Source organism: Xenopus laevis, chromosome 5L, assembly GCF_017654675.1.
Source record: "Xenopus laevis strain J_2021 chromosome 5L, Xenopus_laevis_v10.1, whole genome shotgun sequence".
In the NCBI taxonomy this organism is placed as follows: Eukaryota; Metazoa; Chordata; class Amphibia; order Anura; family Pipidae; genus Xenopus; species Xenopus laevis.
Genome location: NC_054379.1, coordinates 51483137 through 51627315, shown reverse-complemented (window position 1 = coordinate 51627315; position 144179 = coordinate 51483137). Strand labels below are relative to the sequence as shown.

Sequence of the window (144179 nt, the reverse complement as noted above, 5' to 3'; positions counted from 1 at the left end):
TTTATTCGCCAGGCGCGAATTCGCGGCGAATTTGCGCGATTCGCCGCCAGCGAATAAATTCGCGAAACTCCCGCGAAAATTCGCGGCGCCGTTTCGCGAATTTTTCGCCGTTTCACGAATTTTGTGCGAAATTCGCGAATTTTTCGGCGAAGCGAAACGGCGCAAATTCGCCCATCATTAGGAATCACTGAAGGTGTCAATGTTCACACATGAAACCATGCCAGAAGCAGCCCATTCTAAAACAGATGAAGGGACATAAAAGTTTAAGCTGTCTAAAAGAATTTCACCCCTGAGCTTTCTCTACTGAGCCAGCACAAATGGTTTGCTTAAAGGCTGTGCCCCAACATAATAACATGTGGTGCTATATGTAGTAAAAAGAGTTTACCCCATATCTGTAACCTTATTTATTCTAGTGCATGAAAGGGCTCAATAGTAAGTATGTGGGTAGTGTTGCCACACACACAGGCTTGTTTTCTTGTTTTCCAGTTTCTGGCCTGCTGGTCCAGCAAATAACTTCTCTATGTTTCAAATAACTTCTCTATGTTTAATCAAGGTCGTCCATCATAATCTGACCTAAACAAGGTTATTTAAGGGGTGGTTCACCTTTAAGTTAACTTTTAGTATGTTATAGAACGGACAATTTTAAGCAACTTTTTAACTGGTCTCCATTAATTATTGTTTATATTGTTTTTGAATTATTTGGCTCTTCTTCTGATCTTTCCAGCTTTCAAATTGGCTCACTTACCCCATCTAAAAACACATGTTCTGTAAAGCTACAAATGTATTGTTATTTCTAACAATGTTATTGCTAATTTTATTCCTCATTTTTCTATTCAGGCCCTCTTCCAGTCACTTATACAGATCAATGCATGGTTGCTAGGGTAATTTGGACGCCACACATAGCTGAAATTGCAAACCAGAGAGCTGTGAAATAAAAAGCCAAATAACTAAAAAAAAAACCACAAATAATATAATTAACATCGGGGCCTAGGGTGGCAAAATATTAGGGTTGGCATGCTGCCCAGCCTCTTTCTGAGTACCACTGGGGACCCACAATAAAAGTTAACACAAAGGTGAACACCCTTTATTTTTGCCTCCCAGGAAGAGCAAGTGACACACCAGTAAACAATGTCCTAGAACCTAGATATTTGATTTCCATCAATCTGCTGGGAAATACTGATAACATATTATTTTTTTATAGGAAGTGATACTTCACAATTAGCACCAATTTATATACTGCAGAAACGGGGCTTTAGACCCTGTAACTCTTTTATAAACTGAAAACAAACCAGATGTATTGTCTTATATGAGCACCTACTAAAAGAAGGAATTTTTGAGCAAGAAATTAAAAACATGGCTGATGATGTGATAAACATACTTGCTATATATAATACTGCTTACGGTAGAATTAACATAATGCTCCAGAAAAGCCTTACCATCGGCATTTAGGCTGCCCAGTAATAATGATAGTCCCACTAATCCCACAGAAGACAAGTGGCATGTGAAAGCATATCCCTGTTAGTGCATGTAACAGTACTTACATAAGCAGATGTTACACTGGAATGTCAATGTATGGGAAATGGCCGTAGTTGAGTTGTGATTGTAGAGCTTAAGTAGCTATAGGTAAGTGGATTATATAAATACCTTTTATACTTAAATAAATACCGTACACTGATTTCTTCAGCTTGGCTCCTATCAATTTCTGTTTGAGAACTTGGTTCCTTCCTCGCCGATAGAAATGACAAACAGGGAAATGCTTGAATGCTTGCCATGTGTGAATATTAGCAAATTAGCACCTTTTTATGAAATGAATGGGAAAATGTAGAGCCTCCCAGGAAGGCAAGGCCAATTCATATGCAGTAGTATCCTAAGAAATGTTTTTTTATATGGTTGTTTCTTTATGGTTTCCATGAACCCTAGAAACCAGCGGTCTGATGAATAAGGCTAATAGCCTCAGAATAACTCAAGGGTTGGTCACCTAGCCACCACACAGCATTTTTAATTTCAGGTTAGAGAGAGGCAGAACAGAAAGGCAAATCATTTCAAATGCCTCACAATTGCAAATTAACTGCAGATAGTCTCACAATAAAAAATGTCATATTGTATTTTCCAACACTCTTTCAATCCATCTGAAAATCCCACCAACTTTCTACTCTTTCTGGTTAGTGATTTGGGACTGTTCTGCCTAAATAGGAACCATTGGGTGGGGGGGGGGTCATACTAAATGTTAATTATAATTCAGATTAGATTTTTTTCTTTAAAAAAAAATGTAAATATTTTTAATGTAATAAAGCACTTTCAGAATAATTTTTTCCTAATTAGTAAATGTCCTAAATGTAGTCAATTTGTACTAGGTAATCCATCAAGAGAATTTAAGGGTACAAATGTACCCTTTTATTGCTAGGGCCCAGAAAATGTAATTTAGTAATATTTATTAAGTCAATGGTGGACATTAATATCCTAGGAGTACAGTGGCCTAGAGGGTCAAGTTGGTTTCTGATTTACACAGGTAAAAGTATATTCTTGTTATGAGTGGAAATATTTCTCTGGGGGTCAGTGATATTCCTCACTTTAATCAAACACAGACATCAATTAAGTCAAAATGGTCTTTAAAATAAGGAACACAAATGAGCCCATGACACATCAAAATGAACCTAGCTGGCCAGTTCTTCCCACCAAGTTGAGGCTTTTACTGGTAAGATCAACCGCACTTATAAAAACTCTCACGCCAACTTGCATTTAATGTTTTCATGTAAAGCAAATCAGCAGATCAAATAATCAGAACATCAGAAAAACAAAACATCTGTTTATAACACTGTGGGGCACATTTACTAAGCTCGAGTGAAAGATTCGAAGTAAAAAAACTTTGAATTTCAAAGTTTTTTTTTTGGGTACTTCGATCATCAAATAGGCTTCGACCTTCGACTACGACTTTGAATCGAACAATTCGAACTGAAAATCGTTCGACTATTCGACCATTCGATAGTCGAAGTACTGTCTCTTTAAAAAAAATTTGCCTACCTACTTTGGCACTTTAAACTTACTGAGCATCAATGTTAGCCTATGGGGACCTTTCCCATAAGCTTTCTAAGATTTTTTTGATCGAAGGAAAATCCTTCGATCGATGGATTAAAATCCTTCAAATCGTTCGATTCAAAGGATTTAATCGTTTGATCGAACGATTTTCCTTCAATCGTTCGATCGAAGTATTTGCAGTAAATCCTTTGACTTCGATATTCGAAGTCGAAGGATTTTACTTCAATGGTCTAATATAGAGGGTTAATTAACCCTCCATATTCAACCCTTAGTAAATGTGCCCCTGTATGTGGGAAGGATAACCTGAAAGTAAGTGAAACTCTTCTCTATGCTTCTAAAATGAATAACTCCTTCAGCCCACTTTTCTGATATACCATATTGTACAGTAATACTGAATCTGATGGAATAATTCATCCTGTAAAATTGAGGACTTCAGAAACATCAGAAGGCCAAATATGTAGGTATGAATGTTTTAGTGTTGATATTTATTCTTAAATTGCCTACTAGACATTCCAGAGCCACTGCCTGCTGAACCCACTCCCCTGTGCCCCTGACCTTGACTTTCTACTTGAATTGTTCCAATGAATTGTCCTGCAGCGGGTCGGGTACCCGCGGGTTACCCGTAAAAACCTGCGGTACCCTGCGGGTTGCGGATAGAAGTTCTGGGTGCGGGTATAGACGCGGGTCGGCTGTTCTGCAGGTTTGCGGGTCGGGCCTCAGGTCTTCTCAATAGCGATATTTGCTCCTTTTTTCTTATCACGGCTACTTCCGATGATGTCACTTCCGGTTTACAATGACAGCGCTTCCTGATTCTTTATGGTCAGCGGGTCGCGGGTCAAGGTTGTGTATAAGGTACTTGCGGGTTGGGTTAGGTTGCGGGTCCAAGCGGGTAAGAATGCGGTTTGCGGGTCTGGTTTGCGGATTGCAGGTTGCCACCTTTTCTGGAAAAAAATACCGGCCTTCCTCTATTCTTGCCGTTTTTTCCTATTAATAACATTGGTATTAAGCATCATTTTTACCGGCCAGGTGGCAACTCTACGGGTAGGGGTCGGGTACGGGTCCCAAAAAATGGACCCGCGCAGGACTCTAGCTCCCGGTCCATCTGCACTTTCAGTCTGACCTTTCTTTTCAAATTCTTTTTATTGAATTTTACAATAAAAAAATATGACAGCATATTTACAGCATGTAAATACATGTGCATTTTCATATTTCGAATGAATAACATTCAGATTTTTACATGAACAATAAACAAATATTGTTAACTATTTTGACCTGTTTCTCATTTATTTGATATTCACTATTGCTCAAAACACAAGGATTTTAAAATCCAAAAAGAGAGAATTAGTAAACACAATTTAAAAATTACGTGAATGGGGTAACAAACCAGTTAAAATCAGCCTTCCCCATGAGTTTATGTACAAATTCCTTTTTGTTGTCATCTAAAGTTTCAACATAAATTGACCATCTCCTGTTTATTTTGTTTCTTAAAGCAAAATCTTCAATTCTGATTTGAATTTATGTCTTGAATACATAAACTATGTAAATATTTCAGTGTGGAGGCTTTCTCTGTTATCCAGCATAAAAATATAGATTTCCTAGTGGCTGCCATTAATAATTGACAGAAATCAAGAATTTCAGCTGAAGATTTGACAAAAAAGTCATTATTTGTCATAAAGGCTGAGACTTTCATGTCTAAAAGCGTAAACTCTGGACCCAATTTTAATATTTAAATTAATTGAATCTTTGATGAATTGTTAAATTTTCTCCCATAAATGTTTTATCATTGGACATGACCAAATCAGGAAAGTTCTAAAATAATAATCCATAGCCAAGGTGAATAAATCTAAACTATTGGTCTCTCCAACCCTCAGAATTAACATATTTTCACTTAGGTTCTTAGATATGTCAATTCTCAAAAAAAGAACCTGACCTTTCTTGCTATTCCTTTTTTTATGTGCTACAGGTGACTAGTTAATATGTTGAATACCTATGATCAGGTTATAGTACAGGTATGGGATCCGTTATCTGAAAATGAAATATGCCTGTACATGACCAAATATTTTTGTCACATAAATGTTTACCCCTTAGGCCTATGGCACACTCAATGGATTTAGTATATTTTGCCTACTATGTTCTTTTGGGAGGTTCCCAAATGCCACCTCCTATTTGATATGGGATATTTTCAACTGTTTGGGTGCCATACTGAAAAAATTCCAGACAACATGCTTGAAATCATTCGGAAATCTAAGCCATTTTTCTTGTACCATGTCCAATTGGCTCCCTGTAGAATGCTGCACTGCTTATTTCACAGCATCATCTAAAGGAACTTTTTCATTTGGAAATTATAGGTTTCCTGGTTAATTCAACCTTGCAAACTTATAAGCCAATATCTATAAACCTACTCACAGAAAAAGATACCCTATTTATAAGTATTTTATTTTTAAGCCAGTTTTTATGCCAGTCATGTGCACATACCTCTCATGTTTTCCTCCTGACATATGAAAGGGAGCTCCCATATTGTTTTCTTTAGCAGTGGTGAAACTAAAATATTTTCATAGAGGACAAACGAATAAGTATCATGCAGTATACTGTATTTATGTCCACTTATATTGGTGTTGCTATAATGTGTTGAAGTTCATCTGCCAAGACAAGCAAGATGGAAGTCTGTGCTCTAACTGTCGATATGCAGAGGGGCCATGTTCTGTGCACACAGTACATTCTATGACCTCATACATCACTGTACATAAAGAAGATCACTCATACCTATGAACTAGTTATATTTTTGAGAGGCAGATGTCAGGGCTTTTATATGGTACTTTGACTATGCTTGTTTGAACTAATAATTATACATGTACAGACATTTGCTTTTGCACCTGGGCTGGAAAAATTGCTTAAAGTACAACTAGCAAGAATATGTCATTTGTTAGCTTTTCAACTTGAGGCTGACATTACTTCCCAGAGCTCACTCTCCTCTAAATATTCATCCATTTTATTTAAACACCAGTAGCCAGTGCAGGTAGGAACATTTAATGTCAATATGAAAGAGCAGAATTCTAAGAAAACGAAAAGTGTCTATATAAAATGTTTGTGCTCAAAATGGACATTTTTAGGGTATGGCAGACTGGGCAATTGCCATGGCACCCAGCATCAGAGGGGAACCTTTGGACAGAGAATGCTAAAAGAACAAATTACATTTTATTTTAATATATACCTGGAGAGCATCCAATTTGATCACCTTTGGCAATTACTGTACAATTCGCAGAATCCCATATAATTCCATATAAGAAAACAAAAAGTTGCATGAAATACAAATTCAACCCACAGTACAGATAGCTTTTCATCAGTCATGCAGTCTGTATATCTGATTTATTGCTGCCAGATTTTATAGATAAGGAATTCAATCTGCAAATCCAATGCCCAGCCCTTCATGTTTAGTAGGCCATGACCCCAATAGTCATCTCTTGCCCCTAGACTGCTAGACCAGTTTTAGGTGATATGGATATAATACAAGGAAGACCTGTGTGAGGTGATAAGGAAGAAATAAAACAAAAGGAAATGATATAATTCAGTTCAGTTCATTAGGCAACGCTATAGGGAGAAAGTATTATAGTGGTGTTGGAAAATTTCAGCTCCCAGTGTGATAACAAATGTGTTGCTTTTTAGTGGAACAAAACCTATAGTAGTATATTTATAATACATATACCACCCGATGTAAAAGGGCATATTAACATATACTTTTAGCCAAACAGCTGAACATACTGTATGTATTGGTCCATTTTTTGTTAAAATTTTTTGTGTTGTCAAATTGGTCAATTATATCCCTATTCTTCCATCTAAAGGGTAAATTTGCCTTGCCCAGTCATGTAAGTGCAACTTTAACTACAAAGCCTCCACTTTTTTATTACAGGTATAGGACCCGTTATCCAGAATGCTTGGGGCCTGGGGTTTTTGGATAAGGAATCTTTCCATAATTTGGATCTCCATACCTTAAGTCTACTAAAAAAATCATTTAAACATTAATTAAACTGATAGTTAAAGAATAGTATTGTTTGCCTCCAATACAAATTAATTATATCTTAGTTTGGATCAAGTACAAGGTACTGTTTTATTGTTACAGAGAAAAAGAAATCATTTTTTAACATTTGAATTATTTGATTAAAATGGAGTTCATGGAAGATGAATTTCCTGTAATTTGGAGCTTTCTGGATAACACGTTTACAGATAATGGATCACATACCAGTATTTATAGTCAGGTGGCAGCAGCCAGTGAGTTATCAGGGGTGGCAAACAGCTGCTCCAGGTAACTCCATCTATCTATCTCTCTTATCTCTAAGTGTGTGTGAAAAGTTATGGGTGCTGTCAGAACTCAATTTTAACAACTGCAAATTTTCTTTGTCACTGGTTCAGAAAGGTTTAAGCAGAATGTTTCAAAATGTTTATTTTTAAAAACACATAGCCACATAAAAAAATGGTATTATTCACCTTTGCTGCCTGTTACACATACATCTCACACTTATTGCTACCAGAATGCTGCATTACAGGAAAGAATGTTCCTCTAGCTGAAATATTCTAAATATTTTTGTTTGATATAGACACACACACACACATATTTACATATATACATTTCATTCAAAACACTTCAAATAAAAACAAGTCAGACATTTCAGTTATTGCACTCAGGGCTGCATATATGAAGAGCTTCTGATTGTGAACTCATTGCAGTCCACATTTCGCAACCTAAATTATAGTCGTTTGGTTGTTTGATCACAGAGGAAGGTCGTATTTACTGACCAAAACTTTGACTAACTTTAATAAACATTTAAAAACCCAGCGAAGAACAGCCACAGCATAAACTCACCATGGCACTGTGGCCAACTAGCTGACGTGAAGAAGCTGCTCGGATGAATAGTTAAACATCTCCAATTTCTATTTAGCAAGTCCAGTTGCTCTAGATTTAATTTTACAAGATATACCATGGCCTGGATGAATGAAAACCTTCATAGACACAGCCATATAGGCTTCCAAATCAAGGGGGACTTTGAGTCTCCTCACGGAGCAGAAAGCTAGAACAGATAGAGAATGACCTAGGAGGTGGTGAGATGAATACACAGAAGGGTTCTCCATAATTCTATAGAAGACCTGAATCAAGCCCATTCTTTGCAAAGGCTACACAGCTTGCCATGGATACTCATTTTCCATTTTATCAACCAGAGCATGGGGTAATAAGATGTTATGATTATAACCTCTGAACCTTGAAAAAACCTTGATACTTATTAAGGAGATAGATAACCCAAAGCCCAAAGGAGTAGGTGGTGGTTGGATTATTACAGAAGTTGATTGCAGCCAATCATCAAAAGTTCATCAAAGTATATTATTTGCCCACAAAGCTTGTTTATTTCTCACTGCTGTTTTTTATGGCCCAGGTCCCATATGCTGAATCTGTACTATGTGAGTTTTTATTAATCAAAATTTTGAGCCTCAGGGAGACACAGGGTGCTTAATATACAACCTACCCTACTGCAGTTACTATAAGGATCATTTGCACATATCTGTTGCTGAAGATTTGACCTTGCTCCTAATGAATAAGACAGAGGCCAATTGAACCCACTTTTAACCAATATAGAGTTCAATTCAATAATTTTTCTCTGTAGCTCACCCTTGGATTATATATTGTTCATCCCACGGGGTATCCTGTGCCGATATCCCAAAGTAGTTGATCAAAGAAGGGTTGTAGATGCAGGATGAATCCAGGCAGACATTTTAAAGCTGCAAAATTCCTTTATCTGTCACTTTAAATCCATTACCCAAAATGCACTAGGATAAGGGGTGAAAGGTCATTAGTAGGCTTAAATGTCAATTCACTGTATGTTACCTCACACTTGATAAAGGGCTTTGCCTGAAGCATGCTGTGTGTACACTTTCCTTAATTAAGGAATTTTGTAGCTTCAAAATGTCTGCGTGACATCATCCTGCATCTACAACCCTTCTTTGATGAACCAATATAGAGCACCCCTGGCACCATAAGGGTGCCACAGAACTTTTTTAAATTTAGGTTCAACATGCTGAGCCTGTGCACCCCAAAATACTTTACTACAAATGCTCACTCTTCAAGAAAACTACCTAGTTGTCAGGGAACCGGGAGCTCCCTCCAGGGAGGTAGTCAGGATCGAGGAGGAAGCCCTCTTGAGGGTGCAAGGTCGCGGTGTCCAAAGGGTTAATCAAAGGGGTAGTCAGGATCCAGGCAAGAGTTCACGGGCAGGCAGATAACAACAAAGTCCAAAGTCCAGGCAAAGGGTCAGAATAACAATCAGGAACAAGATTTAGCTATAGAAGCTCACAGGGAACCCAGGATACTCACAGGAAATGATTCCTATACTTGGGCGCCATTTTGGCATCTAGGTAGCGTTTTTATTTTCAAATTTGGCGCCATAGTGACGTCATTGGCGTCCTTGCGCCGATGTCGGCGCGCTGACGTCATCGCGCCGGCGCCGTTACCCACGTGGCGGCCATGGGCGCCGCCATTTTGGGAGCGACGCCGGCGGGGGAGGACGCTCCAGGACCTGCTCTGGGCGGCGATCGTGACAGTACCCCCCCCCTCACGGGGGGCCTCTGGACCACCAGGACTGGGCTTCTGGGGAAATTTAGAGTGGAAATCCCTCACAAGATGAGGAGCATGCACATCAGAGTGTCCTTCCCAGGAGCATTCTTCAGGGCCAAAGCCCTTCCACTTGATGAGGTACTGAAGAGAGCCCCTGGAGATTCTGGAGTCAAGGATCTTCTCCACCTCATATTCTTGTTGACCATCCACAGAAATAGTAGGAGGGGGAGACTGGTTCACAGAAAAGCGGTTGGAGGTAGCGGGTTTCAGCAAAGAGACATGAAACACGTTGGGAATTCGCATCTCAGGGGGAAGCTGAAGTCTGAAAGCCACAGGATTGATCACCTCCGAGATGGAGAATGGACCCACAAACTTCGGACCCAACTTAGGAGATGGCACCTTCAACCGAATGTTCCTGGAAGACAACCAGACTTTATCACCAACCTTGTAGGGAGGAGAGGGTCTACGTCTACGATCTGCAAACGTCTTGTGAACCAGAGCACTCTTCTCTAAGTTCGACTTGGTTGCAGCCCAAATAGCAGACATGTGGGCTGCATGGTCATCAGCAGCCGGGACGTCAGACAACACAAAGTCTTGGGGGAAGGCTTGAGGATGCTGACCATACACCGACATGAATGGAGACCTTCCAGTGGAAGTGTGGCATGCATTATTATGAGCAAATTCCGCCCATGGGAGGAGATCAGACCAGTCATCTTGACAAAGGGAGACGTGATTCCTCAAGAACTGTTCCAAAGCTTGGTTTACTCGTTCAGCTGCTCCATTAGTCTGGGGATGATAAGCGGAGGAGAACTGGAGAGTAATACCCAGATCTTTGCACAGGGAACGCCAAAACTTAGCAGTAAACTGAGAACCTCTGTCAGAGACCACTTCCACAGGAAAACCATGCAGACGGAAAATATACTGGATGAAGAGCTGAGACAACTCCACAGCAGAGGGAAGCTTCCGCAGGGGAATGAAATGGGACATCTTACTAAAGCGGTCAATCACCAACCAAATCACAGTGTTACCACTGGAGGGGGGAAGTTCAACAATAAAGTCCATTGCTAAATGAGTCCATGGACGAGATGGAATAGGCAATGGTTGTAATAACCCACTGGGGCGAGAACGGCTAGGTTTGGATGTAGCACAAACGGTACAAGCAGCAACAAAGTCTTTGACATGGAACAAACGCCATCCCAATGGGGGTATCAGGAGGAGCAGAAGATTGACCAGCCAGAATTTGATCAGCGAATTGAGGGTACAAGGAAGCGATGATCTTGACAGGAGGAATAATAGGCTCTTGTCTTTCAGGAGTACGATCCACCGGAGTGAAACTTCGAGACAGAGCATCGGCTTTCCGATTCTTGGAGCCAGGGCGAAAAGTCAAGACAAAGTTGAAGCGGGAGAAGAACAGAGCCCACCTGGCCTGACGAGGATTCAGTCTCTTGAGAGAATGTATGAACTCCAAGTTCTTATGATCAGTGTAAATCGTGACCGGGATTGAAGAACCCTCTAGGAGATGACGCCACTCTTCGAGAGCAAGTTTGACTGCCAGAAGTTTTCGATTCCCTACATCGTAATTCTGTTCTGCAGGGGAAAACTTTCTGGAGAAAAAGGCACAGGGGTGCAATTTCCCATCGGCAGAATGTCTCTGGGATAGAATAGCCCCAGTACCTACTTCAGATGCATCCACCTCAATGCAAAAGGGTGACTTAGGATCCGGATGACGGAGGACTGGGGCAGAAGAAAATGCGTCTTTTAGGGACTGAAAGGCTTCTATAGCAACTGGAGGCCAGGACCTGGGATTACCCCCTTTTCGGATGAGAGTAAGGATAGGTGCAATACGGGAAGAAAACCCCCTGATGAATTGCCGGTAGTAGTTGGCAAATCCGATGAACCTTTGAATAGCCTTGGTGCTCAAGGGAAGGGGCCACTCTTGGATTGCTGACACCTTAACGGGATCCATCTCGAAACCTTCTGGGGAGATGATATAACCCAAGAAAGGAATCTTAGACACCTCAAAGACACACTTCTCCAACTTGGCGAAGAGAGAGTTCTTCCTCAAACGAGAGAGCACTTCTTTCACCTGGGAGCGATGAGATTCAAGATCTTTCGAGAAGATTAGGATGTCATCCAGGTACACGACCACAGACTTTCCCAAGAGATCCCAGAAAATGTCATTCACGAGCTCCTGAAAGACAGCGGGGGCATTGCAGAGGCCAAAGGGCATCACGAGATATTCATAGTGCCCATCCCGAGTGTTGAATGCCGTCTTCCATTCGTCCCCTTCACGGATGCGGATGAGGTTGTACGCCCCACGGAGATCTAATTTAGTGAAAACCTTAGCCCCTTTCAATTGGCCAAAGAGTTCAGCAATCAAAGGCAAGGGGTACCGGTTTTTAACAGTGATCTTATTAAGGCCACGGTAGTCAATGCAAGGACGTAGGCCTCCATCCTTCTTTTCCACGAAGAAGAAACCTGCCCCGGCAGGAGAAGTAGAGGGGCGGATAAAACCCCCGCTGGAGATTTTCCTGAATATAGTCTTTCATAGCGGAAGTCTCAGCCGGAGAAAGAGGATAGGTGCGACCCCTAGGGGGCATGGTTCCTGGCAGGAGATCGACAGGACAATCGTATGGTCGATGTGGAGGAAGGAATTCTGCGGATTTCTTACAGAATACATCAGAGAATTCCCTGTAGAAGGAGGGTAGAGTCTTCAGATCAGACATAGAGATATTCACCCTCTGGAGGGGTTCAGCAGGAAGACAATGCTGCTGGCAAAATGGGCTCCAACGGGAAATCTGTCCTGCGGACCAATCAATGGTGGGATTATGCAGGCGCAGCCAAGGGAGACCCAGAACAACAGGAACGGATGGGCAGGAAATAATTAGGAATGACAGTCTTTCTTTATGCAGCGTCCCAACCTGCACAGGCAATTCCCCAGTCATCTTAGAGATAAATTCAGCCTCCAGGGGTCTGTCGTCAATGGCAGTGACACGAAGCGGAGTGGACAATGGGAATAAGGGAACTTCCATGTGTTTGGCGAAAAGAGCGTCCATGAAGTTCCCAGCAGCTCCAGAGTCAATGAAAGCTGAGCCGACAATGGTCTTAGTGGCTAGGCGAATCTGTAAAGGAAGGAGAAACCTGTGAGTGTTCTCTTGAGACTTCGGAGTAGTGCCCCCTACATGAGTTACCCTAGATATACCTCGGGGAACAGAACTCGTGGGCTTCACCGGACAAGAGTTCGCAAAATGAGACTGTCCGCCACAATACAGACATAAGCCAGCCATTCGTCTACGGAGTCTTTCTTGTTCAGAGAGACGAGCCCTTCCAACTTGCATCGGTTCCTCCGGAGGAGAAGGAGAAGCTTGAGCAGCGGGAGTTTGCAAGAGAGGTCTCTGGAAGCGAGGTGCCAACAAGGGTTGAAATCGTTTACAACGCTCCCTCTCTACTTGATGCTCTCTGAGACGAGTGTCCACCTTAATGGATAGTGCAATCAGATCTTCCAGCAGATCAGGGAACTCCCTGGAGACAAGATCATCTTTAATGCGAATAGACAGACCTTGATAGAATACGGCCTTATAGGCATCGTCATTCCAGGAAGTCTCAGCCATCAAAGTTCTAAAGTCAATAGCATAGTCACTGACACTGCGGTTTCCCTGTCGGAGTTGCAGAAGACGAGAAGGGGCATTTGTGACCCGACCCGGGGCATCAAACACAGTACGAAATGCTTGAAGAAAAGCCTTGGCATCAAAAGTCAGTGGAGAATTCTTCTCCCAAAGAAATGTTGCCCACTCAAGCGGTTTGCCCACCAAACGAGACATCACATACCCCACCTTGGAACGTTCATTGGGGAAGTGCGAGGGTTGAAACTCGAACTGGATCTGGCACTGTGTAGCGAAACCTCTGCAGGCCTGTGGGTCCCCACTGAAGCGAGGAGGAGGCGGAATACGAGGCTCACCAGACGAGAATCCTGTGCTAGACGAGACGTCCGCCATGGGAGGATTTACAGCCGCTTGGGAAGCAGGAGGCGCTGGAGGCACTCGGGAGAGAAGGGTATCGAGTGCCTGTCCTATGCGGTACTGCTGGGCTTCATATTCCTCCATCAGGTGTAGCTTCCTCAGTAGGATCCATGGCCCAAGTATAATGTCAGGGAGCCGGGAGCTCCCTCCAGGGAGGTAGTCAGGATCGAGGAGGAAGCCCTCTTGAGGGTGCAAGGTCGCGGTGTCCAAAGGGTTAATCAAAGGGGTAGTCAGGATCCAGGCAAGAGTTCACGGGCAGGCAGATAACAACAAAGTCCAAAGTCCAGGCAAAGGGTCAGAATAACAATCAGGAACAAGATTTAGCTATAGAAGCTCACAGGGAACCCAGGATACTCACAGGAAATGATTCCTATACTTGGGCGCCATTCTGGCGTCTAGGTAGCGTTTTTATTTTCAAATTTGGCGCCATAGTGACGTCATTGGCGTCCTTGCGCCGACGTCGGCGCGCTGACGTCATCGTGCCGGCGCCGCTACCCACGTGGCGGCCATGGGCGCCGCCATTTTGGGAGCGACGCCGGCGGGGGAGGACGTGCCGCCCGGAGCTCCAGGACCTGCTCCGGGCGGCGATCGTGACACTAGTGTGCCATGAAAAAAGTGCTGGGCTTGATCAGAACACAATAGGGCTCTGACCCCCTATAGGGTTTGAACTTGGTCTTATAAACAATATTTCTTCCAAGAAAATTGCATTTTTATTATTGTTTTTCCCCCAGTTCAAACTATTCTGAAAAACGATTCACACAGCATTTACTCCCACCTCTTTCATTAGTAGTATTGGATCTAGGGATTTACTACTGCTTCTAGGCTACTTTGATCAGTCCCGTTAATAAGCAGTGGCCCAACTCTCCCAGTTATGTTTGGAAACTGTCTGCAAGCTTTAGAATATCTGATTGCCCCACTTGGCATGTATAACCAGATTACTGCAGCATTTAGATGCCAGCTGGGGATAATGTTAATGCTCTGTCGGATTTAAATCTGGCACACTTTGGGAAAACAAAGCTCATGTTGCTCGTGTCTATTAGGAATAAATGAAATGAGACTTGTGTCAAACTGTACTAGATTTCAGGAATGCTCTTTGAGACATATAACATAAATGATGTCAGTGTGCCAGAGTGGCTTAAATCTTATTTGTGAACACACTTTATCATAAACCATGTTACTGGACTAACTTATTAAGGGGAACTCATGTTAAAAAAAGGAAAGGAAAGTTATCAAACTGGGGCCCTTCAGCTGATAAAGGAACAATATACCCAAGTTAGGCTGTGCCCACACGTCTTTTCACATGAACACAACATCCTTTATTAAAACACAGGGAAAATTTGGTTCACTTAGCACTAAAAACACAAGAAATTTAGTCTTTACTGAATCTCTTGTATGTTGGTTGCACAGGTATGGGACCTGTTATTCAAAATTCTTGGGGCTTTCTGGATAAGGGGTGTTTCCATAATTTGCAACCCCTACCTTAAGTCTATTAAAAATTAATTTAAACATGAATTAAACCCAATAGGCTTGTTTTGCCTCCAATAAGGGTTAATTATATCTGACTTAGGATAAAGTACAAGCTATTGTTTTATTATTACAGTGAAAAAGGGTTGTTGTTTTTTTAAAAAAAATTGAATTATTTGATTAAAATGGAGTCTATGGGAGATGGCCTTCCCATGATTTGGAGATTTCTGGATAACAGGTTTCTTGTAAATGGATCCCCTACCTGTAATATCCCTTTACATTTGAACACCAAGCTTGCTGGGAGACACAGTTCATGAAGGAGTTGTACCTACCAAGGAGGGAGAATGTTATTTAAGAGATGCATCAGTGAATCTGTGCCTAATCTCTACAATATCCATTATAGGGGCAGATTTACTAAAGGGCGAAGTGGCAAACGCTGGCGACAATTCGCTAGTGTTACCGCCTGCAAGAACAACAGCAATATAATTTTTCGCTAGCGAAATCAATAGACGCTAGCGCTCATTCGCACTCTATCGCCAGGCGACAATATGCTCTGGCGAATGGACGTTAAATTTACTAAAATGCTGATTTTACTGAACGTTACCTCTTTCGCTGCCTTCGCCAGCTCAGAACAGACAAAGTGCTCTGGAGTGCATAGATCTTGCTCAATCTTCTGTTACTTACATCATATTCTGTGAGGGGAAAAAGCATCAAAACTTAAAAAATGCTGGCGTCTTTTCCTATTTTTCAGAGCCTGCAAAAAAAAATTTTTGGGTAAAATTTACTATACAGTGGGCTCATGTGTAGGGCATTATAACAACTCTATTGTCTTTATTAAGGTTCCCTGGACATGTGTAATTAACAGTGGAAATGTAATGTATTTGCTGCAAAATATAACATAAAGATGTCCATTCAACTTTAAATTTCCATTGTGCAAATTAACCTGAGCGCAAGACCTCTAGCGAATTTGCGCAAGGTAGTAATGAACGCTAGCGCTTCTTCGTTTTGAATTGCTTGCACTGGCAAAGTAACACTAGTGAAAAGTCGCCAGCATTCTGTGCCCATGACGAAACTCTGAATTTTAGTGAATGAGCGTTGTCTGAGAAAATTTTGTATAGTAATCAAAAACGTTCTCCGCACTGCCTTAACTGTGTTGTTGAATGCATCAAATCCTCTTCCGAGTATACCGCTATCCCGACATATACTGATAAATTCCAAAATGAGGAGAGCACTCAAAAGTAGCAAAAATATGCTCTCCTCATTTTGGAATTTATCCGAATTTTGTATAGTGTAGCAATGGGTGTGAAGTGGTCGTTGACAACTTTTCGCCGGTTAGTGAATCTGCCCCATAGTCTCCACCCTGAGCAGGAAACAAAAGGCAAAATCCCTACATCATTTACAGAAGAATAATAAAATGCAATATTCACTCCCACTCCTTAGTAAAAAGTATTGGTCCTGACTTCTGAGCAACTAGGGGGTTATGGCAATAATCATCCAACCGTAACAAACTGTAGCAGTATGTAACTGTATTGCCCACCATGTCTAAAAGAACACCAACCTGTCATTGGGGCTACAACCAAGTGTTGAAGATGGAAAGCATATGTTATTCTTCTACAAAGTTTTATTTAGGTTGTTGGACAAAACAGTGGCTTGATGGGTGCTTATCAATGGATCCTATACCTTATGTTTACAGAGTGAAAAGTGGGGGGAGAGGCTAATTCATGAGCTTCCCTCAGTTAGTTAGGGGTTCGGGGTTGTTCGAAACATTCTCTTAAAGGCTATGTGCCATACTGGTTATACAATTATCACAACAGAAGTATAGCAGCATAAGTAGTAGTAATGCCATGAAAACATAACTGGCAGGATGACATTATAAACACAAGTCACATAAGCACTGCTTATTCGTTACTGGGCAATAAAAATATCAAAACCAAAGTAATAATTTCTGCTTTCATTTAGAATTCTCTTTGCACCCAATAAAAGATTGCATAGGAATATTACCAGTACATTTCCCCAGGGCCCCCATTACAATCTAAATACATGGCGGCTTATGCAGGATGCACAAGCTCTAAAAGGCAAGACACGCGCATGACAGATGTGTAAACGAGCAGCAGGTTGAGGGAAAGATCCTTTGTTCTCTTAGAAGGTCCCTCAAACAGTTTGATACACACTTTGCAATTCACTGCTGAGAGAAGACTTAATAATCAGCTTCCCCCCTCTTCCTCCTCCACTTGTCTTTCATCCTCATCCTTCCACCCTGCACATCAGTCTCCATGTACCTCCGCTGCCCCCTCACCTTGCAGTTGATTTCTGTACTAGTACCATGAGAAGTTTCCAATCAACAAAAGGCTGTACCAATTATTTCAACCCCCACCGCCTATACTTCCAAACTACAACTCCCAGAAGTTACTCCAGTATTAGGCTACTGTGGGATTGGGAGATTTGCAGTTTAACTAAATCAGAGGAACTTTAAGATGAATATCTCCTCTCAGAGCTCTGTGGCCCCCATTCCTCAGCAATAGGCATACAAAGGCTTTTTCGTTCACCTTCTAAATGACCATTGATAATAGCTGCCAGTACTGAAATCGTATGCTTGCCCCAATTTCTGTACAGTGACTCGTTCCTACAACCCCCCAACACAACAGCACAACAACTGATTATTGGGTTGCTGCTACTGTAACCTCATTACTATAAATGCTTTTTTCAAACCCAAATGAGTCCTATTTTCTATTTTGTTTTCAAATACAAGGATTTAAACATTGCTGTGGCTCAATGCTCCATCCATCATCAAAAAGCCCTTGCCCACCCTAGCTGGCAGAAATAGGCACTATGGGCACAGCTGGTTAATGCACAATAGATTGAAAACAGGTAAGTTATATGCTATAGGACACATTGGAAAGGTAAGCCGTTATGATTGCACAATGACAACTGTCTGCTGTGGTGGCATTGTCCAGCACACGCACACATACAGCAGACAGACTGTTGTGAGAACCAGCTAGCAAGGCATCTTGATATATGAGAACCAGTAAGCATGGGAACTCTTCCCTCTCAATGCAGCAGCTATAATAAATAGTTGCCATATGCTGTGCACAGATGCTGCCTTGAAAAGCGGTGCTGTGCAGCCGCCCAGGGTTTCCCAGAGTCAGGGCCTTTATTAAATGATTGGCTCACTGCAATCTGAGCCACAGCCTCGGGTTAGGTAGTCTGCTGTCACTCTCCTGAAAGGAACCGTACAATGCTCAGTGCATTTCAAAGAAAAGAACCACTATTAACTTTGTTTCTTCTTATTTAGTAGTATTACTTTTTTTTCTGGTTTGAAATGCTAAACTGCTTTATTTCACTCTGTGCATTGTATTCATTCGGGTGCAAGGCAAGTTTTTTAAGTGAATGTGTATAATTCTCTTTTTCATTTGGTGGCGTTTTAATGTATACTTTACACTGAGCTTATAAAGTAATCTCTGCACCTCTCGAAAATGTTTGTCAGTTGTGATTTGCAAATCAATGATAGCATTTTTTTTATCAACCTATATGAAAAAAAAATCATACACACGGCTTCTTAATGCATTAACATAACATGAGATAAGTATATATACAGTTATATGTGGAATCCCGTTATCCAGAAAGTTCTATATTACGGAAAGGCCATCTCCAATAAACTCCATTATAATCAAATAATTCAAAATTTTAAACATGATTTCCTTTTTCCTCTGTAATAATAAAACACAACCTTGTACTTGATTCTAACTAAGACATAATTAATCATTATTGGAGGCAAAACATTCCTATTGGAATTAATTAACATTTTAACTAGTTGTTTTCAGATAGACCACCAGAAATAACGATATTTTCCAATTGCTTTCTACTTTCTATGTGTCACCGTTTTTCTAATATTGAAGTAGCATTTTTTCACCTTCTAAAGCAGCTCTGGGGGGTCGGTCACTGACCCTGTAAACTGTTCTAAATTGATACATTTAGTTGATACATTTCTTGTGTTTGTTCCTACTAGTGATGTGCGGGCCGACCCGATACCTGCGGGACCCGCGGTCAACCTGGCAGTGCTCCTCGCGGGTGGCCACCTTCAAATGCCGGCATCCACTTCCAGGTTCGGTTTTATAGTGTCGCGTCTGCTCACCCCGCCCCTTTTGTGATGTCATTGTGACGTCATCGGTGGCCCGGGTCTGCGCGGGTCTATAAAAGGACCCCCGGAAGCGGGTGTGGGCGGGTACGGGTATTAGCAGGGCAGGTTAGGGTCGGGTGCGGTCAGGGAAATCCTGACCCGCACATCACTAGTTCCTACAGAGCAGAATCTCTGGGTTTCATTAAATGCAGCTGTTACAATTGATACAATAGTTGCTAATACTCCAGAGAAGCTCCTGAGAAATAAATATTGCAAAATTGTAACAGTTTAGAGTCTGAACCTGAAATTACTGAGTTGCCAGACTCAAACACCAGAGACAGGGACATTCAACTTTAAACTTAGATTTTGGAAAAACTGTAAAAAATAAATAATGAAAAGTAATTGAAAACAGTATTTATTTCTGGGGAATAATCTGAAAACAACTGAACTGAAAAAAGTGTTTGGAAGGTGAACAACCCCTTTAATGATTTTTTTTTAGTAGACTTAAAGTGCATTGATCCAAATCCAAAAAATATTCCTTATGGGGAACCTGGATAAAAGGTCCCAAACCTGTACTCTATATTCAGATCAGTGTAATGTAATAAAAGGTTCAAAGTTTGCTACAGGTCTAGTCACCTAGAGCAACCTAGAGCAGGTTGAAGATACTAGTTACATGTTTAAAATCACACATCAGATTAGTTGCTATAGGTGACTATTAAATAAATTAGCCTTATAGAACAATATGTACTGCAATATATTCCCTATCCATAAGGGTGGCTTCTAGACATGTGCCTCAATTAATTTAACAACTATTTCAATCTGGTATATTCAAATTGCAAGTTAGAGACAAGTGATATACAGTATACATTTCAACTAACAGAGAATATCACATGAGTTTGATTGCAACTGCTTTAACAGGGACACATGTTTAGCCTGTGGTTGTGCTCTGCACCTCCCTCTGATCATGCACTTCTGCTAGGTGTGTCTTCATATTTATATATATATTCTTTGGCCCTGGTTCCATATGACTCGATCAGTCCAATTTAGCCTATTAAATGGGTGGCCAAAACAATGAAAGACCCAACTGTCTGGTGACAGGTCTCATAGGCCCCGTTTTAGATTTGATTAGATGCTTGGATCAGCCACCATTGGCCCACCACATAAGGGGCTAAATGAGAAAAGACCGTGCCAAATTCAACATGTATGACATTATTCTTTGTCCCATCTGAAAAGGCTAATGGGGTTATGTTTTAAATGGTGCGAAGTTTGCTTCAGTTACCTATATCAAGCAGGAAACATTTATTTGTTGCCTTCTAGTAAACATCTTATTAGTTGCTATGGGTTACTGCACCTGGGCAAATGCTGTGCCTTTAATTACACATGGTTGTAGCAAGAACTCTACCTGTTCCCATATCATTGTAGAACTCTGAGCATCAGTAGGTGCCAGCAGATGAGAACTGTTCTTTGACTGAATTTCATTACTTACCCAAGGTACCCAGGAAAGAATGAAAAAAAAAGTGCGGGATTTAGGTCTCCTTAAGGATGCAGCACATAACTATGTTATTTGACTAAAATATATATTTTACTTGTTTCCAGACACAATAGCATCCTCAGTAATATAATTTTTTTTCCTGGAAGCAGATAATGATACAAATGGGTCTATCTTTGTTTCCTTCTGTTTGAAAACATTAAGTACTAATGACACCTACATGGAAAACCGATTGTGCTCTGTATGGGAATCTCCTCATGGGGACACCTGATGCAGCATCAAAAGTCTCTGTCTTCAAAGGGGATGTTTATGGGACTCTACATGCAGAGGAGAGAGGAAAGAGATCTGACATTTTTTGGCATTTGCTTGCACCTAAGCAATACCTAAGCAAACAACATGGCACAGAAGAATCTCCCAGGGTTCTGCTTACTTTTTAATGTGTAACGATCTGCATCAGTCATTAACATGCCCATTAAAATGCCTCTATATAACACAGGACAAAAGCACCAGAGGGATCACTGGATGGGGTCCAAAAATCATGGTCAATTCACCAAGTTGTTTGCCTACAAGGTAGATGTGCCACCACCCAGGAGTTGAGACTGTAGAAGGAAGTATGGAGTTGGATGACCCATCATGCAGCAAACAAGCCCTAGACTTAAAATCTGTGAACACTATTTAAAGTCCTTGCATTTTAAATCTTGCACAAGGCAGAGTTCAGGTATCATTTCTCATGGGTGCAAGATTGTCAATATTGGCTTTAATGGGTGCAATTTTATCACACCTATAGTGAATGATCCCTTATGGAACATACAGTATTTATCTAGGGTGAAAGAACGGTTCTTCGCTGTTTGTCAGGGGTGAATTCCAAAAATCCTATATAAATGATCTAATAGCTCTCCTCTGGTGAGTTATGGCAAACTGTGCTAAATTGCCTTCTCTCCTTAATAATATAAATAAAAATGCCCCGATAAGTAAACTGGATGCAGTATATCAATAGTATATCAAGTAAAATAGTAATAATATAGTCCTTTAATTGGTACTGTTGGGTAACTCAGTGTAATTTTAAACTAAAGGAGGTGTATTATTTCACTGATGCTTAATCACACACAGGTATTATTTACTAGTGAATTGGGGTAACGTAACAGCAGATGCAGAGTTTGCTCCAAATCGACTAAACTATATCATCCAATCAGCAGGTAGCCAATACTTATCTGCTGTTTGCAATATCTTATTGGTTGCTGCAAAATTATATTTTGACCAAACTTTGCACCTTTTAAAAAACATTTTGTCTAGTGACTCTTTCCAGGGAGAACCCAATCATCAATTCCCAAAATAAAAAAGCCTCATAGCAAATGTGACAAAACTTGTTTTGTTATGATGCTGTTTAAATATTTCACCTGAAGGCTCAGGTCAGGTTTTAAGGGTGGCCATAATTGGAAATCCCTTTAGCACTGATATACATATCATAAACATGAGTGAGGCGGTAAAGCAACCTTGGTGGAGCAGTTTAGAAAATAAACCATTTTTTTGCACTGGTAGTTACAATTTATTTATTCCAAACTGTTTTATTTGGGGGGTGATTTCATTTTCAGAGTTAGGAATTATTACAAACAAGGGTGGCTAAAAGAAATAAGAAGAATAAGGGTGAGAAATACTTCTATGCACCAACTGGTGGCTTGCTTTTTGGCTTACTACTGCATGCATGTGGCTAATTTTGATGCAGGGTTTATAGACCTTCAATAAATATGCATCCCCACCTACATCCTGCTGCCAGATTTACACCAGGGGACAAAAACTGGAGCTCTGAAAGCATGCAATATAATTAACCCAGTCACTAAACTGGGTTGACATTCCTGCATGTTATTTGGCAGGCCAAAAAGGCAAACAATTGGTCACATTTCATAAATTTATTTTAAAAATGTTATAGAGATGTATAAGATGTGCAAGATTCCAAACCTTGCTGATATTGATATTATAAGGAAAGTTGTAAGTTTATAGGTTATGAAACATTAAACAAAAGCTTGAGAAACTTTGTGTACAAGTATTTTCTGTAACCTCAAATAGTCAGTTCTTATCAAAGGAAAAAAAAGCAAAAAGATGCCTGTAAAAAGTTTGAAAAGGGTTGTTACCCGTCCAACATTTTTTTTAGTTCAGTTATTTTCACCAGAAATAAAGATTTTTTTCAATTACTTTATATTTTCTATTTGTGACCGTTCTTCTAATATTGAAGTTTAAAGATTCATTTTTTACCTTCTTTCTTTCTGAAGCAGCTCTCGTAAACTATTCTAAATTGATACATTACTCGTTACATTTTTTATATTTGTTCCTGCTGAACAGAATCCCTGAGTTTCATTCAGGCAGCTATTAGAATTGATACAATAGTTGCTAATATGCCACTGATACTGCCAAGAAATGTAACAACTAATATAGCAAATTGTAACAGTTCAGAATCTACACTTGAATTACTGAGCTGCCAGACTGAAACGCCAGAGATAAAAACAACTGAACTGAAAAAAGTTTTTGGAAGGTGGACAACCCCTTAAACCTCATTGAAAAGGAATGGAACATGTGGATTCTCACCTGTTTTTATTCCTCTTCGTTTTTTTTTAACTCACACACATATATTTATATATATATCAAAAGAGTGAGAACAAAGCCCCAATGTATTCCTTGTTCTATACAGGGTCGGACTGGGGGGCCCAGGGCACACCTGGACTCCAGTCCAGGGCTCCCTTAAAGGCCCCCCAGTCCCCCCAGTCCCCCTACTGCAACGCGCCATGCGGCGCCCCTCAGTGCGCATGTGCACACGGCGCCCCATCGGCACACCTTGCGCTGTGCTTCGCCGAAAATCCTTTTTTATTTTAAAAAAACAAGCATCGGGGGAGGGGGTCTGGCACGGCCAGAGGGTCGGGCTCATCGGGTTTTTTCCCGGTGTCCCGCCAGGGCAGTCCGACACTGGTTCTGTACCATTTGTGGTGCTCTCTCTGGTCCTTTAGATTGTAGTGATGTAATCAGGGTCGGACTGAGGGGCCCAGGGCCCACAAGCAATGTTTATGACTGCCTGACAAAGGGAGGTTGTGGCAGGAAGAAGCCTCGGATCTGCGTGTGGATCTGGGCAAACAGTTAGAACCAGGGATGTCCATGCACCCAATTTCATGCAGTTCATCAGAACAGACTGAATGGCACTCACTACAAGTTGCTAGAAGGGAAGCAATACTTTTAGTCATTAATTCCAGTGCTTTGCATGTGCACTTACGTTTGTAAATTAGCCCTCTATTATGTAATAGATTCATCTTTTCTGGATTGTAAATCACTGGCTTGTTGCTAGGGTAACGGAGTCCTAGTAACCAATTCAGTTCTGAAATATACTTATATACTGAACTTATTACACTAACACTAGCCTAAAATTCCAGCTTCTCAATAGCAGCAATGATCCTGGACTTTAAACTTGTCACAGGGGGTCACCGTCTTGGAAAGTATCTGTGACACTCACATGCTCAGTGGGCTCTGAGCAGCTGTTGAGAAGCTAAGCTTAGGGGTGAACGCAAATTATCAAGCAGAAAATGAGGTTGGCCTATAATATAAGCTGATGCTACAGGGCTGATTATTAAATGCTGATGCTAATTGTACTGGTTTCTGTGCTGCCATGTAGTAATTATCTTTATTAATTTCTAATCAATCTTATATTGTGACATTTATATTCTATGTGTACTGTATATTGTGAGTGGGTCCCTAAGCTCAGTAATAGGCATCAGAATTGAGCATGTGCAGTGAATCAGCACAAAAGAAGATGAGGAGCTACTGGGGCATCTTTGGAGGCACAGATCTTTACTGCTAAATGACTGTGGTTGACATAATGAAATGTACAATATTTCTAGCCTACTTCTTTAGTTACGCTTTAGTTCTCCTTTAAAGGGAAAGTGTCATAGCTATGCACATGCATTTAGATCATAGTGGATGTTTAAAAAAGTGTTAAAGTTTTTTTTTTTTTACTGCTCTAGTTTTTGAGATATAAATGTGTTATTAGTGTAATCCTTTAACCAGACATCATTTATTGGATGCAGCCAACTCATTCATGTGGTTTAGATGGAATCAGATTGGGAAAATCAGTTAGCAACAGACAGTGTGAGTGGGATCCTTGCAGCACAGAAAACACGTTCGTTTGTAACTTCTTGAAAAAAGGGCAAGAAGACCATTTGTGAGATTTATTAAACATCTATTAGATGCAAAGAAACATATTTACATAAGAAAGTTGCATTACAGTGCCCTGTCCTTTCTTCATTTACATTATGGCTCTCAATCTTCCTTAAAACTTTGGATTTTAAAGGGGAAAAAGGTGACATATGTCTAGCTGACTGAAAGGTAATATTGGCAGAATCTCTGGTAAAGCCGCTGTTTTCTCTGAAGTCAGGGAGTGCAGCTGCTGGAGTGTTAAATCAGGTAACAGCTGGGCTATTACGCTGCTCTGCCTCGGCTGCTGTTGTGCTGCTGTCACTGCTGTTGTGACTCCCAATGCATTTCAATGCTCTCTGGCCAGTGGCACCTCTATTGTGTATTTGAGAAGCGTGCTCAGTAGCTGACACATCAAAGGCAAGGCTTCTCTCAGTGGAGGCCAGGCAGATCAGATGGCAGGATTACTTTTTGTTCTTCGGGAGGATGCCACCTAGCAACAGCTGTTGGGGGTTAGGCGGCAGCCTCCCGAATTGATCGCTGGAAACTTCTAATGCTCTGAAAAGAGCGGGAAGAAGTTACAGGAACAGGATCTCTTAACTCTCGCGAGATCTTGTTCCTGTCAGAATTTTTCACAGCGCTGTGATGGAGGACACACTCTCTGTAACGGCTACTGAGTCGTTAGAAATTTCTCCTCACAGACAGTTTAAAAATGTTAAGCAAAGGAGACGAATTCAGTCTCCAGATAATTCTTCATCCTCGGAAGAGGAATTCATAAAAAATAAGAAAAAGAAAACTATAATATTCAAGACTCTTCCTCAGACTCTGGTAAGAGTTCAACAGACAGCTTTCCTAAGGCAAAAAAGTCTCGTTTGAGACAGAAAGGAAAGGAGAAGAAAAGAAATTTGGTCCCGTTTGGGATTTCACAAAAATTACCCAGAAAGGGTCATTTTAAACATTATGATAGCAGCAGTCATTCCTCCTTATACTCTGAAGCGGTTGCTTCTGATTCTGAGCCCGTAGCTGGCAATTCAAAAATCTCTGAGGTGGATTGGGATTGTGAAAAAACAATGAAATCTTCAGCATCCTCTGTAAGAGGGAAAATAAGTGACACACAAATGTCAAGAGTTGATCTCCTAGGAAAAACACCTCCACCAAAATTATTTAATGCCAGATGGGCACTTAATGATAAATCTGAGGTGTATGATTTCACAAAGTATGCCTTTCGCTCTTCTTTAATGAAAGAAGATGACTTGGTTTTAAGAAACCATATTGGAATCCCTGATATACAGGCTATGTTAGCACCAAAAGTAGACCCTGCACTATCCTCTATTACTGGTACAGTAACTAATAACGACAGGATGGATCAGTCCTTGCGCAACATACAATTTAAAATTGCAGATGCAGCCGGTCCTTTGTTACTCATGCTTGATAAAGCAGAACAAGAAGGACAACAGTCCAAAAAGAATATTCATTCCTTGCAATCTTCAAAATTAGCACTTCTTAAAGCATCCACCAGGGCTGCATTGATTATTGGCCAAGCTTTTAACCATGTCACAAGTGTGAGAATAGCTCGTTGGTTACATACTATGGGCATGTCAGACCTGGCTCCAAAATCACATGAATTTATTTGGTCCAGATTTTATTAAGGAGGTAAAATCACACTATAAGGCAAGAAAATCATTTGGGGACTGGAAAAGACCTTCCTTTTTCAACAAAAAACCCTTTCGTGGAGAGGGACGTCCTTACAGAGCTCAGGGGTCATCCCGTGAAGCCTCACAGAGCTATAAAAGACCTTTCTTTGGCCAGAGAGTCCAGTCCAGTGGACGAACAACCAACCCAAAGTGGTCTACTGGTTATAAGAAAAGAGTGCCAGGTAAACAAAACTCAAGCTTTTTCCCAGTCAGAAATTATACCTTTATGGCAAACAATAACCACAGACAAATGGGTTTTAAACATAATAAGAAGAGGCTTGTACCTTCCTCTAAAATCTTTCCCACTTCAAATCTCAAACAGATACAGAGACACCAGTGCAGTTCTAGACGGTGCCTTAGAAAAGGCTTTGCTAGAGGGAAAGATAGAACTCTCAGACCTTTCACAGTCAGGCTGGATAAGTCATCTTTTCCCAATACCAAAGCCAGATGGTTCTGTCAGACCAGTCCTGAATGTGAAGTCTTTAAACAAATTTTTAAAGGAAACGTTTCAGAATGGAAAGCATTGCAGATCTCACATACCTCTTGAAAGAAAATGCTTATTGCATAAAGATAGATCTAAAGGATGCATTCCATGCTATAAAAATATCAAAAAATCACAAAAGGTTTTTGAGATTCCAGTGGAAGCAAAATATTTACCACTGGAATGTAATGGTGTTTGGCCTCTCCAACGCTCCATACACATTTTCCAGGGTAATGAAATCAGTAATTTCTCACATAAGACAAAAAGGGATAACATGCATTTTTTATCTGGACGACATTCTTATTCTAAATCCAGATATTTCAGTTCTCATAGACCAAAGACAGATGTTCATCTCTTTAATGCAAAAATTAGGATTCACAATAAATTGGGAAAAATCAGTACTAAACCCTTGCCAATCAATAACATTTCTGGGATTCACAGTAGATACAACAAGGTTAACCCTTTCCATTCCCAAAGAAAAGTGGGAACATATTCAGGTTTTCATAACCCAGTTGCTACCACTTCATCAAGTTTCCCTACGTTTTATTGCAGCAGCAATAGGGAAAATAATTGCCTTGTCCCCAGGATGCACTCAAGCACCTCTTCTGTGTCGGCACTCACAAATGTGGCTAGCACAAAAATTAAGGGAAATATTCACTGGAACAAAAAAGTAACACTTCCAAACAAAGTAAAAAGGGAACTTGCTCTGATAACCTGGCAAACCCAGCCTTTCCCAAAGCCACTTATAAAAACGATTACGACATTATCATAACAACGGACGCATCCTTAAGAGGTTGGGGAGCTTACACTCACAAAGGAGCAGTCAGAGGTCTTTGGTCAGGAAAGAAAAAACACTTCACATAAATGTATTAGAGCTAAAGGCGATGTTTTTAGGCTTAAAGGCTCTAATATCACCAAATATTCAAAAGTCTGTGTTAATTCAGTCAGACAACAAAACAGCAGTTTCATATGTAAACAGAATGGGAGGAACAAATCAAAAACACTTTGTTATTTGGCGCTAGACCTTTGGGATTGGGCTTTTTCCAATCAAATCACATTACACGCCACATATATTCCCGGAGAGGAAAACGAATTAGCAGACGCTTTATCGCGTCAAAAGATAACACTATCACAAGTCTCACTAAAAAAGGACATTTTCCACAAAATAGAGACACAACTGGGAGAAAGATCAATAGATTTATTTGCATCCCAGACATCAGCTCAAACAAAGAAATTTGTAGCCAGAACCTGGACAAGCAATGCATGGAGAATGGATGCACTTTCCTTCCCATGGACAGGTTTAACAAACCTTTATGCCTTTCCCCCTCCATATATTCTCCCGAATGTTCTCCAAAAAATTCAAATGGAGGAAGTCAGAGATCTAGTCCTGGTGTATCCAATTTGGCCATCCAAACCATGGTTTCCACTGATACAACCCCTAATTTCAGGCAGGAAGGTTCCATTGGGGTTCACTCAGGACTGTTTTCAGGGTACACAAGAGATACTGAAGAACCTACCAACACTAATGTGGATTGCAGCCCCAATTTCTTATACCAAAATCCTTCATTGAAACATTCTACCATAAAGCTGATAAATTCTTCCCTTCGATCTAGAACATGTAAAAAATATAATTCCCTCATTGCGGAATTTAAAACTTGGATGTACCCTCATTTACAGGACTCAAATAAAGGGATTTCACTACACTCGGCATTAGATTTTTTAGCTATAAGTTTGAACAAGGGACAGCTTCTAATACCCTAAAATCATACGGTTCAGCACTAAATTTCTTAATTCCAAATTTCACGGATAGTAAACTCTATTTGAGATTAATCAGAGGAGCTTGTTTATCAAGACCAATTTGTCCTAAATATGACAACACTTGGGACACCGAACCTCTGTTGCAGTACCTATCTACGAAAGATAATCAGAATGCAGACTTGAGAAGCCTTACTATAAAAGTGACTGCTCTCTTAGCTTTAGCTCTAGCAGCAAGAGGGGCAGAACTAACTCTCATCCACATAACAGACCCATGGTTTTCTTCAACTCCAGGTGGTTTCCACATTATTCTTAAAGGTAGAACTAAAACGCTAATTGAAAACTCATCTCCAGTGGAAGTGGACTTATTAAGAGATGAGGAAGATACATCTTTATGTATTGTATCGGCTTTATCCACCTACTTAGAAAAATCTAGGGAGGTAAGAGGTGATATGTCGCAATTACTCTTGACAACAAGAAATCCTTTTCGTCCCGCTAAAGTAAACACAATAAGAGGGTGGATACTGCATGCTATGAGTCAGGCCTCGATTGATACTACCATATTTAAAGCACACTCACTAAGATCAGCCACAGCCACAAAGGCAGCATCAAAGGGTGTTTCACTTCGCGACGTTGGCCAATAGCATTCGCGTCAAAATCGTTCGACCATTCGATCGCTAAAATCGAACGATTTTCGTTCGATTCGAATGAAAATCGTTCGATCGAACGATTAAAATCCTTCGATCGTTCGAATCGAACGATTTTCGGATGTTCGAAGTTCGTGAACAGTTCGCGAACTGTTCGCATTTTTTGCCGGTGTTCGCGAACGGCGTTCGCGAACGGCGTTCGCGAACACATACTCGGCGGTTCGCTACATCCCTACTCAGAGGACATTTGCAAAATATTATTGGAGACCTACAGAGCAAGAAAAACTCAATTTCATTCGGGCAACCACCAGGTGTGTGCTATTCTACCCAACAGCTGTTGCTAGGTGGCATCCTCCCGAAGAACAAAGAGGAGTTTTCAGGAATCTATGATCTGCGAACTCTATTTGTTCTAGGGAATAAGGATAGCCACCTAGCAACAGCGCCCATCCCACCCACCCAAGTTAACTGGTGGTTTAGTTTTACATGTGTTAAATTGATAAATAGAAAATAAACAAAGATTTTCTTTTCTCTACAGGATTCAACAAGCCAGCTAAGGTGGATAATAACTCATCTACTAAAGATACAAAGTAGAAGATATTTCAGTCAAACAAGATACACACTGAAATTGTATTTCAATGGAATTACAAAGTATCTCATACCAAATGTCACTAAAGAATGTTAATTGTTACAATTACAAATATCTTACAAAAAAGTTTCTTTATTATCTCTTCCTCTCAAGGAATAAAGAGTTACACTGTTTATTCCAAAAATGTGTTTTTTCACTCTTATTTGAAAACAGGTATACTTAAGGATCGTCATCACCAGTCTTCCGAAAAATTCTGACAGGAACAAGATCTCGCGAGAGTTAAGAGATCCTGTTCCTGTAACTTCTTCCCGCTCTTTTCAGAGCATTAGAAGTTTCCAGCGATCAATTCGGGAGGCTGCCGCCTAACCCCCAACAGCTGTTGCTAGGTGGCTATCCTTATTCCCTAGAACAAATAGAGTTCGCAGATCATAGATTCCTGCAAACTCCTCTAAACTCAACCTTGCATTTTTGACATAGAAGAACTTTCTTTCTTTTTTTTTTTTTACTCCAAGCAGTGTGCTGTCACCAAGACCTTAAGATCTAAAAGCCTTCTGAAGCATGATGCTAGGACTTTTTCAAGTGTACAGCTACTGGAGTTAAAATATTGATTTGTATGTTTTTTTTGGATACATAAATATATGTAGGCCTAGCATGGAGAACAATGGCAGCTGAATGTTTTCTCTGCATTGGATTAATATAAGCAAATATTCATCCTTTGTTGTTTTTTGAGTTAGCTGGGAGTTTAGTTTCCCTTTTAAGTTTCCTGGTATCGTATGGTATACTTTCGATGGCAAGTAAGGATTTATCCCAAAAAGTTGCATTGCACCTGCTTACACCCCAAATAATGAGGTCAATGCCCAATAGAATACATCCGTTTTCTTTTGATGTTATTATGAGATTTATACATATAAAACATGATTGCATAACACTGATTTATACATTTGCTCAATGGTCGAAACGAATGGCAGTTTACAGTAAGCTGTGGCAGGTATTCTATCAGACAATAAGAATGGCTGTTGAAACTGCCCAAAGTGTGCCATACATACACAGATGTTCAGATGGTTTGGCAATACATTTAAAGGGGTTGTTGACTTTTACATTAACTTTTACTATGTTATAGAATGGCTCATTCTAGACAATTTTAATTGGTCTTCATGATTTCTTTTTTTATAGTTTCGGAATTATTTGCCTCTTTCTAGCTTTCAAATGGGAGCCATCAACCCCATCTAAAAAAAATAAATGCTACAAATGTATTGTTATTGCTAATTATTAATCATCTTTCTATTCCGGCCCTTTCCTATTCATATTCCAGTCTCTTATTCAAATCAATCATGCATTGGACCCTAGTAACCAGATTGCTGAACTTGCAAACTGGAAATAAACTCAAAAACCACATGGAGAAAATTGCCCTTCACGCTGGGCATGGATGGGCAAATGCCCTCTGAGCCCAACTCTGAGCCAGCCCCGAAAATAGCTCTTGTTTTTATCAGTATTCTATTAATGTAATATCTGCTACTTTTCTCCTTTCCTATCACTTATGAGAAATTTGCTAAGAATAGTGCCATAGGGTGTACTCATTTAACATATAATTTTTCCATACACTCTCCTAAGCCTATCTTTTTGACGTGCCTTACACGCTCCTCAGCAGTAAGTGTGTTAAAGAGATTTACATGACTCTATAGGTGGCCTTACAGAGAAGAATTGGGTTTAAGCTGGATTGATATAACCAAGTGACAGCTGGAAAATTATCTCTAACAATGCTCCCCAATCCCAAATTCAAAGGCAATGCCTGCTCCCCTTTGTGTCTTTTAAACCCTTCACCTTTTAAGTATTGTTTTGAAAAACCTCACTCGAGGGGGAAAGAATATCCTTCATTTACCTCCGCTTGTTTGAGAGTTTGTAAGAATGGCCCCATCCCAGGTTACACACAGCATTTCTGTTTGATATAACAAACTACAATTTAAATTGATGGAATGCTGTGTTTGTTATGTGTGTACAGGCTGCACTAAACAAATCAGTAATATGTTGCACATATGATATGTAATAAAAAGTGCAATGTTTATTACTGGTCTGGCAACCCAATACAACTGGTTACTATAGGTTACTAGAACTTTGCTCCTTTTATGACATTACTTTCAGATTTTTTATTTGGTTTTCTTCCTAACAAAACAGCATAATATATGTTTGCTTTTTTGCTTATAGTTCCATGCTGAAGTCTACTGATCGTGATTCTCATTTCAGACAATGGGGCATGAGCTCTGGTAGTTCCTATTATTGTATTGTGAGCTGAACCTTTCTACCCATCACTTACTTTAAGACATGGTTGCCCTGGTTATATATTCCATTTTATAATTCTCTCCTACTGAATGTTTGCAGTTTCAAAACAGTATGTGCACATCAGTTATATATATATATATATATACAGCATAACAGCGTGGCTTGATTTTTCCATCCCAAATACCTGATACAACAATTAATACAGGATCAAATGATATTGAAATCCTGACAACATACGGAAAATTCTATAAAGCCACTATGTAGTCTGTGAAATGTAATTATTCCGCCGTACACCTGCAATTCAGGATCAGGTTGAAGGAAGGAGGGTTCCCACCCCCCCGAAACGTTGATATTTCTGGTAGCACAATAAAAGGGGTTAACTCCCCGACTGCATAATCTTGTGCATGTGCAGATCCATTTCCAAAGGATTACTATGCAGTCTGTGAACATATAGATCCACTGGATGGTATTACAGAGCCTGCAAGCCTCTAGTTGCACTGCTACTGTATCATAATACAGGTATGGGACCCTTTATCCAGAAACCCATTATTCAGAAAGCACCGAATTATAGGAAGGCCAACTCCCATGGACTACATTTTAATCAAATAATTCACATGTTTAAAAATAATTTCCTTTTAATCTGTGATAATAAAACAGTACCTAGTACTTGACCCCATCTAAGGTATTATTAATCCTTATTGGAGGCAAAACAATCCTATTGGATTTAATTAACATTAAATTATTTTTTTAGTAGATTATGGTATGGAGATCCAAATTATGGAAAGACAACTTATCCCAAGCATTCTGGATAAAAGGTCCCATACCTGTAATGTGACAATACAGGTTGTGGAAGTTGATAGAACTTTGTATTATCATATAGTATAAAGGGAATAATGATGAAATGAGTGAATTCAAAAGATTACAGGGCAGTAGACCTAATTAAAACAGAGGGAAAACAAACAACTCTGCCTTTTTTTGAATGGGCAATGCTAATTGCAGATGTCACCAAGGCAAACATCAGTAATCAAAGGCCCAGTTCTGCCATGCTGTGTGAAAGGCGTCCCATCTGCTGACCCACAAGCCTGAAAACTTCAGTTGTCTGTAACAACAAAGTAATGAGTACCTCAAATTATTAGAATTTAATTAGCTAACCTAATCGACAGTTATATCAGGCCGGCACCTGCACGGCTCCAGAGAGGGAGAATGGGAATAGAAATGCCCAGCTAATTAATTTCTACTGGGCAATTGAGACATGAGATATGAGGCCATTTCTTTCACATGTGCCTCTCCACGCGTGATGCCGCCACCATTTCCTTAGCAAGCAGATGTTCCCTTTATCAAATCATTTTGGTAACAATCTGCTGGGAAGGACTGTTTTATTCACAGGCATATGTTGTTTATTCTTCTGCTCTGGCTTGATATTGGCACAAGTTGTAATAGTTGTGTTCACAGAGACGCTCCCAGAAGCACGAGTGTGTTGCTAACGTGTGAAAAGTAGAACAAGGAATAGCAGATTGTACTCACAGTTCTTGTGATACCCAGCATGCTCTGCTGTCCGGTCTCTAGCTCACTGAATATATAATCTTGAAGAGATGTATCTGTGATGTATAAACGTCACATGGTCTATTAAAAAGATTACACTTTAGAGCTTGAATAAATTAAGTTTGAAAAATTATGTCTTATTATTATTCCTTTTATTACAATTCATGTTTAAAGGGGTTGTTCACCTTTGAGTTAGTGGGAAGTAGAAAGTGATAGGTTTTCTTTTGTTGTTTTTGAATTCTTTGTGGTTTTTGAGTTGTTTAACTTTTTATTCAGCAGCTCCCCAGTTTGCAATTTTAGCAATCTCGTTGCTAGGGTCTAAATTACTGCAGCACTGATTTGAATAACAGACTGTAATATGAATAGGGGAGGGTCTGAAAAGAAATATGAGTAATAAATTAAATTTGTAGCCTTACATAGCAATTGTTTTTTTTTAGATGGGGGTCAGTAACTCCCATTTGAAAGCTATCAAGAGTCAGAAGAAGGCATATTATTATAAAGCTCTAAAAAATAAATAATGAAGACCAATACAGTGCTACGCAATATGTTGGCGCTATATAAATACATGTTAATAATAATAATAAAAAGTGAAAAGTTGATTACAACTGGCCATGCTATAACACACTAAAAGTTATGAAAGCAAAGATTTGATAGGTTGTCATGGGTTGCTGCCCAGGTGCAAATTTGCCTAGTGTTAATAAATGAGACAACTGTGTACAATATACAACCAGTTAATGGTGCCAAAGCACGTGTGGCTCTGCATTGTACATTGGACTAAAATCAGTGGGTTGTGACAGGGGGCGGAGGGGGCCCTGAGACAGCAGCCCCAGTGGGCCCAGGGCCCCCCACTCTGACCCTGAGTGGCAGGGAAAGGCCAAACAGGACAGATATGCTAGGGTGGTTGCTGCACCCTTAATATAATAATAATAATAATAATAAGTAGAATACCTTGCCTTTTACCTCCAGCTTGTTGGCAGCATAACAATATATAGTGAACACTCACTATTTTTCACTTTTCTTTCCCAGAAATGCATTCAATTATACGTTTTCACCTTTATTAAAAGGGGTGGTCTGCCTTAAGTTAACATTTAATATATAATAGAATGGCTAACTCTAAGCAACTTTCCATTTTTTTGTCTATAGTTAATTATTTGCCTTCTTCTTATGTTTCCTGCTTTCAAACGGGTGTCACTGACCCCATCTAAAAAAATGCTCTGAAAGGCTTCATGTTTATAGTCATTGCTACTTTTTATTACTCATCTTTCTATTCAGGCCTCTCCTATTCATATTCCAGTCTCTAATTCAAATCAATTACCCTATCAACCAAATGACCCTATCAACCAAATGACCCTAACCAACCAAATGAAAAACAAATGCAATTTGTCTCACAATATCATTCTCTACATCATACGAAAAGTTAATTTAAATGTGAACCCGTTAAGTTAACCTTTATGAAATCAGTCAGCATTGCACCCACTCTGGGAGCATATGCTTACCACAATTTAGCCAACCATCACTCTATAATATTTTTGCAAGATCATTTTAACTCATTTCTGTTATATTGATTATCTGTGCATGTGTGGCTTTAATAGCTTTGCTATAAACTACTGGGACCCACAGCAAAATGTTTCTAGGGCATGATGACTTATTGGTTGACCCAGAAATTCATGGGCCCATACATCTGCTGAATTGTCCAAATGACTAGACTTTGGATAAGCCTATTGCTTTTGTGCAATATGGCAATTAAAATATGGAGCCGTAATGCACTAATATCCCTATAACTGTCTTGCGGGAGGATCTTTCTGCTAATGTGCTTGAGTCACAAACAAGCCATTTTTGCAGTGCAGATGCCCTATATTTCTGATGATACAGAAGAGTGGTCGCATCACAAAAATAAATAAAACTAACACTGAGCATTTAATTACTGGCTACCTAAAAAAGGAATCTGGGCAACAGGTGGGCCAAAGGCCACAGGCAATACACACAGAGGATTGTGTTTAGGGCTCACCCTCCTCCTGTCCTGCGGTGCAGCAAGAAAAGAAAAGTAATTCCCTATCCCAGACCACACCCACCCTACATCCCTATTGTTCTATTTAAATGCCCTATCTGCAACCCACAGGGGGATCTAAAAGGCTCCTGCCCCCAATAGCTTAGGGACATCTACTGCAAACTAATTGCCTGGTATATTAAAGCTGCCAGTAACAAATTGTTCTTCTTTCAAATCTCATACTAGAATCTCAGGATTGTGTATGTTTCCATACCTTCATAACCTGCAAACTCAATAGCCAAAGTTTAAAGTGAAGCTGCGCTTCTGTCATTCATTTAGCACTTTAGAGCGTAGGACAATTTTTGTAACTGCCCTATGAATAGAAGCAGAACTAGACTCATGTTAAATAGCATACATTAGGAAAAAAGAGGCATGGCATCCTCTTCTTCTATGAAACTGCAGCTCCCATCATACTCAGTCATCTATCAGTAGGCAGCTGCATAGAATGAGACTGCATATTGTGCTACATTATTTCCAGACAATAAACGCATGCGCATCCAATCAGGCAGAAGAAGAGGGACAAAATAATGAAGTTATGACAACTTTGACATTATTTCAATATTATCTGTAGTAAGTGTTAACTATGCTAGTGCTTGTACACCTCAACGGATGATGAAACTCATATACCTCAAAGTTACAAGATTTTTGCTTTGGGATTTACTGATTCTGAACTATAGATGGCATAAAATTCATGTTGGGGCAACAATTCTGGTTTCTGTTGTGAAACTAGAACAATAACAACAGACAAGCAGAATGATAAATGTTACATATCTTGGGCATGGTGTGCCGTGGGCGAGCAGAGTGCTTTAACCCAGATCATGTTTAATGAGGTTGGGGAGGTGGGAGATGACCAGCATAAGGAAAGGTCCCTGAACTTACACAGTGCATTTCACCATTCCATAACATGAATCCTGCTGAAACCTAAGCATGAAATGTTTCCAGTGGCACCAACCACCCAGGTTCATGTTGTCCTGGTTACAGCAGCACTTCATCAGCTCAGCTAACAGATGGCCAGTGAGCAACAGGCAGCATATGTTCCAATAAGCACTGACATCGGCACAGATGGAGGGTGGGCAGTGGGCTGGCCCTGCAACACAACCTGACATTTCCTTGTCGTTTGGTGCTTCATTGTTACGGCTTACACAAGGAAGATTAGCAAGGAAAAGTGAATGGCATTAGTGAGCTACTGAAGAACTGATTACTAACACTTCACTGTGCAGATTTAAGAAGGGTTTTTTTTTATTTCACCCCACCCATTTAACTTAACCAGCCTATGCAACATTGTTTACAACATTCAGCCTCACAAAAGGAAGGCCGGCGCTTGTATTTCATTCTTTACAATGTCCGGGACGTCCTCACAGGGACACTAATTATAGCTGTTACTTTTTACTGCAATGGGTTTTGTGCAAAGCTTAGACAGACCAAAGTGAGGAAAAAAGGAGTAAACAACTCCTCCAGTGGCAGGCACGGCTGATTAGCTCAAAACCTTCAGTGTCATTGGCATGCTATTTATACCCACCTCTGCTAGGTTCACTTAGGGTTTCTATTTCACCAATTAATTCCCTCAAAATTTGTGTTTTTTTCTTTCTCTAAAACTTTAAGATTTATTTAAGAAATACTATACCTCCCGAACAATGTAGGTCTCTATAAAAATATATTGCAAAAAACAGCTCATGTGTAAAACCCTTCTTCATGTAAATAAACCATTGGGTAATCATAAATAGAAAATTGTCAATTTAAAAAATAAGGGCAGCCCCTTGGGATCGTATGATTCACTGTGCACACAGAAATATCAAACAAACTATACATGTTAGGTCACATGAGCCAATTAACAGACAGATTTCTGTCTTTTGCTTCCACACTTCCTGTTACAGTTAGAGTTGTAGTATTTCTGGTCAGGTGATCTCTGAGGCAGCACACAGACCATCACAAAATGGTGGTTAAATGGAAGAGATGTAAAAGGACAATATTTACTTAGATACATATACCTTTTTGATAAGATTCTTTAATATGCCACTTAATACAATATAAACTATCTGTTGCTTAAAGGGGTAGTTCACCTTTTAGTATGTTACAGAATGCCCAATTCTAAGCAACTTTCCAACTGGCCTTCATTTTTAATTTTTTATAGTTTGTGAATTATTTGCCTCTTTCTTCTGACTCTTTCAAGCTTTCAAATAGGAGTCACTGACCCTATCTAAAAAACAAATGCTCTGTAAGTAATGTTGCCACCCGGCCGGTATTTTACCGGCCTAGCCGGTAAAACACCAGCCAAGGCCGGGGCCGGTATTACAAATTTACCGGCAATGTAGCTGCCGGTAAATTTGTAATACACCTAAAAACAGCCCGTGGCCTGCCCCCAGCCTGCTCAAAACTAACCTCTTTTTCCAGGGCTTCTTGCCAAATGTCCGCGTTTGGCTCCTCTCCCTTTGACGTCACAACCTGCCCAGCCAATAGCGCGTCACGGCCCTGCCCCCTTTAGCATCACAATCCGCCCTTTTAACCCCGCCCCCTCCACCTGCCGGTGAAGATTATATTTAAAGGTGGCAACCCTATCTGTAAGGCTACACATATACTTTTTATTACTCATCTTTCTATTCAGACCTCTCCTATTCATATTCCAGTCTCTGAATTAAATCAATACATGGTTGCTAGGGTAATTTGGACCCTAGCAACCAGATTGCATAATTTGCAAACTGGAGAGCTACTTAATAAAAAGCTAAATAACTCAAAAACCACAAATAATAAAATATCAATACCGAATGCAAATTGTCTCAGAATATCACTCTCTACGTCATATTAAAAGTTAATTTAAAGGTGAACAACCCCTATAAATAGAAGTCAGTGGAGCTGCACTGATTCTATTGGACTTTTTTTTAGCCATTTGGACTTTAAGAGGTTTTCTGATTTTTCTTTCATTAGCAATTGTCTCTCTAATTTTTCGAGGTTTTCGAGGTATTCATATTTCCTAATGCATCATTCAGCGTTTTTTTTTTCATTCATGCTTTTTATATTTGGATCTTTTAACATATTACATGGCATTTTTGGTTTTAGGGAAAATGAGTTTAGCTGTGGTTTAAAACCACTAAAATCATAATGCTGATAGATGGGCCTCTTAATGTCATGTTTTCATTAATATCCAGCACTATGAAACATATTATACAGGCAATAATGCCAATCATTTACTATAATTATGATTTCTTTCTCCTGCAAAAACTCTTTAGAACATTTTTCTTGGCAAGAATTTCCAATATAAGTCCATGGTGAGAATTTATCATGAATAAGTTGTTTTTTTTTTCACCTGGGTGCACAAGACATAAGTTATAACTTATATAATAATAGGTTTTTGGCACCTTAGACAAAAAAAATGTTGGTAAAAAAAATACTGTAGTAAAAGGGAAGACTATACAAATTAGCAGTAGGTATAAAACCATCATGAAAAACCATTTTCAATGAATGTGTAATAAACTTTGAAAAAAAAACAAACATTTATTGAAACTGAGTAGGTGGCAGGATTTTTATTAGTCTTCCATGTTATATTTATTAACCAACTTGCAAGTTATTTTTTTAATACACAATGAATTGTTTTGGGTAGATATAGAAACTGGGATATAGATTGTGTGGTGTTTTGTCTCCTAGTTACACAGTAGCAGAGAATGAAAAGAAACATGCCAATCAAGTTCAATAAACTGTTGATATCTTAAGTGAACTCCAGTTTAACCTCTGGAGGGGAGAAAATGCCTTCCTTACTTAAAATGACAGTTAGACCAGTCTCTGGATTAATGTTACTGTGTGCACACAGGCCGACCCATGCCCATCAGTGCACTTACTTACTTAGAGAATCAGTATAGCGTGGCATTTGACTACAGAAAGTTGCAGGGATAAAATACTATCAAGTGCTCTGCATATGGCACATATAGTGTTGCCTCTTGCCTCAGTTTTCCGAATGGCTGTCTGGTTGAAAATTGCCTGCCTAGATTTCCAAATTACTGAAAGTGAGTGACGCTGCGATCAGCCAATCACTCACTATCCCCCCTGACAGCACTGGGCTGCCCACGGCAACATCACCTGCTTCGCCCTTGATGTCATCTATCCTGTCCTGCCCCCAATGCCAACACCTTACACTCCAAAATAAAAAAAGGTGGCAACCATAAAATTCACAGGGGTTATGTAACAAAAGGCACTAAGTTTGCCCATGTGTACTAACCCATATCAACCAATAAGCAGGTATTGGTAATTTCCATTTGGTTGCTATGGGTTATAGCACGACAAATGTAGTGCCTTTTATTACATATGGGGAAAAGGTGCAACATCTGAGCAGTGCTATAACCCCTAGTAATCAAACAAAGTTTGAATTATATTTTCTTTTAATCACATTATTTTATTTTTGGATTTCTAACCTCATTAAAACAGCACCGAGACCAGGCATTTTTCATAAATTTATTGGCTAATAGAGGTGGTTAATCCTTCTATGTAACATGGATAAAGAACCAACTTGAGCTGCCTTGAGGGTTTGAAAGATTACATTTATGCTGAATGACCATGCCATGGCCAATCTAGCCACACCAACCAATGGCATCTTGTATCTCAAAGAGACATTGGACCATACAATCAGATCATGAAAGGTGTGTAGCTTTTTGCCTTTACAGTTTGACGGATGTAATTAGCACTGAGTAATTAGTTCACACATTTACAATGTGCATTCAGAGACACAATTAGAGTTTTTACATAAAGAAAGGACACACCTTTTGCTTAATTATGAATTTTGATTCTGTCTTGTTTATTAAATAAGAATATAAGAATATAAGCTTATAAAAGATGCTAGATTACATATACTAACCTAACTGTATCCACCCAGATATTCAGCAGGATATATATATATATATATATCCGCCATTAAAAATCACGGGGCCCTGTACAACAGAATTGGGGGGTCCCCAAGCCCATCCCAAATCCAACACCACACCAGTTAAAAGACAGCACAGACATCAACGCTAAAAAAGTAAACCCCCCCTACACATACAAGTTATAAAAAGCTAATGATGGTCAGGGCCCCCCATAAAAGTTTTTTTTAAAAAAAATTGGTGGTCAGGGCCCCCCTACAAGTTAAAAAAAAACATTGATGCCAGGGCCCCTTACAAGTTAAAAAAAATTGGGGCCCCAGAGAATATTTTTTAAAAAAAACATTGGTGCCAAGGCCCCCCCTTACAATTTAAAAAAAACTGGGGCCCCAGAGAATATTTTTTAAAAAAACATTGGCGCCAAGGCCCCCCCTTACAACTTAAAAAAATTGGGGCCCAAAGAATATTTTTTTTAAAAAACTTTGGTGGCAGGGGCCTATAGAGTATTAAAATAATAAAATATAAACAAACATTAGTGCTTAGTAGAATTGGTGGCTTCAGGACAGGTCTTTTTAGCGTTTCGGGACATCGACTTCGGCTGTTTTCGGGACTTCGGGTCTTTTCACCGCTTCGGGACTTCAGCTTGGGCTATTTTCGTGGCTTCGGGTTTTTTCACCACTTTGGGACTTCGGCTGTTCGGCTTTTTAGCAGTTTGAGACTTCAGAAGGGCAGCACGACTTTGGCGCTGTCAAGGGGGGCCCGGCTCTTTCGAAAAGTGTAGCACTGCCGGGTTCCACTTCAGGCCCGGGCCAGGTACACTTGTACCCCCTGTGCCCCCCTGATGGCGGCCCTGTATATAATGTATAGTGTATAATGTATAAGCTCTGGTAAATGACAGCATGGGCTGAGAATCAGCTGAAAAAAAGATTTGGAGCTACTGGGGATGCTCAGATCGTCACTGCTGTGTTGGCCTGGGGTAGTAGAAAAGTTCAAGACATAGTGCAGCATTTCTAGTCTAATTCTTTATTTACATTTATTTAAATTACGAAAATGATCTTTAGAGTTGCAATAGGCTTGTGCAATTGGCCCATATCTCTTTGCTTGGGGAAAAACACAGTATGTTTTTAAAATGTATGACAGTGTTGCAGAGAAAATTTACATTAGCATAATTTTTTCTAAACGATTTTGCAATTAGAAATAATGCCTTTTTTTCTGCATAGAACCGACCATTTACTTATTTTGATAAAAATGTTATTTATGAGGCAGGTATATAGGTTATTCAGTAACACACCAATAAAACATTTTGTTTTAAAGCTTTTGTGAAAATGATGCCCAAAACCCTGGCAGAGTAGAAATGTTGGCAGTGAATCCAGGGGAAATGCAGCAGAGGTTCTTTATGGGATGTTATTACATTTAAATTTGCATACAGTCATCACTGGGTAATACTCAGGCATAACAGACAGCTGGCTGCATATTACCACATTTCTCTTTCTTGTTAAAGGAGCAGTAAAAGGGCATTTTATTTCCTAGTGTTACTGGCTCAGGATGAGAAACCCTTTATGTAACCGTTGACCCGCTTTGCATGTGCATAAAGAAGAGGTTGCTTTTCAGGGCCTCATATATATACAAATTGCTCTGGAGGAGAAAGAATGCCTCCTACATGAAGTACAGTACATATAGACAAACTTCTGGTGGTATAGGTTCAAATACAAAACAAATCACTAAGATGAACATTGATTACAATATTACAAACACATAATTCTAATTAAAAAGTCCCTTCACCCTATAGAAGGTCTTTGGGCTCATTTGCAAAGTTCAGGCAAGGTATTTTCATGTTTCATGTTTGCACTGCATTATGCCCTTTTGCACAAAAAGCTATGCTCTACCATGAATACAACGTTTTTGGTGTTTGGCAGCACTGTATTCATGAGGGGCAGACAGTGGTGTAACAACACCTGACTGGTCCCCTCAGAAAAAATCTTTGAAGAGGTCCAGCACGGACTGCAACTTCCCGTTCTCCCCTCCCCACCTGTTTGAGCACATGTGCTTACACAGAAAGCAACAGTACCGTAAGGTATCCCAAACCCAGAGCAAATTCCAAATTTCCAGTAACTCTTCTGCCTATAGCAGCCGCCTTTGGCTAAGGGTGGAACCCTCCGCTATTCAAATGCCACTAGGTCTTATTATGGGAGAAATAGGGAGAAAGTTCTGGGAAAGCACGGAAACCAAACATAAGCAGATAGGACGTGGGAGCAGTCAGTGAGGCATGAACAGGCAGGGTCAATACCAGACGGGCAATGTGGTACCAAATCAGATAACAGAAGCAAGGTCGGGGTCACAGGCCAGGATCAAACCAAAAAGAGCTAAGAATGAAATCAGAATCCAAGAAATAGTCAAATACAGGCTGAGGTCAGTACAGGCGGCAGGAACACAAATCAGCCTAGAAAGAGCACCCAGTAACTATAAGAATAGACCTTTACATTGAGCAATGAGAATGGAACATTTGAATCTTTAAATATTTGAATTTTGGCACCAGCCGTGATTACGTCATGAGGCTAGCTAGCTGAATAAGCCAAAAATACCTGAACCTGGTGGGTGGTAAAATACTGGGAAATTCTAAGCTACTCTCCACTATACATTAATTACATCTCAGTGGTTCCAAAGTCATTTATAAATGTAATTGCTATGGAATCTGCAATGACAATATTGGGGTATTTATCTGGCTCTTTATATTCCCTGCATTACTAGTTCTGACCTCTGGAACAATGTAGCAATGTAGAACAGGAAGTGATCTGACTTTTGCTACATTGTTTCAAGAATCAGAGAACAAAAAAGGGATAAACAAATACTGTTTTCAGCTGATTCTAATGGCTATTACTGAAAATGCTCAATTAATGTCATTTGGAAAGTTCCTTAGAATTATATTTTCTTTCATTAAAGGGGACCCGTCACCCAAAAAAAATTATTCAAAATCCTATTTTATCACATCAGTCAAGCAAAATGAACTTTAATTACACTATATAAATTATTTGAATCTTGTTTCCTTCAGTCTGGGAATTCATAATTATAACAAGCAGGCAGCAGCCATTTTGTGGACACTGTTATTAAGACAAGCCTTGTATCATCTCAGAATCTTGTTTGTGCACCAGAATGGGGGACCTGATGTCCATCCCCATGTCCTGGTTACACAATTAAATGGTAAAGAGAACGGGGGAATGTGGGGAGAGCAGTGACATGTAGGAAGTGCTGAATGGAAAGTGAAAGTAATTGTCTGCCCCGCCTCTATGCCCATGGCATAGAGGCGGGGCAGACAATATTTGATTGACAGCTGAGACTTTTAAATGAGCTTAGAACAGCTATGAATGCTTTAATGAAAAATAGAAATTGGATTTCATGTTTAATTTGAAAAGGACTTTTATTATACAGATTTTTGTGTCTGGGTGACAGGTCCACTTTAAACAAAAACAACCTGTATCTAGTTAATGACCTTCATGAGTAAGTCATGGCTGATTTTGGTGCTCATTTTGGTGCTTCACTATGGGCAAGTAGTGATTTTTTTTGGCACACTTCCTTTTTTGGTTATTCATTACAGCTAAAAGTGTTTATTCTTATTAAAAATGTGTTGAAAGACTTTACTTTAAGCAAAATAAGAGAGTATATAAATATCTAGAATAATATGTTGTGGTTACTGTCTGAAGATTCGCCAGCGTTACCTCTTTCAGTCACTTTGCCAATTTACTAACGGGTGCAGGCGTAACTTCGCTAGCGAAGGTGATAAACGCTGGCATTAGTTTGAACTCCAGGCAAATTTTCGCTCTGGCGAATGAACGTAACTCTGCAAATTCACTAAAATGCGGATTTTACTGAACGTTAGCAAAAATTTGCCAGTGTTCGGGCCCTGGATGCAACTTTGCATCTTAGTAAATTAGCGTTGTCTGAGCGAATTTTCGCCTGGCAAAGTGTAAGTGGCTAATTTTCGCCACTTAGTAAATTTACCCCTGTGTGTCTTAATCCTTTCATTTTTTTTTAAATTTATTTTTGACGATGTTCCAATTTCAAGAAGCAAACCTTCCAAAAACATGGTACAAAGTGAGGGCTAATGCTGACATATTTATAGAGGCCATTCACCATTACTGAAATGGTTATCTCCAACTTCAATGGCATTGCAATAGTGGTACAAACTCTTCAGGAGGTTAGAAGGGCATGGTGTTGATGGTTACAGTTTTGGGACAAGGGGTATCATTCACGACTCTTCCTATTTAGAGGAAACAGATCTATCTAGTGCAGGAGAGAGACAGTCCCAAGCACTATAATCGGTGTTGACAATTCTTGTCCTAAGATTCTGTAAACAGTTAATCTCCCCTGTGATCTCAGAGTTTAAGAGTGAAGAATGATGGGAAAGGTAATCTGAACATTTCCATCTCCTTCCCAGCCACTCCACATTTAGCAGATTCACCAGACATTGAGTGACAGAAACACAAATCATATCATTTGGCCACATTATCTACAAGCTCAGTTACACGTATTGCATCTGTACTCATGTCCATTATGTGGATTGTCACTGTCTGATTGATGGTTTGTGGCATCAGCAGACCATTACCGATTATCTCTTCAATGATGCTACCTGGTGGCCGTAGGAATCTAAGGTTGTGGTTCCCAAACTGTGGGGCTGCTCCCATGAATGGCATGCAACATTGGCAGGGAGCATCAGCCTCAATGCCACTTAGAAAGGATACCTATATTCTCTTCCAATGACACGTTGAAATCCCAGTTTTTAGGTTGAGATTTGGGATCTGTTATACAGATCTATATTTCTGTATATACCATAATTGTATGGTACATACTGTTCTGAGCTTAGACTACCAGTATTGTTAAGGTACAGAGGCCAAGCAACAGCTTCTGGATTGTATAGCTTTTGTATAAAAGGTTGGCATATCTCTTAACAGGATTGTCTATTGTTCAAGCAATAGCTGCACTCAAAAAGTCTCCTAACCCAATATATTTATATTTGAAATATTTTAAGTGCCAAATGCTGAGATGTTGTTAGTATTATCAATTAACATGGCTAACAACAAAAGCCAGAGGCCCACAGGCTGTGCTGAACACACAACTGCCACTCAAACCCTCAACATAACTTGGGGTTTAGGAGTGCAGTGCATCTACACGTTCATGCTCCTTCCTTTATTTAAAAAAAAAGGACTACGTAAACAGAGGAATGAAAACTAAACTGGAATGAATAACTGAAAAAGACTGTGAAAATACCTGGGATGAGCCATGACCGGAACTTTGGCGTCTGTTCTGGGTTTGGGAAACAATATTTGACATTACATAGGGCCCTTCCAGGTATTTTCACATAAATCTTTGATAGCATCTGAAAGACCCACTCTGAATTGACTGCATAAGACAGTATCATTCCAGCCTGTCTCTACCGCCCAGCTGCAGATTTCAGTAAAATACTCCTCAACCCCTTGTTTACCCTGCCTGAGATTAAGGATTTCTGAATCAGCTGAGGCAGAACGATCATAGATAATAGCCATGGCCTTAAAAAAGGAGTCGAGAAAGAGATGGGCTGAATTGGAAGGGGATAAGCTAAAGGGACAAGAGCTGAAACAGGAGCAACATGTTGTTGTTGGATAATGTCCAACCTTGCAGAGTCTTTGAAGGCATTGGACTATTTGATCCTGCTTTGCCTCTTGTTTCCTGAGACTTTGGAAGACCAAAATTGCTTCAGATGTAGTGGGAGAATCAGCTGCTCCATCGGCATCCATGTCCTGCCCAACGTAATATCTAATGTGAAAATAGTTGGGAGGGCCCAACGTAATGTCACGTATTGTTTCCCAAACCCAGAACAGATGCCAAGGTTCCGGTCACGTTTCATCCCAGGTGTTTTCACAGAGACTATGGTATTGACTTAGAAAAGCACAATATGGAAAGTTTATGGGATCACCATTGATCTTATAGAAACTATTAAGTATATCCTGACATTTGAGCCCTATATGAAAGGCATGCAGTCACATATACAGTAGGGTGCCACACTTTCAGATTAGCAAAACCCTGTCTATACTGAAAGAGAAATTTAGTACTCTCCAACTGATAGAAGCCACGATAGCCATGTGGAGAGCACTTTCTGGTTGCTCCAAATAGGAAGCTGTCACCCCTGGTGGATACATGGAGCAGATACTTAAGAAATGTGCTAGTATGTTAATTTTAAAAGGAACAATCACTCACAAAGGTTGATCTTTCCATCAGGTTTACTGTACTGTAGATGAGATTAGCTTTTCTTTTCTGAAGAAGTATAAGAAGCAAATAGTCCTTTTTAACTTCACCATAACTTTAAATAAAGTTTGCTGTGCAGTTTGAGAAACATTGATTTAAGGCTTTTCAGTGGCAGTGAATTCCTATGCCTAAGCTTTTAATATCCATAAGACCCCTTTTCATTATTCACACATCAGGTTTGTTTTTCTTTATTAAAAAAAAGTAATCCATTACGTAAATGTTATACCTGCGTCTGACATTAACTTAATGCCAGTGTACAGTATTTCCACAGGTAAAGAAATGCCCGAGAATGGAAACCACATCTTATCCCCTGTTATAATCAAATTTCGTCACCAGTGGTGACAGGCAGTTTCCAAGAACAGACAACACAAGCAATTGTGGCCATTTCTACACCAAACAACAGGTGTGACATTAGCCTTAGGGATACAGAAATGGAAGATTGCGAGATAAAACCCGTTTCACACCACTCAAGAGCAGTATTACTTAGTGATGAAAAGAAGACAAACGGGAGAGTATACATTATGTTTGGATAAAGTTTTTGTTCTCATTCTAATTTGATATATAGAAAAAAAAATCTACTGCTGTGACTCAGGGAGACCTGCAGGGCAGTGACAAGCTATGATATTGCTGTATCTCAAGTTGGGAAAAGTCAAGGTTTTGGCAAGGCGCTATATGTTTGCTATCAGAGTAGTAAATAACTTTAATGGTCCAAAACCCTTTTCTATCAACAGCCTCTGGTGCTAGTTATTTTTAGGAACAACATGTTTGTATTAAATAAGAAATTGCAGGCTCCTTTTGCTTTATTTCACAGCCTTATTGACCGTCTCTATGTAGTTTTTGGTGTAAATTTTGGAGTGACGCAGTTGTTGAGTTCAACACCATGACCATAACTTTTTGCTGTCATGTGGGAAAATTGTGGCAATTCAAAGTTAGTTTAAGAAGCAGTTTTCTAAGTGGATAATAACCCTTTGACACAGCTGATAAGTGGGATCTGCTGCACCTCGCACCTGTTACTGAACCTGCACCAGATATGGGTGTAGATTTGGCAAATAGCACACCAATTTCCAAGGTTAGTTCTTTTGTCCTGGGCCTTGTAACCAGCTCTATGAAACAATGTAGTGAGCAAAGCAGCAAGAGTTCAGTGTGCCAATATTTTCACTTAAAAAATGGCATTAGCAGAAAGGATACAGCACAGGTATAGGATTAAATTATCCAATTTTTTAAAAATGATTTCCTTTTTCTCTGTATTAATAAAACAGCACCTTGTACTTGATCCAAACTAAGATATAGTTAATCCTTATTGGAAGAAAAACCAGCTTATTGGGTTTATTGAATACTTAATTGATTTTCTTGTAGATTTAAGGTACGAAGATCCAAATTACGGAAAGATGCGTAATCTGGAAAACCCTAGGTCCAGAGCATTCTGGATAACAGGTCCCATACCTGTACTTTATATGCTGTTAACCAGTAACGATTAAATGTAAACCACACTAGTTAGTTGCTGGGGAATTGTCTAGTCTTATGGGGGACACAGTAATACTTTGTGGTACAATACTGCAGTTCAAAGGAGGCTCATCTGGCACACCCTTCTGCCTGTTCTTTACCTAAAGTAGCCAACTACCCTCTTTATTTAGGATCACCTTAATAAAAAAAACTGGGATTTTTTTTCTACATTGGTCCCTGTCCCAGTGGAGCTTACAGTCTAAGGCCTCTATCACATCACACAAACTAGAGTCCGTTTTATTAGGAGCCAATTTACCTGCCTGTATGTTTTTGGAGTGTTTGAGAAAATCCTACATATACAGGGAGAACATGCAAACTCCTTGTAGATAGTGCCCTGGCTCTAATTGAACCCAGTGCTGCAAGATGTGACTTATCCTCTTAGCCACCATGCGGCCCACAGTTAAACCATATTAAATGTTTCATTCTGCAGAGAATGTTAGTTTAAATTTAATTAAATATTAATACAGTTTATAATGTCAGTTTGTTATTAATGGTACAAATCCATTAAAGATTTGTATGAATGATGTAAGTTTTTATACACCATACAAGTGTAATTCATTAAATATCCAGCAGCATTTTTTTTATGGTTGAGACTGGAAACCTTCAGCAAAAACTAGTTACCATCTGTCTCTTGTGAAATTGGTCTATTGCTTGGATCTGGTCAGTACCTAAATCAAACGCTGTGTGTTACAGTTGCAAGGTACGCTATGCGACTGAAAGTTTTTAAAATGCTTGAATTCTATCGGCATTGACTTTCCTTGAATTGACTGCTCTAAACTTTAACAAACTAGTGCTTGACCAGCATTTTATAGTGTGGGATATGGCAAAATGGAAAGTTTTTCCACCTCTTGGATAGGCCAGTCAATAGGTGCCTGCATACCTATTTGTCATTAATTAACCTTGTGACCCTCTCCACCAAAAAATGAAGAGCAAGATGCCGTCTCATTCACAAGTTTTTTGCCATTAAAATGTGCTACTTCACAGCTGCTGCCATCTCCAGACACATTGCCCTGATAATACACATATAGGGAACTTTTTCATCTAAAAACCTATTCACTTTCTTCAGACCTGTTCTTATTAGGTTTGGCCAACCAATATGCAGCTCAAGAGCTAAGCTTTTGATATGCCTCACTGGGTTTTTAAGGTAGGTTGGGGTTGTATTGTGTTCATTAATTGGTCACTTCCTGTGTTCTTTTCCGGTCACTTGGGCCCAGAATAGTCAGCTGAGAGAATGAAAGGAGATTTATTCATCAAGGCTATACAATAACATTAGGACTGTGTCACAGCTCATGCAATGTGGGGGAGAAATTAGTTTATAAACTCCTCTAATTATATTCTACCTAAAATAGATCAAATACCAGGAAGTCTCACATTGTTCATCAGAAAAGCCAAGTGTCTACACTCAGGACTTAAGGTGGCCTTTGATGTAACAATTACGATCGTTCTTGGAAAAGATCTTTCCAAGAAAGATCATTTGTTTCAATACACACGTGTAGAGCTAAATCGTCAGATATACAGGTAGAAACAATAGAATTCTACCTGTATCCGTCAATTCAGCACTAACAATGGGCAATGTTTGTGTGCCTTCAAAGGCACCCGATCAAAATTTTCCATCCAGCCCGATATCCAAGTCTTCTACCGATATCGGTCGGCTCTTTTCCCACCATACACGCACCGAATATCGGACTAATATTAGCTTCGTACGACATTATCTGTGCGTCTATGGCCACCTTTAGCCCCTATAATAGTTCAAGCTCCTTCAGATTCCTAGGAAACACATTAAAGCATTAACCTGCAAGATTTATATTGTGAAATGTGTTAGAAACACCTAGGCCTTGTTACCCTAATACTTGCAGGCTTGCAGAGTTTCTCTAGCAGCTGATTTGCAGTTCTACTATATACTCAATTATATATTTATTTATATTGGATTCATCCAGAATCAATGTCTTGGTTCCAATATTAAATATATATTTAAGGAATGTTTACATATAGAGGGGACATAAATATACATAATGCTTTTCTGGAGAAGTATTTTGCTTGCACATCCACTAGCAGCAGGGATTTTTTTGTTTAATTGTTGTTACATTTAAAGAAAAACTAAAGCTATGTTCAATTCATATATGCTTTGCAGAATATGTTGGCACTATATAAATAATAATAATGGTAAGGATACATTAACTATATAGCCCATTTATACAGGAGTATATGAAAGCTAAGTACATAACCTTTGCTGGTACAGGCTGGTGTATTGATACTGGTGCAGTATGCAAGTCTACAAGAAGAACTTGTGCAGTGGATCCATTTACAGCTCTGTGCCTTTCTGTAGATGAAGGCTGGTACAACACGCCACCTGCCATGCACAACCTGGAATGGGAGTAAAACAATTTATATTGATCTTGCTAATATACCTGTCTAAGCTATTGCAGTCTTTTTGGAGTTCTTTATATATTCACTAGCAGTAACATTGGAAATTCCTTTTGTGAGGCTCACATTCACACATATAAATATGCAATATGACAAGAAGTCTCTGTCTTAAAGATATTATTTTGCAAATAAATTACTTTTATGTACTTGCCTAGGAAAATTTCTGAAAATCAATATAAATTTTATACAAATTTACTGTAATAAATCATGAAGTGCATTTATTTACAGTAATTTAATTTCTTAATAACAGTAAGTTAAATTACTTTAATATGAGGTCAAGCTATTCAGATCATCAGATCAATGCGTGTATTACTGTAACTCACATTCATATCATAATGAGACTAAAAAACAGAAACTAGAGTACAGCTGTCAATTTAACTATGTGGAGTGGACAGATTGCTCCTTTCTGAAGGAAAACAGAACATTCCCTTTATCAGTTGCTAATTATTACATAATAATAATTCTAATAAATACTATTTCAGCACTTAAAATACTTTCTTACATGATAAACACTAGGCTCATTTTTAAACCCACCAATCAATTGTTCATAAGCAGAAGCACAAACAAGCTGCATACATAGGACTTGCTTGATATATTGCTAGTGGTTTACTGGATGTTTCAGCTCTTGTTGGAATATTCCTCCTATATATCTAAAACATACAAAAAATTGTTCAAGAGTTTTAATACTGTACTACAATTATCAATGCTGATTCTTAGCTTACCATAAACTTTAGATAATCCCATCTAAACATTTCAGTGCATTTTCTCAATATCAAACCCAACTCTCTCACTGAAACCCAGTGTTTGGCATAAGTAGAAAAATAAGCACTTACTAAGAGGACTTGAAGAGAATGCCCAAATTTTAGAAGAATCCTCTGTTTTGTAAATATAGTGACATCCTATTCTGGTGAAGAGAGATGTCTAGGTGATAATATCTCTGTCAAAGTGTAGATTAGATCCACTATACTCTTTGTTTGTAACTTGATCCCGTGCCCTCTGAGTAAGCAAACTTCACTTTGTTGAATGGTAGGTCTGGGTATGCGATCCTGCACTGACACCAAAGGCATAAAATAAAATATGCTGTTTTTTTCACCTGTTGCTGTTTTATTCAGAATGCTTAGGACCTGGGGTTTACTGGTTAAGAGACTTTTCTGTTTTTTATCACCATGTCTTAAGTCTACTAGAAAATCATGTAGACATTAAATGAACCCAATAGGATTGTTTTGTCTCCAATAAGGATTAATTCTATCTTAGTTAGTTGTCAGGAGCGATCCGCATCCAAGATGGTGGCGCACAGAGCCGTGCACTGACGTCGGTTGCGTGACGTTAGCATGCCAAAAACGGAGTGAAAATTCAAAATAAAAGAATGCCACGGATCCAATGCCAGATTATAGGTCGATTTACCTTTGGCGTTCGTGGGTGCTGATAATTGTTATTATATTGATTCCTGAACTTTTGACCCTTGCCTAAACCTTTAATTTTGATAATTTGCTGCCTGCTTATTGAATTACTGACTGTATCCTGACTATGCTTGTTCCTGATCCCTTTTGTTACAGCGAACTTGGATTTAACCCTACAGCTTCCTCCTTGGTCCGGACTTCTCCGTGCTTGGAGCCGCAAGGCCCCTGACAGTTGGGTTCAAGTACAATCTTTTATTATTACAGAAAAAAAGGGAATCGTTTTTGAAATTTTTTTAATTATTCAAAGCTTTCTGGAGAATAGGTTTCCAGATAACAGATTCCATAGCTGTATACTGTATGTATTGTAAAGAATAGAATTTCCATATATTCTACATTTCCTGTATAAATAAAGTTCTGGAGTATTGATTCTTACACCACAAAGGAACTGTTTCCTATTACCCTTGTAATGCTCAGCAAATCACATATTTCCCATATAATGCATTTAAATCAGCAATCCACCCAAGATCAATTAGAAAAGCAGAGTTAACACAGAGGATACCATTCAGTGTGAGCTCTATGTTATGCCCCCAAATGCACCAATTTATTTACAAACCCAATAAAAGGGACAGAAAATACTGGAAGTGTTTAACCCCAAATGTCACCTTAAAAGGACTAAATTAATTACACTATATACATTTTTAAAATATAGTTTCCTTCAGTATTTTGCAATCAACAATCACAGCAAGATGGCAGCCACCATTTTGAGTTTATACAGGCAAGCTTGGCATTATCCCAAAATCTAATGTATGTTTCAGAAAGGGAGACCTGATGCACACACCCATGCATAGATTACACATTTATAGATAGTGAGTAGGGAGGGGTGAGTGTGGAGGTCAGTGACATCATGAAAGTGTAGCAGTGAAAGTAAAAGTAATTGATATGCCTCAGGCATAGACGTAGTGAAGGCAAAATATAACTGACAGCTGAGATTTTTAATTGAGTTTAGGAAGAATGCAAGACAGTTCAGTAACTTGTCACACATCTGCCTCTTGACTATGCAGCTAGCATAACAGTTCTATAGCAGAAGCATTAATAATTACAACTGGGAAAGGACTATAGCTGATGAATTACAGGTATAGTAGGGAGAGAGGGTGCCTATAGTAAGAGTGGGATAATAGTCTCTGGGAAGGGAGTGTGACTGTGGGATAGCAGGTATAGTAGGGAGAGATGGTGCCTATAGTTTCAGTGAGATAATAGTAGGGATGCAACAAATCCACTATTTTGGACTCAGCTGAACCCCCGAATCCTTCGTGAAAGATTGGGCCCGAATACCAAACCGAATCCGAATTTGCATATGCAAATTAGGGGTGGGACAAAAAGGTCACACAATTTCCCTCCCCACCCCCAATTTGCTTATGCAAATTAGCATTTGATTCAGTACGGCCGGGCAGAAGGATTCGGCCGGATCCTGCTAAAAAAGGCCGAATCCTGGATTCGGTACATCCCTAGATAATAGTCTCTGGGAAGGGACTGTGGCTGAGGAATAGCAGGTATTGTAGGGAGAGATGGTGCATATAGTAATGATGGTGCATATAGTAATGACAGTTTGAATATTTTAGCTTGGCCAAATCAGTTTTAAGGAAAGAAACAAGTGACCAACGCCTGTGCAGAACTGAAAATGCAACTGAATGGCTAAAAATGCACCGAAATCACCATAAATGAAATAAAATCCCCAAAATGACATACAACTAGCAGTTAGGCAGATTAAAATAGTTAAAGGGTTGAATTTAATGGATGTGTGTCTTTTTTCAACCTAACTTACTACGTTACTATGTAAAAGGTATTGCTGCACTATTTGCAATAAAACATTTTTTTTCAGGCACGAAAACCCACAGGTTGCAGTAAAAAAAGTAATCGTTTAGAAACGGATCCACACACACACGCGATAATGCAGTCAGGGAGCTGACCCCTTAGTATGCTAACAAAAGTATCAACGTTTCGGGGGGGGGAAACCCTTCCTTCATCAGGGAGGTTTCTCCCCCATGAAACGTTGATACTTTTGGTAACAAAATAAAAGGGGTCAGGGGCCATTTCTAAACGATTGCTGTTGCTAAGCGACCCGGCCGGGCCAGCACCACCAATGCAGTAAAAATGAATTGCAGGTGTACATTCAATTCAAGTCAGAGGTGGGTCCAGGCCAGCCAGGTTCCCTAGGCGGCCCAGTCGGCCAGCTCACCCCAACTTCCCCCGTCACGCGCATGCACGGCGGTGCTGTGCGCTTAAGCACATGTACGTCGATGTCGTACGCTTGCGCGCATGCATGCCGACGGTGTGTGCTTGCGAGCATGCGAGGTGACGTTGCACGCTTATGCACACGCTTAGCGCATGTTTACGCACATGTTACAGTGCTACGCAATATGTTGGCGCTATATAAATACATGTTAATAATAATAATAATGTTGTGTCTGTTGAGCAGGTGAGTCTGGTCTAGGGGTAGGCAGAAGGGGCAGCTGCCCAGCGCCCCCCCAATTGTTGCACCCTAGGCAGCTGCCTCTTCTGCCTACCTCTAGCTTTAAATGCTGCTCCTCTGCCCAGTAGTGCTGCTGAATGTAGAATCCACGTTCTGAGGCACTTAGGTACTTTTATCCACAGAATGTAGATTCTTTGTTCTATGGCACTTAAAAGCATTTCAACTTTGAAACATTTTTTTCAGTTCAGTTGTTTTCAGATTGTTTATCAGAAAGAAATACTTTTTTTTTTTTTTTTACATTGTTTTCCATTTTTTACCGTTTTTCTAGGACTGAAATGTAAAGTTTGATGTTCCTGTCTCGGGTGTTTGAATCTGGCAGCTCAGTAATTCAGGTGCAGATTCTCAACTGTTTCAATTTGCTACATTAGTTGATACATTTCTCAACAGCATCTGAGGAGTATTAGCAACTATTAATCAATTCTAACAGCTGCATTTAATGAAATTCAGGGATTCTGCTCAGCAGTAGTGGTGTGCATGTTGAGAAATTCACGCGACCCTAACCCGCCCCCTCCCAACCCACACCTGGCCCGGCCCGCCGTTCCCCCTATATTTATAGACCCGCACTCCTTATCTTATATTTGGCCCCATACAGGGGGTCTGGAGGGACCAAGACAGCAGCTTTTATTGGTCAGTGTATGGCCACGTTTAATTAAAAACAACTGCAAATATCTAATCCATGCATTATTTATTGTCACCATTAACTTCATAAGCACATATAATTTTAAGCAAAACGTTTAATTGTAATCTTCTTACACAAGAAAATAAGAATACTGACATTTTTGTGCTCTCTCTCCACAGGAAACATGTCTCTAATTGTGGTTGTAGACAATGAATAAGCCAAAATGTTAAAGGAATTCAAATACCTTAGATATTCACATAGTACTTTTCCAAAAAAGAAAATGTTAAAGGGAACATACAGTCTAATTAAGGTTTCATATGCAATGTTCAAGGCATAGGAGTAGAATGTTCAAGGCCTACTAGGAGTAGGCAGTAGAGGCACCTGTCTAGGGCATTATTTTTTGGAAAAGGGGTGGTGCAATTCCAGAAAATGTTTCTATTTTTGTATTCACAGCAGCTCATGAATTGAAGGGTTCATCATTATCCGATCTCCTTGTCTCCCTTTACCCTTTCAGTGCCACCTGGAACATCTTGGGGTAAGATAGCCACCCTTACCTTGGATGCTAAAACTATTCTGCCTACGGAAGTTAAATAATCAAGAAGCGCTATTAATATGCAAAGGTTTGGTAAGTGGGAGATACCATCATTTCTATATATATATATATATATATATATACATATCTATATATCTATATCTATATATATATATATATATATATATATATATATATATATATATATATATATATATATATATATACCAATATTTCTTGAAAATATTTTTCCAGCAGTTTACTTTTAGGCAATATCACCTCTCAAACACAGTAATACACTGATAGAAATGCTATTGCTGCATTTAATGTTTTAAGATTTCGTTACTATCACACTGCTTTTCAAACAATCTCAGAGATTTTTATGTAATTAACACACATAGCTTTTTGTTTACTGCACAGGCAATGAGCAAACTTAAAGTATATTTCCCCAGGTTGTCCTTTAAAGGGGTTCTTCACCTTTAAATTAACTTTTAGTATGATGTAGAGATTGATATTCTTAGACAATCTGCATTCAGTTTTATGTTTTTATAATTTGTGGTTTTTGAGTTATTTAGCTTTTTATTCAGCAGCTCAAATTACCCTAGCAACCATGCATTGATTTGAATAAGAGTCTGGAATATGAATAGGAGAGGGCCTGAATAGAAAGATGAGTATCAAAAAAGTATCAAAAACAATACATTTGTGGCCTTACGGAGTATTTGTTTTTTAGATGGGGGCAGTGACCCCATTTAAAAGCTGGAAAGTGCCAGATGAAAAAGGAAAATACAGTATTTCAAAAACTATAAAAAAAGAAATAATGAAAAGCTGCTAAGAATTAGCCATTCTAATACATATTCCAAGTTATCTTAAAGGTGAACCACAGCTTTAAAATTATGGAGGACGGTGGGAATCTTTAGGCGGGTAAAGGATATTAACATGGCAGCTTTTCTCCACAACAGTGACCTAGAAACAGTTATAAAACTGAATGATGGGATCTTCAGACTTTCAATACCACCAAGGCCTCCAGTTTAAACCTACTGTGGCCACCTAAAAAAGGGAGAAAAAACATTAAGTTTTATTAGTGTGACAGTTTCAGGGCATTAGTGCATGTTATAGTGTTTGTACATGTGATATATTTGGCACTCTCTAACCATGACATACTATCTGATGATATAAGGTTATAATATTGCCTATAACTATACCGCATAAAAATAACAAATATCCAAAGGCATGAGGACGTTTTATTGTATGCCAATGTTAGAAACTCCCTTATCACACATACAACATATCATATTATACTTTAATGAAAGTACCTGAAAAAATATATTTTTTGGGACAGATATGTAACCTTTCTGGAAGCATTTACATGAATATAATTAAAAATGTTATTGCACACAACAGCAACCCGCCTTAAGGCCTGAGTTTCTGCTCTGTCATTTAATGTGACAAAAAATGCTGATTCTGAATATACCCTCCTTGATACCTCTCTACCACATACTGTCAGGAGGTATCTAAGTGAACAAACAAGGGTAGGAGGTAACTTTCTCTTCTCTCCATCAAAATATTTGTACAAGTCACTGTGATATATTGCAAGAATCTGTTTGCTTTTTTAAGGGCGTTGTTTCGATAAACATATTTTACATTGTGATTCACTAAAACGTCCTAGAATCTCCACATTTTCAGGAATTATGTTTTAAATCACTCACTGTTCAACTGGTGCTTAAAATAGAAGAATACAAAGTCACTGCAGGAAATTGCATTCAGTATTAGATTCCTAAAGCGATTAATGGATATGGATATACTTCAGTTTTCTGTAGACCACGTGCACAAAAAATTTTCTTTTGTGCTTCCTTTTAAAAATCTGTGCAGCAATTCAGTGGGTGGGTCCACATAAGCAACTCTAGGGGGAGCAGCCAGTGCAACAGTTGTCAATTCTAGGTGAAAAATCTAAAAAAAAAATCTGAGAATGTTGTTGAGCTTGAATGGTTACTCCCATGTAAATGGGTAGTCACCAAGACACAACAATGAAAACTGTCACCCATACTTAGTAGTTTTGAAGAAGTTGAAGACTCATCAATAGCAGTAAAGAATTTCAAGGGATGGTATAGCGGTTTAGAGGTTTCACTGCTGCTGTGTAATGCTGGGTCCTAACTTTGACTCTAATCTGGGCACTATCTGCTCTATTGTTTTGTTCTTCCCATTCCAGGCTGAGTTTTTTCCTACATTCAAAAAATGTACAGGAAAAATAGATATTAAGCTCCTCAGGGGCAAGGACTGATGGAAAAGAATTGCACATACTTGCTCTATATACTAGTGGAATCTATATACTAGTAATAAATCTCTGAGCAACATCTTGCTGTGATTTAAAATGTCCCTACAGTGTAAACAGGAAATGGAATGTAGAAAGTAAACTTGGGTTCCTAATTGTTTTTTTATGAAATAGCAGTTGCAAATATATAACTTCAGTAGTGCAAAAACACTGTGCAAACATATATTTCTGCATGTTAAGTGGCTGCATACAAGCAGTTTCTCTTAATGGACGACTGAGCTTTAAAAGGCCCCGAGGCAACCCCGAATAGCTATTATCAACTACAACAAACATGACCCCTGCAATTATTCCTACGGCACAACAAAAGAGCTGGAATTCTAAAACTGCTATACAGTTATGAATGTTTTGTTTAACCTGTCAAATATGTAAGCAAGTACACAAGTGCCTCTGCCCCTGCACTGGAATGTATGCACATATACTTGCAATGGGCACTATTTTAGGCAAAACTCATTAGTATCAGAATAATGAGGGGACGGCAGAACAATGCCTCTCTTGCCTGAAGGCAAATTGTAATATTGAAGAAAGAGAGAAGTACTGAAAAAGGTCTTTCATCCTTATGATATTACAGTATCCGTGGCTGTGGTTTTCGTGTGACTGTCTCTGCATCAGCCGTGTCAAAAAATACACAACACAAAGCAAACAAAAACAAGCAAGAAGCCCTGTTACAACTGCAAGTGGGCAGGTGCTGTCACAACACCGATTTAGAGCAAATATCATGACATCAAGTACAATATTCTAATGGTTCACTTCAAGAAAGAGCAAGTTTCTGTTAATTAATCAAGTCAGTAGCTAATAGCAGACCTCTGCCGCATAGATGAGATTTACATATTAAATAAAGGGGCAGTTCACCTTCATAACAAATGCTTTCAAGTACACATACTGACTTTTTCCCAGCTGTTGTCTATTTTTCTAAAATGTCTATAAGCTAATCATGAATTAAACTCAACTGAATTGCTTTGCCTCTTATAAGAAATAATTACATCTCAATTTGTATAGGTATGAGACTTATCTAGAATGCTTGGGATTTGGGGCTTTCTGGATATGTCTGCAATTTGGATCTCCATGCCTTAAGTTTGGTAAAATACCATTTAAAAAATAATTTAACCCAATAGGCTGGTTTTGCTTCGGATAAAAAATAATTATATCTTAGTTGGGATCAAGTACAAGATACTGTTTTATTATTACAGAGAAAAGGGAAATTATTTTAAAAAATGTGAATTATTTAATTATAATAGAGTCTATGGGATTTCCGCATAAAGGATCCTATACCTGTATTTTAAGGCACTTTTTTATAATTAGAGGGAAAACATTTTTTTAAATTTTAATTATTTTATTAAATTGGAATCTATGGGAGACGGCCTTCCTATAATTCACTTTTTGGATAACGGGTTTCCGGATAATAGATTTGATACTTGTACTAGAGAAAAATCATCTCTGTCTATATAACATAAAGGGGCAATTCAGCTTCATAACAAATGTTTTCAAGTACACATACTGACTTTTTCCAAGCTGCTGTCTATTTTTCTAAAAAAAACTCCACACATGGATTTTTTGCATAATGAATTGAAATCTTATTCAAAGAATCTTTATACAGGTATGTGATACATTATCCGGAAACCCGTTATCCAGAAAGCTACGAATTACAGAAAGGCCATCTCCCATATATATATATTAATGAAAAATGTTCACTGGTTTTAAAGGGGTGTTTCACCTTCAGGTTAACTTGTAGTATGTTATAGCATGGCCAATTCTAAGCAACTTTTCTATTGGTCTTCATTATTTATTTTTTATAGTTTATGAATTATTTGCCTTCTTCACCTGACTCATTCCAGTTTTCAAAAGGGGGTCACTGACCCCATCTAAAAACAAATGCTCTGTAAAGCTACACATTTACAGGCCTGTATTTACAAACTTGCCGCCCCTAGGCCGGCTCTACTCATCGCCCCCGCATCCCTGCCGGTGCCGTGACCTTCGCTTCCCCTGTCCAGCACTGTTACCTCCACTTCCGGTTTCCTCCTGTCCAGCGATGTCCCCTTGCCTTCCAGGGCCTTCCGCTTTCTGTGCGTGCCCATGCGCATAGCTTAACACTCTGGAACAGCACTGTGCCGTCCCCTCCGCTTCCCCCTGTCCAGCGATGTCCCTCCCCTTCCAGGTGCCGTCCTCTTTCCCCTCAGTGTGCGCGCGCGCGCACATCTTAACACTTGGGAACAGAACTGGAGACTGACGTGAGTCTCCAGTGCTAGTTACTGATGCGGCTGGGCCGCCCCTGAAATTGCGCTGCCCTAGGCCCGGGCATATGTGGCCTTGCCACAAATCCGGGCCTGCACATTTAGGGGCACATTTACTTAGGGTCGAATATCGAGGGTTAATTAACCCTCGCTATTCGACTGTCGAAGTTAAATCCTTCGATTTCGAATATCGAAGGATTTACCACAACGATTCGAAGGATTTTAATCCATCGATCGAACGATTTTCCTTCGACCAAAAATTTGTTAGAAAGCCTATGGGGACCTTCCCCATAGGCTAACATTGAGGTTCGGTAGGTTTTAGTTGGCGAAGTAGGGGGTCGAACTTTTTTTTAAAGAGACTGTACTTCGACTATAGAATGGTCAAATAGTCGAACGATTTTTAATTCGAATTGTTCGATTCAAGGTCGTAGTAGCCAAAAAAATCATTCGAAATTCAAAGTTTTTTTTATTCTATTCCTTCACTAGAGCTAAGTAAATGTGCCCCTTATTGTTATTCCTACTTTTTATTACTCATGTTTCTGTTCCGACCCTCTCCTATTAAAATCTCATAGTCTCATTCAAATCAATGCATGGTTGCTGAGGTTATTTGGACCCTAGCAACCAGATTGCTGACACTGCAAACTGGAGAGCCGCTGAATAAAAAACGAAATAAATTAAAAACCACAAGTAATAAAAAATGAAAAGCAATTGCAAAATGTCTCAGAATATCGCTCCCTACACCATACTGAAACTTTACTCAAAGGTGAACAACCCCTTTAAAGTCATTTTCACATCTAATTGCAGTTGAAAGCAATTTAATTGCAGTCAAAAGTAGTATCATAATGAAATCATAATGCATCTGCATATAATGCAGAAACTATTTTTTTTGTGGCGTTCCCCTTAAGTTTTAAAAATAGATTTGTTTCATTTTCCTCCTCATGTTTCCCAGTGGCAGCTCAGTATACAAGATCACTGATTTTCTACACTATTACAATCTGATGCATAGAAACACAGCTGCGGCAGTACCATCTGCATCTAGAGAGCAAAATGCCAAAGCTTTCATAATAAATTTGGTACATTAGTTGCTGGAATATATGTAATACTGCTAATATATCACATTATAACAGTGACTATATACAATGAAACCAATATAGTTTTAAAATGTACATATTAGAAAAACTATAAAAAAAAAAAAAATGGACAGCAACTGAAAAAAGTCATTATATGTGGTATACTTTTTAAAAAGGTTAAGAGGAGTATATTTTAAAAGTTCCTAAAACAACATTCACCTTGGTTTCTCAGGGCTACTCATATAAGCTGCAGGTCTGGGCTTTCCATAATGTAACAGGCATTACAGATATACATTGTGCAGAAGCTACTCCAGAGGCATGGGCAACGGTCCGGTTGGAATGTCTGGAGAGCAACATGCGCCACGAGCGAACTATGCAGCCGAATGCATGATCTGATGTTGGTTTTACAGTGGTTGCACCTGCCCTATTTGTGGTATCTGTGTGAAGGTGTCCATATAAGGTTTCTAACATTCTGCAAATCATCCAAAAAAGAGCCTCTGCATACAATCAGCCCTGAAAAGAAGTTCTCTGTCACGGGTCACAATACAAATCAACAGAAATCTAGCTGGCACACAAGCCAAACACAACTTTGACAAAAATTTCTGCTATTTCTTTTGCGTAATTCAGTCCAGCAAGATCAACAAAGCTTGCACATTATCACACAATTCCACTGATCATGTGAAGTCACAACAGCAGGACTGAAGACTGAATAATGCGGCATGCTACTTTTCACATAATAATAAAAATCAGTCGCTACATTGACTGCATAAAGATGACAGAGTCTTAAACTGAAATGAAATGCTTCTGTCTTTTACCTTACTGTGATATTTTCTGAAGGGTGAGATGGTCCATTTATTGTTTCTTTTGATCTATGCAGGAGGCTTTCCCTTATTGCTGGCTACTGACTCTTTATGCTATAAGCCGTGTACAGCTGTTATTGCTTTGCAGTTAGGAAAGGAGAGACAGACAGGTACAAGACTTGGCACGTCATCATAAGTCAGTCTTGTTGGCTGATATAGACTACTATATAGTTTCCCAAAGTCACCGTGTATATATATATATATATTTTTTTTTCATTTATTTATTTATTTTGAAAATGAATGAAAAATATATAAGCAGAGTTAGGACATCATGAATCCAACCTATTTTGCATAGAAAGATGTGATTATTTTCTTTGACTCTAAAGAGATACCTATCCCACAGATTAATGGTTTGGTGAGTGAGAAACCAATTTATTTATATTTGATTCTATATTTATAGAATATTCCCCTTAAGGGCATTTCCAAAGTGTGGACAAACCCAGTCTGACCAGTGAATACGTTCCTCCAATGCATTATTCGATTAGCTGCCCTTTTTAGACCCTTTCTAGACTTTTAATGTCCTTTCTGTTTATGGGGGCCAAAACCTTACTGCATGCTAGTATGGAAGCTATTAAGTAAGTAGCTATAAGATCTTCTAGACTCTATCAGCTCTTGAATAATTACCTGTTCAAATACTGGGATCCTCTTCCTCTTTGGCCCCTGCGTCTGGATGCTGGTTCTGCAGGCCAAAACATATTTTGCAAATGAACATTATGTAACTCTTCCTGTCACCAGTAAATATGATGCATATACACTTTTAAAGTTATTTTTGATTGCTAGGCTGGTCAGTGCGCTGATATAAATGCATTCTGGCACAATTTCTCTGCTAAGCGTGCAAACTCTTGCTTTATTACTCTATTTACTATTTACATGGCAGCTGCATAATCTGTAACATGTCGCAACATAAGTCAAAGGACTACTGATAACGGTTTTAGCTAAAGGCTTTGGCCTATACCTTTGTAATAAAGATTCATTTTTTTAAATTATCCAAATGGGCTCCCTGGCTTTCCTAAATTATATATTTATACTATTTCATTAAATGAGTAGACAACCATTTGCAACTCTGATGTCAGAGCACTACAGCTCCCAAAAGCCCTCCAATAGCTGAAGTTGTAGTTATATAACAAACAGACCATCCAAGTTGATAAATGAATGAAAGTTGTGTGTACATGGTGATCATGTTTTTGAAAAAGTCCAGTTGACATCGTTTTCACTGTCCTCAGCATCTTTAGTTCTATGCAAATGTCCTTCTGCTGCAGCTTTAGGTTTACATTTTCAACAGCATGAATCTAGCCATTCCACCAGCCACTCTCCTGGCCATACTTTGCCAATGCCCAAGCCCAAGGCCCACAAGCAGTGTTTTCTGCATCATCTCAGTGATAGCAAGTGCTGCAAGCTCTTTCATTTGTCTGGAACCATAGGGTAACTGACCACAGTTTTGGGCATTTAATCTCTGTGGGAAAGTCACCAGCTGACACTTGGCTTATAACATCGAATTTTCTTGTATTTGAAAATAAGTCTACAGTATATGCAATAATCTATACAAATAATACCAAAGTAATTATCAGACAAGAACTCTAATAGAAGAAGAAGAATAGAAGAAAGGGTAAAAACTTTAGAAAGAAAAGTCGTAAGGAAATACTGTTGAGGGAATTTTGGATAAAACAGATTCAACTGATTGGATTGCTATTTTAAGCATTAGGCTTAGGTATTAGGCTCTCACAAGGGATTTCCTTCTCACACTGTTTGCCTTGCCCTCACCTTATTTGTTTCTTTGTAATTATTCTCTTTGTTTTCATATACAGTTCTAACATTTAAATCATTAATTAATTTAAAGGGGGCTTTATTTAAACTGATCTATTGTGCAAAAACTTTTGGGAAATCAATTATTCATCAAGTATTAGCTGGAAGGTGAAAACATTTATAACATATGAATTAATGTATACAGTAACAGGTAATGGCTTAAGTGATTTTAGCAGTTAATTACTATTCCCAGGCAGAACTGAAAGAGCACTAAGGGGGGCCCATCACTTAATGCTCATCCATGGAGCAGTACTGCTTGGGGGAATGCCTGAACGTGCAACTTCTGCCGAAAAAAAAATGGTGCAAAGTGCACAGTGAAGCATCAGAGGGATTAGGCCATCCCTATCCTTACTACTTGCCCTCTGCCCTATTTCATCCTGAGCCCTCTGCCGCTCCCTAACTTGTGTGTCTGAATGACATGCATATTATTTCTCACACTTCATGAAAAAAGCCACATAAACTTGTTGGGGGTACCTGCTGTTTTTTGAAAGAAGAGTGCAGAGATTTATTTTTGCTTAAGTGCTCAGGTGTTTCAATATACATCTGGAATGAGGTCCCTGCCTCAAAAAACCTACAATCTATTTGTGACAATTCTACATCGAATGAAGGCAGTGTGCAAAGTGCAAAAAAAGATTGCACTGCACCCATTTCTTGCACTTTGCACTATTGCCAGATGTAGTGGATCTCAGCTTACTGAGAAACACAGGAAGAGACTCTGCTCCTCCTTCAGTGCTCGATGAGCCTGCACCTGGATATATATGGAATGTAGAACAGAGTAGACAGAGTAGAACAGTAACATAAAAGCACAAGTGCACCAGCGCCATCGATTGTGTAGACGCCACAGATGTTTTTAATGATGAATAAGCACATAAAAATAAATGGGAAATTATAAGAATTTTCTTTTAAAGAGTTGTTCACCTTCCAACACTTTTTTTCAGTTCAGTTTTCAGATGGTTCACCAAAAACAAAGACTTTTTTCACTTACTTGTGCAGCAGTTGCTAGTATTCCACAGATGCTGCTGAGAAATGTACTGCTGTAGCAAATTTTAACAGTTCAGCTGCTCCTGGATTACTAAACTGCCAGACTGAAACACCAGATATGAACTGCATTTTTGGAAAATCTTTATTTCTGGTGACTTGAAAACAATCTCAAAACAAATGAACTGAAAAAAAGTTTTATAAGGTAATATAAAGTAGAGAAAAGTTTTTTTTTTTACAATTTTCCTATATACTATTAATAAAAAAGCATAATTTAACTTCACATATACAAAAACAGAAAGCAAAATTATTTAAAATTTATGAAGCTAGCAGGCCTTGATCTTATCATTTATCACTGGTAAAGTACAAATTTTGATGTAATATAATCACAGAAGATACTGTTATTTACTAGAATCCAAATTTAACTCATTATTTAAATAATAAAAAACCACAACCAAACTCCCATACCTGATCCTACCTTATTTATTATATAAAAAGCTCAAATTAATTGGTTCGGGGAAAAACCTGAAAAAAATTGCACGAAAAATTGTATTGTATAATTTTTTTGGGCTTTTTCCCGAATTGTATTTTTTTCAGTTTTTGTCCGAAAACCCTGAAATGATCAGACTTTCGGGCTAAACCCAGTACAGACCATGATAACTTTCAATTAGGATAGGGACCTCTGCCATTGACCTATACACAACCTCGGCAGGTCTGAGATACTGGATATTCAGATTAAGGATTTTTGCAGCATCTGGCTTTAATAAATCTCAAAAAATTTGGCCCGACCAGAGTTTAGTAAATAATCCCTTTATTGTAAAAACTATAAAAGAAAGACAGGTATTACAAACAGGGATAACAGATCCCTTTAAAAAATATTGTACCATATTACTATATTAATTACCTGGATATGACATGTCATACCCATGAGCACCATGCCACCGCTCTTGTCTTTCCTCTGTACAGTGTCCCGTGTGGAACCCAGTGTTTGGTCTTTCTCCTGCAGAATTAAAGAACTTGGCAACTGAGCATGCAACTGCATTTGATTCAATAGTAAACAAAAAAGAAGCACTGCTGGTCATAAGACAATAATAATCTTTGTATACCAACCATATCTAAGTATATTTATAACTATTCATCCAACAGAGATGTCCTAGATAAAATCGAACAGTATGCATATTACATCCAGTCCTCCTATAGAAATTCACATGTAAACTGCTGGTTTGTTTACCATGATGGACACTGTTAACAATCAAATCAGTAGTAACCAGACATCATAACTGTAGAATGCTAAGGCATCACAAAGAGACCTTGCCTTGGGTGGCAATTTCCCACAAGTTACCAGAGGCAGTCACATAGCAGGCATATCGAACACCTTCTTGGGTGGCTTACGAACTGTATGCCAAGTTTGTGTTTTACAATATGCAATGTAATGTTCACTTTCGGAATTCCAGCATAATTTGTGCCTGGAGTACATGCAATGGCATATCAGTGCTGGTGCTAAAGTTGTGTCTATTTGGCAAATTGAGAACACGTTATCTCAGTGTGGGTTTGTAGGCACCTGTGGGTGCAGCATGCAACAGGAGCCAAGCCATTGCACATCACCCTTCACTTTGTATATGTGTCATAGGAGGTGCATGCAGCAAATTGGAGGCTATGGAGAAGTGTATATAAGTACAAGCACTTCCATGAATGGGATTTATATGGCTACCCATTTCTGGCCAGTAAATGAGACCTAGTGTGTGATTTGAAGTGGTGCACCTTTAGTGAAATCCACTTTGTTTTAATTGCTGTTTAAATATTCTAGCAATTGATATTATGAAAGTGGTAAAGAGTTTAAATATGAAGAAAGGGGGTAACATTGAATAAAGCCTTGATGAATCATTGGAAAAGGTTTGATATGTGTTAGAAGAAAAGCAATAGATGGAGGTGGATGTGTTGTGGCTTCTATAGGTAATATATGTTTCCACTGGGAAAAAGTGGATATTTATACAAGGTCGGATTGATTTTATTAAAATAAAATCCCAGGTGCTGACATATAAGAAAGGAATAATGGGAAGTAATAAAATGACTGTAATAAAATGACTGTATATCTTGCCCTTTCCCTATTTAATATAGTATATAAAATAAATCATCACATGAAGACATATTTTACAATCGTTCACTTAGTTAACAAATGACTTTTCCCTACTATAGCTTTCAAACATTAGATATGATATTACAGAGGGGGGTTACCTCCAAAAGCATTACCACGTCTCGGAAAATTATGCCTCTGGTTTCTTTCACGATGGTGTTGATTCTGATAGCTGAATCTTGCTTGCTGTTGATGCCCAGCAAATGAATGATGTAGTCTTCCTGCCAAGAAACAATGGCATTTTTACATTAGAACTGGTAGCATATTGACGGTAGATCTCTCATTTTGGTCTGGAAGAATTTAATTTGATAACTTTATATTAATATTTTCTGTCTTCACAGAAACCTCCCCTTATGGCTTTCCTTTCAAGAGTCAAAATCTCTTTCTTGACTGAAAGAGATATGTCTTCACTCTGCTCTTCATACTTATTTATCTTGATTAATATCTCTTCAATAGAAGTGACTTACACTAATTATAGTGGCTAAGGCTGATTAATAGATATATCGAGCTTTTGTAAGTTATCACATAGCCAAAACTTTTGATCATATGAGGACATAGGGACGACATTTCATTTCAATTTCCCCTGTCCCTACCATATGCAAGCTTATTTAATATTAAGTACTAGACAACAGACCCCATTCCTGTACATCTAATGGATTATAATGAAATCTTAGGTCAGCACCATATATTAAACATCATTGACCTATGTCATTGTAGATAGAACACTTTGCCACAGGCGCTGATTCACTTTTATACCTGTGAGACTTTGTGTTTGAGCAGTGTCTTTTTTGTTTGAAAATATAGCTTTTTATTCCCAAGAACAAATAGTAATTATGGCTACACTGATATACTTTATGGCTTTTTTAGATTTTGCTGACTATATATCCAGTAAACTAATTGTCTACATGTGATGAAAAAGTGCAGGATAAATAGTGGCCTTGAGAGAAAGTGTATAAGCCAGGAATATAAATTATATATATTTGTTAGCTTGTGATAGATTTAGTGTTAACCTTGAATAGTGTGATATACGAAGAGAGGAAAAAAAATGCATAACTGCCCCTTTTCCAAAAAGCGTCCTTGAACAATCAACTAACACTTTTCAAATGGCATTGTTGTAACAGATCATTTTGAATACAAAAGATTGTATGTTCTGCATTCCATGAGACTACGGAGACTTATAATAATAAGCAATAACAATACCAAAGAATGAACTGGGTTTCTGTATACCTGCACCAAAGTCACACAAAGTGGGTGAAACTGGTTAAAAGTATGCGGCAGAATGGTAATAAAGCATCAGTACATTAAGTACAAGCTGCATGCTCTATTTTCGTAAAATATAGGGGAATAATTGCCTGATGCAATTGCAGCCAAAAGCCAATACATAAAAAATGACACAACTACACTTGCACATCAATGCGTATCGGACACAATTGCAATAAAAATGTTCTAAGTCAGCCAGATGTCATTTCCAGCATGAGACTGATGTGTTTGCCCTGTTCTTTTGGTGCATCTGAGTTGTGCCTATTGATGCAGAATGTAGTGGAAACTAGGAGCTACTGCCCGGTTCCACTGTTACCCTGCATCAATGGTGCAGCAGTGCTCGGTTAGGAACAGAAGTCAGGCAGCAGCAATGAGTCCAACTATATGGAAGTGCAAGGAAACTTAGTGACATAATTACCGTTAATGAGTGGGATTTTTTACACAACTGAGTGCGGGGCCTGGAACTGCCATACGGCAAGTAAATGAACCCTTGGAGCTTGCCATCCTCAGTACAGGGCTACCCTGCCAAATAAAATATAAAAGGCTCTAAGTGGAATGCTCTTGGTTCCTACAAGCATTTGTTTTTATATATAAGAAAAAAAAAACTTATCAATGTTCCAAGGTCAGAATGGTGAATGGAAGGGTTGAACACAATATTTTTTTCCTCATTCATATTTCATGTTTATAAGCTTTTATCTCCCTTGTACGTCAAGTTTTAGGGTTTTTGTATTGCCATAAATAACAGGATTATAGCTACAGATACTACTCCTTGCCTAATTGTGCATTCAAAGGGACTTTAGGTAAAGGAAAAAGATTTGGAGATTCAACATAAATCTGATACCTTAATCTGCCTAACTAAAAAAATCTGTTAAATTCTTAAACTAAACATATATTGTTTAAGGGTAAACACAATACAATGTTTGAAACATTATCCATTGTTTTGGAATGTAACACAACTACTTTAGAATGTGCAAATTCTATAGATCAGGGTAATAAGGGATCTGGTTTCAGTTGGTTGCAGAGGCTGAATGTTCCCCCAGAAAGGAGGTTTAGTCAAGTGGTGTAGGTTCAGTAGAAGACATTCTTCTCTCCATTTACAGTACCTACAGACAGTTTACTAAACTATTTTTAATTTTTCATGTCAGTGCAAAGATTATTTCGTTTACAGTAAACAGTGTTATTTCTTGTCCTGCCGGTTATAGGATACTGAATATAGCCTTGGGCAATTGAGAAAGATTTGTTGGCCCTCTAAATAAAATGATAATATTAAGCTTGATGTAGCATCTAGCTACAAATTAACAGAGAAACACCCTGCCTCTAACCAGTTTTATGAAGTGATACAAGTTATTCTTACTCTTTGTATCCTGTAAGATCCTGTTCTTGGCAGCACATGCATCACAAATGATCTTCATTAGTTTCTTGAAAAGAAGAATCAGGGGTTCCTGAAATTTAAACAGACAAACCATGACAGCACATTTGCATCTGCTGGATAAGTCCAGATATTGAACACCTAGTGTGACAGTGATGGTATAAATGTAGAAAAACATCTCTATAACTATAATATAGTATATTATTTGCATGACCATTAATGATTCCATGGTTTCTGCCTCTGAGATACTTAAACTCTAAGCACAAATGCATTGTTGCACGTTACTGCAACCATACATTTGCTAGCCTATCAAAGTTGCTGTCCCATCAAAGGTGACCTATTTTACATGACAGACCTGCATCTAAGTAGTCCCTCCAACACTGGGATGGCAGAAAATCTTACCGTTTCCAAGTCTTTCCTTGCCCTTACCCCGTAACCCAGTAGGTAAGTGAAAAAAGCTAGTTTCAGGTGGTAGGTGAGGATGAAAGAAGCATCAGCTCAGTCAGTCAGGGTAGGATGGCTGGGTCATGTCAGACCCCACGACAGCTCTGTGCATGTACCATTCAATAATTAACGATCCATCAATGGATCTGTATGCATTGTAAACTGGAGTGGATTCAGTGGCAAAGTAAAAGTAATCAGAGTAATCAGATCTACAGAGAAAACTGTATTGGGCATGGAAAGAGATTACGAAGACTAAACATTACCAGTAAACTTATATTCATGATAACTTTAAAGCAGCAAGAGGCCATAAAGAGATGAGGAGCAACAAGACAGAACAGAAATCAAAAGCAAAGACACAGACATAAGTATGATCTGTGTATAGATTATACAGAAAAAAAAATTATAAAGAAAATGTTGTGTATTGTGGACTTTAGTTTTTAAGTAACGTTATAAATATTAATGCTTAACTTAAGCAGAGGTTATATGTTCCAAACTTGAATTACCAGAATGCCCTTCCCTTTCTTGGACTTGAGTGTCCCCTATTTATTCTCTGCTTTATGTGTCTATCAGTATCTGACAAGCATTTAGTACACACTGAGGCACCCTGAAAGGTCTTATACAATGATATGCTAAGAGGCACACATATTTTGTAGAGTAGCAGTAGGGTGGACATTCTTTGTCATGATAAACCATTAATCATAATGCCAAGGTGAAATGTATTTGCACAGGTGCCTTTGGAATGCAGAACCAGGCAACAAAAGTAAATATCCTTTCTTACAAGCTGCAAATATGTTTCGTATTGTTCCTGTTCCCAAAATTGAGTGGCTGAGCATAACGACTGATCAAAAACAAAAAAAAGGAAAACTCTTGGCTAACAACCACTTCTAGCAGAAAGATAAAATATTTACTGCTTAACCCCATTGTGTGCATGTATTCTCCCTTACAGGCTTTGTACTGAGCATATTGTTTAAATATAGTGACCCAATTTAAGGGGTCTCTGTTTTTAAATCTGCTATAGGAGCTTGTTAGTGCTGTAACACTCTCATTTTACATATGGAGATGATATGGGAGTACATTTATAGTCATTTGAATTTGAAATACTCATACTGACTTTGATAAATCACTGCAAACAGACTAACTTTCAAACAAGGTGATAAGTGTACAGATAACCCTGAAGGTCTTATATCTATAAACTTTGGAACTTAATGAACAATAGTAGTCCACTTTTGTTTAAAGAACCAGTAACATCAAAAAATTAAATTGTGTTAAAGTAATAAAAATATAATGCAGTGTTTGCTGTGCTGTGTTTGCTTCAGAAACACTACTGTTTATATAAATAAGCTACTGTGTAGCAATGGGGGCAGCCATTCAAAGGAGAAAAGGCTCAAGTTACACAGCAGATAGCAGATAAGCTCTGTAGAAAATAATGCTATCTTTTATCCATTAGTTAACCTGTGCCATATAGCCGTTTTTCAATTTCCACCATTGCTACTCAGCAGCTTGTTTATATAAACTATAGTAGTGTTTCTGAAGCAAACACATCAGTTTTACCAGTGCAGGGCAACACTACAATATATTTTCATTACTTTAAAACACTTTCAGTTTTTGGTATTACTGTTCCTTTAAAGGCTTTTTTTTCATAGGCAAGATGATATACATGAACACAAAAATGATCCTGTGACAAGGACCAAGGCAGAAACAATGGATCTAATATAAGGGCTCATTTTTAATATACAATTGCAATGCCCTGCATCTTAAACTATTAGGCTGCCATTTCTACACTTAGAGCAACGTCATACAAAGTGCTTGCAGGAGATTTTCCAACGGGCAACAAAGTGTTCGAAAATACCTTTTAATCCAAAAGAATGGGGATCACTGCATGTAAACCATCTTACATGAGGGAGCTTTGGCTTAAGCTGGCCATAGACATACAGATATGATCGTACGGGTCCTCGATTCGTACTATTTTGATCAGAATATCTTGCAGGTACTTCACTGCTTATTATCATATTTCAGTGCGTACAATTCCCAGCCTTAAATTTTAGAGGAATAAATGCAAACCAGAGTATTTTCTTGTACTCATAAAGCTGACAAAAAAATCAGTCAACAATGACATTGATTTAACCATGCTTTAATATAATATATATTTTCACAAATCCCCATCTAATTAGACCTTACTGAAAAAAAAAGCTTTTACCTACAGTACATTTGCTCCTGGGTATTCAAACGATGTGCCAAGTGAGCTCTAATATTTATAGTCACTGAATTAGTAACATGTCAATTACAGACACACTTCAGGTAAGAGCCAACATATGTTTCAAGGAGTTTAAGTAATACTTTCCTAGTTGTCAAGTAAATCGTTCCAGGGGCAGGAAAGGAGAAAATACAGTAGTCACTATACCTTATAATAGGGAACGTGATTAAGGGGATGAAAATTTTCCCCCTGCCATTCCCTATTTTTTTCCTGAAAGATTCAGGGGGTTCAGCCAAATCTCAAAAATAGGGATGCGCCATATCCTTAATTATTACCCTCAGATAAAAGAGAAAGAAACAGAAAGAAACCCACTTTATAAAGCTGGTATATTTTACCTTAAATCTAGAACTCCATTAAATCTCATGTTTAATGTCATATATGTATTTGATTTTGTGTCTATTATTCATGCACAGTGAAACTAAATGTACAGTGGCTAAGGCACATTTGTCATACTGTATTGCTGCCAAGTATCTATTTCATTGTTTAAATCATATATTATTTTCATGCTTGGAATATAGTTTGGCTGTCTTTCCAACTCACATACAATGGACAGATACAGTAAGCGTGTCCCTTTTATATTATATAATTTAGAATTGTTCCCATTTGCAATTTCATTTGCATCCAAAAATGTTGGGACTGCACCAAAGGTGTAACAATCTAGACGGGGAACGAGGAACCTAACAGGCAGGCCCGGACTGGCAATCTGTGGGTTCTGGCAAATGCCAGAGGGGCTGCTATAAGATGCCATAAAAAGTCAGTATTTAGTGGGCTGGTGGGGGCTGTTTGGGCAACTGTTTGGGCTAATTGGGCCTCTGTGTACCTGAAACGCCAGGGTCGGGACATACTAACAGGGGATACTGATGTGTTCACTTTGTATGTGGGTGAAAAATATATATTTTCCCAATGTCTGAGGCAAGGTCTTTCCATTTACTACACTGAACTGCACATCTGAAAAGCTAAATAGCCAAGCACACAAAATTGCATTAAGATGCACCCTTTTTAAGAATGATTAGGTTATAGGGTAATGCTGAACAATGAGGACTATTTTCTGGCCATAAGCTAATAAGCATAAGTACAGGTATGGGATCCATTATTCAGAAACCCATTATCCAGAAAACACCAAATTTTTTTAACCTTTATTAATAATTTCCTTTTTCTCTGTAATTATAAAACCGTAGCATGTACTTGATCCTTACTAAAATATAATTAATCTTTATTGAAAGCAAAATAAGCCTATTGGGTTTATTTAATGTTTTAACAATTTTTTTGTATACATAAGGTATAGTGATCCAAATTACTTATCAAAAAACCCCAGGCCCTGGGCATTCTGGATAACAGGTCCAAAACTTGTACTTCTGTGCAGCTAGTTGGTTTTTAACTTTTTTTACAAGTACCAAGTAGAGCTAATGCTATTCTCTTTATAGTAGATAATTTAGACTCAAAAGTTATCAAGCAGAGCATTTTCCTCTCCAACTACTAAAAATCACATATTAATATACATAACATACCTACATAATGCATAATGCTACAAATAGCTGTTTTAATGTTCCTATAATTCTTCTTCATTAATAGCAAATAAAGTGCATTATGGTTTCGTATTAGAACAGAGGCCCCCTTTCTTATGTTTGCTAATGACAACAACCACTTATCATTTTCTTCACCTCTTTAGTCTATAAAGAAATAAAGAATTTCCTTCCTCCATTAGCCTCCTCCTTAAGGCAGTAGAATGTCATAAATGTTGCTTAATTAAATTAGCTGGCAACTCAGTTTTAAACTATATCAGTTAAGATAAGCATTGGGAGATTTTGATACATATTATGATTGAAACTGTGAATAAATTAAAATAATTCCTATACAAAAACCCTCTCTCTAATAAGCATATTTTGAATCTCATCTAAGTTATATGGCTTTACTATTTTGAGAACTGGAACATGAGCTCTGTGCCTTTACATTAACAATATAAATCATAATGTTCCTAGTGAGGACTGAGGTTTATACAGCGGGATATATATGTTACTAGGAAACATGAGAAAGGGTTTTCATTTTCAAAACTTACATTTTAGGGAAACAGTAAAAAAAGAAAACAGAAAACAACTGAAAATTATTTGCATCTACTAATTAAAAATACGATTTGTGAAAGTAAGCTGCCCCTTTAAAGTACGGTGTAAATGGTATGGGTGGTATCTTGTAGTTTACCCCAATGTATTAAAATTCACTGATTTTTCCTAAAGTCTGTTCTGTTTTTTTTTTAAAAAGTGTTTCAAAGTTTTTCCAGTGTTCTTGGATGCTAATGCACACATGGTACCCCTTTAGACTCTGTCCAGGACAACCAGATCTCTCAGAATCTGACTTGCTGGCGTGGTGCCAAAGTCAGCACAGAGATTGCAGAGATGCAATAGGACAGAAGCATTTTTCAAAGAAAAGCAAAGAAGACAGTAGAAACAATTCAGTGACTTAGATCATATGGGAACAATACTTATAAGGGTACTTACTCACAGGTATGCCCTGCTTCTTAATTAAAAACATCCAGATCACAGAGACGTCTTCTTATACCATCCATTTTATGTGTTTCATGGCCATGAAACTTGTAAAGCGTATGGTGTAAGAAGTCTCTGTGATGTTTTAAATGTACTGTAGAAAATAATAAAGATATAAAATAATAAAGATGAAGTCTTAATTGAAGAAGCAGCATTTCCTGTACTCCGTGAACATTAATGTGTCACTTAGATCACATAGGATTGAGCTAGAAGGTATTATCCTTATACTACAAATACTTTTCAGAGCCTGTGAGTGTGCACTAACATGGAAAATATATTTAATAATATTGAATCTGGTTTTCTAGTTGCCAAGTGGTACCCAGGTATTTCACACTGGAGGCCATTTATTTAAAGGCTAGCCCCATAGTCTGAAGGTATTGAACATGATCTTAAGACTATATTTCACAGTAACATGGTTTGGTTATAGAATTGTATATGAAAAACAAAGTGTTAGCCATTTGCTTTATCCATAATTATAATAGCTTGTATGTTACTATTATTATATTTATATAGCATCAACATATTCTGTAGCTTGTTACACTTCTCCAGTAGAGTTTACAGTCTAAGTTCCCTATCTCTCACACATACGTCAAGGTCAGTTTTATCAGAAGCCAGTTTAACCTTCTGTATGTTTTTGGCATTTGGGAGGAAACCTGGAGAAAAATCACACAGATGTGGAGCACAAACTCTTTGCAGACCAATGCACTGGTCAGAGTGGAACCTAGGACCTCAGTGCTGCAAAATAAGAATGCAAACAACAGCCACTAGCAAAAAAAGATAGTTATTTTAAATATGGTGTTTATTACAGGTGTGTCTGGAAAGCACCAGGGCAAAAATTCTCAGCAACTACATATTTACCCTCTGGGCTGTATGTGTATGATTTGTTTTGAGGAAAAACAGTAAATAGGGTGCAACATCTTGTTGTGCTCTGCAAGCAGTCACTCCCACGTTCTTGATACAACATGTTTGAGAAAATAATTCTCACCTAAGTGTTATTATGTGACCAGTAATAACTTATCTTTAAATGGGAGGTTACTGTATGGCTTAGACGGCAACATCTTTCCAAGCAGGGGGCCTGGCCAGTCTTCCATAAGTACAATTAATACCATACTTAGGTGAAACTGAGAGAATTTTAAACCCTTTGGGGTATATAAATAATTTACGAGCACACAAAGGAGTCTATGCATAAATGCAGGCAGAGTTTTGATTTTGCTGTTCTAAACATGAAACTTCATATGCACTATTTTGATATTGCTACATGCTACATCATTTAGTTACCCTGTGCATTAGGCACAACACAGTTCAGAAGACCACTAACCCTTATATTTTGGATGTTGTATTTAGTGGAGTAACTAATTTTTTCCCCCAGCCAAAATTGTGGGTCACCCATGATTTCAACCGCACATTACACAGTAGCACATGATTCAGAGCATTTTGCATCAGTTCCTATGACATATGCAACCTAATTTTTGTTAATGTTTTGTGATTTCATTACCCCTAAGGATCTCAGGATTCTCAATAGAAAATTAGAGTCTTCAAAAGATGGCCTAATAATCCAAGATAGGGGACCTTCTGTGGTCAATTTGAATGGGCCATTACTGTATTACTGTTATAGGCCTTCTGAAGCTCTGGTAAAGTTAGTTCTGTACATAAAATACAACATAGAAGTTATTTATATTCTGTTATTGTATTGATCCTGTTCTGCTCAACTGCATGTACAAGTAGCACTATATAAATAAAACTATACGTACATGCAAAGTTTTAAATGGAAAACACAATTGACATTTCAAGTTGGGTTTTACAGAGATTGTACATTATTCTCAATTCCCTACCACATTTACACACAGTAGGGTCAAATTTAAATTTTGCTTAATTTTTTATAGTTTTTGAATTCTTATTCTGTTTTTTTTCAAGCTTTTATATGGGGGTCACTGACCCCAGCAGTCAAAAAGCTACTGCCCTGAGGCTACAATTGTTATTGTACCTTTGTATTGCTTATCTTTCTAATCAGGCTTCATATATATATATATATATATATATATATATATATATATATATATATATATATATATATATATATATATATATATATATATATATATATATATATATAAAAAGGTCAATGTTTCGGTCTGTGTCTAAGACCTTTCTCAAGACCATGAGAAACCCTTCTCATGTATGGTCTTGAGAAAGGTCTTAGACACAGACCAAAACGTTGACCTTTTTTTAAATGCATTAAATAAAATTGAACTTTTTTAACTATTTGAAAAACGTTCCTGGTGTGCACCTCACTTTTTTGTTTTTTGCATACTGCTATCGAGAGTAGCACCTGGGTCATTATATCCTTAATGGTGTGCTGAACGCTCATGGACTATGTGTGTGTGTGTGTGTGTATATATATATATATATATATATATATATATATATATATATATATATTTTTTTTTTTTTTTTTTTTTTTTCATATTCTAGGCTCTCATTCACAGCACTTCCGGGTTGCTAGGGTAATTTGGACCCAAGAAACCAGATAACTGCTAAAATTTCAAACTAAAGAGATGCTGAACAAAAAAACACATACTGAAAACAGCAAACAAAAAAGCAAATGAATAGCAACTGCAAACAGCAAATCTCTACATCATACTGAAAGTTAATTTAAAGGTAAATAACCCCCTATGTCTGTATGTTTTTGGAGTGTGAGAGAAAACTGTAGTACCTGGAACCCACACAGACACATACAAACTCCTTCAGGTAATGCCCACGCTGGAATTGAATTAGACCCCAGTTCAGCAAGTGTTACATGGGATACATCCATAAAGTGTGCACTATATGTACTTTGCAACCCAGCAGAATGAACTTAATAAAAACGTAAGTGTTAAATTGAGTTATAGTCTAAAACAGTGTTTTTCAAATATTTTGTCTCAAGGCCCCTTTGAGGTCCAGCATTTTGACAGCCCCTTCCATTAGCTTATTTAAATACACTGCAGTTTCAGTGTTGCAGCTTGTTGAAACAAGAAAGAAGATACATTTGATCTTGCAAATGCACTTTTCAAACTGGTAACTTACTTATCATAATGTTGTCCTAGTAAATGGAATTATGAGCAGCAGTCAGCATGGCTTTATGAAGGATATGTCATTGCAGACAAATTTGATTGCTTTTAATGATGAGGTAAGTAAGATGCTGGACAGTGGGGGAGCAGTAGATGTGATCTATTTGGATTTTGCCAAACCGTTTAATACCGTGCCCCATAAATGAATGCTTTTAAAACTAAGGTCTGTTGGGCTTAATAAAGTTGTTTGCACATGAATAAAAAAACTGGCTACATGATCGGGTACAGAGGGTGGTTGTTAATGGTAAATTCTCTAGTTGGAGTAAGGTTCTTAGTGGGGTCCCTCAGGGCTCGGTATTGGGTCCACTTTTATTTAACTTGTTCATTAATGACTTAGGGGAGGGTGTTGTAAGTAATATGTAATTAGTGTTTGCAGATGACACAAAACTATCCAGCCCAATTAATTCCATCCAGGATGTGGCATCCTTGCAACACGATCTTGACAAACTGGCAATCTGGGCAGCTAAGTGGCAAATGAGATTCAATGTTGATAAATGTAGTCATGCACCTGGGATGTAAAAATATCCAAGCCAGTTATACCCTTAATGGGAATGCACTAGGCAAATCCATGATGGAAAAGACCTTGGAGTACTTGTAGATAATAAACTTGGCTGCAGCAAGCAATGCCAGTCAGCAGCATCAAGGATCTTGAGCTGTATTAAAAGGGGCATTGATTCACAGTAAGAAGGGGTACTTATTTCACTGGTAAGGCCCCATCTAGAATATGCCGTACCGTTTTGGTCTCAAGTGCTCAAACAGGACATTAATGAATTAGAGAGGGTACAGAGAAGGGCAACACAGCTGGTAAAAGGTATGGAAAATCTTAGCTATGAAGAAAGACTGGCCAAATTGGGGATGTTCACACTGGAGAAGAGGAGTTTAAGGGGTGATATGATAACTATGTATAAATATATACGGGGATCATATAATAATCTCTCTAATGCTTTATTTACCAGTAGGCTTTCCAGCTGAAGCAAAGTCACCCATTCCTGATTAGAAGAAAGAAGGTTCCGCCTAAATATTCTGAAGGTGTTTTTTACAGTGAGAGCTGTGAAGATGTGGAATTCTCTCCCTGAATCAGTCGTACAGGCTGATACATTAGATAGGTATAAGAAGGGGTTGGATTGCTTTTTAGCAAGTGAGGGAATACAGGGTTATGGAAGATAGCGCATAATACAAGTTGATCCAGGGACTAGTCCGATTGCCATTTTGAAGTCAGGAAGGATTATTTTCCTCCTATGAGGCAAATTGGTGAGGCTTAAAATCGTTTTTTTTGCCTTCCTCTAGATCAACTAGTGGTTAGGCAGGTTATAAAAGAGTTAAAAGTCTGAACTTGATGGATGGGTGTCTTTTTTCAACCTAACTATGTTACTATGTTAATATACAGCCTTTAAAGAGAAAGAATATGTATGTAAGATGTAATATAATTTTAACAACATACAGTAACTCGTGTAAATAGCTGCAACATTGTTTTTAACATACCACAGTTGTTTCTTTATATAACCCTGGCAATATTATTATATTATTATAATTTTTATTGCATTATTATATGTGCTCCTAGCTATATCTTCACATAAAGCCAAATGGAACAAAATAACAATAACAGCAATAGCTTCACATAAATCTATAATAATAATATTTTCAATATTTTTATTAAAAGGGCAAAAGAAACACCACACTCCAGTTCAGCTTTTTATGGTTACTATGAAAGAAGAAAAGAGAGGGGGTTGCCAATTAGTTAGGCACCCCCAGTGATTAGAGCCACTTCTTGTAAATGTAATATCACCATGGAGGACATGAAGTACTCATGAAGTACTCATGGGACTTAATCTAAATACAAACACTTAGGGGCATATTTATCAAGGATCGAATTTCAAAGTTAAAAAATTTTCAAAGTTCGACCATCGAATTTGAGTACTTCGCCAGTCAAAGTATTTTTTCTAGGGATGCACCGAATCCAGGATTCGGTTCGGGATTCGGCCTTTTTCAACAGGATTCGAACTAATCCTTCTGCCCAGCTTAACTGAATCCGACTCCTAATTTGCATATGCAAATTAGGGGTGGGGAGGGAAATCATATGACTTTTTGTCACAAAACAAGGAAGTAAAAAATGTTTTTCCCCTTCCACCCCTAATTTGCATTATTAACCCCCAGCCAGTAGATGTTCAGCAATATAAGCACCCAATGTGTTCATTCAGGAGGAATTGTGGATGTTTAGAGAAAATTCTACAAAAAGACAGTTAGCCATGACATTGCCTATTTACTGAATGGCGAAGAGGACAATTCACAAGTGAAAAACCTCAGCGCTACTCGTTCCACCAGCGAAAATTCTCTATCGAAAATCCAGTAATTTCGCTAAAAAGTGTATTTCACCAGGTTCAGGCTGGTGAACTCCCATTATAAAGATAGAGCAGCCACTTTCAAATCACAATCAACATTGCCCTTTCCATGATGCTTTTCTCCCTGGCGAAGATTCCCTAGTGAAAATTTTTCAGAGAAAATTCTGTTAAGAGTTCTCTACTATTGTACGGGGAAATTTTTGCAGAGATTTTTCGCCAGGAGAAAATTCACCACAATTCTCTTAAAAAAGATTTTACGATTTTTAGTAAATATGGAGATGTGTTGTGAAAATTCACCTGCCGAAGTGAGATGAACTGTGTTGAAGTTAGGTGAAGAGAAAATTCATACTTTAGGAAATGTGCCCAAAGGTTGGCTAGAAACTGTAACTCAGGTTTTACAATTCAATAACAAATAAAGGTGGAACAGATACTGGTTGCTTCTTTAACCTGATTACATGTTGTGTTTGTACTCACACTTCCTTCCAAAATTTCTTCCAGAGAGCTCCCTCCATGACACTGCAGGTATTTATGGTGGAAGAGCTTTCCATCAAAAGTGTTCCATGGCATCAAATCCATAATGTTGAAAGGGGAGCCACAAGCACTGTTAACTAACAGTACTGTATTAATTCCTCTGAGAAAAAGATAAGCAAGATGGACTGCCCTTGACTCAACCTGGGGAAGCTGAGAAAAAAAAAAAAAAAAAATCTTTAACATTTTTATATGAAATCAAATTTATCAGACATAATATAAAAAATATTTTCTATTTATCTTTATATGTCTATACGGAAATTATTTTTATTCACCTTTATATGTCTATAAGGAAAGTATGTTAAGCCTTAAAAGCCAGGTGAGTACCAACACTGATGCATTTCCCAATCTAGACATTGCCAGTGAACCTTAAAGAGGTTTTAAATTACTAGAGTACGTGTGGAATAATATTATAGGAACACTACATATTCTGTCTGAAAAACACTGAACAAAAATAGTGATACCACTGCTCACCCCAAAAAAATATTGCTGCAAGTATCAACCTGGAGGCTCAACAACATTTCTGGGACAATGTTCTGTCAACGGAAGAGTACTCTTGTATTGAAAGGAAAAAAACTGCATACCAACTCCAGAAAACCTCATCCCAACCTTGAAGCATGGTGGAAGGAGCATCATAGTTTAGAGTTGCTTTGCTGCCTCAAGGTCTAGACAACTTGCTATCATAAACAGCACAATAAATTGGAAATTGTAATTTTACAATCACCAAAAGATTAATGACAGCTTAATTTGCTTAAATAGAAGCAAACTGGTGTTCTGGAATGGCAAGAGTCCAGACCTCAATGTGGCGAGGCCTAGAGAGGGCAGTTTATATAACGAATGACAGAAATATAAGACGTTTTGTAAAAAGGCCATTGTGCAAGTCTGATCAGCAACTACAGGAAACAGAAAAATGTTTAAACACACTATTGACAAGGTCTACAATTGTTCGTGTTTTAGATTAAACAGACTGCGTCTGTCTGTTACTGGGACTTAGCTTAAGATCAGACCACATTAATTAATGTAGTAATCCAGGTAATACCAAAGAGTTCACAATTTTTTTTTCTTGCAACTGTGCAAATAGCTGAGCACTGATAATTGCAAATACCCCTTGACTGTGCTGCTCTGGAATTTTCAACATTGTTTGCTTTATTACTCTGCAAATTGTATCTATCACCAGGTCGGTGTTTCAGTAGGGCAAATGTTGAATTTACTGTAGACAAATGACACTTTTTTGTGTTAGAGTTCCTGTAAGTGAATCAGAAAGTCAAGGCACATTTAGTGTATGTATGTATGTATATATATATATATATATATATATATATATACACACACACACACACACACACACACACACACCACGGGGCTACCAGCACTCACAACAAAGTTATTAAGTATGCCTGGGTGCAGAAACAACAAAATTTCCACAATACCTCCAAAAGAATCCGCACTCTCAGGACTTATAGATGAATAAAATTGGTCTTTATTTACAGAACTTCAGTCTGACGTTTCGGCCCTATCCAAGGCCTTTCTCAAAGTCCAAGGGTTGCCAGCACTCTTGATAAAGTTGCTTGAATTTGCCTGGGTGCAGTGTCAATGTGTGTGTGTTCCAGGCCAACAAAGGTTATAAGAAACGTTTACTGTTATAACCTACAATAGTCAATACATTGGTAAATCTGGTAGCAGAATAATTCCAGGAAATAGAATGTTCCAGAGCAGCCACTATGATTGGGTAAGATGTGATTGGGTACATGGGTACCTAATTACATGACAGCTATTATCTATTTGCCCATTTGGCTAAGTATTTGGCTAGAAAACACTTTATTGTAGACATGCCATAAGATATGTAGGGCCCTATTAGAAGGCACTTATACATGCTAGATTTGTGGAGTGCTTTTTGGGACATAAAAACCTGAGATTGTTTTTGGTCTGTATATGTGTTTGGTATCCTTTGTGGTCAGTCATCCAGTCTGAAAGACTGCATATCATATAACTAACTATAGTCTAATGTCAGCACTAGAAGAAATGATAATATTTTTGTATGGAAGAGTCATACACTAAAATATAAAATAAGGGGGCCTATTTATCATACCCCGAATCCTTTGCAAAATATTCGTGGAATATCGAACCTGGGAAGGGGAAAATCTTTTTTACTTCATTGTTTTGTGACAAAAGGCACGCGATTTCCCTCCATCAAAATTAGGATTCGTATTCGGTTCCGCCGGGCAGAAGGATTCAGCCGAATAAGCTAAATAACTGAAAAACCATAAATAATAAAAAAAATGCATTTTCAAGCAGCTACTTCTGTTTACACCAGATTTTTATAATGAGGTACATGATCGTTGAAAATCGATACAAAGCTTGATAACGACACCATTTTTATACTGTGATGGCTATTGATGCATGGTGTAAGCATGATAAATAGACCCCTTAAGGTACATTAACATTACTAGGTCCCTTGCTTTTCAACTTGTTTATTAATGACCTGGAGGTGGGCATTGAAAGTACTGTTTCTATTTTTGCAGATGATACTAAATTGTGCAGAACTATAGGTTCCATGCAGGATGCTGCCACTTTGCAAAGTGATTTGTCTAAACTGGAAAACTGGGCAGCAAACTGGAAAATGAGGTTCAATGTTGATAAATGCAAGGTTATGCACTTTGGCAAAAATAATATAAATGCAAGTTATACACTAAATGGCAATGTGTTGGGAGTTTCCTTAAATGAGAAGGATCTAGGGGTCTTTGTAGATAACACATTGTCTAATTCTGGGCAGTGTCATTCTGTGGCTACTAAAGCAAATAAAGTTCTGTCTTGCATAAAAAAGGGCATTAACTCAAGGGATGAAAACATAATTATGCCTTTTTATAGGTCCCTGGTAAGGCCTCATCTGGAGTATGCAGTTCAGTTTTGGACTCCAGTCCTTAAGAGGGATATAAATGAGCTGGAGAGAGTGCAGAGACGTGCAACTAAATTGGTTAGAGGGACGGAAGACTTAAATTATGAGGGTAGACTGTCAAGGTTGGGGTTGTTTATAGACAAATAGCAGGGGACATTTTTACCCATAAAATGGATCACCGTACCAGAGGCCACCCCTTTAGACTAGAAGAAAAGAACTTTCATTTGAAGCAACGTAGAGGGTTCAGTTAATGCCTTTAAGAATGGCTTGGATGATTTTTTGGACAGACATAATATCAAAGGCTATTGTGATACTAAACTCTATAGTTAGTATAGGTATGGGTATATAGAATTTTAATTAAAAGTAGGGAGGGGTGTGTGTATGGATGCTGGGTTTTCATTTGGAGGGGTTGAACTTGATGGACTTTGTCTTTTTTCAACCCAATTTATGTGTGCTAGAGGGCAGCCTTACTTGCAATACCACACTCTTGAGCTGTGCAATTGAAAACACTCTCAGGATTAAAGTAAATAGATGCACTGTTTATATGTAATACTGTATTGCACCCAAATTAAATTCTTAGTGAATGTAACAGTAGAACACATTTAGCAGTGAATCCAACCATGAAGCTATGAAAGGATTTCAATTTATTATTTTCTTAAACAGAGACCACGGTATGGATTTCAGCAGTGGAGGGGCCTGCTATTTTTTCATTCTTCTATATTGTTTAGAAGCTTGATAGGAATACAATAATACAGGATCATCTTCACTGACAATTCCTTTTTTAACCAAACATAATTGCCACTGTGTATTGTAAACAATTGTCAATTCAGGAAAACAGATCAAAAATGGTGCTTGGGTCCTGCACTTTTCAAGACAAGTGTTGCTTCCGTAACTTGGATCACCAAGTCTACTGAAAAAAATTGACAATTAAATGGTAGGATTATTTTGCTTTGTTACCATTAAGTAAAAGGTATTGTCTTATTATTACTACAGAGAAATGGGAAAATTAAAATGGATTCTGTTGAAGATAGTATTTGAGGTTTCTGAATAAAGGTTTTCCAGGTAATATAATTTTAATACATCAGCCGCAACTGCATGAGGTGCAACTCCCCCTGGGAAATGCAACTGTGGTAGAATTCTGCATTGTGGGAAAAAAGTGGTTATAAGGATGCCAAAATGATACTTCCATATATAAATACACAAAACCATATATAACTAGAGGCAGATTTCAAGCTAATTTTTGTGTACTTCGACTAGGGAATAGTCCAAATTCGATTTGAATTTGAAAAAAATTTGAAAATTCAAATATATAAATTTATCATGTACTGTCTCTTTAAAAATACGACTTCGACCATTTGCCATCTAAAACTTCCCAAATTGCTGTTTTAGCATATGGGGGACCCCCTAGAACCTATTTGGAGTCAATTGGTGGACTTTGAATCGTACGATCCGAATGCGCTATTACTTCGATTCGTACGATTCGAATTCGAGCTAAGAAACAACAACAACAATATATATATAGAAAGAGACCTAGCTATATATATACATATATATATATATATATATATATATATATATATAGATATATATAGATATATATATATAGATATATATATATAGATAGATAGATATACACACACGGGTATCTATTGTGCAAAAAACTTGGGACCTGGGGTTTTCTGAATAAGGGATAATTCCACAATTCAGATCTCTGTATGTTAGGTCGGCTGAAAATCACTTAAACATTAAATAAACTCATTAGTATTGGTTTGCCGCCAATGTGGATTTATGCAGCTTACTTAGGATCAAGCACAAGGTACTGTTTTATTATTAGAGAGAGAAATAAAATCATTAAAAAAAATTTAATTATTTGATTAAAATAGAGTCTATAGGAGATGGCCTTCTGACAATATTGAGCTTTCTGGATAATGGGTGTCTTGTAAAGGAAACCCATACTTGTATATACACATTTATAGATATACATAGTAATATTTTTTTATTTACATAAAGGACAAAATCCAGACAATTTTCATATGACTGGACACCAAAAAACCCCACAAACACAATTATACTATTTGACAAAACAGAGAAAACCAGATTGAAATCAGTAGATGGAATCCCAAACCGCTTGACAAGTGACAATGTTCCCTACTCTCAATCAGCACTGGCCAATGGCGTGTTGATCAATGTGCATTTTTACTATGCCGCCATATCACCATCTATTTCCAAAACATACTTAAGTTATATCTGCTGCCTTGCTTCTCTTAAAAGGCTGCCATTAAGGTAAGCCTTTCCTGCTTAGGTTAGATACTGCAACCGAATAAGCAGTTCAACTTAAAAGAAGCGGCAGACCTCAGAATGTATTGCTAAGGACAAGAAACCAGAAAAACCAGTTTTTTTTAAATACTCCTAATGCAGCACAGTAAATATTTAACCATAAACAACCAAACTGTTTTGTGTTTATATGCCCAGGAAGGCTGTTTTGCTGACTTTTATTGCCAGTTTTGCGTAAAGTGATTCTTTCAACAAAATAAAATGCCTCTATCGTTATGTGAATTTAGGCTAACACTCCAAAGTGATGACAATTTGTGATTTATTTTTTAGCCCATTGTTATGTAAATAAATACAAGTAATGGCATAACAAAATACTCTACTACTTATTGCACCCAGACGTCTGATCACAATTAAAATAGAAAGGTTTTGTGTATTACAGGTATGGGAATGCTCGGGCCTGGGTTTTTTTTGGATAAGAGATCTTTCTGTAATTTGGATCTTCATACCTTGGGGCAAATTCTCTAACCGGCGAAAATTCGCAACACTTTGCCAGGCGTAAATTCGCCTGGACAATGCTAATTCATGAAAGGGTACCGAACGCCAGCGAAATTACGATCAGCAGCTCGAAGTTATACTAGCGTTGGCTAATTAGCATACGGCGTGCAGTTAAAGTACAATGGCAGTATATGCTGCAGCAAATACATTACACTTATGTAATAAAATTATATAAAGTTGTTATAATGCCCTACACATGTGCCCACTGTATAGTTTAGGTGCCATATGTTAGCAAATGTAGGGGGGAAGGAGGGTACCCCCCAAAAAAAGTACAATCTTTTTCAGTCTATCAACAGCGTTTTTTGGGACTTAGAAAAATGTTCTACTTTTTTTGAGGAACTCCTATCTACTCTATTGCCCTTTAGTAAATTTCCCCCTAAAGTCTACTAGAAAATCATGTAAACATTAAATAAACCCAGTAGGCTGGTTCTGCTTCCAATAAGGATTAATTATATATTAGTTTGGATCAAGTACAAGGTACTTTTTTATTATTACAGAGAAAAAGGAAATCATTTTTAAAAATATGAATTATTTGGATAAAATGGAGTCTGTGGACGATGGCCTTTCCATAATTCAGAGCTTCCTGTATAACTGGTTTCCGGATAATGGGTCCCATATTTGTATTGGGCTTTTTTTTTTATAATTTAAGGTTTCACAAGCATTTGTCATAAAATGATTGCAATATGAACAGGTAACATTTAACCATCGGCAGGAATCCCAAACGAATGTATTGGAAGTAGTCCTTGGAAAAAGCTTTCTAGACTTGGTTACAACAATGGTTTTCCTTATTAAAAACATAAAACAGTCAAAGACTGGTGCATAGGATTGCCTTCCTATTGGTTAAACATTAAGGAAAATTATCCTTCTGTCTCTTAAGGGGAAGGGCACACATAGTCGGTCCTCCGCTTTTCTCCTGCCGCATTTAGTAGGAAGGTATGGCAATGCAGATTTGCTGGAATGTGCTCCTTCCTGTAAGTCCATTGACAGGCCCTGCACATACACTAAGCTAGGGGTCCCCAACCATTTTTACCGGTGAGCCACATTCAAAAATAAAAAGAGCAACACATGCATGCAAAAAGTTCCTGGGGTGCCAAATAAGGGCATCAATAATACCTATGTGGACTGGCAGACTACAGGAGGCTGTATATAGCAGCACACCTGGTTTTTATACAACCAAAACTTGCCTCCAAGCATGCAATTCCAAAATAAGCACCTGCTTTGAGGCCACTGGGAGTAACATCCAAGGTGTTGGAGAGTAACATGCTGCTCGTGAGCTACTGCTTGGGGATCACTGCTAAACATTCATTTTTGTGCAGACATCTGCTTAGTGTAGCTCCACACAGGCCGACTGAAAACAATATTTTGTTTTCACAGGTATTTTAAAAACCATATTTTGAGGACCTATAAATATATTGTCATAAAAGAATGTACTGCAAGAGCATGGCGCAAGGTGATCTTGTGACCCATGGCCAGGTTCCCTACAAAACCATCATGGTCATCCATACATCTCTTGCCATAGCCTTAGTACAGCAAAGAAGTGGCATAGCAGTGGTAGCAATCCATTTTCTTTCACTTCTGTCTGCCTCTTGCTCAGATTAAGTAGGAATTACTTTGCCACTTTGGTGGCACTGGATACTTTATTTTTTTGCAGCTGCCCTCCTCTTTACCCAGGGTGCAAGGTACTAATTAGAATGTTCTTCTAGTACTCTAGAAGTCGCTGGAGATGTACAAAGTCATTAGGGCTGCCAACCCATGGACATTGACACAGCATGATCAAAAAGATTAGGCAGTGCGAGAAGGAAGAGGAAGGTACGAACTTTTGCCATCACAAAGCCTCCTAACCTTTATGAGAAAACTATATATTTTATAAGTAAGCCTTTGCTAGGTTTTAGTTGTCCTGTGTGAACCCGAAGTAGGTTGGGAACAGGAGGCTATATTTCCTAGCTCATTTAAGCAATAACCACAGAAATTGTTAACATGACACATAGACAGTTTTTTTGTGCACTTTTAAATATGGTTACTTATTTCAGGTGTCAGAGTCACTTTAACGCATACTCATAAACACATCATGTTGGTAAGAAAAGCATATTGCCCTGAGAACACAATCTCTAATCTGAAGCAGGGTGGTAGCATCATCTCTGGCATATGAAGGACAGAAAGAGAATGCAATAAAGATATATTTTAGGAAAACCTGCAGAAAAACGTAATTGTCCTCTAATGACAGAGCCCTGAAGTACAAAGAAGTAGCTATAATTTGAGAGGCTAAGTATTAGACAAAAATAAATGTCTTTGTGGAGCCTAGGAAAATCCCTTGTGTTAAAGAAGTGACATCAAAATGAAAGTGTTTTAAAGTATGTTGTAATTAAAATATAATGTACTGTTGCCCTGCACTGGTAAAACTGGTTTGTTTGCTTAAGAAACACTACTATAGTTTATATAAATATGCTGCTGTGTAGCCAAGGGAGCAGCCATAAGGGCTAGTCCACATGGGGAGATAGCGACAAAGCGCCGCGACAGTCGCCGCGACCGGCGCAGGCGACAGTTTTGTATGGGCGCCTATGTAAAAACGCCTGTGCTAACCACACGAGGCGATGCGCTTTTCAACAGTCGCCTGAAAAAGCCTGGCGAGGCATTTTCAGGCGACTGTTGAAAAGCGCATCGCCTCGTGTGGTTAGCACAGGCGTTTTTACATAGGCGCCCATACAAAACTGTCGCCTGCGCCGGTCGCGGCGACTGTCGCGGCGCTTTGTCGCCGCGACCGCAAACGCGTCGCTATCTCCCCGTGTGGACTAGCCCTAAAAGTTAAAATGGGGTTAAATGATAAAGGTTAAATAGAAGGTACTCGATCAGCTCTACTCAGTGAGTTTAGTTCTTACACAGCTATCTAAAGCCATTCTATGTTACAGAGCTGAGCCTTTTCTTCTTTTTCATAGCGAATAGCTGCCCTTACGGCTAAGCAGCACCTGAAAACTGTCATCTTCCTGAATCAATTGTATACAAAAATGTTGTTCTCTCTGATGTTTTTATTTAAAATCACTGAAACACAAAATGTATTTTTTCATCTAAAATCTTTTATGTAATATATTATTCTTTTAATACATAAAAAGGCTGTCAATTGCACATTGTTTTGGAGTGAGTTTGGCCCAATTCAGTCAGTCTTCATAAAACTAAACCATGAAAACTTTGGAGGCTTGTCTGCTTACTGTATATGATGTTCGCTCACCTTTATTTTCAAATAGTTCCACAGATTCTTAAGTGGACTGACATCAGGGTTTTTGTTCTTGGGTTACTCCTTTGTAACTGTTTTTTCACCATTCATTTGCAATGAATGAATGCTCTTTAATGGCCCAGTAAAAACCCTGATTTTAATGCAATTAACAATCCAATTAATTAACCTGAAAAACCAGCAGCAAATCTGCCTGACAAACAGGGCCAAATTGCATTTGATCACTGTGTAAAGACTTAAAGACTTAAAGTAGAACTAAGCCCTAAATAAGAATATGTCTAAAAATGCTATATTTTATATAATGACCTTATTGCACCAGCCTAAAGTTTTAGCTTCTCAATAGCAGCAATGATCCAGGATTTCAAACTTGTCACAGAGGGTCACCACCTTGGAAAGTGTCTGCGACACTCACATGCTCAGTGGGCTCTGAGAAGCTGTTGAGTGCTAATTGCACTGGTTTCTGTGCTGCCAAGCAGTAATTATCTGTATTAATTACTAATCAATCCTATATAACATTTGTATTCTATATGTTTCCTATATATATTCCCTAAAGCTGGCCATAGACGCAAAGATCCGATCGTACGAATCGTGGATTCGTACGATTTTCGGACCGTGTGTGGAGAGTCCCGACATTTTTCGTCCGTCGGAGATCGGTCGTTTGGTCGATCGGACAGGTTAGAAAATTTCTGTCGCCTGCCGATAATATCTCTGCGTGTATTGCCGATTGTACGATTTTCAGAGGGAGACTGTCACTAGTGTTGTCAGACATAAGTATCGTACGATTGCTGTCAGGAGCAGAACATTGGGTGATCTGTTCTTATTTGATCGGAATGGTAAAGACTTTGATCTGAATGGTTAGTGGAAGGTCGGGAGATGGGAAAGTCCGATCGTACGTTGATTCGTACGATCGGATCTTTGCGTCTATGGCCAGCTTAAGCTCAGTAACTCACAGCAGCACAAAGCAAGTGCAGAGAATCAACAGAAAAGAAGATGGGGAGCTACTTGGGCATCTTTGGAGTTACAAATATTTACTGCTTAAGGGTTGTGATTGCCTTGGGCTGGTACAGAAGCCCAACACATAATATTCAACATTTCTAGCCTACTTCTTTAGTTAAGCTTTAGTTCTCCTTTAAGGGGCACCTATCACCCAAAAATAGTTTCCACACCCAGAGTTGTGGGCTATGTTTTCCACTAGGCCAGAACTGGGAGGGAGCTCAACACTTTTGCAAGGCAGAGTACCCCACAATCACTCATGGGGCTCATTTAGCAACTCTGGGCAAATATGCACCTGGGCACTAACACAAGGCAGCCAGGCAATAAGCAGCCTTGTTCAGACAGCTGCAAAAACATTTTTCCCAGTGCTGCTAAATGACTCCCAGTGCTGTCCCATTCCTAAGGCTATTTCCTTAACTTCTACAGGAGGCGATGCCTGCACAGTCCATAAGTGTATATGTGGTACACATGGTTGTTAGGATAATTAACCCCCAGCAACCAGATAAAAGTTTAATTCCAAGCCTGACAGCTGTAGAGCAAAAATGTAAATCGGTCAACAAATAATGAAAAACAACCATTTATTGTTGAATATTATTTGTCACACTTTTTTATAATGCAGTTGATACTGTTCCACACTGGTGTATACAGTAGGTCTTACAAACTAGGCAAAATTGCTTTTATTGTGGTAGTAGATCAACCAAGTTTTAAGAGATGCTGAACATATCCAGCGTTGGCCAAAGTAGTGAAGAGAGTTCCATAGCAAACAGAAATGGACAATTCAAAGTACAATTACAAAAAGATCTGCTGTACTATAGCTTTCCAAAACAGCATATAAATCTGAAAGTACAGTCTTATGTAAAAGTTTGGGAACCCCTCTTAATTCTTTGGAGTTTTGTTTATCATTGGCTGAGCTTTCAACGTAGCAACTTCCTTTTAATATATTACATGCTTTATGGAAACAGTATTATTTCAGCAGCGACATAAAGTTTATTGGATTAACAGAAAATATGCAATATGCACCGTAACAAAATTAGACAGGTGCATACATTTGGACACCCCAACAGAGATATTACATCAATACTGAGTTGAGCCTCCTTTTGCAAATGTAACAGCCTCTAGACGCCTCCTATAGCCTTTGATGAGTGTCTGGTTTCTGGATGGCGGTATTTTTTACCATTCGTCCATACAAAATCTCTCCAGTTTAGTTAAATTTGATGGCTGCCGAGCATGAACAGCCTGCTTCAAATAATCCCATAGATTTTTGATGATAAAGTCGGAGGACTGTGACGGCCATTCTAGAATATTGTACTTCTCCCTCTGCATAAATGCCTTTGTAGATTTCGCAGTCTGTTTAGGGTCATTGTTTTGTTAGAATATCCAACCCCTGCGTAACTTCAACTTTGTGACTGATGCTTGAACATTATCCTGAAGAATTTGTTAATATTGGGTTGAATTCATCCGACCCTCGACTTTAACAAGGGCCCCAATCCCTGAACTAGCCACACAGCCGCACTGCATGATGGAACCTCCACCAAATTTGGCAGTAGGTAGCAGGTGTTTTTCTTGTTCTTTTTCCACCATGCAAAGCACTTTTTGTTATGACCCAATAACTCAATTTTTGTCTCATCAGTCCAAAGCACTTTGTTCCAAAATGACTGTGGCTTGTCTAAATGAGCTTTTGCATACAACAATCGACTCTGTTTGTGGCTTGAGTGCAGAAAGGGCTTCTTTCTTATCACCCTGCCATACAGATGTTCTTTGTCCAAATTGCGCTAAATTGTAGAACTATGTACAAATGCACCATCTGCAGCAAGATGTTCTTGCAGGTCTTTGGAGGTGATCTTTGGGTTGTCTGTAACCATTCTCACAATATGACACCCATGTATTGTCCTTGGCCTGCCAGACTTGGGTTTTACAGCAACTGTGTCTGTGGCCTTCCATTTCCTGATTACATTCCTTACAGTTGAAACTGAAAGTTTAAACCTCTGAGATTTTTTTGTATGCTGAAATGAAAGACATACCACTGTTATCTTTTTGCTGAAAGTGGAGTAAATTATTATGCACCCTGAGAGGGGTTCCCAAACTTTTTCATATGACTGTAGCTGATAAACCTTCTCTGTAAATCTACAGAACCGATGCTTCCACTTACGATAACTACTTCTGTAATATTATAATAACAGAACACTATTTAACCACGGTCAGACGGGAGACATTTTGTTGTGTTAAAGAAATTACACTACATAGGTTTCTGTAGTTGCAGCAACTTGCTTATTGCCATATGGGAACAATGAAATGGGTAATGGTTGGCAGGTTGAGTCACAACACAAGCTTTTTGGTTGCTTTTTAATCCCCAACCCTCAACTGGCAATACGTCTGGTCTACAATAATGTGGTTTGATGTGTGGGTAGCAGATCCAAGCAAGTAAAAATGCAGGTTGCAGGCCTGATGTGGACATTCCCTATTTTCACAGGAATTTAAATGGCAGATTGGACATGTTTATAAATAAGGTGAATTTAGCAAGGACAGTCTGTAGTGCAATCACTGCTTTCTCTCAAATTAGTTATACTTGGGGGGGGGGTGTTGTCTGACCACCAATGCGAGCACATGCACTTCTCAAAGCTCCATCTGAAACCTGCTAAAAATCCTAATCTATCCACACAATCTACACCAATACAGAGTCAGAGAAAGCTACCTGGCAACCCTCACCCCAGAAGGTACTGATGGGGCACCACAGGGTGTACACACAAGCCTCTGAAGTGGCTGCATATCTGGAGAAGTATACCCGAGAAGTATCTCAAAATGTCAGCACAGCAGATCAGGCCCGACCAGCCCATGCTCGCCATCTAGTGCACCAGACAACCCTGCTACACTTGCTGCGCAATCGCACGAGAGTGTGGCACTGACTCGCCATGACGTGATGGCATTAAGGGTGACCTGCAAAAGCTTTGCGAACACACCACAGCAGTAGAATCTCGGGTCAGTAAGCTAGAGGACTCCTGCAGAGACATCCCAGCCCAATACTGCACCATGCAGAAGCTGGTTCAAGACTGACGACTTAGAAAACCGGCTGAGACGCAGCAACCTAAGATTCCTCGGCTTCCCGGAGGGAAATAACCCTAAAGTCTTTCTGGAATCATGGCTCCACAAAGTTACTTTTTGTGACCAACATTACTATTTCTGTTACTAAATAGTAGTAGTACAATCTAAGACTGATGTTTATTACAGTGCGAATTGTTTCTTAACTCAATACCAATGTTTTCATCCCCTGAATAATTGTATACAATTGTGTACGATGTATGTACTTGTTTCACTGTGCTTTCCAATCAATAAAGACACCCACTGAGCAAAAAAAAATAAAAAATTAGCTACACTTAATATTTAAAAATTATATATTTATAGTCCACTCAACATGTCGTAACATGTACTAGGACTCTCGCAAATTTCATTTTGAAGCAAAAAGTATAAACAGGTCTCTGGTGCCCATAATAATTGCAAACAATTCAGAGTCACCGTATTTAGACAAAAGCTGACATTGCTTAGTAAATACAGTATGCTGTGGAACCAGAGGGTAGTATTGATTCATTCGTTTGAAGCAGTGTATAATAAATATGGCACACCTGATACAGTACAAGAGAAAACATTGTACAGCAAAATCAAACAGCTAAAGTACAAGTTATTTAGGACACATCATGGTGCTTTATAGTTAGTCTTGTTTTGTAAATATCTACTGTTTTCTTTTATTTGGCTTTTGTTGTGACAGAAAACCTGAAATTAAGGGCAGACACTTGGCAGTGAAGTTGTTTATTTAGTAGGTGTTCAAAATTCCTCTATGCTTCATGGCTGAGCATAACTAATCCTTATTTTTTCAATTTAAAATAATTAGTGCCCTGCTCCTTTGTTTTCTTATATACAAATGACCACACTTTTATGTTTATGCATCAACTGCAATGCTGCTTTTCATGATTTTGACAATTAAAGCATGCATAAACCAATACAAAAGGTCTGCCTAATAAACCTTCAAAGGGACCAACAAATGCAGTAGAAAATGACCAAACCGACCATACATTTATACTGTGTTCCAATTTAAATCAAATATAATTCTTTTTTTCTTTCTCATACAAATATTTGTATCTAGTTCATGCAGAGAAAAAATATATTATATGCCTTTCATAAAACTGGTGTAAGTACTGGTGCTGTCCATTCTGCTGTTATACAGGTATGGGATTCATTATCCGGAAATCTCTGAATTACGTGAAGGCCGTCTCACATTGACTTAATTTTATCCAAAGAATTCTAATTTTTACAAATAATTTCCTTTCTTCTGTAACAATAAAACAGTATATTGTACTTGATCCAAACTAAGATATAATTAATCCTAATAGGGGACAAACCAATCCTTTTGGGTTTAATTTCGAAATGCTTTTTTTTTTTAGTAGACTTAAGGTATGAAGATCCAAATTACAGAAAGATCTGTTATCTGGAAAACCCCAGGTCCCATTAATTCTGGATAACAGGTCCCATACCTGTACTGTACTATATATGATCTGCTATCTGGAAACCCCTTATTCAAAAAGATCCAAATTATGGGAAGGACATCTCCCATAGACTCAATTTTAATCAAATAATTCAAATTTTTAAAAATGATTTCCTTTTTCTCTGTAATAATAAAACAATACCTTGTACTTGTTCTAAACTTTGCTATAATTAATCTTTATTGGGGAGAAAACAATCCTATTGGGTTTAATTTATTGTTTAACCTTTTTTAATGTAAAACGTTGTGTTTCGGTGATGAAATCCGCTGCGCCTGCCTACACCAGTGCGGAAAGAATGCTTCAGGGTGCAGGCAGAGCATGGGTGGAGGAGCAACGGGGGAGCAGATTCTCGGCCTAGATCCGCATTCGTCTGGCCCTAACCTTGTGTTACCTGGTTCAGCATTTTGCTGCCACCTGAGATGGGTTACTTAACTCGCCTCACTGGGGCCTTGAATGTCAAAATTAAGGTAAGGCCAAATTTGGGCATGATGAAAAACAAGGATTTGCATGCAGCATGTAAAAGAGAGATATGACACACATAATTGCCAGAGGGAGCATGTGTAGTTGAATAGAATGCAAGATTTATAACTGTCAAAGAAATCATAGGTATTGTGAAAGATGAATGCACAAATGCTATGAATTCAGTGTTGGAGAATTTGAGTTTTATGTGACATCCAAGAGGAGGGTAGCCTGTTACTCAGACAGTACAGAAAAGGTAGATCTGGAGTAGACAGGTAGACATGGCTTTCCCAGCACTGGAATTCAAATCAATTTCTCTAGTAAAATAATAAGGATTTATTTATGAACATTAGTACTAAAATGCACATGTGCAGTGCCTATAGCAACCAATCAGACTTTCACTTAATTTCCAACTTGTAGTAGGTTATTCAAAAGAAATTACTGGTTGGAAACTAAACTTGTGGACCACAATACCTAAGGAAAAGCTAAGAGAGGGAGTGAAGCGAAAGTAGAATTGGAAAATGATAGGGGTTCAAATGCATTGACATGAATGTCAATAAAGTACAATTTATTTAAGAGGAGTGGTTCTTCAACTGTATCAAAGGCAACAGAGAGATCTAGAAGGATAATTATAGAGAAGTGAGACTTCTAACTTTGCTAGAAGATGATTACTGATCATTTTAATTGGGGTACTTTCTTGTAAAATGTGTTGGGACAGAAGCCAGATTCCAGAGGGTCCAGTATGAAGCTGAAGGTGAAATGCTGGATCAAATAATAGTAGAAAAGCCTTTCCAATATTTCGGAGGCAAATATAGATAGATGTTATTAGGAGAACAAGAATTGAGCGAAATGTTCAATAGTTGAGCAGTTTTCAGTTGACCTTTTGTAAATACACTGTGTAGTACAAGTGAAACTCCGCGCTCAAGGGTATGAAAGGAAGGAGCATTCTTCAGTGTATTAAGAGAAATGTATAACTTGATTAGTCAGTTACTCCACAAGCTGCTCTTTCAAGTAAGGTTAGTGTTTTTCTTTGGGTAAATACTGAGTATGGTTGCTTTGGCGCCTATCTGTAAAAATGCAAAATCCCTTAAACATCATTTAACTAATGATTTAATGTTTTTAAGCTTGTAAAGTGACTCGACGAGTTATCTACTTTAAAGATATGTATTGCAGTAAAGGAAAATCCAAGGCCTTTGTTTTGGCTTTGAACTGATGATTAGTGAACAGAGAATCCAAAAAAATATCAGTCATTAAGATTTATTTTGTATTTGTTTAGGTGGCACAAATATTTAAACGGGTAGGTTGCTTGTTATTTAAATTTCAGTAAAGTGCAGTCTATGCAACTGCTCATCACATTTTTGTGCGTTTTGAATGGTTCCTAAATTTTTTCAGCATTTGTCAAAAGCTAAACTAACATGCATTTTGGAAAACCAAAAAGCAGATGGATTGTGTGTGTGTGAGCGTGCGTGTATCATTTGTCACATTATTTTAGTTTGGCTCCAATTCATTTGGCTTTATATACATAGGCTGCCAATCTTGCATGTGAGAAAGGATTAGACATTTCATTAGGTAGCACTTATGCCTTATAGTGCTGGGGTCTTGAGTTTAATTCCGCATTTGGTAATATATACAAGGAATTTGTATGTTTTCCCTTGTGTCTGAGTGGGGTTCCTCCAGGCAGGTTAACAGGTTCCTCATAAATCTGACCCTACTGTGTGTGAATGTGACAGGAACCTTAGACTGTAAGCTCCACTGGGGCAGGGATGTGTATATGCTATATTAATGACTTATCATAATATTTTATTTTCATTGCCATGCTTAGGGTCCAATCTCTAACACAATAAGCTTAGAGTAGAGGATGAGGGGGGTCATAAGCCAGGCAACAGTATTTATTTACTGTTAGCTATAGGTAATTATAAAGAAATATTTATGCATAATAAGGACATCACTAATAGTACTTTATGACTTTGGTGATGTATAAAGTCACAGTCTGTGAGAGGTATACTTTAAAAAAATAGGTGAAAGAGGCAAGATGGTGAAAAAAAGATGTTGGTTGTCTCTTCATAAATAGATCTCAAAGGGTCAGACAAGGATCAAACATTCTTTTTATCAACTGGATTAAGGTTTGATGAGGGAAAGGTACACAAATAATATGAATGCTGATTTGGGAATGGTCCGGACCTGGGGTTTTCCGGATAAGGGATCTTTCTGTAATTTGGCTCTCCTAGGTCTCCTAAAAAATCATTTAAATATTAATTAAACCTGATAGGTTTGTTTTGCCTCCAATAAGGATTAACTAGAACTTAGTTATGATCAAGTACAAGGTACTGTTTTATTATTATAGAAAATATATATTGAAAACGTGAATTATTTGATTATAATGGAGACTATGGGAGATGGCCTTTCTGCAATTTGGAGCTTTCTGGATAACGGATCCTGTACCCATACTATACTCTGTGATAGCAACAGAATATCTATATAGAACAATTCTGCAACAAAAGTATTATGTTATAGCAGACAATTTCAATTAAATATTATCAGTTTCACCCAGATCTTTTTGTACTATATACAAGTTTCAACTGTCCCTATAATTCCTATACATGGAGCAAAACATGTCATAATTACATAGCAGCTGAAAAAGACAGAGGTCCATCAAATTCAACCATTTGTCCAAGTAAATCCTAACACCTAGATCAGCCCAACCATTGGCTTGAAGGCAACAAGTTGCTCACCAACCCCTTGAATGTTGCTCCCAGTGGCCTCAAAGCATATGCTTATTTTTGAATTCCTGGTTTGGAGGAAAGTTTTGGTTGCATATAAACCACTACTAAAGAAAGCCCTCTGTAGGCTGCCAGTCCACATAGGAGATACCAAATGGCTATTTACCTCACTCATTTTGCACTACTCAGGAAAAATTTTTATGTTTGTGTTGCTCCACAAGTGTTTTTACATCTGAATGTTGTTCATGGGTTAAAAAGATTGGGGACTCCCAACCTAGTTGATCCAGAAGAGGGCACAAAACAATATGAATCTGCCTTCAACAGCATTAGTGTTACAATTATTAATCCAATTATTACAGTTTACAATCTAAAAAGACATTGTACTAAGAGATTGAGTAACCTAAAAAGATAGGCAACTCTTTTTTGAAATGCATCTGCTAGTATAACCACTTCAGGGAGAGAAGCCTTGGGTGTGCCAAATGCAAAGGATGTATAGACATAGACAGAGAAATGGCAACCTGGACTTCAATCTAATTGCAAAAATTACCAATAAAGTTAACAGAGACAAACATGCACTGTCTCTCACATATTAGTAAATGACAGCACAAGAGTCAAATGTGATCTTAGATTTGTAGTACCTGACCCTAGTCTCTTGAATACACTATAATGTCTTACTTTCCATTCAGAGAGATGTATTTTTTAACATGGGGCTAGACATATTGTCAGTTTCCCAGCTGCCCCAAGTCATGTGACTTGTGCTCTGATAAACTTCAATCACTCTTTACTGCTGTACTGCAAGTTGGACTGATATAACCCCCTCCCTTTTTCCCCCCAGCAGCCAAACAAAAGAACAATTGGAAGGTAACCAGATAGCAGCTCCCTAACACAGGATAACAGCTGCCTGGTAGATCTAAGAACAACGCTCAATAGTAAAAACCCATGTCCCACTGAGACACATTCAGTTACATTGAGAAGGAAAAACGGCAGCCTGCCAGAAAGCATTTCTCTCCTAAAGTGCTGGCACAAGTCACATGACCAGTGGCAGATGGGAAATTGACAAAATGTCGAGCCCCATGTCAGATTTCAAAACTGAATATAAAAAAAATCTGTTTGTTCTTTTGAGAAATAGATTTCAGTGCAGAATTCTGCTGGAGCAGCACTATTAACTGATGTGTTTTGAAAAAAACATGTTTTCCGATGACAGGATCCCTTTAACGTGGGCAATTTTTGGAGAAAATTACACGCTCTGAGAAACTTTTAGCAGAAAGATTAATGGCAGCAACTAGGAAAATGATTCTTCATCAATGGCTCTCTTAATCTTTCCCTCCACTCTCACTAGTTAAACAAAAACTTCACCATATTTTTCATATGGACTGGGTGGAATCTACCACAAATAAGGAACAATACACAGAAAAATTTTTCTCAACATGGATGAATTACATTGCTTCACTTCCTATACATACCAGACATCTTACTATATATGCATTTAGGTATACCACATGGTACGACACAGAATTATTGTCAAATAACATCCTTTTATAAGAAACAGATCAATATATTCAAAATCTTCACCAACCACGGGAACAAAATACTCGATCACCCCCCAGGAGTCATCATATCAACCAGATACTACTTATGAGTTGTTAAGTATTCTTTAAATATGATTGTGGGTAATAATAATGCTGTTTAATTCAGATGTCATTTAGCGGTAAAACTGTTAAAATCGTTGTTTGGAATACTTCTTATAAATGCTAAAGTGTATTGACATTGGAATTGACTTTTATGCACCTCCAAACTCCTTTATGTTCGTTATTTTATTTTATATTGTTATGTAAACGAAATAAAAGCATTTGTTACAAAAAATAAATAAATATATTATATATATATATATATATATATATATATATATATATATATTCGTCCATCAAACTCTGAAATCTGAAAAAATCTAAAAAGTTGGCTGGTTAAAGTGAAACACTGCCAATGGGTGGAATCCTGCCTGTTCTGGTGCAGCAGTCAGCACACTGGGTTTAGCTGGTGCACTGTGTATGACGTCAACCTTTGACCTCCCTTCCTGAGTAAGGGAGTTACCCTGCCATAATTCATTACAAAGGCACCTAGCCCTTCCTGACTTCCTTAGGGAGCCATGCCAAGCTGCACAGCTTCCTGTGAAACACCACTCTTCAGTATTAGGGGCACTTTACATTGTACATTAACACTTCCTATGCTGCATATAGTGTGACTCAACTGCTGTTCCTCCAACAAAGCTGTAATCACCTGGAAAGGAAAATGTTAATAGAGGCACTCACAGAGAAAATAAGGAACACAATGGGTCTTGCTGATTTGTGATAACCAGAACGTTTTATTTGTCAGAATGCCATTCGGACAACTACTACGTACAATGTGTAACGTGTATTTTAGCTTTGTATTGACATGCCCTGTTGGAGTCAGTAAGTGAGATATCAAATTCATTGCACCTGCTAAAAATAAGAAAAACAAACATAACTTCGAAATTTAGAAAGCCATAAAAATCTGCTACAGAAACCACAGTTTAACCTAAAAACACATACTATATGATATTGCCAGATACTTGCTGTTTTCAGAAAAGCATTTATATTAAAAAAAAATGCACCGCTCCTCCTCAGGAGACTGTAATTACCTATTAATGTCAGATTAAAAGTTAATCAGAACTGCCTAATACCAGTTCAAAATCCCACAAATTAGTTAAAATTTCTTATAGCATCATTTACACAAGTGGTTGCATCAAGCCAAAAATGTCCCCAGAGTAAATCTGACTGTAAGTGATACCATTCCAACACAAATGCAGGTGGTTTACCAAAACAGATACCAATTGGAATCCTTACTGTCACATTATGCAAGCTGCGATGGATGCAACGTAGCATGCACCCGTTATTCTAAGAATTCTGGGGGAAATTCTCAATTTGTGTCTGCACTTTGTACTTGACACTGCATTTATTTTAAAAATAAGTGACTCGGTGTCTATATATGGCCAAAAATAAGAACAGGAAGGATAGAAACAAGATTTGCCCTATTAAAAGTGTAAATTGTGTGTAAAATGAATAATAGATGTTTATAAAGTGTGATAACTTATAATTTTGCATGCCAACAGTTACAACCTTAGTGTTATTGTTCCTCTAAATTTTGAATAGGCCCCTAAAAAACTGTGAGAAAAGTAGTGACATTTGGAGCTCAGAGTGTGCTTGATAAAACAATAACTGAATTTTGTCATTTAAGTTTGAATGTTGTGTTTGTTTCAGTGATTTTAGTTTGAGGAATACTGAAGATCACTTCTATCTATGCAATCTGTTAGATCTATGCAATGGTAGTTAGATCAATTAGATTGTGAAAGTAACAAATTACATGAATTACTATAATATAAATAACAGAAAACAATTATCTTGAGAGATAAGATGAGCAAGTACAAGAATATGTAACTTCCTTTCTGTCTTAAGCATCTATTTAAATGTAGCAAATCAGAGTTAGATATTCATTGTGTCGCTTGGCATACTGTAGTTGTTTACAAGATTATATGTTTTTGTTAAGTTTTTGATTACACAATTTATTTTTATGGTAATGTTACACATCACTGGTTCTGTTGCATTGATTTTCTACATTTGAGAGACAGAATGTATGTTTAAAGAATGCAGTTTGCAACTTTACTCTCGCATAGCCTGCAACAAAGCAGTTGTGCAAGGTGTAGATTTATCATTGCGAGTATTTCAAGTAATTTCACAAGTAAGAAAAGTTCCAACAAGAAATTTTAAACAACTTATTGGTAGCAAGAGCTGTTTTAATCAATTTTAGCCAGCTCTATATAGTGAAAGATGTTACTTTACCCCACCAAAACAATGTTTATCTAGGAGGTTTTAGTAACATCATAGCATTGTGCTTCATTTAGTTGTACAAAGGAACACTGACTTTTTTGTTAACCAAACAGCTCGTATACGTGTGCATGGCTTTCCTACTCATAGCAGCAAAGATAGCTTACATCTGTGAGTGTATTTTTTCATCCAGCACTTTTCAGAACTTAGTCTTTCACCTGCATTATTTTAGGAGGGAAAATAGAAAAAGGAGGGAAAGAAAGAAACACCTTTTCCCCTCCCCATCCACTTAAAAGCTCTTGCAGGGCCATCTGCCTATTCAAGTGAAAGCTAAGGCAGATGTGAGGTGCACATTCCTCATGATGATTAACAATAGTTCTGCTGACAGGTGCATCTAGCCAGCAGCAGATGACAGGCAGGTGCGTGTGCCGTTGCTTACTTACTTACTACCCTTCTCTACTCATTCATCCCCTTAAGGCAACACCTGCCTCTTATGGACACAGGTCAGCTACAAAACATTATGAGCAGTGACCGCACCTAGCATTGACCAACACTCCAAGTCATACCCCTTTATCCTATTTATGCAAACTAAACAATCATTTCCCTGCTAAGAAGAGTAATGAGGGGAAGGTAAACTGCTCAATGGTAATAAAGGGTAAAAAGAGAAGGTGTAAATCAAACTGTTACCATCCTATGTTGTACAAAAATTCTGCAAGCCATCAGTCCCAAATATTTATGTCCCTTTGCAATTACAGCTCTTTATAAAACAGCAAATTTATTACATTTCCAAAAATTTGGTTCAGCCAAACCAAAGACCTGTCCACAGGATTCGGTTCCAGCCAAAATCTTGGTTAGTAAGTGGAGCTGAATGTGAACCCATAGTCACATGATTCTAAGCATTGGAATTATTCAGGTTTTGCTCAAATGTTATTATTGGTTCAATATTTTTCCAAATCTTTTGCAGAGGATTTGGTGGAAAACCCAAAGTATGCAAAAAGATACTCTACACTGCTTACAGTAGGATAACATACTCGTTGTAGATAGTAACCCTTTAACCAATGATGCATCAGTTCTGTCTGGAACATTAGAAATATTAGAAGCAAACACAGCCCTTGCTTCCTAATTTTGGTTGTACTCATTAAGGTGCATGTAACCGCCCAACACAGTTTATCTCTAATGGAAATATGAAATATGTTGGCGCTTTAAAAATACATGCTAATAATAATAATAATAATAATTATAACTAGTAGATCAAGATGTTGGCTTTTTCAAAGCCAACATAATTAATTGTGTTTATTTTATTTCTTTTAATACTTCTCCTAAATTGGAAAATGCATCTGTTTGTTAAAATCCCAAATAATATTTGTCCCTATGGAAGCAGGACACACAAATTTTCGTATGATATTCGGTGCGTGTATGGTGGGAAAAGAGCCGACCGATATCGGCAGAAGACTTGGATATCGGCCGGCTCGTTGATCGGGCTGGACGGAAAATTTTGATTGGGCGCCTTTGAAGGCACCCAAACATCGGCCATTGTTAGTGCTGAATCATCAGATACAGGTAGAATTCTATTGTTTCTACCTGTATATCTGACGATTCAGCTCTACACGTGTGTGTTGAAACGAACGATCTTTCTTGGAAAGATCTTTTCCAAGAAAGATCGTAATTGTTATGTCTATGCACCTTAACAGAGTTCAACCCCTGTAAACCCTTCACTAACATTTCCCTTATCAGCTCTGCCAGTTACACAGTTACACAGCTACATGTAGACAGGGAAATAGCTAACCGGAAGACACTGGTATGATTCTGCTAGACGTGCCTTCCCATGGGCTCACTGCCAAACCTCACTAAAGCAATGAAATAGAAATGACATACTCCCGATTCCAACCTTATGTTCTATATGTCCCTGTTTATAGACAGACTGAAATGAAATATGGAATAATACTGTACGCTACATTATCATCTTACATTTCTGTGATTTATTTTAACTGATCTGCAGTCCGGAACATTTGCACTGCTATTAGCATGCAAATATATGTGAGTGGGACAAACAAGCGCAATACTTTATTTTTACTAACAGAAGTTGTTAATGCTGCTGATACAGCTAAAAACGCAACACTTTCATGGTTTCTGACATTTTTGAGATCCTAATATAGTGGAAAGCAAGAATAAATGGAGTCATAGTTTCAAATTTTAATTCCCTGTCCCTTTTGAACCCTTGATGAATAGTGTCCTTGTAGATTGTTCTGGCCTTAAGGGGTACAGGGAGATTTGTGCAAGTTTTATCTGTGTTGGGCCACCATAATAGTCATTTACATGTGGCTGTGCACTAGTGATGTGCGGGCTGGCCCGATACCTGTAGGACGGGTTCAGGCTGACCTCAGCACACTATTTACCTTACGATGCCGACATTATGCTTCTGGCTCCCTGCTTAATAGGCGCACGCTCCCCCCTGCGCCCTTTTGTGACATCATCGGTGGGACAGGTTGACACGAGTATATAAATAGAGTACTGCACTTTTAAGAGGGTTGTTCGCATCTACATTAACTTTTACATTCTGAGACAATTTGCAAAGCTTGGAAGAAGAAGGCAAACAATTCAAAAACCATAAAAAATTAAGTCCAGTTATAAAGTTGCTAAGAATTGGTCATTTTGTAACATACCAAAGGTGAATTTGAAGATGAACTACCCCTTTAAGGGGATTAAAACTTAGTAGAACTAAAAAAAAAAAAACCGGTTGACCCCTTGTAGAAACATGTCCACGGAAAAGCCACTCCAGTCACCTTTGGCATGTGCAATTCTTCTTTCTATAGTGTAACATACATAAGTTCTTCTAAATTTCTCCTTTTTTACCTGTGTTATTTTTTTTCCTTAATGCAAAACAGTGCAAACTGCAGATAGATGTATACGTGTGATGTGTGCCCTTGTATCCTAACAGATATGGTGCACTATAATTATGGTAATCCGAGTAGCCAAACTTCTCTGTTTTGAAATAGGATTTACTGATAATATTTGCATAGGAAAGCATACACAAAATAAAGAAAAGAATGAAAAGCCAACAGTCATCATTTCAGTCATCACAAGGGAAGTGTTTGGCTATGCATAAAATTGAAAAGTATGTAGGGCTTTTCAGATAAAGAGGTTTTAAGTAATTTGGAGCACCATGCTTAAAAAATGCTATTTGTAGGATATCGCTAAACCATTAAAGCGACTGAATATAGAAAAAGCTAGAATTAATGTGATACCCTCTATTGGCTAACAGAATTGAGTTATAGGGTAGGCAGGGCAACATGATCAATTAAGTAGTGATCATATGTAGGTAGCTCTAATTTAAATCTGTCTTCATCAGCACATGATTTAGCTGTTGGGGGGCAGGCAAAGTAAACTCAAGATACCATTGCTAATGTTGGCTCACAGTGATTCAATACAAAGCCAAGTATTATAGCCAACACTTGTTTTTTAATGCCCAGCTCTGGCCATAGGCCACCAACAGGACATTCATATACAACATTCCACACACAACAAGCAAGTGTCGCCTGGAAACTTGCATCTGCAAAACTCTCAATCATGGCTGCATAAACCCAGGTGGCTGCACGATAGATGATTTAAAGACTTTCATATATTGTATATTGTAAGGGCTGAGTGATAGCTCTAGCCCCAGCACAAACGGCATGATTTCAGGACTTTTTAGGTTAATTCATCAAGTATAATGATAAGCCTGAGGGAAATGCATTTAGATTGGAAATCATTTTAAAATAAGTGCAGTTTGCTGATAAAGGGTACCAAGGACATCACTTTAATTCTCCTGTAAATATTGCAATTTATTTTTTACAAGTTGTAGATAAAGAATGTATTTCTGACCATAGGATAATTCCTCTACAGTTAAATAAAAGGGCTATCGCGGCTTCCACTGTCACAAATTCACAGTTGAGAAACTGGTATATGGCCAGCACCATAACTGCAAAATGATTCCCGTTAGCTAGTTTGTTGCATAGCACAATGAATTCACACAGTTTGGCTGCAGCTGTAGAGAATGAAGCTGTGTTACAAATGCTTCTTTTAAGATACATTTAATTTATGACACAATAAAAAAAACCTTTAAAGACAAAAGAGTACATTATGTTTTGGGAATATAATGTCCTGTCTGTGGACCATGGGTGGACATTCATTTCCACTGACTTTGAGGGGGGCCTTTTTTCAAAACACCTGCATTGCATATATAAATATGGAACGCTATGTACTTTTGTTCCAAAAAAAGCATTTTTTTTTTTTGCTTTCCATAATAAGACATTTGATATCATGTAGAGAGATGGGCAGCTTACTGTTATTATTATTTATATATTGGCTTACACAGAATACACATCATTGACCTCAGCCGCTACCCACACTATCAAACACACTATGTTAAAATGAATCAGAATGAAAAGAATATAAACGGTGCTCCAGAATAACAGTATAAATAGCTCACCAAGTTGATCGTATGGTTCAGGTGCATCAGCCCCAGACCCCCAGCTTCTGGGAGTCACAATCCGAAATACATGCAAAAGCACAGGGCTATCCGGCACTCAGAGGAATCAACAGGGCCAATAGTAAGTAAAAAAGTTAAGTCTTTATTGGTCATAATTAAAAGTATAAATGCATCTCCATAGTCCCTACGCGTTTCGTACCTGTAAGGTACTACATTTATACTTTTAATTATGACTAATAGAGACTTAACTTTTTAGCTTATACAATTGGCCCTGTGGATTCCTCTGACTGCCGGATAACCCTGTTCTTTTGCTGTTTTTTTTTCAAAGTTATTCAGAAGCTAATTAAATGAGAACTAACCCAAAAAATGAATATGGCTGGAAATACAATATTTTATATACTGTACTTATTGAACCAGCCTAACATTTTAGCATCTCTATAGCTGTAAGGATCTCATCATGGATTTTTGTCTGCGGCACAAGCATGTTCAGTGTGGTATGAGCAACTTTTGAGAATATTATATATATTTAGTATATTGCGTGTCGGTCCCTAAGATCAGTAAGTGACAGCAGCACAGAGCATGTGCAGTGAATTAGCAGAAAAGAAGATGGGGAGCAAAAGGGGCATCTTTGGAGGCATAAGATCTATAATGCTAAAGGGCTGGGGTTGCCTTGGGTTGGTACAGAAGCCCAAAACAAAGGGTGCAACATTTCTGCCCACATATTTAGTTAAAGGACCAGTAACATCAAAAAATTAAATTGCAATACAAATATAATGCAGTGTTGCTCTGCACTAGTAAAACAACTTTTGTTTATATAAATAAGCTGCCATGGGGGCAGCCATTCAAATGAGAAAAGGCTCACGTTACACCTCAGATATCAGATAATCTATGTAGAACATAATGGTCTTATCTGTTATCCACTACTTAACCTGTGCCATATAGCCTTTTTTCAATTTCCACCATTGCTACTCAGCAGCTTGTTTATATGAACTATAGTAGTGTTTCTGAAGCAAACAGATAAGTTTTACCAGTGCAGGGCTACACTACATGATATTTTCATTACTTTAAAACACTTTAAGCTTTTAGTACTCCTTTGGTACTCCTTTAAGGTTTAGTACTCCTTTTAACCTTCCTGTATGTTTTTCAATAATGCAATGTACCTAGGGGAAACCCGTGTAAGCTTGGGAAGAACATATAAACTACAAGCAAATATGGCCTAGACAGGACTTTAAATGAGGACCCTAACAATCCAAGGAAGAATAATCACTGTCCAATACCAGGGCAAAACTTTGACCAGAGTCACATACAAAAATAGAATTTCTCAAGAATTCTACTTCCTCCTTTATCATCATCATATCAGATATCATCACTGGATCTGCTGCCAGTACCAGGGCCAGAACTAGGGGTAGGCAGAAGAGACACATGCGGGAAGGGTGCTAGGCAAGTACCTCTTCTTACCCCTTTCCCCCCACCACCCACCACATTTCATCCCAGTCTTCAGCACTTGTACTATGTAATATTCCACTTAAAATGAGGTCCCACCAGAAACTTCCACTTTTCCTCTGGGTTCCTGTCATTGCATATAATGGGCCACATTCAGTTCAATAATAAAAACTTATCACAGTTTATCAGACAATAACTCAATAGACATTTATATGGAAATTTGAACCGACTCGAATTTTTCTCATCAAATTAAAACTATCTGGCCCCACTTGATATGCACAAAAGTCAAAAAGTTCCTGCTACTCATATCAACAGGTAAAATGTAGGCAGAAGAAATGTATTGGATCAATGTTGTCCAACTTCTGTGCTACCGATACCGATTTTTCTGGTCTACATGGTAGAGGGCCGATAATGGAAGCCAAAGTTAGTCACTCCCTGTTTTAGACTCCACTCACTTTAAACCACACCCATGTTACCATAAAACCATGGCAACATTAATAGCACACCAAAAAACCAAATGGTTGGTGCTCACTGCAGGGATATCACTCATATGTGAAAAAGGTTAAGTCATATTAAGATATACCCTTAAATCAATATGCCTTCTCCTTCCCTGTGGATAACACAGTACCCCCCAGCACATGATTAAACAACTTGGGGGCCACTAACAATTTTCAAATGCTAACAAACCCCCAGAACAAATACCAGGCTTATGTTTCACAGGCAGAGCAGGGCACACACAGGGAGCATAGGGAAGGCAGATACTGGCAGATTATGGCATACCCAAGGACAATAGGGCAGGCAGAGTTCAGCACACCCAGAGAGCATGTCACAGAGGTGTCACAGGTGTGAACAATGCAGGGGGGGGTTACATGTGAAAACAATACAGGGGATTACAGTCTGAATTTGAGGTTTAAACGATGCAGTGGCCAGTTAATCTCTGTAGTGATACCTATTAAATCTTACACATGGTAGCAGACATAGCAGGCAGACCTTCATGTGGAGGGCCGCACAAGGGCGGGCTGACAGTTGGACAGCCCTGTAGTAGGTGAACTGTAATAACAGGTCTAGCAGCACTGCTCTATTGATTGCACATTATATCTAACAAAATTTGGATTACATGTGATCCTGTTATCAGATCAACCTTTTACTTTCCACTTAGCCCGTGTATATATCTCTACACCAGTAAAACAATTTTAATAACACCTTTAAGTTCAATATGCTTCCAAGTAAGGACCTATATTGGGTTAATATAAGGATTTTATATTCTCTCTCTTTCTCCTGTTCAGCACAGGAAAAGGATTTCCCACGGAAGCCATCTTTCTAAAGCAGATTTAATTCATTAGAAAGCCGGGAATAGAAAAAGCAGGAAAAAAAACAAGCATCCAAGTATTTCTCTTTTGCTATGTAATTTCACATTACAAGCTAAAGTATATCAGCAGGAAGTTGCAGCAGCTATGGGAGTAGAAGAGGTACTAAAGTAGCATAGAAATGGGCACTTTTAGACATATTGAAATTTTTTATAAAACTTGGAAAGATTTTAATTCTTTAAAAGAGGAATAATGCATGAACAAATAGGGGGAATGTAATATGTTTCACTAGCGCAAAAAAACCTGCACAAAAACACTTGCGAATGTTAGCGACCATGTTTGCGTCCTTTTTGACTGATTAAAGACCTCAACGACTTCATCGCAAAGTTTGCGACCAAATAGTTTTGGCGAACGTTCGCATCGGACATTATAATATCTAGCAATTGCAAAACCCGTTTTGGGACAAAATATTTAACAAAACTCCAGAGCAGGTTTTAACGCTAAACCTTTGCTTAGCAAAAATGCACAAAGAAATATTCACCAGAAACTGATGTTACATTGCAAGCAGTGATAAACATTTGCAAAGATGCTATTCTAAATAACTCTTGCGACTTTTAATTACATTCCCCCAAAGTAAACTAATCAGCATTAAGATTGGTATAGCTAGCTCATGTTTCTGTGACCATCACACTCATAAACCATGTGCTCCAAAGCTATAAGAGTAGAAGGCAGATACAACATATGAGAACATTTATCTTATCTGCCTAGCTGCGTCACAGGCTGCCTCACCTACAAGTGCAGATGTGCCTGAAATGTGTAAGGCTCTGGCCTTGTTCACCTTTTAAATGTCTGTATGTTCGCACACTCAACACAAAATGCAATTTAGAGAGAGAGTGGTTTGAAAAAATAATTTTTACTTTTACTTTTATGCAGAAAAAGGCATTTTACATAGATAACGCCATACAACACATGGCACAATTTATACAATATTAAAAAAATCGTATAGAATATAACCCACTCATTAATAATACATAGCAAGCAAGAAACAAGCAAGGAGCGGATACACCTACCAGGAAAATGAGAATGGCCCCAACGTTTCGGCACCAAGGCCTTTGTCAAGGGGATTCTGATGTTTACCAGGTTTAGTGGAGGTATATATACCCTAATCAATCACTATCTGGGCGCTTCGTTCGCGTGCGTCCTACACTTCCGGGTATGTGACGTCACTTCCGCCTACGTCACTTCCGCCGACGTATCGTCTGACTTGGTGACGCGGCGCTATATTCTCATTGATACTACCCGCATTCAAACAGGAAGCACGTGTATCTGTTTATCTCGTTGCTAAGCAATACCTGCCGCATGTAGCGCTATTGTTTACATCAACCCAACAGATACCTTAATGTAGCGACCCAGAAAATCACCGGATCCTGGACAATATCGTTCGATATATTTCATAAAAATATGACTTATATGGCTCAAAAAAGTGCTATAGTGCAATATTAAATCACAGACAATGTGCAATTAAAAATCATGTGACCAATATTAAAGATATATGCACAGAGTCATGTGACACTTCCCTATCATTTCTTATCCCATGATATATCTAATAACCATACACATAAGTGAAGTTTAAAAATAAAAATAGTCTACAGTTAATAATATGTTATAATACATAGGCCAATCATACGTATATGTTAAAGCGACTACGTGCTCAGCATCATGTGTAATATCGTACCAAATCCTCCCTCATAGTTTATATGATGGCCATATTCATGAATATCTTAGTGAGTACAAAATATAAATAATAACATCAAAATATTTATATAAATAAATATGAATATGATATACTTAAAGTGACAGTGCCCATATTATTCGTATAGTTAAAAATCACCATGCCATATTTATAGAGATTATCATCTGTGTATATATAAAATAATTTCAAGGAATAACTTCCATCAATATTGTCCCATAGGATCTGTAAAAATAGTGACATAAAGAAAAAATTAAAAACTCATTTAAAAACATCAGACAAAACAAAACACAAACTCATTTCACAACAGGCTGAGGTCATTCAGTACCAAAATAGTAATCTTTGAAAGAATAATATCACCAAAAGGGTTCTCTATTATCTCTAGTCATTCGAAAAAAGATTATTGTGTCCTTAAGAAGATGGGTCCTTAAGAAGAACTACTTTCTCTTTGAAGGTAAATTCTATGAACAGAGCCAAGGCACATCAATGGGGTCAAATGTTGCTCCAGCTTATGCTAATTTATTTATGGCACATTTTGAAAATACTTTTGTTTATAGCAATCAAGAATTTTGGCCTTCTACATTGATGTGGCTTCGCTACATAGATGACCTATTTTTTATTTGGCAAGGATCAGAGAATTCTTTGTTACTGTTTGTGGAGTATTTGAACTCTAGAATTCCGACAATTAAATTTACTCTCGAATATGACAGAAACAAAATACACTTTCTGGATGTTACAGTTGGACTGACTGAGGGGAAACTGACAACAGATATTTATAGAAAACCAACTGACAGAGTCACATATTTAGACCCAAACAGTTTTCACCCACCCTCTACTGTTAGAGGGTTACCATATAGCCAACTTCTACGAGTTAGACGTATTGTCAGTGAGGAGGCTAAGTTTGATGAAAGGGCAGAAGAGATGGTAGCTCATTTCTCTAGTAGAGGGTATGAGACTCACCTGTTGGATGGAGCAAGAGAGAAAGTGAAAGGGACACCGAGAAATACCCTCTTATCTAAAAAAGTCTGTAGAAAGTCAGAAAGGCTACCCTTTGTTACTACATACTCTAGACAATCAGGGCATGTTAAAAGAATCATAAACCGCCACTGGCATTTATTGCAGATGGATCGGAAATTGGAACCATGGGTAGCCGAACCACCAATGATGGCGTACAAAAGAGCAACTAACTTGAGGGATCAATTGGTCCATGCACTAAGTGAACCCCAAAAGAAACAAGGTACTTGGTTGAGTAACACCAAAGGAATGTTTAGGTGTGGACATTGTGTCAACTGCAACTTTGTGATGCGAACAGATAAATTTTATCACCCGATGACTGGCAGAAGTTTTGAAGTAGTGGACTACATTAATTGTCAATCAGACCATGTTGTATATATGGTGAAGTGCCCGTGTGGTAAAGTATATATAGGTGAGACCACCAGATCCCTAAGCATCAGAATTGGGGAGCATAGAAGTGATGTGAGACTTGGGAAAATTGCGTCTCCCTTGGCGAGACACTTCATAGAAGCACACCACCAAGTGAACCAACTGAGATTCATGGGGATTGAGAGAGTGAAAATGCCAATTCGGGGGGGTAATAGAGAAACGTTACTCAAACAGCGGGAATTGAAGTGGATATATAAGTTGCAGGCCCTTTCTCCCAATGGTCTTAATGAGGACAGGGAGCTATCATTATTCTTTTGATACTAATTAGACACAATAATCTTTTTCGAATGACTAGAGATAATAGAGAACCCCTTTTGGTGATATTATTCTTTCAAAGATTACTATTTTGGTACTGAATGACCTCAGCCTGTTGTGAAATGAGTTTGTGTTTTGTTTTGTCTGATGTTTTTAAATGAGTTTTTAATTTTTTCTTTATGTCACTATTTTTACAGATCCTATGGGACAATATTGATGGAAGTTATTCCTTGAAATTATTTTATATATACACAGATGTTAATCTCTATAAATATGGCATGGTGATTTTTAACTATACGAATAATATGGGCACTGTCACTTTAAGTATATCATATTCATATTTATTTATATAAATATTTTGATGTTATTATTTATATTTTGTACTCACTAAGATATTCATGAATATGGCCATCATATGAACTATGAGGGAGGATTTGGTACGATATTACACATGATGCTGAGCACGTAGTCGCTTTAACATATACGTATGATTGGCCTATGTATTATAACATATTATTAACTGTAGACTATTTTTATTTTTAAACTTCACTTATGTGTATGGTTATTAGATATATCATGGGATAAGAAATGATAGGGAAGTGTCACATGACTCTGTGCATATATCTTTAATATTGGTCACATGATTTTTAATTGCACATTGTCTGTGATTTAATATTGCACTATAGCACTTTTTTGAGCCATATAAGTCATATTTTTATGAAATATATCGAACGATATTGTCCAGGATCCGGTGATTTTCTGGGTCGCTACATTAAGGTATCTGTTGGGCTGATGTAAACAATAGCGCTACATGCGGCAGGTATTGCTTAGCAAAGAGATAAACAGATACACGTGCTTCCTGTTTGAATGCGGGTAGTATCAATGAGAATATAGTGCCACGTCACCAAGTCAGACGATACGTCGGCGGAAGTGACGTAGGCGGAAGTGACGTCACATACCCGGAAGTGTAGGACGCACGCGAACGAAGCGCCCAGATAGTGATTGATTAGGGTATATATACCTCCACTAAACCTGGTAAACATCAGAATCCCCTTGACAAAGACCTTGGTGCCGAAACGTTGGGGCCATTCTCATTTTCCTGGTAGGTGTATCCGCTCCTTGCTTGTTTCTTGCTTGCTATGTATTATTAACGAGTGGGTTATATTCTATACGATTTTTTTAATATTGTATAAATTGTGCCATGTGTTGTATGGAGTTATCTATGTAAAATGCCTTTTTCTGCATAAAAGTAAAAGTAAAAATTATTTTTTCAAACCACTCTCTCTCTAAATTGCATTTTGTGTTGAGTGTGCGAACATACAGACATTTAGGGGCCCATTCACTAAGCTCGAGTGAAGGATTCGAATGAAAAAAATTCGAATTTCGAAGTATTTTTTGGGTACTTCGACCATCGAATTGGTTAAATTCGTTTGAATACGAACGAAATCGAACGAATCGAACGAAAAATCGTTCGACTATTCGACCATTCGATAGTCGAAGTACTTTCCCTTTAAAAAAACTTCGACCCCCTACTTCGGCAGATAAAACCTACCGAAGTCAATGTTAGCCTATGGGGAAGGTCCCCATAGGCTTGCTAAACTTTTTTTGATCGAAGGATTTTCCTTCGATCGTTGGATTAAAATCCTTCGAATCGTTCGATTCGAAGGATTTAATCGAACGAAAAATCCTTCAATCGATCGAACGAACGTTTAGCGCTAAATCCTTCGACTTCGATATTCGAAGTCGAAGGATTTCAATTCGAGGGTCGAATTTCGAAGTATTTTTTACTTCGAAATTCGACCCTTAGTGAATCTGCCCCTTAGTGTATTTATATAAACAATGGTGGTGTTTCTGAAGCAAAATCACCAGTTTTACTAATGCAGGAGAGAGATAAAATGTATAGTGGGTGCTCACTTCTCCTTTAATGCCATTACTGGCCTATTGGTCCTCTTGTCTCTCTATCTTTATATTCTCTGCTGGATATCAAAATGATTTTTCTTTGTAGTTTACCTTATTGTTCCAACTGCTTTAGGGTTAAAGGGGGTGGTTCGTTCACCTTCAAGTTAACCTTAATATATTTTAGAATGGTCAATTCTAAGCAACTTTTGAATTGGTCTTCATTATTTTTTATAGTTCTACTTTTTTTTTTTATTATATATTTTTTTTATATATTCGAATGGTCGAATAGTCGAACGATTTTTCGTTCGAAACGTTCGAATCGAAGTCGAAGGTCGTAGTCGAAGGTCGAAGTAGCCCATTCGATGGTCGAAGTACCCAAAAAATACTTCGAAATTCGAAGTATTTTTCATTCGAATCCTTCACTCGAGCTTAGTGAATGGGCCCCTTAAAATACACTGCTGTGTAGCTATGAAGAATAGCTCAAAGGAGAAAAGGCTCAACTTAAATTGCATATAGTTGATAAGCTCTGTAGAATATGGAATTATCTGTGATGCACTATTTAACCTGTGCCAATGAACCCTATTTCAATTGCCTCCATTGCTACACAGCAGCTTGTTTGTATAAACTATAGTAGTTTTGTGAAGCAAAATTATGTTTCGCCAATGCAGGGCAATATTACATATTTTCATGACTTTAAAACACCTTAATTTTTTTGTTGTTACTGTTCCTTTATGCCCTATATCAGGGATCCCCAACCAGTAGCTCGTGAGCAGCATGTTGCTCTCCAAACCCTTGGATGTTGCTCCCAGTGGCCTCAAAGAAGGTGCTTATTTTTGAATTCCAGGCTTGGAGACAAGTTTTGGCTCCATAAAAACCAGGTGCACTGCCAAACAGAGCCTCAATGTAGGCTGCCAATCCACATAGGGGCTACTAAATAGCCAATCGCAGCCCTTATTTGGCACCCCAGGAACATTTTTCAAGGTAGTGTTGCTCCCCAACTCCTTTTACTTCTGAATGTTGCTCACGGGTTCTAAAGGTTGGGGGTCCCTGCCCTATATAGTACATATTTTCTGCAATCACCTGCACACACTTGTGGAGTCTACAGGTTTAATTTTTGAAGTTAAATAAAGTAATACATCACACTATAGAGCCGTGATCCCCAACCAGTAGCTCATGAGCAACATGTTGCTCTCCAACCCCTTGGATGTTGCTCCCAGTAGCCTCAAAGCAGGTGCTTATTTTTGAATTCCAGACTTGGGGGCAAGTTTTGGTTGCTTAAAAAACAACTGTACTGCTAAACAGAGCCTTAATTTTGGTTGACAATCCACATAGGGGCTACAAAATGGTGCTTATTTGGCAGTCCAAGAACATTTTTCATGCATGTGTTGCTCCCCAACTCCTTTTACTACTGAATGTTGCTTGAGGATTCAAAAGGTTGGGGATCCCTGCTATAGAGGCTTTACTTTATTAACAAGTATTTATAAAGCACCAAAATATTCTATAGCTCTGTATAATAGAAGGGTGTACACATCAAACATCCAGATTAGATACAAACAAGAGGTAAACCAGACATTCTAAAGGGGAATGAAAAACACACACACACACACACCACATAGACACTCTTCAGTAGACATCAAACAACATCACCAAACATGATAACTTACAATATTCTTAACATTAAATTGATACGTAAGTGAGTTTTGTATTTACACCAAAATAAAGGCAGCACTTCTCTGCGATTATATAAACACTAAAAACACAGTCTGAGACATTGGTCTACATATACTGAACGTCTATGTCTACTTAATTTTGTTTGACCCATGGTTTACAAATTAAAAGTTGACTTGAAGGTGAACCACCCCTTTAACCCTAAAGCAACTGGAGCAATAAGGTAAACTAAAAAGGAAAATAATTTTGAGATCCAGCAAAGAACATAAAGATAGAGAGACAAGAGGGCCAGTAGGCCAGTAATGGCATTAAAGGAGAAAATACAAGTGAGCACCCACTATTCATTTTATCTCTCTCCTGCGCTGGTAAAACTGATGAGTTTGCTTCAGAAACACCACCATTGTTTATATAAATACACTTAAATACACTGTGGGGCAGATTTACTAAGCTCGAGTGAAGAATTTGTAAAAAAATTCGAATTTCAAAGTATTTTTTTGGGTACTTCGACCATCGAATGGGTCAAATTTGATCGAATTCGATCAAATCGAATGATTCGAATGATTCAAAGTAAAAATCGTTCGACTATTCGATAGTCAAAGTACTGTCTCTTTAAAAAATACTTTGACTACAAACTTCGCCACTTTAAACCTACCGAGGTGTAATGTTAGCCTATGGGGACCTTCCCCAGCAGTTTTCTACGTTTTTTTTGATCGAATAAAAATCGTTCGATTTTTATTCGATCGTTCAATCAAACCTTTTGCGCTAAATCCTTCGAATCCGATTTAGAAGGATTTAACTTCGAGGGTCGAATTCGAGGGTTTATTAACCCTTGAAATTCGACCCTTGATAAATCTGCCCGTGTGTGTATAGCTATGGAGAACAGCCATTCAAAGGAAAAAAGGCTTGGGTTACATAGCAGATAAGTTCTGTGGAATATAATGGAATTCTACTGAGCATATCTGTTATCCTCTATTTAACATGTGTCATTGAGCCCGATTCAATTGCCTCACAGAAGCTTGTTTATATAAACTATAGTGGTTTTGTGAAGCAAAATGATCAGTTTTACCAGTGCAGGGCAATAGTACATATTTTCATGACTTTAAAAGGCTTACATTTTTGTTGTTATTACTGTTCCTTTATGTCCTTCATAGTACATATTTTCTACAATCACCTGCACACACTTGTGGAGTACAAAATCTACAGATTAAATTTTTATGGTAAATAAAGCAACGCATCGCACTATAGAGGCTTTACTTTATTAACAAGTATTTATAAAGCACCAAAATATTCTATAGCACTGTAAAATAGAAGGGAGTACACATCAAACATACAGACTACATACAAACAAGAAGTAAATTGGGTCTTACATTCTAAAGGAGAATGAGAAACACACACATATGTATATCTGCCTGTCTTAAATTTGTGTAACAGCATAGTAAGCATCTATTCAAAAGCTATTGATAAAAAATAAACACTTAAGATATTCGGCTGACTGACTTCCAGACGTGCATTCTTTATCTGAGGCTGGACATTACCATAGTTGTATGGTCATAGAGTTACGCCAAAAGATATTCACTGTGATAACATCTGATTAATCAGAATATGGCAGTTAATAGTTAATCAAAGCACACTGTAAGGAGATCTTAATTAAATTATATTTTATAAATTCTGTAAATATTATCTATTACAAATTCTGAAGATATTAAGGGTATACCTAAGCAACATGATGGCGCAGAGGTTAGCAATGTTCTGGTCCAGCAAGGGCCCTACCTGCAAGGAGTTTGTATAAACTCTCCATGTCTGCATAGGTTTCCTCTGGGTACTCTGGTTTGTTTGCACACTCAAAAAAACATTCAGGCAGGTTAACTGAATCCTGATAAAATAGCTCCCACTATTTTTCCCAGAGGCCAAAAAAGTTAGTAAACACTCAGGCCTTAACCATCTGAAACTTCTCTACTGAACACAACACAAGTTAGAGATGTCTGAAAATATTACTGTTCTATATTTACCTTTAAACACACACACAGTGAATAAAGTACTCCCTTTTGTACAATATACGGATTTTATACGTTTACTAGGAGTTCCATAACCATATAAAAATACAAGGCCGAAGGCCGAGTGTTTTTATATAGGTCATGGAACTTCAAAGCGACCGCTAATATTCTCATATTTTACAACAGGGGGTACTTTATTATAATACCCAATTTCATGTGATAGAAATGACATCACTAAACTCCAATTATAACCAATGACATTACTAATCACCATTTATAAGGCTATCATTTACAGGATATTCATTCAGGAACTAGTGCAAAAAAGTAATTTATTGAAAAAAATCCAATGTTTCGATGCATCCTCCTCAGGGACCAGCTGGACAAATTGAGTGCTAGTCCTTTGAAAAAAATTTATACCATATTTTGACCAAGCACCCAAAGTTGTTATATATCAGATTGAGTGTGGACACTTCGGACTGTTTATATGTTCTCTATTATTTGAATGTCATGCCATGCACATTTATAGATCTATTGTCATGTGGTTGATTTGCTTGCAAAAGTTATATAGTATCTCTTCTCTTCTTTTAGCTGCATGATTTACCCTAAACAGCCAATAAGGCCACCTTGGAGTGATATTAGCCAAACCATTCAATCGATAAAAGTGCTCTACCAGTACCTGTAAATTTTTCAGCTGACCTGCAGATTTTCCTGGAAGACACAGAACTTGGGCCAGAAATGCTTCCACGTCCTTCTGACTTAGGCTAACCACCTGATGAAAGAAGAGAAAAACAAAATCACTGCTCTGAGCCATGGCTACAAAAAAACTAATGCAGATTGTTTTGTTGGTAAATTGGTCACAATTGGTATGCATGTTAAATGCATACCTTTAGCGGAAAAGATATCAATAGTGGCTGAAATCCAAATACTTCTTTAAGATGTTTTGGTTTGTCATTTTAGTTCTGATTAAGTCAAGGGTCTTCTTTGATATATATATATATCTTCTTTGATATATATATATATATATATATATATATATATATATATATATATATATATATATATATATATATAGAGAGAGAGAGAGAGAGAGAGTCCAAACTGGTGCACTCCACAATGAATTAGTTAAATGCCTAGGTGCTAGTAAAACTTACATATATTCAGTGAAAAAAGACCGCACTCACAGGACTTGTCATGAAAAAAAAAAAAACATTTTCACTGAATATATGTAAGTTTTATCAGAACCCTTGTGGCTTTTTTTTTTATGACAAGTCCTGTGAGTGCGGTCTTTTTTCACTGAATTCACTGAAAAAAAAAATAAAAAAATAAAAAAAATATATATATATATAGATATATATATATATATATATATATATATATATAGATAGATAGATAGATGTAGGAAAGAGCACACAAAAACCCAGGTAGTTATCTGGGTGTCGTGTTATCAGTATACTACATAAGAGCCATAAATATCCTAAATTATATCCTTATAATTGGTGCTTGGTGATGTCATCTATTATAATCGGAGTATCATTTCTGTCACATGACTCACTGAAGCTTGTGTATTATAATAAATGAAGAACCTCGGAGTTCCATGACCTGTATAAAACCACTCAACCTTCGGCCTTGTGCTTATATGGTCATGACACTCCTCTGTAATATCCTTAGATTTTATATTTTACAATAGGGGGTACTTTATCGACTATATAAGCCAGAAAAAAAGGACAACACTCAAGAGTTCTACAAAAAATGGAAAACAACATAAACAATACAGAAGAAGGGCACTCACATGATTTGCTGAAGTAGTCTACCAATAAGTTATTTTAACATTTCAGTCACCCACAGTGACTTTCATCAGGAGGTTGCACTGTTTAACTCCCAGAGAAGGAATTGTTGAGCAAAACAAATCTTGTGAGTGCTGGTCTTCTGCATTGTTTATTCTCTCTCTCTCTCTCTCTATTATAATATAAATATATATATATATATATATATATATATATATATATATATATATATATATATATATATATATATAAATATATATATATACACAGTATATATATATACAGTATATATAAATATAAATATATATATATATATATATATATATATATATATATATATATATATATATATATATATATATATATATATATATATGCTACATAATCATTCTTTATGTAGAAGGACCCACCTGCACAGCAATATATATCAGTAGGCAACAGACAGCAGCAATATGTGGTTCCAGGGCTTTAAGCTCATCTGTGAAGCTTTCAATATGAAAGCAAGCTAAAAATGCATAGAGACGCTCTCTCTGAATATCAGGACTGTTACTGGTCCATAGGTTTTGTATACTTGGAATGCCAACTATAAAACAAAGAAGAAAGTGTATATTACAGTAGAAAACACAGCCAGACTTAAATAATGCAAGTAACTTAAAGGGTAAATTCAACCAAAGTTTTTTCCTTTAAAAACTCAACCAGGTTTAATGAATGGGCCTCCATGTGTCTCGCCCAACTTGCTAGGTAGCTAGTTAGTGAGCACATGCAGGGGGCAAGGGAGCTTTGTCTTTACCTCCTGCCATAGGATAGAGCTGCCTTGCACACTTGCATCTTGAACACAGATAAATAAGGCCCTATTCAATAGAATTTTTTTTAAAAATAGACCAGTAGCAAAGAATATTGCTGTCTACAACAATACAGAAATGGTAATACACATGAATCTCTATGAATCTATAACTCCCTGCAGTTGTGACCAAAGGGCCAATCTGACTGATCAGCTCATGGAAGGGTCACTCAAGGCCACATTTCAATTATTACGATTGCTTTTGCAAAAAGCCCAAATGATCAGAAAAGTGGAGAGCAGCTGCTGCTTCTCCTCAGTTTCTCATCTGCTGATGCTCTATGCACAGGCAGAGATCGTGCATTGGCGGATCTCTGATCTGACCAATATCCACAGTACATGGATATCATCCGGGATCACTAGCCCAATACTTGGACATATAATAATTTCCTACGATCTTATCTATGCATGTATGACCACCAGACATACAGACGTGTATACAGTAGATTTTTACTTTAAAGCAGCCTCAAACCCAGAGAGCATCAACATATCTTTATCATTATATCTACCGATATATGCATTGAATATTATGGAGCTTAGTTGATAGACCTACAACTACACATAATAACATAACTGCATAACTGCAATCATAAGTGAGTATTTTTAAAAAGAAGATGGAACAATAGTTTCAGACTAATGTTTCACTTTATTAGGCCCTGCTTTACTAAATACACAAACACAAATCACAACTACTGAATGAATACATTGTCCGGTGATGATAGGTGTGTCCAGACAAAATGTGAAAATTGATGGTAGAATACACATACTGTGGCAATTTAGGCCAAAGTTTGCTGACAAAAGAGCCCCATGCCAGCTACAAAACTGACCCTGTATTTATTACAGGTTAAACATAGGTGTTTATTTATTTTTTAGGTCTGGAATACCTGTGTTGGTTCAGCCTTATTCATTGGGCAGGTTTGGGCTGTGTGTCTGCCTACAACTAACAGTGAACTTGTGCAGGGTACACGTCTTTAAGGAATGTGAAGTTAATTTCAAAAGGCACCAGGCTTTGTACTGTTACAGAGACTAATACATATCACTCAGGAAAAGAAATGAAAGATCAAGTCTGAAACTGACCCTCTAACAGTGGATGTCAAGTCCTTATAAAAGAGAGATTTATTTCTGTCAGTGGATGCTAGTTGTTTCCTGTCCTAACAAACATGAGGAATTACTCACGAAAATATAAGTCACAAAATGCTTTAAAGAGTTATGTTTACCAATGGGGGTTGAAGCCTGCTTAGACAATTAAACAGGAGCAGGAGCGCATAAAATGTTCTTAACATTAACTTGATTCTATGGGGAAATAATACATCCTGATCTCCTGTGAAAAGGGCAAAGCCATGAAGTAGGTGATATACTGTATAATCCTTACATTACAGCCTAACCTACATTCCATGGGATGTTTTTTAATACTAACATTTATGACAGCTTAGAAATTGTTCCCTGAGTGAATCACAGACTTTTCATTTGGAAATTCTGTATTCAAAATGGCAGCAGGAAATACCAAGTGCAAAGACAGCTCCTTCCTACAGTCCATGAAGTTTGCAGTCCATTAAGTTTGCAATTCCATAATCTATAGAAGATTTAACACTGACCCTAACTGACCCTAAAGAAAAATATATTTGCAGATGGAGTTTAACAGATTAACAATTTATATTAGGCACACACGTACAGTATTTTTTTGCATTCCATGTATATCTTGGGCAACATTAAAAAGGTTTCTTATTGTAAATGCTATCTGCCATTTACATTATAATAATATTATGAAAAACTCCAAATAAAACTGCAAAATAAGATGCCTTTAAGGCAGGGTTTTAAACTTTTTTTTTCAGGGGCTCCATTCCAATATTCAGGGATTTAGGGATTCAGGGATTTAGCAGCACAACCTAAAAACTGGTTTACAATAATTGCTGCTTCTTGTTTTAATTAAAAAATTCTACTGAAATAACTATTGCAGGGGATAATAAAAATCCTCAACAGGAGTTCAAAGGTGATAATATCTGATTTTTGAGATTTAATCTAATAGAGCAAATATTAGATATGTAATCAAGGTGGGCAACTTGGCTGACCAGTCAGAACTAGTTCACCTTTAGGTTAACTTTTAGTATGTTGTCGAATGGTCAATTCTTAGCAACTTTTCAATTGATCTTTATATAGTTTTTGAATTATTTGCCTTCTATTCTGTCTGCAACTTTCAAGTGGGGTCATTGACCCCAGCAGCCAAAAAACGATTGCTCTTTGAGGTTACAATTATATTACTACAGGTATAGGACCAGTTATCTAGAATGTTCAGAACCTGTGGTTTTCCGGATAATGGATCTTTCTGTAATTTGGATCATATCATACTTTAAGTCTACTAGAAAATCATGTAAACATTAAATAAACCCAATAGGCTGGTTTTGTTTCCGATAAGAATCAATTATATCTTAGTTTGGATCAAGTAGAAGGTACAATTTTATTTTTACAGAGAAAAAGGAAATCATTTTATAAAAATTTTGATAAAATGGAGTCTATGGGAGATTGCCTTTCCATAATTCGGAGTTTCTGGATAACGGATCTCATAGCTGTATTACTTTTATTACTTATCTATCTATTCAGTTCCTCCACTATTCATATTCAAGTCTCTTATTCAAAATACTGCCTGGTTCCAAGGATAATTTGGACCCTAGCTGAAAAAAAGCTAAATAATTCAGAAACCACAAGTAATAAAGAATAAGACCAATTGCAAACTGTCTTAGGGTAGTGCTCTGTTTTATTCTAAATGTGAAAAACCCCTTTAATTAAAGAGTAGACCACGTAAAGGGCACCAACAAAGATGCTTCTGAGCATTAAAAATCTGTTCCAAGTAAAACAATCTGTTGCACACCATTTGCCATCATGACAAGCCAGTGGGAATTCCAGGGGTAGCCCACATGCTCCCTCCCCAATTTATGCAGCACTGCGTACATAGGGGCAAATTTACTAAAGGGCGAAGTGACTAACGCCGGCGAAAATTCGCCAGCGTGAAGTCATTTTGCAACTTCGCAAATTTACTATGTCACCCTGGCGAAAATTCGCCAGCGATGCTGATAGCCTAGCCCTAGCGCAACTTCGCACCTAACCTGGCGAAGTTGCACTCTGGCGAAGGGGGTGAAAATATGCAAATTTACTAACATTGATCTTTTTCTGAACGTGACCTCCTTCGCCAGAGTTTACTTCGCCAGGTTAGAGCAGGCGAAGTGCAATAGAGTAGATAGGAGTTTTAAAAAAAAAAAAAGTAGAAAAATTTTCTAAGTCCCAAAATTGTTGACATTTTTTCTAAGTCGGTGTTTTTTGGGTGATAGGCTGAAAAAGATCGAAAAATTTTTTTAGGGTGCCCACCTTCCCCCCTACATTTGTGGCACCTTAACTATACTGTGGGCACATGTGTAGGGCATTAGAACACCTAAATAAACTTTTATTAAGTTTCCCTGGGCTTATATAGTGTTCTGTATGCGCTGCTACATACACATCCATTGAAATTCAAATTTGGGGCCGTATGTAAATTAGCCTTCGCTAGCGCAACTTCGGACCACTCATCGTAACTTCGCTAGCGCAACTTCGGAAACGATCGGTAACTTGTGCGTAACTTCGGATCTTCGTAAATTTGCGATGTCCTGACGAATCTACGCCCTGGCGAAGTTTGGCGAAGACAACGCTGGCGGATCTACGGAGGTAAGTAAATTTGCCCCATAGTGAGATGAGGCTATTTGGGTTCCATACTAGGGTGCAACTAGGGAATTTTTATGGGGTAAGATGCAAAGTACAAAATAAATGGTGATTGGTCAGATTTCTTTTCTGTAAAATCTCACATTTCACAAACAAATTTGGTAGATTTGCCAGAACCATGTCTGAATAAGGATGCCAGTGTTAGAATTCTATTTTAGCTATATATATCAAGTTCGGGAACAAGCTGCTAAACTGATCTGAACAGTTACATTCACATAGAGGAAACAGCTTACCTGCTATGGAAAGTGGAACAGCTTGGACAAAGTCTGGCTGCAGCAACTGATTACCTGGGTAGACATACCACTCTTTAACTATAGGGCAGGTGTCTGGAGAACCTAATTATAAGAAGGCAAAATAAAAAGATTTGAGATTAATAGAAAGGGTTCATGTAGACAGGCATATTTTTTAATTCTTCACTATTTAGGGGTAGTTCACTTTGCAATTAAATTTCCTCATATAATCCAAATATACAGGCAGGTTATTTGGTCCCTGATAACACTGACACACAATGTGTATGAATTTGATATGTATCCTAGATTGCACTGGGACAAGGACTCATGTGAGTGAACAATAACCTCTGTGGAATACTACTAATAATAATTTAATTTTGTTTGTTTAAGACAATTTGCTTAAAGGGATACTGTCATGGGAAAAAATTTTTTTTTCAAAATGAATCAGTTAATAGTGCTGCTCCAGCAGAATTCTGCACTGAAATCCATTTCTCAAAAGAGCAAACAGATTTTTTTATATTCAATTTTGAAATCTGACATGGGGCTAGACATTTTGTCAATTTCCCAGCTGCCCCATGTCATGTGACTTGTGCTCTGATAAACTTCAATCACTCTTTACTGCTGTACTGCAAGTTGGAGTGATTATCACCCCTCCCTTTTCCCCCCAGCAGCCAAACAAAAGAACAATGGGAAGGTAACCAGATAACAGCTCCCTAACACAAGATAACAGCTGCCTGGTAGATCTAAGAACAGCACTCAATAGTAAAATCCCATGTCCCACTGAGACTCCTTCAGTTACATTGAGAAGGAGAAACAGCAGCCTGCCAAAAAGCATTACTCTCCTGAAGTGCAGGCACAAGTCACATGACATGGGGCAGCTGGGAAATTGACAAAATGTCTAGCCCCGTGTCAGATTTCAAAATTGAATATAAAAAAAATCTGTTTGCTCTTTTGAGAAATGGATTTCAGTGCAGAATTCTGCTGGAGCAGCACTATTAACTGATTCATTTTGAAAAAAAAATTTTTTCCCATGACAGTATCCCTTTAATGTCTTTATTTTGAACTCTTGTTTTTTGAATTAGCACTTTGTTCTGCAGCTCTCTATTGAAATGTAAACTTTTGTATGGTTGCTAGGGCCCCGATAATGAATAAGAGAGGGCCTGAATAGAAAGTGACACAAACTATCAATAACAATTAAAACTTAGCCTTAAAGGGCCAGTTTGAATTACATATTTTTTCAGATAACATATCAGCAATAATTACTTTTGTTGAAAAATTGAAGTTTACTGTTAATATTCCTCTCTGGTATTTCAGTTCATTAATCCTAGTGCAAAACTCTTACAATTTGCTTTATTGGTTGATACATTTCAGCATGCATACATACATACTCAGCAGCATCTGTGGAACGTTAGTTAACTATTGTATCAATTCTAACAGCTGCCTTTACTGAAATTCAGGGATTATATTCAGCAGGGCCAAACATAAGAATCGGAACAGTTTCCAGAGCAAGGCACTCCCAGAGATACTCTAGGGAAATATAAGAAGGTGAAAAAAACTTTAAACTACAATACAGTCAAATTCCAATTTTATGTACCCCCACTATCCCAGATTTTTTTTTTATAACAGTCCTTTCAAGTTATCATGCATCTTTGGCCTTGCTGAACATAATCCCTGAGTTTCAGTAAAGGCATTTTATATTTCAAGGGCAAAGAAATAAACTGCAAATTATCTCAGAATATCAATGTCTACACCATACTGAATTTATAGGCAAAAATCTATAAAATTAAAGGTAATAACATGTCAACTGTTACCAAAGGATAAACTGGCAATCTGTGGATTCTGGCAAATGCTAGAGGGGCTGCTGAAAAATGCCATAGACAGTCACTGTTTATTGGGCTGTTGGGGGCCTCTGTGTACTTGAATTCCAGTCCAGGCCTGATCTTCTACTGTAGATTGCTTTAATGTAGTAAAGACTGACATAGCTCTGAATCACATTAACTTTAGAATTCCATTATCAGAATCAGTTTGACACGTTCAGTCTAGAGGTAGAGACATCTTGCCATAGAAAGATGTCGTTGGATTCCCATACATTTGGCTGCAATTTAAAGGAGTAATTTCATAACACTGATACCCACGTACAAATGCAGTGTAAAATAGCATCACTATTGAAAGCTTCAAAAGCATTACCTGATTTTATCACATGATAATTGAAGTATGTATTTAGATGTACTCAAAGAATTTAAAATAAGTTAAAGCATTGTACAGTGTATTTCTCCACATTTCAGCCCTCCAATGGTATTTATAAATATATTGAGAAATTATTCTATTCATCATACTATATTTACATAGCGCCAACACATTTATGTAGCTCTTTATAGAGATTGTGCATCATTCACATCAACCCCTGCCTTAGTGAAACTAAGAAACTCTAAGGTTCCTATTACATTTTTTATTCAGTTACTTCAAGGAATGTTCACCTGCAACAAAAAATGGTTTTAAAATCCTTAAAGCCTCCTTCCTTTCTGGATACTGGTATTGGAATTTTAAACATGGATTCTGAATATGAAGATTAATAAGCAGGTCGATGTAAAAATAAATGGCAATAATGACAGACAGATTCCTGCCCACGTAGAAAGAGAATTACAAGACTAGCCATTAAACCTTTTTGGCTAGCAGAATATGTTATGTCAAGGATACTGAAACAAAAGATAATTAAGCCTGCAAAATAAGAACCTAAGAACTAATATATAAGCGTTCCAATATTAAAGCTGTAGATGCAATCAAAGAACAAATTCTATCAGGCATAAATACAGTATAAAATTGAAGCAACTGCTGAATCTAAACTCAGGGGTGTATTTATCAAATCAGGTTTTCAGCAACTATAGTGAATGAATGTATTTGGTTCTGTGTGCATCCGCTACATGTTTCAACTGCAATGTCATTTATTCAAGGGATATGCTCACACGCAAGCCTCTAATTTACTTACTTTTATCACAAAGCAACAATTCTGTTTGAGTATTTAGCCCAAGTGGATCAAGATTTGATATAAAACTCATTGTCTGCATTTCTGCAGGATTTTGAGCTCTATACTTATTGCCTTATACACATTTTTTTCTACCTTCCTATTTTTTTGTAAGTTTAAAGCTTATTCATGGCCAGAGGAAATGCCTCCAACATAACTATAGATCATTAACGGCAGCAGTAAAGTGTTGAGAGACAGAGGATTTTCGTGGTAAAGGAGTTTGTTTAAAAACGGAAAAGAACTCTTTAAAAAAATAACTCAAAGATAAACAAGAAATACACATGAAAATAGGACTTCTGCCCAGCAACAAAATTATATGATTTTCCAGACATTTGTTTCTATTGAAGATTTAAAGCCAAATAGTAAGAAATAATAAGGTAATTTAACAGCTGAATATGAGAGAAAACAACACATTTAATTAAATGTTAAACAGTTTGTTCCTAATGTATAAGAAAGAAAATGCTGTTGCATTCATTAATACTTATTTAATAGATGGCAATAAGATTGGTTGTGTGAATTGTGATGAAACTGTCAAAATATTGGCACAGTTGTATTTTACAGTAGCAATATAGTAGTGACAAAAATAATTAAATTTAAACCCATGTTGATGTGCCCATTGATATTAACGGATCTCAGGAACATTGAGCTTATGAAATGTTTTGGCAAGAAAATGTGATAAAGTTTCTGTCAAATCAGTATAGCAGCCCCCAGATATATGTAACAAGCAATAAAAGTGTATAATACAATACCATGCAGATATTATCATAAATTATGTTGTTCAAAAACATCCTTGATCATGTGACCTAAGAGATTCATGAGATGATATAACTGCTTGTTCAAATCTAATAGCCATCTACAAAACAGTAAACCATTTTTCATTGAATGTGTATATAAGCATTATTTGAAGATTACAGTTAGTTTTACCATTTCCAGTGCCAAGCAGGATTGCATAAACATGCTGACGGACTGGCCTGTAGATGAGAGCTTGTCCTGTAATTTCTGAGTCATATTCATCTTCCAGAGTGTTACTGCATTCTGACTCCCCTGTACATAGTATATTCCATATTCCTACTTTTTGTCCATTGCAGCGCTGGCTCAAGGCAGTCTGTACAGACCAACAGAACTCAATTAGCATTCATCTTAATCACTCTGAAGATTACATTTAAGTTAAAGAATAACTCAAATGTTAGAAACATTGGAAACATTTCATGTCTTATATTACCACTAATTATAGTTATATATTCATGAATTCATTGAAACACAACCCCTTGTCTTGTAGACTGACTACCATTGAAATTGTAACAACTCTTTGTGCTTAATGCTCAGTTAGCAATATATGTCATACAGCATGACAGGACCTTGAACTTATTTATAGAAATACACCAACAAATATTATAATTTACATAGGTTAATAAAGAACCAAAATATTCCACAGAGCTCAACACAATTCCTCAACCACATTTTTTGCAGTGCTTGCCTTTCTACTGATGGAGTTGCATTTACACATGTGTAGGTTGTTTTGTAAAGTGCATGCTGTGGATCAGACTCCACAAAGCAATTAAAGTGCCACATACCCCACACTATGTCAGCAAATATTGCAACTGACAACAGTACATCAAGGGTACATGTTGAAATCGTTGTTGTCAAACAGATTAATCTGACTATTCATGCATTTGGAGCACACAGTGCACACTGCACTTGTTTTTTTTTTTTATTATTTCTTGCAATCAACTGACATGATGACTATGTTCTTACAAATCTGTAACCATGTTTCTGACCTACAGTAACCTAGGCTAGATCATCAACAGGGCAAGAGCAAAATTTGTGAAAATGCCTCACATAAAACTAAGTTCATAAATCCAACCTCTCTCTCTTTTGCTTCTCTGTATATCTCAAAACATGGAAAATATGAACTATGGATACTTGAGGGGCTGTAAACGAAGGTGAAAGTCAGTTTCATCATTAACCATGCACATCCATTGATGGAATTCCTGCATCTACCTGCATTTAGCATGGGTATAATGCCAATATGTGAATTCAATAAAAAAGTAAACAGGAGGTTAAATACCTTAACAATGTCCTTGTATGGGCAGACACTTGATTCTATGATATTCCTTTCTGGATTCCCCTGTGGAAGCTCTAAGGAAAGCCAGGGTGAATTCTGTTGTGGTAAAATATATAATGCTATTCCCTTTTGCAGCAATGTCTTGTCAAACCAAAGAGGCAACATACACTCAACCTGTCTCAGGCCATGCTGAGAACACTGTAATTTTGAAATAAATGCAGCCACAGCACAAATTACTTGGGCTCTTTTGTTCTGGTCAGAATTTTGTGAATGATATGATGCCATGCATTTTCTCTGAAAACATGCCACCGTGTTTTCTGGAATTACATCATTACCTAGTAGGCAAGCAAGTAGTGGGAGATGAGAAAGTTGGAGGCGGAGTTCTTTACAGAGGTTTTCCCTTGAGTACATAAGGGTTTCTAGACTGGCTAGGCAAAGCTTTGAAACGGAAAAGTATGGGACGGTATTAAAAATAAGGTAGTCACTATCCTCTCCTAGTATCCCAAGGCATTGATGTTGTAAGCCATGTGCAGCCACTTCATAATCACCTTCAACTTGCGAAATAATTACTTCTTGCCCCAAAGACCTCAGTGCAGACTTGGTGAAAGTAGAAATTCCGGAGGGGATAAAAAACATATTTCGGCCAGGTTGTTGACCATTTGCTTTAATAAAATCAAAGATTTTTGAGATCTCTTTGTTGTCCCGCAGCCGTCGTTTCACCCACTCCTGCCTCTTTGTGTTTTCTACGACACCATCAAAGATGAACACAAGCTGGATCCCAGCTGCTTGGAAAGCAGAAATGAAAGTCTGCAAGCTACATAGATATTCTTTCCACTGACCTCCATGAACCCAGTCATTTGGTGTGTACCAGGTTCGCAAACATCCCATTGCATCGACAACAATGGTAGGAGTGCTTTCAGGATAAGAAGATTTGTTTCTAGCGGCTAATGTCCTTAAGTTGACCGTGCTGCACACATTGGAACAGGAATTTTGTACAAAACTTTGCAGTCCTTTGATTCCCATTTTTAGAGGTCTAAAAAAGAAATACTGAACCTTTAAAGAAAAAAATAAATTAATATGTTTATTGGCATGTTGGATCAAACTGAATATTCTATTTAACTTGTAGGAAATGCTCATTTGGAAACACAAGTGAAATTGCAAAACACAATACTGCTAAAACACTAAGGGGGTTATTTATTAAAGTCCAATGCCAAAAACCCGAAAAATTTGTGTTTGTTGTATTGATAAATAAGGGGTAAAAAATCTGTGTGGATTTAGTCTGAGTATTTTTCATAAAATGAGATAAATTTGGACTTTGATAAACAGGCCTCTAAACATGGTGAAAAATATACTTACCTAAACAGGCTTTTTTGAATAAGGTGCAATGTAAAAATTACAGAGAACCCTGAAATTATACTTTCCTTCAGGAAATCTATTTTCCATATTCCCTTTGCATGTTGCTCCTACACATCCACCTAATATGCATTTAACAAACTGCAAGCTAATGCTGCATAGGAGTGAACCAATCCCCTAAAAATATTAAAAAGTAGCAAAACCCCAAACCACTCTTGGAATTTTTCACCAACAGATTAATAAATGTTTTGGTAAATAGGCATATAGCAAATATCGCATACCACATTGTTCAGAAATACAACCTTATTAGTAATCTTTTTGGGTACAAATTAGGGATGCACCGAATCCACTATTTTGGATTTGGCCGAACCTCCGAATCCTTCGCGAAAGATTTGTCCAAATACCAAACCAAATCTGCATTTGCATATGCAAATTAGGGGTGGAAGGGGAAAACATTTTTTACTTCCCTGTTTTGTGACAAAAAGTAACGCTATTTCCCTCCCCGCCCCTAATTTAGATATGCAAATTAGGATATAGATTTGGTTTGGCCGGGTAGAAGGGTTCGGCTGAATCTGAATCTTGCTGAAAAAAACCGAATCCCTAACTGAACCCTGGATTTGGTGCATCCCTAGTACAAATCTTTGAGTACCCAAATTATTATTCAGTAATTTTGTTCTGAATTTTATAGTGCACTAGTTATAATATTAATAGGCTGTTAAAATACGGCAAAATATATTTAGAAGTGTTCTTACTGCCACTAACCCCTTTCTGGCAGGCTTTGCTCTTTATTCAAATAAGCACAATTATAAAAAAACAAAACAACCAGAACAAAAGAAAACTCCATTGTGCACACTTTTTAGAACTCATTAATGTGCAGTGAGAAGGCTAGTTTTCTGTGGAGCCACTGAACTTAGCACTTAGTTTTCAAACCCACTGGTGAAGCTTCTCAATGCATTTATTATGGTGGTAAATCCTGATATAGTAGTTTTCTCTACATAAAAAGTATAAAACTGCCAAAACAAAGCACAGTCCTCCACCTGCTTGCATAATAAATGCAAATGTAATTCTAAGCAATGTACCTGTATAAATTAATGATATTTGAATTAGTAATTTCTATTAAAAGGAGTATCTGAGTGCTTATACAATGTAGCTGGAGGCATCGGATTAAAAGACTTAAAAAAATTGCTTAGTGTAAAAATAAAAACTAGATAAATAGATAGGCTGTGCAAAATAAAAAATGTTTCTAATATAGTTAGTAAGGCAAAAATGCAATGTATAAAGGCTGGAGTGACTGGATGTGTAACATAATAGCCAGAACATTACTTCCTGCTTTGCAGCTCTCTTGGTTTCCACTCATTGGTTACCAGGCACATGAGTCATAACTGTTTGCTTTTGAATCTGAGCTGCATGCTAAGGATCAATTGTAAACTCACTGAACAGTTACTGTATGTCCCATGTGGCCCCCCTTTAAGTCGCTGACTAACTCAGATTTCAAGAGCTGAAAATCAGGTCAAGTAGTGTTCTGTTCTGTTGACATCCAGTCACTCCACAATAATCTATTTACCCAGTTTTTATTTTTACACTGAACTGTTCCTTTAAGGAAAACCGACTTTTTTTAAGAATTAGAACAGAATGGGAAATATTGCTTTAATTGCAACTAAATTTACAAATAACTTTAATGTACCTATGAGCAAGATCAAAACATATCAGCACTCCACTGAGAAGCCTTCTTTATGAACAAACCCCTACCTTAATCCAGCTGCAGCCAGTTAGTCTGTGAGATAAGAAGCTGCTCATTACACAGAAAACTTCTAAGTGGATTGCTTTGTTTTTAGCTTGCTTGCAGGGACTGAAAGTAGAATGTGATTTTACTTTGTAATTTTACCAGTTTACCCTGTTTAGCAGAAGAAAAAAATTATAAAAACCACAGATATTTCTTAATTAAAACAAAAGTTTCATGCAGTGAACTAATACTAAAAGGGGCTATATTGGCCCTTTAAGGTCTGTGTCTCTTTAAATAACATATAACTGTCTCTGCAGGAGAGTGGTCATTATTTCAACAGGTTGAAAGTATATTTCAAAAATATATTATACAAATATAAAAAGTATTGCAGCTGCAGAAGCATTTAATTTCACTTTTTCCAAAAGATGTAAACCATACATCAATATTACCATGTAAGATGTCCATCGCCAACAAATAACGCACATGGCCCATATGAATATATGGAACTCCTCTGTGACTTATAATATTTATATTTATAAAGTAATATTTATATTTATATTTATAAAGTAATAGCGGATACTTTATTCACTATATAAATCTATATAGTGCTATTTAGGTAGCTCGCCACTAGAAAAAGACACTATCTAGGTGCCGTACATAACTATACAAAGTATTTATACAAAGCCAGAATAATGGCAGCAAATGTGCACAGCACTATTAAAGGGGTTGTTCACCTTTCAAACACTTTTTTCAGTTTAATTGTTTTCAGAGCCTTAGCCATAGCCTTTGTATATGATTGTAACATGGTGCAGTTATACCAGCATACCTCTTAATTAAACTAAGATGACATTGCAACAGCAATATGGTGGAGTTATACAGATTATTCTGCAAAGCATATAATGGAAAACAAGTATACATCTATGTTAAATTAAAAAAAAAAAGTTTGCTAAGCAACAGAAAATGGAGGATTAAAATTAGAATTTGCACGATTTGCCCCCAGCGAATAAATTCTCGCCGGCGTCCATCAAAAACGAGACGCCGGCGCCGTTTCGCAAATTCGCCCATCACTACCTACTTTACATTATAGTTTGAGGACTTGCTTTGATAACAGTTTTCACAAAACGAAGCCTGTCTGTATGGTCTAATTCAAAAGAATGATGAAAACAAGATTTAAATGATTTATATATTTTATGTAAGTTTATTTTTCTTAAATAAAAGAATTAGATAGGATTTGGAATTATTTCTTGGGGTTGAAGGTCCCTTTTAACATTTTCACAAAGTGCAGGCACTGTACCTTTTGCAGTTCCCTTGTATATATCACCCTGGACACCAACAGCACCCATGTACATATCACATTGTCCACCCATGGTGAACTGTGTCCCTGTACCTTCCATACTTCAGCAGCCCAGTACATATTACACTGTGCCACCCGAGCAGCCCCATATATAACACTGTACCCTCCAGTAGCCCAGTACATATTATACTGTGCCACATCCAAACCCCTATATATCACAATGTACCCTGAATTAGCCCAGTACATATACTGTGCCACCTCCAAACCCCTATATATCACAATGTACCCTCTCCAGCAGCCCAGTACATATTACACAGTGCTGCCCCAGCAGCCCTATATATCATACTGTACCATCCAGCAGCACAGTACATATTACACCGTGCCACCTCCAAACCACCATACAGTATATCACACTGTACCCTCCAGCAGCCCAGTACATATTACACTATGCCACCCCAGCAGCCCTATATATCACACTGACCCCCAGTAGCCCAGTACATATTACACTGTGCCACCTCCAAACCCCTATATATCACAATGTACCCCCTACAGCAGCCTAGTACATATTACACTGTGCCACCCCAGCAGCTCTATATATCATACTATACCCCCAGCAGCCCAGTACATATTACACTGTGCCACTCCAGCAGCTCTATATATCATACTATACCCCCAGCAGCCCAGTACATATTACACGGTGTCACCCCAGCAGCTCTTTATATCATACTATACCCCCAGCAGCCCAGTACATATTACACTGTGCCACCCCAGCAGCTCTATATGTCATACTATACCCCCAGCAGCCCAGTACATATTACACCGTGCCACCCCAGCAGCTCTATATATCATACTATACCCCCAGCAGCCCAGTACATATTACACGGTGTCACCCCAGCAGCTCTACATATCATACTATACCCCCAGCAGCCCAGTACATATTACACTGTGCCACCCCAGCAGCTCTATATGTCATACTATACCCCCAGAAGCCCAGTACATATTACACCGTGCCACCCCAGCAGCTCTATATATCATACTATACCCCCAGCAGCCCAGTACATATTACACTGTGCCACCTCCAAACCCCTATATATCACAATGTACCACCTACAGCAGCCCAATACATAATTACACTGTGCCACCCCAGAAGCTCTATATATCATACTATACCCCCCCCAGCAGCCCAGTACATATTACACTGTGCCACCTAACAGCTTTATATGTCACACTATAACCCCCAGCAGTCCAGTGCATATTACACTGTGCCACCTAACAGCCCTATATATCACACTGTGCCCACCACAGCAGCCCAGTATATATTACACTGTGCCACCCAGCAGTCCTATGTCACATTGTGCCACCCCAGTAGCCATATATATATATCATACTGTATCCCCCCAAGCAGCCCAGTAATACATATCACACACTGTGCACCCCAGTCCCCAGCAGTGCTATATATATCATACTGTGCAGCCCAGTACATATTTCACTGTGTGTCACCCCAGCTTTCCTATGTATATCACAATATCACAATGTGCCTAATCCCAGCATCCCTGTACAAATCACTCGGCTCCCCTCGCCCAGTACATATTACAATTCTGCAATTCTGTGGCATTTAAACCCCTCAATTCTACCTTGGCTGTGGGGAATTCCTGATGAAGAAGTCATGTGACTAAGACGTGGGCGGGAGAGCATGATGTCAGGAGAGTGTCTAGCTCCTATCCCTGAGAAGGAACTGCCCACGTGACACCACCATATGACAGTCCAGGAAAAGAAGCCGCTGATGCCTATACACAGAAGGGGCATGACAGCTAAAATCTATATTAAAACGCCAGAATAGAGCACCATTAAGCTAAGAATTGTTTGCAAGAAGTAAGGACTGCTTTGAGGGCTGCAGGGCTACTTGTGCATCTTTGGATAGTACTGAGCAGCTGGAGGAGCAAACTAATAAGAACAGGATTACTGGGAACATGTAGGGTGATCTGAACAGGGCTGCTGGACTGGTGCTGCCACATAATATTTTAGGTACAGAGACCAGTGTGCTATGTACAGCCATAACTACTGAGGAACTTACTGTTAGTCAGTGTTATTTAATAATAGGAAAGCCACTATTTTTTTGCAGAAAATTGGAAACTGGGGAGAGCACTGTGATATGGGCAGAGCTGTTGTGTAAAGGCAGTGTCAATTGTACAGCCCTTGAATAGTGTGATGTGTAGAGGGGCTGCTAGACAAAATCAGTCTCGTGTGTACAGGGTTGCTTGTGTGATAGAGCAGTGTGATATATACAGGAATAGGCACTAAAGTCAAAACTGCTTTTCACTCTAGATTAAGATGTCTTTCCAAAATGTTGAGAAAAAAACTTACATTTTTGCATTTATATTTTTGTTTTTCAATTCTGTGAATGTGGTCCTTGTCACTGTGTACTGTGTGTCACTGTATGGTTACAGCAGGGTGCTACAATCCTACTGGATAATCTGGGAAAGACATTTCTGCTAAACAATTATACAGGATTAAAGGGTGAGTTAACTTTTAATATGATGTAGAGAGTAATATTCTGGGGCAATTTGCAATTGGTTTTCATTTTTTGTCATTTGTGGTTTTTGAGTTTTTAGCTTTTTATTCAGCAGATTTGCAGTTTCAGCAATCTGGTTGCCAGGGTCCACTTTACCCTAGCAACCATTCATTGATTTGAATAAGGAACTGGAATATGAATAGGAGAGGCCTGCATAGAAAGTAGCAATAGCAATACATTTCTAGCCTTACAGAGCATTTGTTTTTAGATGGGGGTCACTGACCCCATTTGAAAGCTGGAAAGAGTCAGAAGAAGAAGCCAAATAATTAAAAAAAAAAAAAAACGATGGTAAAGTTTCTTCGTATGTTCTATAACATACTGAAAGTTACCTTAAGGTTGAACCACCCCTTTTTGAGGGTGATGGCACATGGGGAGATTTCAGGGCACCCTGCATTGCCTAGCCTTTGGCATAATCTGTCACGCAGAGAATGTTCACTTGGGAATGTTTCAGCAGACCTGCAAGACTCCCGTGACTGTGCCAGTGTCTATAATAGCCAGAGCATTCCCCAACCATCTGAAAGGGAAATGACTGCTGTCGGTAGAATGTTTTGACTGCAGAGTTTTTTTCTGAAAGTGGAGTGGCATTTGAAATACTTTATGTACCATAAGCTGAATGGACACAGAACAATGAATGTTAAAGAAATGTGGACGAAAGTAATGGGGTCAGATCATAATCAAAAAGAAAGAAAGTTAGTGAAAAAGAATACAAAAATAGCAATTGAAAGGCAGCGTTAAGGCCAAAACACATGGGGGTTATAGAAGGGGCAAAATAAAAGCTGGAGAGAGAATGGCGAGAAATTGGATGAAACAGGTAGAGTGCTAGAGAAAAGATATGGGGTACAAATTAAAGGGGGTGTAGGAGGTAATCAGAGGGTGCTTAGAAAAACGATGAACATGAAGGCAAAGAGGAAAAGATGAATTCTATACCCAGAGCTCCAAGTGGTAATCTTATATAAAGCTGTTTCAACAGACAATACTGCAAAGCCACCAACTTACCGATGTTATACAGCCCAAAATATCCTTCTGCCCCATCTATTTTGATAAAGATGGAAAGCATGGCAATGGCAGCCCATTTCTACCCACAGTGCACCACCAGTCTCTAAGATTCATAAAATGTTCTGTCATATTTCAACAATTTGGCTAATTATGAAATATAATCTAGCATCAATAAATAATGAAACAAAATAAAAGTGTCCAGAAAGCAAAATTTAAGCTTTAAAAAATATTCCTAAAACAATTATCATACGGCAATCCCTGAAATTAATAACTAACACTAGCACAAACAGCATTATATAAATAAATACTAACTAGGCACCATTGTGTTAGAGTGATACCCCAACCACCTCCCCCTGAATTCTCATAAACCTATGTGAAGCAAAGTCTGGCTCTGTACCAGCTTCTTGTGCATGAGGTCACATTCTTTTGATTTGGCTGTAAGGGTTCCTGTTAAAGTATGCAGCATACAATACAGCCATCTGCCACTTGCAAACTGTTGAAGAACCAATGCAAATTCTTTGACGTTAAAAATTCTGTGGAATTTCACTTGTGCCTTAAGCCGTTTCCTCTTATTATGCATATACTGGATGCCATTTTCCTGTTCATCTAAGAAACCAAGTAAAATAAAATAATAAGAAAAAAAACGATTTAAGGAGCAGATACTCAAGATATATTTAATTAACAATTTTTATTACATGACCCAGAAATGTTCTTTAGTACCTATGTACTGTACATGCTTATTACCTCCACATAACCCTGTGTAACTATTAATCCCATTCACCAGGTATGCAGTCAACAGAAATGAATGAACCAAGCTGTTTTTATTTGATTATTTTATAAGCAGTTATACAGCATCAAAATATACAGCAGCACCCACAGAAGGATGAATACATGAAACATACAGATTACATGCAAATACTAAGGATCATATTTATATGGTGTAAAAAAATTCACGCTTCGCCAGGCTTAGTTTTATGCGTTTTTGTTTAGCGTGGCTTCTGCTGGAAGCAATGTAAAATAATGTTGGCAAATTTGGGTTTTGCATGGAGTAAAATAAAACACACCTTTATAAATTTGCCATTTATTTCACACAGGTTTTTGCACTTTTCGGTGAATTTAATTTTACACAGCATAACATAGCCCTGGTCATGGCCCACAAGTCGTTTTCTTGGAATAAATAATATTGCAGCACTCTACAATATAAGGGTGAATACATGAAACATACATACAATTACTGACAGATATAGTAGTTAGGTCTATACAGTTAACTTGCGTAACCCTCTTGCTTTGCTAGGCGTGTTTTTCCCATAGGGTAACCTCATTAAGGCTTGTGCTGAAAAGATGGGGTGATTCTCATCTGTCAAAAAAGAACCTGCTTTCTAATTATTGGGTGGTATGTATAATGGATTCATTTGTTATTGAATTGTGTATTAATATGCAGATTAAGTAAAACTAACTTTATTGTTAATCTCCTACCCTCTGATTATTTCATGCTGAGTGCAGAGTTGTCTTGGTTTTCTTGGCAGAAATCTACCTGAACCAGGCCGTGCCACCTGTCAATGACTATAATCAAAATCTGCCTCACATCTCTGGCACATACAGACATCTGCAGGCCCGCCCAACCACATCCACATTGGTTAGGAAGCACTGGGGATTCTCAGGAGATACAATAGTTTTTAAAATTACCTGTGCATCAATCCCCATTACTCTGGACCGGATGCTGAAAATTTGTCCATATGCACAAAAGAAGGGGACGGGGGCGATGAGCAGCAGCAGGACTAGGGGTGCCTGCTACGTAAATCCGGCCCTGGACTTCTGTTGTCATTGTGACATTGTGCAGAAATGCCAGTAGAGAAACAGCAACACGTGCTTTGAGCCTAATGTATCTCTTTATGTCAGAGTATTGCATTATAGAAATGTTAACTGTAAGATTTGGTGTATTCTTCTTTAAATAGGGCCCATTCTAAAATGCATGAAGGGTGGAGGGCTCACTAAACACTAGTTGGGTAAAGATTCCTTTGAGCCTAATTATATTCCCAACAGTCCAGATTTAAAGTCAGGGCATGATTAGATGTGCTAGATATTGCTGGAACTATTGCTGAAAGACTAATACAGCAATGTTTTCATACATTTTCAGATACTTGACTCATTTGCTTATTTTCACAACTACTACCTTCTCTGTGATGTTATTTTAAAGCATTTAAAATCAAATTAGATTTTTTTTATTTGTTATTAAAAAGTATTTAACAGAGCTTGGCACAGTTCACCAAAGGTAAGAAGAATTTTACCGGCACACAGGAGTTGCAGTAGCAGGGCAAGCCCTTGCAATTTTATTATGCAGTAGTGCAACGTTTCGGGGTCACGCCCCTTTGTCAAGCATGCTTGACAAAGGGGCGTGACCCCGAAACGTTGCACTACTGCATAATAAAATTGCAAGGGCTTGCCCTGCTACTGCAACTCCTGTGTGCCGGTGAAATTCTTCTTACCCTTGTTTTGAGGCGGCCGATTCCTCTATCACTGGGCACCAGGATAAGAACCTTTGGGAGTGTGTGGTGCAGGCCCGGATTTGTGGAAAGGCCACCTAGGCCCGGGCCTAGGATGGCAGGTTTTTAGGGGGGCGGCATGCTGCCGAACCACACCCACATTGGTTCAAAAACACTGGGGATGCACAGAAGATACAATCAATTTGTAAATTTCCCGTGCCCAATCCACATTGCTCGGGTCCCGATTATGTAAATTTGCATGAATAAAGGGGGGGCCACGGGTGACGGACGGCAGTGGGCCTAGGGGCGCCCGCTATGTAAATCCGGCCCTGGTGTGGTGTGCGGCTTCTCCAAAGTTCACTTGGACAGTTCACCAAAGGGACATTGTACAGCTCTTCACTTGTATAGGATTTTGAGGATGCAGTTTTCATAGGTTGAACTGTCATACCCTTGAAAAATGTGCCCCTGTAACTGCTATGTAATAAAGTGCTGTGGAATTTCCCTCTGGTAAACTGTGCCATCATGATTCAAGGCCCATAGACACATAACTAAAATACAGTGGCACACTGTTTAGTTTTGGTAGAAAAGGCTTTTTGACCTTAGTGGGGTCTTGCCTAAATATAATCCCTCTGGAGCCAAGCCTATAGCAAATGAATCAGAGCTACAATGGAGCCAACTGGTACAACACATAGGGGAATGAGTTTCTCCTCACTTTGATTTTAAGGGAAATGTATTAAAAAAACCCTGAAGAAATGGAAGCCTGCAACTCTTTCCCACTTGCCTCCTTATGGGATTTCCTGCACTAGGTCTTATATACAAATTAACAGTGTCCAAGAACAATATGTTTTTTTACTCTTTTATTAACCCTCCTGCATAGTCAGATATATAGGGGCAGATTTACTAAGTGCGGAATTTGCACTAGCGTCCGCTTCGCTCACACCGCAACACTTTGCCAGGCGTAAATTCGCCAGGACAACACTAATTCACTAAAATCTGAAGTTGCGTCCAGCGTGCTCTGACAAAGTCACTTATGTAGTTATGAAATAAGCACCAATGAAAATTAAGAAGGCAGTAAGACAGGGATATCTAATATATAGTACCCTTGGTGCTGAACTACAACTACAAACATCATCTGATTACTTCCACTCTCGATGTCGCACAAAAGTTTGTGCTGTACTACTAAACTAAACTATACTGATACACTTCAAACAGAGGTTATTACAGGGTTCCCCTATGGGTGCAATAATTCCAACTGAATTTACATATGAAGCAGAGGTCTGCGAGTGTCCTCTTTCAGATGAAAGCATATTTTATAATAATTTATAAAGTCATGAATAAAAAGGTGAGCTCTATCAGAAAACGTATCCCAGCTGCAAGCAACAATATACATACACTCTAAAGTGCCCAAGTAAAACCAGTTCAGTTCTCAGCATTGGACATTTACTTAGAAAGGTAGGGAGATTTTGTATAGAGAATACATGTCAATTGTATGTAGTAATACTATACAGGATTCCATTAGAGTAACTGATCCAAATTAAATCATTACCATAATTTTATGTTAAATGCAATAGTAAATCAAGTAAAGGGCAGGAAATGTTCTGCCATATTTGCAACCTGACAATTGTTATTAATAAGTAAAAAAAGCCTTTGATATGTTTTGTTCTCACCCTTTACACATATATTTTGATAAATATATTGTTGCTACTCAGGATTGGGCTAAAATAAATGATAAAATAAATGTCTTATATAGAGTTTTTTATCTGTATTTAATGTAACTTGTACTTTAATGTCATATCAATAATGTTTTTTTTTTCTTTTCCATGAGGTAAAAAAGTAACAGATGAATGTAATTGGTAATTTTTTCTATTTTTACATAGTTTATCTTTTTATTAGAGTTCTTTCAGTCCGTTGAAGCTTTATTGCAAGCTGTGTTTCCTAGCAGCCACATGAAGCAGACCCATTCACCTCACAATAGAGGAGGGCAGGGGGAAAGAGCTGGGTTTGTTTAAACTACTTCTTCATTCACAGCCTGATGTCCCCTTCTATTGTATGAGTCACAATAGCACCCAAAGAACCTATTATAGGAGAAAACAAATCAAAATGAGGAAAAAGAGATGCTAAACATTAAAGAGGCCTGGCACAATTTTGGGAGTAAAATCTGTAGCTTACATCTGAGATTTATGCTACCCTTTGCCTGCTTCACTGCCTGATTTAACTGCTCTAGTAGGAGTTAAATACACACAACCAGTTAAAGAGGAAGAAACAAACAACTGGGTAAAATCTACTAAACCAGTTAAATAATGTGTAACGAACTCCTTCATTGATTGGTACCTTCAGTTTAAGTAATATTATCAAGTAATATTATTCAGTTTAAGTAATTTATCTTCTTTAAAGCAAAATGGAATATAAAAAAATATAAGTAATAATTTATTACGATATATTTTTTGCAGAAAGAAAATCCTAAAAAGCACTAACTACAAAATATTGTATAATGTAATATCAAAGTAACCCACTTAAAAATTAAAGAAATATAATGAAAAGAAAATGGAAACATTTTCAAAGTAAGGTAGGAAAAAAAGGTAGGACTCCACAAGCGATTTTGTCGCGATCCTACGCGCTACGACAAAACGCATGCGAATTGTCGCATGCAACAAAAATAAGGTAAGAGATAGAATAGTCGCATGGTGTTGCAGTGTTGATCCGACGCGATACGACTTCGGATGCAGATGCTGCGTGCATTTTGATGCAGTGCATCGGATCGTGACAAAATCGCTCGTGGAGTCCTACCCTAAAGTTGACAGGTAGAAAAAAAGATAAATTAGGTAATGAAACAGATGAAGAGTATGAGAGATTTAAAGTTGAAAAGATAAAGAGACAGAGATACTGGCACTTGGAGGACTTGAAGGAATAAGTTCAGATGTTATTTTCAGAAGGGAACACAAATTAAACAGAGCAGAGCTCCAAGGAGCCCAAGTCAGATTAATATATTTAGTGACTGTGTCTGCACAAAGGCTGGCCATTGTAGAAACGACTGAATAGCTGTGAATGGTTTGAAACATAT

At 38.0% G+C, this 144179-nt stretch overlaps 1 protein-coding gene across 3 annotated transcripts; it reads right to left on the bottom strand.

The window, feature by feature from the left end:
* Positions 1-56808: 56808 nt before the first annotated feature.
* Positions 56809-136801, bottom strand: fam120b.L (family with sequence similarity 120B L homeolog). 3 transcript variants are annotated; one of them, XM_041562743.1, is made up of 12 exons: positions 136702-136801; positions 130701-131750; positions 129557-129737; positions 125614-125715; positions 121206-121378; positions 119688-119780; positions 81207-81440; positions 70064-70151; positions 67551-67670; positions 66220-66315; positions 63159-63213; positions 56809-57094 (listed from the first exon to the last, which is right to left on the bottom strand). In XM_041562743.1, exons 2-12 carry the CDS (start codon positions 131718-131720, stop codon positions 57082-57084), a joined length of 2175 nt encoding a protein of 724 aa, XP_041418677.1. In that variant the 5' UTR covers positions 131721-131750; positions 136702-136801; the 3' UTR covers positions 56809-57081. The 3 variants fall into 3 exon arrangements, 2 of the variants coding, with proteins under 2 accessions (XP_041418677.1, XP_041418678.1); XM_041562744.1 differs by having other exon boundaries at positions 81234-81440; XR_005961226.1 differs by lacking the exons at positions 56809-57094; positions 63159-63213; positions 66220-66315 and adding an exon at positions 69128-69231 and having other exon boundaries at positions 67574-67670.
* Positions 136802-144179: the final 7378 nt, after the last annotated feature.

Bases quoted from the DNA above. Each gene is read 5' to 3' on its own strand.
- fam120b.L (XM_041562743.1), bottom strand. From the start codon at position 131,720: ATGGGAATCAAAGGACTGCAAAGTTTTGTACAAAATTCCTGTTCCAAT. The intron at 121,379-125,613 runs GTAAGCTGTTTC...TTTGTTTTATAG, and splicing joins TGTTCCACTTTCCATAGCAG to TTGGCATTCCAAGTATACAA. The intron at 81,441-119,687 runs GTACTGGTAGAG...TTTTTTTCTCAG, and splicing joins GTCAGCTGAAAAATTTACAG to CTTCCCCAGGTTGAGTCAAG.